The following is a 144,179-nucleotide window of genomic DNA, read 5'->3' on the forward strand; positions in this document are numbered from 1 at the left end:
GGCTACCCTACGAAGGAAACTCATCTCCTTACCCTATCTCTAAGGCTGAGGCCGGCCACCCTACGAAGGAAACTCATCTCCTTACCCTATCTCTAAGGCTGAGGCCGGCCACCCTACGAAGGAAACTCATCTCCTTACCCTATCTCTAAGGCTGAGGCCGGCCACCCTACGAAGGAAACTCATCTCCTTACCCTATCTCTAAGGCTGAGTTCGGCTACCCTACGAAGGAAACTCATCTCCTTACCCTATCTCTAAGGCTGAGTCCGGCTACCCTACGAAGGAAACTCGTCTCCTTACCCTATCTCTAAGGCTGAGGCCGGCCACCCTACAGAGGAAACTCATCTCCTTACCCTATCTCTAAGGCTGAGTCCGGCTACCCTACGAAGGAAACTCATCTCCTTACCCTATCTCTAAGGCTGAGGCCGGCCACCCTACAGAGGAAACTCATCTCCTTACCCTATCTCTAAGGCTGAGTCCGGCTACCCTACGAAGGAAACTCATCTCCTTACCCTATCTCTAAGGCGGAGGCCGGCCACCCTACGGAGGAAACTCAGATTTGGTTGGCGTAACCTTTTGGACTAACACAACGCTACATTGCGAAGAAGATGTCCGATACCTTACATTATGACGTCATAGGTCATGTGACGATACGACCATTTTCGGGTACTTTATAGTTATGGAACTTTTTCAAAAACATCCGAGAGGATTCCAAAATATCCATTTCAGATTTGATGACCAGAATCTCAAGAGCTTCCCGAGCACCGCACACACAGAATGTGACATTGAATTTGCAATTTCCAATATTCATTACGACTTCCACTTCCCCGAAATGATGTTGGGTTGCGAGAGCCTCTTCTACCTTGCATTATATCTCATCTTCTCAGCAGCAGCCACATATAAAGTATTTTTGTTTGTCAGATGCAAAGAAAATACGATCATTGGTTGCCGCACACGTTCTTCAACCTTGGATATTGATTTTCTTATTTTAATTTCAATGGCGTCCTCCCACACATTCGTGTCCCGTGTTCTCGGCATTGTGAATCTTTCTGAATCCATACAGACAGTTACATCTTCCAGCCATGCACTCGTGGTGCAACCCGTTCCAATTTTCTGAATTATCATTTCAGCATTCACAGCAAGATTGCTGAAAAAAATAAATAACTTTAGTCATGTGTCAAGGTCAAGGAGATCCTTTTTATTCCCATTTCTTTCCCCCCATATCTGAGGGAACTGTAATGCCTCATATGCGGACACATGCTCACACACTCTCCGACACACACACACACACACACACACAGATCCTGCACGGGCGCCACTTTGATTTTGCAAGAAATGATTTGAGCCGCGTTATTTACACAAGACTTCCTCCGGTTAAAGAGCCAATGTGCTCGTTCAATTTCTTTCTCTTTTTGGGATTGCATTTATTTATTGCCTGTCAACGCCGCTCTCATGTTTATTTCGGCAATCTGCTTCTCTCCCCCCCCCCCCTTCCTTCCCCCTCCCATTTTCTTCTTTGCTTCCGCCACCATCTCCGAGAACACCATTACTCAAGGGACAGGTACAGAGAGGGGGGGGGGGGTGCACAGCAGGTTGCCAGATTGGAGACCGGCTCCACTCTTTTTTCCCTCTCCTTGAAGGACATTATCAGAGCTCTGCTCCCCACGACACGGGCTTGGATCTCTCTCTCTCGGCCCCGGGGCTCCAGCAGAGATGAGTGCATCCTAACCGGGTCAGATGGACGGAGGTCCGATACCCGAGCTGCTGCCACCGGGGTCAGAGACCCAGAGCGACCCCTCATCTCCTCCAGCTGCAGATTGAACAGATTTCAGTTTGTTTACTTTGTGTTTGAGTGAGTTAAACAGCTGTAGAGATGGAGGGAGAGGGAGAGAGAGAGGGGGAGGGGGGGGGCAGAGAGAGAGGGAGAGAGAGATATAGGGAAGGAGAGAGAGAGAGAAAGAGAGGGAAGGTGGGCGAAAGAGGGAGCAAGAGAGGGAGGTAGAGCGGGAAGGATGATTGAAGAGAGGGAGGGTGAGAGAGAGAGGGAGGGTGAGAGAGAGAGAAGGAGAGAGAGGGAGCAAGAGATGGAGGGAGAGGGAGGGAGAGAGGGGGGGGGGCAGAGAGAGAGGGAGAGAGAGATATAGGGAAGGAGAGAGAGAGAGAAAGAGAGGGAAGGTGGGCGAAAGAGGGAGCAAGAGAGGGAGCAAGAGAGGGAAGGATGATTGAAGAGAGGGAGGGTGAGAGAGAGAGAAGGAGAGAGAGGGAGCAAGAGAGGGAGGGAGAGGGAGGGAGGGAGCATGAGAGGGAGGGAGAGAGGGAAGGAATGAGAGAGAGAGGGAGGGAGGGAGCAAGAGAGGGAAGGAAGGAGGGAGAGAAGGAAGGAGGGAGAGAGGGAAGGAGAGAGAGGGAGAGAGAGGCGAGAGAGAGAGACAAGAGAGAGGGAGGGAGCAAGAGAGGGAAGGAAGGAAGGAGGGAGAGAGGGAAGGAGGGAGAGAGAGACGAGAGAGAGACAAGAGAGAGGGAGGGAGGGAAGGAGGGAGAGAGAGACGAGAGAGAGACAAGAGAGAGGGACGGAGAGAGGGAGAGAGGGAGGGAGAGAGGGAAGGAGGGAGAGAGGGAAGGATGGAGAGAGAGGGAGGGAGAGAGGGAAGGAGGGAGGGAGAGAGAGAGGGAAGGAAGGAGGGAGAGAGAGAGAGGAGGAGGAGAGGGAGAGAGAGAGAGAGAGAGGGGGAGAGAGGAGAGAGGAGGGAGAGAGAGAGGAGAGAGAGGAGGAGGGAGGAGAGAGAGAGAGAGGGACGGAGAGAGCAAGAGAGGGAGAGAGGGAGAGAGAGGGAGGGAGAGAGGGAAGGAGGGAGGGAGAGAGAGACGAGAGAGAGAGAGGGACGGAGAGAGCAAGAGAGGGAGAGAGGGAAGGAGGGAGAGAGAGAGAGAGAGAGGGAGGGAGCAAGAGAGGGAAGGAGGGAGAGAGGGAAGAAGAGAGGGAGGGAGCAAGAGAGGGAAGGAGGGAGAGAGGGAGGGAGAGAGGGAAGAAGAGAGAGAGGTGTCTGTCAGTGTAAACAGTAACTACATCAACATGTCCACGGCGTGTAGATTCAGAATCAGATCTAAAGGTCCTCAAGGTCTTCGGGTCGAGCATCAATTCTGCAATTTTTTTTATTTTGCCATGAATCTTTTTTCATGTATGAGTTTTTGTTTGTTTTTTTATCACGCTCACAATTCATAAACGCCAGAGAAAATGAAGGAACATAACCCTGACAGTCGCCAACAGAGGAAGAATACAACGATCACGCTCACTGGAATGGAACTGGCTTTTATTGACAGCAGGGGGGGGGGGAGGGGGGGGATATAAACTGTATGAATTCAGGGCTTATTTGTTCGTATGAATCTCAGCGTCTGAGCATCGGATGAGTCTCATTGTTCTATTGAGTGTTGTTTCTATTGTCCTCCATGCCCCTGTGTGTTGGAGTGTACTTCATGTTTTCCAGCCACTTTATTATCTCATTAACTTCCATAAAACACGGTTTTCACCTCGTTTATGTGCCTTCACTCTTATTCACGCTCTTCTTTTCTTCGCGCACATTGTTTTGTGCTTTTTCCAGCGGGGAATATTCAGATCCATCTGCCTGGAAGCATGAATTAAAAGTGTGATTTTTTTAAATCATCATCTTTTCTATCACTTCCTCAAGGCGCCCTTTTTGCATTCGCTTGGTTTAAAAAACATAAATGTTAAGTTCATTCTTGCCCAGAGGACGCTCCTCCTTTTGAGTGGCTGTCATCTCTCTTGTGTAAGTGGTGCTCGGCGCTCAGTGTACACTGATTTGATTTGTGTATTAGATAACCGTGTTAAGCGTGGTTTCGGGGGGGGGAGTTATATAAAGTTAAGTTACAACCAGATGCTCTCTCGCTAATGTCAGTAATGCTCAGTTTGCAGAGCGGTGACTCAGTTTATGAGTTTATTTATTGCACACAAAGCTGCCTCCGTTATGAGTTGGATGTCCTGAGCGCTGCAGACGGTCCTGGAGGTCAGGAGGTCAGGGAGGCATTTAGAGGAGAAGCAACTCGACTGCTCACAAAGGACTCGAGTCAAGATTTCTTCTATTTTTTTCTTTTCTTTTTAATTTAAACCTTTTTGTCTGCTCGCAAAAGACTTTAAGTCTTTTTTTATTTGATTTCTTCCTCTATTTTTTATTAGTTGAATTTTGTTATTTAATTTTTTACATTTTGTAAATTTATTTGTACATTATTTTTATTTTTTTATTTTGTAAATTGTTTTTACATTTTTTATATTTTTTACATTTTTATGTAATTAAATGTATTTCTTTTAAAGTATGGACGTCTGCTCGAAGATGAATGGATTGAATAGTGAATAAAAAATCAACATTTGAATGCACATACCGAGAGTATATAATAGTAACTTTTTTGAATTATGTGTGAAATATGTTTTAGATACAATTCAGTTTCTAAACTTACAACTATATTTTATTCAATATTTAAGAAATAATAAACATTTTCAAAGGCTTTTTAAAAAATATAAATAAAACGAATCTTCATAGAAAAGAGACCTCCCCCCCCCCTTCAGTGTTTACATCAATTTTATAAATTATGTAACCCCTGAGAAATAATAATTTCAGCATGTTGGGTTGAAAAAAAGATGTAATACACAGCATTTTGTATATAATATATACAATTCAGTTCATGAATTTACACTTATATTGTATTGAAGGCTTTTTTAATGGATGCTCATTTTAAATATATTTCAAACAAATCTCTCGTACCCCCCTAGAGGGCCTTCACGCACCCCCAGGGGTCCACGCACCACCATTTGAGCACCACAAACCGTAAACGCTGATCCTCCCTGACTTCACAGGACGGTAACACTGCAGGCCTTTTTAGAATGAAGCCTGAGCAGCGTTGTGTAGACGACTCGTCCGTCTGCTGTCGATGACGTCACGTCGTCAGGCCACGCGGCCATGAGCCCAACGTGTTGTTTTCAATTCATAAAGCGTCTTTTCATAGAAAAGAGAGCGATTTTGGGATTGGAAGACACCCCCAAAGGCCTCGTTACCCCCCCCGTGTTTAGAGTATGCCTCCACTTACATGGCTGTTTATTTGGACAGTCGGTAGTTTGGAGTGTGTGTGTGTGGGGGGGGGGGCTCCATTGTTTACCGCCTGGGGATGCAGCTCTCGGTTCAAGATGCTTTCGAGGAGCTTCTCCTCAACTCAAGAGTTTCAGCCTCATTACTCTGGATTCTACCAGCAGCGTGAGGCCAAAATAATGAGTCGGCCCACTCTTCTGGAATACAGTATTACCAGATCAGGAATAGCACGGGGCATTGGGAGTGTGTGTGTGTGTGTGTGTTTGTTTGTGTGTGTGTGTGTGTGTGTGTGTTGTGTGTAAACAGACTTTATGAAACAACACTTTGTTTTGAACGTGTCAAGGATGATGAGAATAATTGTGAGAATATACCACGAGTGTGTAGAGCTATAGAGATGTAGTGATGTAGAGATGTAGAGCTATAGAGATGTAGTGATGTAGAGCTATAGAGATGTAGTGATGTAGAGCTGTAGAGATGTAGAGCTATAGAGATGTAGTGATGTAGAGATGTAGTGATGTAGAGCTATAGAGATGTAGTGATGTAGAGCTATAGCGATGTAGTGATGTAGTGATGTCGAGATGTAGTGATGTAGAGCTATAGTGATGTAGAGCTAAAGATATGTAGAGATATAGAGATGTAGAGCTAAAGATATGTAGAGCTATAGAGATGTAGAGCTAAAGAGATGTAGAGCTAAAGAGATGTAGAACTATAGAGATGTAGAGCTAAAGAGATGTAGAACTATATGTGGAGAGTGTAGATATGGAGATGTGAGATGTAGAGCTATAGATGTAGAACTATAGAGATGTAGCTATAGATTGGCTAGAGATGTAGAGGAACTATAGATGTAGAACTATAGAGATGTAGAGCTATATAGATGTAGAACTATAGAGATGTAGAACTATAGAGATGTAGAGCTATATAGATGTAGAACTATAGAGATGTAGAACTATAGAGATGTAGAGCTATATAGATGTAGAACTATAGAGATGTAGAGCTATATAGATGTAGAACTATATAGATGTAGAACTATATGTGAACTGAACTATGTGTAGAACTATAGAGATGTAGAGCTATATAGATGTAGAACTATAGAGATGTAGAGCTATATAGATGTAGAACTATAGAGATGTAGAACTATAGAGATGTAGAGCTATAGAGATGTAGAGCTAAAGAGATGTAGAACTATATAGATGTAGAGATGTAGAGCTATGGAGATGTAGAACTATAGAGATGTAGAACTATTGAGATGTAGAGCTGTAGACCACCTACACCACCTCTACCACCAACACTACCACCTCAACCACCATCTCCATCACCTCTACCTCCATCACCTCTACCTCCATCACCTCTACCTCCACCCGTCTCCAACTAAACTAAAACAAGCTAAACGAAACGAGCACAAATCCTACCAGCTGTTGCCGGGTAGAAACAGCTTCTATATTTCGGCTCTTCTATATTTCGGCTCATTCTTTCGTGGAGACGTTGCTAACAGAGATAAAAGTCCAACCTCAAAGGCCTGTGAAGATATTTTGCGGCAGCCACACACACACACACACACACACACATGCAAGCATGCAGCCTGAAACACACACACACACACACACACACACAGACACACACACGTCGACTCCTCCGCTGTGACACCTGAAAGCTTCAGCCTGGGTGTAAATGGGCTGCGTGACGTTACGCTTCATAATGGCAGCTCTCTCTCTCTCTCTCTCTCTCTCTCTCCCCCCCCCCCCCCCCCCCCCATGTGATGAATGTGTCTGTCGCTACGCTCCGCCGCCAGTCGCCACACCCGATTGGACGTGGCATTTCTTTTTTACGACAGGATAAAAAGAAATCAGCCAATCCCGACGCTCCGATGAGCACGCCTCCCTGATCTTGTCCCCGTGCTGTAATTATTCCAGGTTTGGTGGAATGAACTCTGGGTAATCCCTCACGGGGGGGGGGGCGTCGTTTCCACTTGTTATCCCTCTCTCCCTCTCTCCGTCTGCCTGTCTCTCTCTCTCTCTGCCTCACGCTCTTCCTCCCTGCCTCGCTGCTCCTCGTACTTTCTCATTGATGTCTCTCTTCCCTTCGCCCGCCTCACCACACCTCCTCAGTTAGTGACTGACATTCCCCACATTGCATCTTTTGCTCCTCCACTTTATAAACTGTTAAATAACTCTCTTTGCATTTGATTATTGTTTATTTGAGTGTAGGAATATTGTACATTAGAGAATGTCTCTAATATTACAACATGAATCCATTTAATAATAAACCTTCAAAATAAAAGCACGGGATATTTTTCTTCAATTTCATTACGAAAAGGTGACACCGTGTCTTTAAAGCCGCCTGGGGCCGGATTCGGCCCTTGGGCCTTGTGTTTGACACCTGTGCTTTAGAGTCTCTACGATTCTTGGGTGGTGCTGCGGTTTATAATAAAGAGTTTTTATACAACGGTCCCTTCAGTTCACTTTCCTGCACAATTCACAGAATATTCTTTTTTAAATGTGCTCTGATGCATATTTGACTTATAAAATTACTGATGTTCTTTTTCCCGGGCGTCAAAATTAATGCGGAGCGTGTGCTCGGGTTAATATCTCATCAATTTAATAAACTGTGTATTAATTTATCTCCGACTTTTAGACACTCTGTTGTCGTCTTTTTACGTTAATAATCAATAATACGAGGAGTTATTTTAAAGTCGAGAATAATTACAGCTTTAAAGGTTTCCGGTCTTTATGATGAATGTGCGTTTGCTCCCCGAGCTTTTTAGGCTGCCAGCCAGCTCAAAGAGAATTAAAGGTGGGGGGGGGGGGGGGGGCATCGAAAGGCCTCTTCCTTCCCCGCCAGCATCTGCTTCTTCTCCCTTCCTGCTCACACTTCCACTCATCTCTCTCTCTCTCTCTCTCTCCTTATCCTCTCTGCGCTTCCTGTTCTTGGGCCAGAGCCACAATGCCCACCCCATCATCCCATAATCCCATAATCCCATCACCCTCTCCGTCATCCCCGTGCTCAGCCCCTCTCTGCTGAGGAGCCTCCGACTGAGCCGCAGACCCCCCACCTTTTTTGTATGTGCCAGAGTTAACCAAGGGGCTATTTTTTCATCTGAAGTCCCGAGAGTCATAAAACAGGGATAAAATTACACATATATGAGGTTTATATACAATATTGATGCTTTTCAATGGGTCAACAAACAATTAATAGTTAGTCTCCTCATTCAGGAGACTCTTAACCCTCCTGTTACCTTTCGGGTCAATTTGACCCCATTCAATGTTTAACGTCGGTGTTCTTTGGGGTCAATTTGACCCCAGGCTGTTTTTCATTGTGTCAAACATATAAGAAATATCAACTTTTTTTATATATTTAAAGGGCTATTTAGGTAGTCAACAAACAAACATAAAGTACCTCACACTTAAACTTGGGAAACAATATTAGTTCTAATAATTTTCTGGAGGTTTTAATTGCTGGGGTCAAATTGACCCCGAGGGTAAAATATGTTAGTAAATGTAAAGGTAACAGGAGGGTTAAGACATCGTCAAGTACTAACTCGACATTCAATTCACTTTATTTTGTATTTCCCAATATCCCAAATTACAAACTCCCCTCAGAGGGCTTTTTACGCTCTGTACACATGCGACATCCCTGACCTTTGACCTCACATCGGATCAGGAAAAAAGACCTTTCACGGGGGAAAGAAAGTGACGAACCCTTCAGGAGAGCAACAGAGGAGGACCCCTCTCCAGGATGGACAGAATAGACGTCATGTGACCAGAATGAAGCGTTAAGAGTTACAGCAACACATTCAAAGCGTCAGGAAGCAAAGTTCACGTCGACCTCCGGGCGGTTTGACGATTGACAAACTTCGGATGAATGAAAACGGGGAGGTGGCCGAGAGACAGATTGAAAAGGGGATGGGGGGGAGGAGGAGGAGGGGGGGGGAGGTGGAGGTGTGAATCCCCGCCTGAGCTCTAATGAAAATGAGAATGTGGCTCTGCGCCACAGGAGTCTCCGGTAATTGGTCAAATGAATGCGTTCTGCTGCCTCTGATTGAACACGCGCCCCGAGTTCTGCTCCTCAAGGAGCCTCCGGTCTCCTCCCGGAAGCCTTGCTTCCTCTCCTTATCACCTCGTCTTAGGACATAGGGGGGATCTGTCCACTGCTCTCTCTCTCCTGTCTCCCACCGTCCGTTGTGAAGGTCGCACTGGTTGCCCTCTAGAGCAGTGGTTCTCAAACGGGGGGTATGCGTGTACTCCTAAACTAAATTGTATATATTCTTATTGTTATATAATTAGAATAGTGAGATTTAAAAAAATATACAAAATAATTTAAAATTAGCATCCAGTATAAAAATCCTTTATTTAATACATTTTCAAGAACATTAGTGTAAATTAATGAACTGAATATATTATATCTTGTATGACAAGTAAAATAAAAATAGTGAAATAAAAAAAAAAATCTATTTAAAATGAGCATCTATTATAAAAATCCTTCATTTATTAAATGTTTAAAAAAATGTGAGTGTAAATTCATGAACTGAATTGTATGTATTATATATTATATATTAAGAATTATAAGAATAGTGAGATTAAAAAATATATATATATTTAAAATGAGCATCCATTAAAAAAAACTTTTAAAAATAGTTATTTAATAGATGTTCAATAAAATATAAGTGTAAGTAAAAAAATATATATATATTTTATTTATTTAAATGTATTTAACCAGAAAAAGCCTCATATGAAATTTAAAAAATCTCCTTTACAAGAGAGTCCTGGCCAGAAGGTCACATTAAACACAGGGACAGACAATACAAAATAAAAATAAAAATACATATTCTTTTTAGATCACAGCATGAGTAAAACCCCAAACTAAGACTTCATGAACTGAATTATATATATGTTATATTATTATATTATTAAACCATCAGTGCTTTGCACTCAACAAATATTTCCCAGGGGGTCTGTCACTGAACAAAAGGTTGAGAACCACAGTTCTAGAGAATAAGGTAGCAATTAAGTACAGATGATCTCTTTTGGCCTTTTTCCAGCTGATGGACTTTGTGTGTATGTGTGTGTGTGTGTGTGTGTGTGTGTGTGTGTGTGTGTGTGTGTGTGTTCTCTTGCAGATTGGCCTGTGGCACTCTGAAGACGGACTGTCCATGGAGAGAAATCTTCCATCCATCAACGTGACGGACACCCTCTTCAACACGACGCTCACCGTCACCACGATACTCGTGAGTGCCGCCGCGTGATTGCGCAACATCAGCAGAAGCTGAGCTCAACGCCGCCGCCATATAAAAATAAAAAAACACCTCGTTGTTTCCAGATCGAAAGTCGGTCCTCATGAGACGCGAGGAAGACGAGGCGCCGTCACAATACACAATACATCAGCGGAAGATCATAATGATTCATTGTTAGCCTCAGGTGTAAATATAGATCGTATAGTGGGAACTCGTTTCCCGAGGAACGCAGTATTTTTAAGAAATTTTACGAATAATACGGAATCTACGAATCCTTAAAAGCATTAAGGAATCAAAAATGCTTCCTTTTCCCTCAATGAAGGCTAGAAATAACACAATAAACACGAGTGAATTACACAAAAAGGAAACAGTACTGTCACTCAAGAGTTAGAGTAAACTAAACAACCAGGGCACCTAAAACATCCCATAATAGTATCAATGAAGATCAATCAAAACGTTTTAACCTCGTCCGAAAGCCAAACTCTGAATATTTATTTCTGAGCACATCAACGTCTTTCACTGTGTTTCGCTATGTTTGATAATGTCACAAAAAGGGGCGCGGTGACCTTTGACCTCGCCGGGTGAGACGAAGATATTCCTGACCGATCTAATTATTGACACTGATTTATTGATCGCCAATTAATTAACTATACCTGTTTTAAATTAGTGAAACAGGTGTGGCAGGAACTTCCAGAACTAGTTAGAAGAAGATTAAATACTTTTCCTCAACATGTCTGTTTCTAGCTTTGATATCAATCAGAGGTGCACGTGTTTCATGCCTCTCACACACACACACACACACACACACACACTCTCACACACACACTCACACACACACAAACACACACTCATACACACACACTCATACACACACACAAACACACACACTCACACACACACACTCACTCACACACACACACACACACACCTGTCACTCTAACCCTAACTCTTTATGGTTCTTTAAGGAACCCTGGTTTGAAAGGTTCTTTGAGGCCCCATAAATGGTGCCTTAAAGAACACATTTTGAAGGTTCTTTGAGACACCTTTATAGGTTCTTTGAAGAACTCTTAAGGGAAATGTTTTTTTTCCGAGGAGCAATTTTTCGCGCCTATCCCAGCTAGTTCGTCACGGCGTGATTGCCATGTCGCCGTTATCTCGCTGGCGGCGACGGCAGACGAGTCACAGCGGGGGGGGGGGGGGGGAGCCTCCATAAGAATCCATTACCTGTAGCACTGGAGTGTGTGTGTGTGTGTATGTGTGTGTACGTGTGTGTGTCTATTTGTGTGTTTACGTGCACGCTTGACATGTTCACCTGGCCTTCACCGGGCCGTTTCATTACACCTACACCCCCCCCCCCCCCTCTTCAATTCCACTAACAGCTCGGGGGGGGGTTGGGCCTGTCACAGAACTGATTATCATTTCACTGCAAGGCCGAAGAACGCGGCTGTGACTCTGTTCCCTCGGTCAGGAACACGTTCTGCTCTTCTTATCTTCACTTTCTCTCGCTCTTTTTTTCTCATCAGGCTCAGGGAACGCTCCTCACTTTTAGAAAGACCGGCGTAAACATGGTGGACGCCATCTGGGCTTCAATGAGCACGTGCTCAATGATGATTGGACGCCCCGATAACTCCATATAAGACGATGCGTCCGGCCCTGTGTGTCCTCGATATCGCCACCTTCCTAAAATAAGGACATACGTCTTTTTTTTTTTTACGTTAAATCGCCTTCATCCTCAGTTGAACACATCGTGTGATTCTACCGCTGTCGTTTAGCTCCGCCCCCAGACGGTTGTGATTGGTTTAAAGAAATACAAACAAGCCAGACCTTCCCCTCTCGCTCCGGTTCGGCGCCGTGGATGTGTCGCCGGGTGAGACTAAGATATTCCTGACCGATCTAATTATTGACACTGATTTATTGATCGGCAAATAATTCGCACGCATCACAAGATCATGTGATCAATATGTGATCAATATGTGGTCACGTTTTGGTGTTTTCTGAAAACCTGTAAACATTACTTTATTTTAGGACGGTGACGATGTGGAAGTTCTGCTTTCAGAGATCCATGAAGGTCGTTGTTGGAGCTATTTATATTGATTTATATGTAATATTGATTAATCATTGCCTTTTTAGGTTATATTTTTAAATATTAGAAGAGCTTTTTCTCATGATAGTTTTAGTTTAGTGGTCAATTCTTATCCAATTGGCATGCAACTAATGCCAACATGTTCATAACTCAATGCCCAATCTTGTGATATGCGAAGGTGTGCGCTCTACCGAGTGCCCATTCTAGTTGTTGATTTTTATTATCAATAGCCAATTTAAATGAATGATGATATCGTTATGCTGGATGAATACTTTCAGCATTACAGGAACCGATAAATCAACCGGGATCATGTCAACATAAGTAGAGAGTGTAATTTATAGAATTAAAATAGCTTTAAAGTAATGAATGAAATACAATACGTGAGTGTAAAGCTTCGGTTGGATAACAGCAGACGACTCCACGAGTTCAGACCCTCGTAGAACTGTTAATTATTATTAAGAAAGCAGAAAGTTCTCCTCAAGAACCGATGTGTCCGGTTCTGTTGAGGGAGGCCCGGTGTCTCTGAGGCCGCTCCGATGTGCTGACGTGTTTTTTAGTCTGAAATCCTCATATTTGATCAAAACAATGTAAAAAGAGTGATGCGTCTTCATCGCTGGAGTTTTAGTACGTTCTGATTTCAGGTGATTTTTGCGTTATGACGAAATGCTGGAAGAACTACAAATGAGGATGAGGATTATGATGGTGGTGGTGGTGATGATGATGATGGTGGTGATGATGGTGATGATAATGGTGATGATGATGGTGGTGGTGATGATGATGATGGTGGTGATGATGGTGATGATAATGATGATGATGATAGTGAGACCTCTCGTATTTGGTCTTGTTTTTTTCCGGTTTCACTGAACAAAAAAGAACTCGACAAAACATTGACAATGACAAGAAGACAAAAAGAAGAGAAAGCTATATATATATTTATATATATATATATATTTATATTCAATTCATGACACCAAGGTTAACTGTATAATAAAAACACACACAGACACACACACACATACACTCTACAATACTCATCTCAGCTGAGGAGGAAGCCGCTAAGTCCACACACACCTACACACAAACACACCTACACACAAACACACACACACACACACAGTGGACTTGTGTGAGCCAGTCATTTCCACTCGCACACACTGTGGCTTCAACAGTGCACGTAAAGCCCATTTGCAGGCACACATGTGCACGTGCACCTGAACGTGCACCCACACACACACACACACACACACTCCTGAAGTCGGTGTGCACTTGTTCTCTTTCTCCGTTTTCACCTCATTTGTATTGAAATTGCTTTCTTACAAAAATAAATAATTCAAATCAGCCGGCCCTTCTTTTTTTTGTAATGACCTCGTACTTTCCCCCCCCCCCCGAACATTGTCGTGAGTTTTCCGAGACTCTTCTTCAAACGGACGTACCGAACCCCGCCAGAGAATCGTATCTCCGCTGCCAGTTTGTTGGGCTCCAGAGAGAACGTTCCTTTTTTTTCGGGATAAGAAAACAGTCGAGGAAAGCGAGGAGCGTTGTGTGAAGACGTCTCCAACACCTCCAGCTTTTTAAAAGAAGGGGGGAAACTCTGAAGCTGAATGGGAACAACACCCACCGGTGCACCTGGCGCTCTGCGTCTCTGTGTGTGTGTGTGCGTGCGTACATATATGCAAGCGAGTGTGTTTCTCCCTCCGTAGTTATCAGTCCACCACCAGACTCCCCGTGTCCCGGGGAATCCGAGCTGCTTTTGGAAAGTCTTTAAAGCTTCAAACTCATATCGGGCCGTAGTTTGCCCATGTCTGGTCTAAACCCTAAACTCTAAACCCTAAACTCTCAACTCTAAAGTCTAAAGTCTAAACCCTAAACTCTAAACCCTAAACTCTCAACCCTAAACTCTAAAGTCTAAACTCCGACTGAAATTGTTCATCTTCAAAAAAAAAGTTTAAGAAAACACACAAGAAAGAAAAGAAAAAATCCGATAAAACATGTCAGAGGCCCAGAACGTGAAGGCTTGAAACAAAGATTCAACCAAGATGTGTGAGCTACATGGTCTGTGTCTTGCAAAAGCACAACAAAGTGTTGTTAAAACACTCAATAAAGCTTCTGTCAGCCAGCAACGCCGAGGAAAACTCAACTTCAGCTTCTTTTTGTTGTTTTTTATTTTAAAACTGTCCGACTTGTTCATCGCGGTTATCTGATGTCACGTCGCCGATGTCATTTTGTTGTGGGTTCAAGAGCCGAGTGCAGAGATAGTCCACCTCTGAAGTGGTACATCACGTCTCTTTTCCATGATGGATGGTGGAGTCCGGCCACGGCGGTGTGACAGGTTCATCATTTGAAAAACAGCGCAATAAAAAATACAAAAAACACATCACAGCTGGGCTCTTTAAATCTCCCGACAACATCAACAAAATGACAAAAGAATACATAAATAAACAGTCGAACGGAGAGTTGGCTCTCCAAAAAGACAGGTTGTAAATAAGTGTGTGTGTGTGTGTGTGTGTTGAGAGCTTTTGTTTCTTATCCACTTTTTCGCCGAATGTGACATATTCTCGGTCCGACTGTCCCGGATGTTCGTGTCTGGCTCTGCTTCAAATCCACAAATCAGTTTTCCTCCCGGGCGGTAAACCCGGCATGAACAACGACCTCCAGAGGATGCGTGGGACGTCGGCGCCGTTCTTCCCCGACAGTAAAAATATATAGTCGGGTTCTTTAAAGCAACCGTTAAACATTAAAGAGGCACTGAAGCTATTTAGTGGGACCCTTTGTGGAGGGAATGTTTAGAAGGAAGTCGATGAAACCGGCCTCGTGGGTCTATCCCAGTGGTTCTCAAACTGTGGCCCTCTAGTGGGGCGCGGTGGTATTACAGTTATTACTTGCAATCACAAACAAACAAATTTGCTCGCAAAAAAAAAAACTTGTGCTCTCGAGTTGAGTTTGTACGTAGTGGGCGGGGCTTACGTTGCTGAAGCTATTGGTGGGTTTGACTGGAGGAGGACGTGGAGGTAAGTTTGGCGTCTTGTTGCATATGATCCATTAAAATGACTGATAACAGGGGTTTTTTAGAGCAAATGTGTTTATTTTGAAATCAAATATTTTTGATTTGCAGCAAAAAAAAATTGTTTAATAAGCAAAACTACCTTTTAGTTTACTCACAAATGAAAAAAAATTGCTCTCAAAACCTTTTTTTATCGCGTAATAAAGACACAACTCTACCTTCACGCTGGTTTAACCTATTCAAGTAAACTGAATAGTGCAATCCAGTGTGACTTGTGTTGCTATGGCGTCATACCTATCGCCTGTCTGTCTGTGTGTGTGTGTGTTCAGGAGAATCCGTACGTGATGCTGCGGCCGAACCACCACGAGCTGGAGGGCAACGAGCGCTACGAGGGCTTCTGCGTGGACATGCTGAAGGAGCTGGCCGAGATCCTCAAGTTCAAGTATCGCATCCGGCTGGTGGGGGACGGACTGTACGGGGTTCCTGGAGCCAACGGGACGTGGGCCGGCATGGTGGGAGAGCTCATATCGAGGGTAAAGACAACACACGCGCGGAAACAAAGCTCGTTTGCATCTCGCAAAAGTAGCGTTCAGCTCTGATAGCTCCGAGCTCGCAGCTTTCCTTCATCTCATCCACACATAACAGGCAGATCAGGTCACATGATGCCCAGCTCACGCTACAGATGCATCTACACCCTGACAATTTAGAGCTAAATATCGTAGAGGCAGGAGTTAACACGGACGGGGGGGAAAAAGGCCCATCGGCCCATCGGGGGTAATGGCCGGTACGCCAGATGGAAGCCAGTAAATCGTTGTTGATTGTTGAGCCCGATGTGTCTCAACTGTTTAAAGACGACGAGCCGAAAGCATCCAGAGCCGTCCATCGTCAACGGCTCCATTGGACCCCCGGGCTTCAATCTGGAAGAGGTCGCCCGACTATCACAGGGCCGAGAGAGAGAGAGAGAGAGAGAGAGAGAGAGAGAGGGGGGAGAGAGAGAGAGAGGGAGAGAGAGAGGGGAGAGAGAGAGAGAGAGAGAGAGAGGGGGGGAGAGAGAGATGAGAGAGGGAGGGAGATGAGAGGGGGAGAGAGGAGAGAGGGAGGGAGATGAGAGCGAGAGGGGGAGAGAGAGACGGGGAGAGAGAGGGGGGGGGAGAGAGAGACAGATACACATACATACATGCATACATATTATTATTATTATCCATATGAGTTGTATGTTTTTTGTGTTGCTGTGTCTTCATTCTTTGGCAATATTGTTGTTGCGACATTAATGCCAATAAAGCTTTTTTGAATTGAGGTTTTTATCCGGTTTTGAGAGGTTGACAGTCGCTCTGGGTTGTGTCTGGGTTCTTAACTCGTGGTTCGTATCGTACTGGCTGCTGAGTTAAGCTTTTTATGATTGGTGTGTAAAAGCAAATGTAATTTATTGATATGGCCTCAAAGCATATGCCAGAGTGCTACTTGACTGTAGTCCATAATAACGACCCAGCAGCACGCGGGTCAGGAGAGACAGCTGGAGGACCGACAGGTCGAGATTGTTTTCTGCTCACGCTGCAAGCTGTCTGAGATTTGTTCAGATTTTTTATTTTATTTTATTCGCATGTGGTGCCCGAAGAAGCCGTACGACAGGAGTGAGAATACGAGGCCGCGGGGATCTCTGCAGAATATCAGATCCTTTTTTTGTGTAATGTAAAAACACTGAGAAAAAAGTTGTTCATCATGTGACTGGCAATGAGGTGTTGTGATTGGCTGTCGTTCTAAATGCCACATGGAACAGGAAAACGATGACAGTGGAGTTTCTAAGGAGGCTTCAGCTGTTTACTACAGGACATTAATGGGCTCCTAAAGGTCCTTAAAGGCAGAGAGAAACTATTTAAGATGCAGGTGAGTCATCTTGACAACAAGATGACACCTTTTAAAATATTTTTTGATGCTGGGAAAAAACATTCCAATCAGTTCACCAGAGAGTAAGAGAGAGAAAGAGAGATAGAGAGAGAGAGACCACCATGGCACATGGAGAACGATGTAAACTCAAACCCACACACACACACACACACACCTCTTGCTGTGAGGCGACGGTGCTAGCAGCCACCGCACCATCGGGCAGCTCCATCTTATATATACGTAGCTAAATATCTGGACCGGTCGAGGGGTGATTATAACTTTACTGTGTGTGTGTGTGTCTGTGTGTGTAGGAACAGAAAAAAGTTGCTGTACTTTGAGAAAAACTCAAAGTAAAGGTGAGCGGACATTTCTTTTTAACCCTCCTGTTACCTTTCGGGTCAATTTGACCCCATTCAATGTTTAATGTCGGTGTTCTTTCGGGTCAATTTGACCCCAGGCTGTTTTTCACTGTGTCAAACATATAAGAAATATCAACTTTTTAATATATTTAAAGGGCTATTTAGGTAGTCAACAAACAAACATAAAGTACCTCACACTTAAACTTGAAAAACAATATTAATTCTAATAATTTTCTGGAGGTTTTAATTGCTGGGGTCAAATTGACCCCGAGGGTAAAATATGTCAGTAAATATAAAGGTAACAGGAGGGTTAAACATTGAATGGGGTCAAATTGACCCTAAGGCAACAGGAGGGTTAAACACGCACGGCAACAACGAGTTCAACGAGCATAAAAGTTCAGACTCCATATCTTGAATCAAAAAGTCCTATTATTACATAACGTCCCGTGGCACTTCCGTCGCATCTGGGAGTCGTCTCCCTGAAAGATATCGTAGTGTGTGTGTGTGTGTGTGTGTGTGTGTGTGTGTGTGTGTGTGTGTGTGTGTGTGTGTGTGTCCCCTTCGCCGCCCGGTTGGTCACGTAGTGTGAAGAACCAGGCAGACTTTTTAAGACTCGCGATGACAAGACGAGAGTCGTGTTAACAGAACGGCGATCCGACAGCTTTCAAAAGTCGTGTCGACTCGGCTTAAGGGAGCTGAGGGGAGGCAGCGAGACGGGCTTTACAAAAACATAGTGGGGGAGGAGGAAGAGGAAGAGGAAGAGTAGAAAGGGATCGGGACGCTCATAAGAAGGCCATCCGTCTTCATCTGAGGGCTCGTGGACGGCCGTTACGTAAGCAGAGGAGGAGGAGGAGCCACCCCTATAGGACGACCTTCATGAGAGCCAAGGTTAAAGTCGAGACGCACTTAGGAGACACTTCGTCACGGGGGGCAGAAAGGATGGAGCTTGTTTGGATAAAGAATTAGAAGAAGAAGAAGAAGAAGAAGAAGAAGAAGAAGAAGAAGAAGAAGAAGAAGAAGAAGAAGAAGAAGATGAGAAGAAGAAGAAGAGTGAGAAGAAGAAGATGATGAGTGAGAAGAAGAAGAGTGAGAAAAGAAAGAAGAAGGGGAAGAAGAAGAAAAGTGAGAAGAAGGAAGAGAAGAAGGAAAAGAATGGTTCAAGAGTAATGGATGGAGGTGAAATGAAATGTATAAAGTGCGTATAAGGAGGAGGAGGAGGAGGAGGAGCCTTCAGGTTGTTCATGACAGCAGACCCCTATGTCCCTTTCAGACCGAACCATCTTTCACTGACGGGGGTGTCCCGGTTCCTTTAATCCACTGTTCTGCAGTTAGAGAACAGAAAAGACTAAAAACTCTTGAAAGTCCGCCGCTGCATCCGGAGGTGAAATGTTTAATTCATCCGCTTCTCACATTTGAAAGTTTGATGTAGTCTTTTTTTCTTTTTTACCCCGGGATACCTCCAAGTGATTGAATAAGAAAGTGAAAACGGGCACGATGAAATATGAAATATTAAACAGGCAACATTACGGGGGTGTTCTTCTTCTTTTTTTGTTTTACTTTGGAAGGCAAAACCAGCGGGAGGGGGGGGGGGGTCCAGTAATCAATATTTATATTCTAGCGTCGCGTACATATTTGTGAGGCTGTTTACGAAAACCGGGTGTTCGTTTTATTTTCTGTAAAGGACGAGGCCGGGAGACGGCTGATGATGGAAGGTCAACGCCTGCGGGGAGACAGTATAGGGCTTCAGTGTGTGTGCAGGACGGCGGCGGGGGGGGTTAAGGAGGGGGGACGTTTTTAAAGTGTAACACGCTGATTGGAGGACAGGCAGAGCGAGATGGCGGGGGGGGGGCAAAACATAATTTAGTTTGCCTCTCTCTCATCCTCCCATCTCTCTCCCTCTCTCTCTCTCATCCTCCCATATCTCTCTCTATCCCCCCCTCTCCTCTCTCTCATGCTCATCTCTCTCTCTCCCCCCCCCCTCCTCTCAGTTCTCCTGCAGCACTTTGTCTGCGTTGCCGTGGAGCGTTGCTGCTTTCCCTCGTTGCTCCGCAGGGAGATGAAGAATCCCTCGCAGTCGCACTATATTCAGTGTACATCCAACACTTCTATGTGCGTGTGTGTGTGTGTGTGTGTGTGTGTTTTGTGGGGTTTGTGTGACTTTTACCAGCCGCTGCTTTGTCAAGTGATTTGTCTTGACACTGTTCCCAGCCCAGATGGTTACCCTCAGCTCTGCTGTCTGTGTGTGCCCTACACACACACACACACACACACACACACAACGTGCCAACGCTGACGTATCCTCACCACAGAGCTGTTGGTGGATAAATAGGCTCTGGGATACAACGGGGCATCAGCATGTAGCCCACTTCTTATACGCCTTTCACGTTCTTCATGGGTCGTAAACTACGTCCTCACAGCTATAAAGTGATGGATTTGACTCTATCCCCCCCTCCCACTCCTCCCTCTCCCCCCCCCCACTTCTCCCCTCTCCCCCTGTGTTTCAGAAAGCCGACCTGGCGGTGGCCGGCTTCACCATCACCTCGGAGAGAGAGAAGGTGATCGACTTCTCCAAACCCTTCATGACTTTGGGGATCAGCATCCTGTACCGGGTCCACCTGGTGAGAAACCAAGCCCCCCCACACACACACACACACACACACACACACTCACACTCACTCACACTCACTCACACACACACACTCACTCACACACTCACACTCACTCACACACACACACACACTCACTCACACACACACACACACACTCACTCACGCACACTCACACACACGCACACGCACACACTCACGCACACACACGCACACTCACTCACACACGCACACACACACACGCACACGCACACACTCACGCACACACACGCACACTCACACACGCACACTCACTCACACACACACACATTCACTCACACATACGCACATTCACTCACACACGCACACTCACACACACACACACTCACACACACACACTCACACACTCACTCACACACTCACACACACACATTCACACACGCACACTCACTCACACGCACACTCACTCACACGCACACACACACACTCACACACGCTCACTCACACACACACACACGCACATTCACACTCACACACACACACACACTCAAACCGATCAAACCGGCTCTCTCTCGTGGACGTACCACAGCAGGGATGTCAGCTTCGTCTGACGGCTGGAAAATAACCTCTCTCTCTCTCTCTCTCTTCTCTCTCTCTCTCTCTCTCTCTCTCTCTCTCTCTCTCTCTCTCTCTCTCTCTCTCTCTCTCTCTCTCTCTCTCTCTCTCTCTCTCTCTCCTCTCTCTCTCTCTCTCTCTCTCTCTCTCTCTCTCCTCTCTCTCTCTCTCTCTCTCCTCTCTCTCTCTCTCTCTCTCTCTCTCTCTCTCTCTCTCTCTCTCTCTCTCTCTCTCTCTCTCTCTCTCTCTCTCTCTCTCTCTCTCTCTCTCTGTTGAGTCCATCTCACTCAGTCGGTCCAAATCTGTCCACACACTCACATCTCTTTGCGCCCCTCATCACCTTCTCAGCTCTTCCATTTCCCCTCTGCATCGAGGCCTCTTCCTCTTCCTCTCCTCCGACCCGTCGTCCCTCTTCCTTTCTTCTTCTCTCTCTTCCCGGCATCCTTTCCAGCTCTTTTCACTTCTCCTCCTTCTGTTGCTGCACCAGTTTTCCCAATTGTTTTTTCCCTTCGCGTGGCTTCAGCCCTCCTATTCACACCGAGCCAAGAACCTCCGCTGCTCTGGAGCCAGAGCGACCACACGAGAGCACTTTGAAACAGCAGCTTTGCAAAGAGTCGCTGGTTCCATTATTCATCACACACACACACACACACACCTATAGGTGACACGGCGGTCGCCCTGGTCGATGACCACGGTGTGTACTCGGGTGATCTGGCGCGTACATAGTTCCCCCCAAAGGGATGTTGACTCCTTCCTTCTGGTTCCCGTCTCCGCTTATTGAAATCCTCCCTCCTTTCACCTCCTTCACCTCCTCCCTGTGGTCTCCGCCAATCGGCGTCGCGGCGAGAGACTCGATCGGAAGACGGCGACAGTCGGGGAGGAACCGCAAATAGTCAAGCGAGTAAAAAAGCGTTGCAAATATTCGCAACACTTCTGCTGTGAACGCAGCTTTAGCACAGACTTGACCCAGTAAATACCAAAATCCCCAAAGAGGCTCAGAGATTAACAAGAAGGGAATGAATAGAGGCGGGATTATAGAGGTGAAGCTCTGCCGGGTTAAGATGGACGTCCCCCGCCTCACTTTCTTGTGTCCTTTGGTGTTTTCTCAGACCTCACTCTCAGACCTCACTCTCAGACCTCACTCTCAGATCTCACTCTCAGATCTCACTCAGATCTCACTCTCAGATATCACTCTCAGATCTCACTCAGATCTCACTCTCAGACCTCACTCTCAGATCTGACTCTCAGATCTCAGATCTGACTCTCAGATCTCAGATCTGACTCTCAGATCTCACTCTCAGATCTCACTCTCAGATCTCACTCTCAGATCTCACTCTCAGACCTCACTCTCAGACCTCACACTCAGATCTCACTCTCAGACCTCACACTCAGATCTCACTCTCAGATCTCACTCAGATCTCACTCTCAGATCTGACTCTCAGATCTCAGATCTCACTCTCAGATCTCACTCTCAGATCTCACTCAGATCTCACTCTCAGATCTCACTCTCAGATCTCGCTCTCAGACCTCACTCTCAGACCTCACACTCAGATCTCACTCTCAGATCTCACTCTCAGATCTCACTCTCAGACCTCACTCTCAGACCTCACACTCAGATCTCACTCTCAGATCTCACTCTCAGATCTCAGATCTCACTCTCAGATCTCACTCTCAGATCTCGCTCTCAGACCTCACTCTCAGACCTCACTCTCAGATCTCACTCTCAGACCTCACTCAGATCTCACTCTCAGATCTCACTCTCAGACCTCACTCTCAGACCTCACTCTCAGATCTCACTCTCAGTCCATCAGCATGGCACTAAAATTCGATATTTTTGAATTTCTTTGACTGCACTTGTTAAGTTAAGATTCAATGAGTATTGATTTGAGGCGCGGTGGGTTTCTACGAGGGGCTTTGCTGCTTATTTCAAACTTTAAATGAAAACTTCAGTCTGATCGATACAGAACGGTCAGTGCAATAAAATAATGGAGCTGGTTGAGGATTAATTACCATCAGGCAATCTGCCGTTCCATCTCTCTCTCTCTCTCTCTCTGGTGTTATGTCTCAGCCAGAAGGCCAGAGGCATGATGTTTCTTCGTGTTGTCTGCTGTCTGGCATTCATTCTCTATTTAGTGAACACAACATCTCAGGAACGCCTGGAGGAAATTTCTTTAAAAAATTGTCCCAATCGTCGTCGTCCACTTCGACTCGTTGGTGAACCGGTTGGAATTAGATTTGGTCGACAACAAGTCGAGGTCACCGTGACCTCACCATCCAGGTTTTTTTGGGCCACAACTCAAGAATTGATATGCCAACATTTCTTCAAAAGTTCTTTCACTGTGTATCTTTCTTTTTGTAAAGTCGATAATCTCTATGTATGGAGATTATTACACATATTCTCATTGTGCGCCAGTAGATAGGGACCATGTTTTTTCTCGGTATCGAAAATATTTTAAAAGGTGTCATCTTGTTTTTTGTCAAATGACACACACACACACACACACAGTAAAGTTCTAATCACCCCTCGACCGGTCCAGATATTTAGCTACGTATATATAAGATGGAGCTGCCCGATGGTGCGGTGGCTGCTAGCACCGTCGCCTCACAGCAAGAGGTGTGTGTGTGTGCGTGTGCGTGCATGTGTGTGTGTGTGGGTTGGATTCTGGGCTTGGTCGGGGAGTTTACATCGTTCTCAATGTGCCACGGTGGTCTCTCTCTCTCTCTCTCTCTCTCTCTCTATTTTAAAAGGCTCTCTTGTTGTCAAGATGACTTTCCCAGCATCTTAAATAGTTTCTCTCTGCCTTTAAGGACCTTTAGGAGCCCATTAATGTCCTGAAGTAAACAGCTGAAGCCTCCTTAGAAACTCCACTGTCATCGTTTTCCTGTTCCATGTGGCATTTAGAACGACAGCCAATCACAACACCTCATTGCCAGTCACATGATAAACAACTTTTTTCTCAGTGTTTTTACATTACACAAAAAAAGGATCTGATATTCTGCAGAGATCCCCGCGGCCTCGTATTCTCACTCCTATCGTACGGCTTCTTCGGGCACCACATGCGAATAAAATAAAATAACAAATCTGAACAAATCTCAGACAGCTTGCAGCGTGTGAGCAGAAAACAATCTCTACCTGTCGGTCCTCCAGCTGTCTCTCCTGACCCGCGTGCTGCTGGGTCGTTATTATGTACTACAGTCAAGTAGCACTCTGGCATATGCTTTGAGGCCATATAAATAAATTAGATTTGCTTTTACACACCAATCATAAAAAGCTTCACTCAGCAGCCAGTACAATACGAACCACGAGTTAAGAACCCAGACACAACCCAGAGCGACTGTCAACCTCTCAAAACCTTATAAAAACATTCGTCTTCTGGAAAACAAAGAACCTCCTGCTTTACCCAAACCGACAGGTACGTTATATATATATTTATATATATATATAAATATATATATATACATATATATATAAATATATATATATATATATATATATATATATATATACCTGTGTCATGTTCCGTCGTGTAAACACTTCCTGACTTTGGGTGAGGCTGTGAGAGAATCGGAGAGCGCCACTCGGTTAGACACGGCGAGCTAATTAGGGGCGAGAGGAAGCAGATGCCCCGAGGGGAAGAGCGTACGGCATACGGAGCGTCGTTGACCCTCTGGCCTCCGACAGGATTACACCGTCACAAACACGTGTAGTCTTGTGCACACACACACACACACACACACACACAGAGAGAGAGATTTCCCACTGTACAGAGCACACAGACAAAGCCAGACACGGATCCCTGCAGACAGCAGGATAGCGTCATGAATGTGTGACCTTGTGACCTCTGCCCCAAAATCAGCTGCACTCCGGAGACCTCACCTCGGGGCTATTTTCAACTGATGGCGTCGAGTCGGACACAAATAGAGAAAGGCACACACACACACACACACACACCATCAAAGAGAGAGAGAGTCAGAAGGTTGGGGGGAGGCCACAGGGAAGGAAAGGAAGGAAAAGACAGAAGGGAATTAGAAAGAAATGAGCAGGAAAGAGAGGGAAGTGGAGAGAGGAGAGAGGGAGAGAGAGAGAGCAAGAGTTGAAATGACAATGAGAAGTCTCCTTCAGCGAGTCAATATTCATGGCAGCCGGAGGGGGCGACAGCGTGGCGTGAATACCAAAGAGGGCCGGATGATGAGCTGAATCCATCCTTGACTGGATAACCCTCGCGCCAGCTCCTTCAGCCTGGCTCTGGCAGGAGGGGGGGGGGGGTGCATAGACGAGTCGAGACAGAACAAGGGCAGTGCGAGGTTACAGTGAGTGAGCTCTCCTTCGTCCACTTGTCGAAGAGGAAAATAAAGAGGGATGCACACCAACACTGTACTCGAGGCGGTTCTTTCGCCATTCTATCCGTTGAGATGCACTCTTAAAAATAATAAAAAACAGGTCGTAAAAAAAAAAAACCTGCGTTACCCTCTGCGCCGCCGCCGCACACGCCCGCACACTCCTGTCCTTTTCCCGCTTCCGCCTCTTTATAGCTTAATGACCATAACCTCAAATCTCTTCTAATGATTCCCTAAAAAAAATAACTCTCCAACGGTAATGATCGAGAGGCGAGAGCGACCGATAATTCATGTTCACACACACACACACGCTCGCGTGGTGCTCGTTCTACTGTCTTTGTGAGTTATTGTTTACTTTTCGTATCTTAATTATTAACGCCATAGATGCGAGGGTATCTTCCAGATGAGGCGTGGTTGTCGGCTACCTGCTGCCTCTGTGTGGAGCGCCGGGGCTCTCTCTCTCTCTCTCTCTCTCTCTCTCTCTGCACTCGGTCGCCCGAGCGCGTCCTCGATCCGCCCGGCTGCGGATGAGTGACGGCGGAGACAGCTGCTGACAAGCTTTGAAATACAAGCGCACTCAAAGTCGTCATCTGGTGACAGTCTGTCTGTCGCACACAGACTCGCCTCCGGAATGAAGAGAGAGCGAGTCGCCGCCCGGCTCGCCGCTTACAACCAAACCCACTAAATATGTGTTTATTTCAGTTACTTACAGCTGCGCTAACATCAGTGACACTGAGCCCTCAGCTGTAGAGATGCACCTGTGATGCCCCGGCCAACCTCGGCTCACCTCGACCCTTGACCTCTAAATGATGGCCCCGGTGCCAATCCCAATGGGCCTCCTTCGACTCCTCCATTTTGTTCCTCGATCAACTTGATCACCAAAATCAATGGAGACCCGCCACCGTGAAGGATGTCCCAGTTCCTGAATTGTGCTCGGAGAAGAAAGTTAGTCACGTGAGTCGTTAGTCATGTGAGTCGTTAGTCATGTGAGTCGTTAGTCATGTGAGTTGTTAGTTACGTGAGTCGTTAGTCATGTTGTGGTTAGTCACGTGAGTTTTAAGTCACCTGAGTTCTTAGTCACGTAACTCGTTAGTCATCTGAGTCGTTAGTTACCTGAGTCGTTAGTTAAGGGAGTCGTTAGTTACTTGGGTCGTCAGTCATCTGAGTCATTAGTCACGTGAGTCGTTAGTATTGTGAGTCGTTAGTCACGTGAGTTTTGAGTCACCTGAGTTGTTAGTCACGTAACTTGTTGGTCATCTGAATCGTTAGTTACCTAAGTCGTTAGTAACCTGACTCGTTAGTCACGTGAGTCGTTAGTTACGTGAGTAGTTAGTTCAAGAATAGTTAGTCACAACCTTGTTAGTCATCTGAGTCGTATGTTACGTGAGTAGTTAGTCCTAGAATAGTTAGTCACGAGACTCGTTAGTCACGTGGGTCGTTAGTTACGTGAGTCGTTAGTCATAGAATAGTTAGTCACGTGAGTAGTTAGTCCTAGAATAGTTATTCACAAGACTTGTTAGTTACGTGAGTAGTTAGTCCTAGAATAGTTAGTCACAAGACTCGTTAGTTACGTGAGTAGTTAGTCCTAGAATAGTTAGTCATAAGACTCGTTAGTTACGTGAGTAGTTAGTGCTAGAATAGTTATTCACAAGACTCGTTAGTCACGTGAGTAGTTAGTCCTAGAATAGTTAGTCACGAGACTCGTTAGTCACAAGACTCGTTCGTCACAAGACTCGTTAGTCACAAGACTCGTTAGTCACGTGAGTCGTTAGTTACGTGAGTAGTTAGTCCTAGAATAGTTAGTCACGAGACTCGTTAGTCACAAGACTCGTTAGTCACAAGACTCGTTAGTCACAAGACTCGTTAGTCACGTGAGTCGTTAGTTACGTGAGTAGTTAGTCCTAGAATATTTAGGTATGAGAGTCGTTAGTCTGTGTGGGAGGGAGGCGGAGGAAACACAGGGTGCCATCACTGTCTTCCAAGCCCCTGTAGCTGTTATCTTCCACTTTAAGGACCTACGATCTTTATTAAATGGAAGAAGAAGGAAAACATTTCAAGGGAAACTATCCTGACACATGGTGGATACATACACACATATTGTTTACACATTTTCTGCAGCCACCCAATGTATCTGACCGTCTGAGTGCTCATTAGTGTGTCTCTTATAGCCTCACCATGGATAATTGCCCTTCCAACTCCTGAAAACATTGTCTTTAACATTTTAAGAACACATATTATATAAACCACAAGAGTTAAAATGTATTCGCAGCACATTACTTCAGCACGACTCCTCCATCTTTGTTCCTCGATCAACTTGTTAACCAAAATCAATGGAGACCCGCCACCGTGAAGGATGTCCCAATTCCTGAAATGTGCTTGGAGAAGAAAGTTAGTCACGTGAGTTGTTAGTTACGTGAGTCATTAGTCATCTGAGTTCTTAGTCAAGTGAGTCGTTAGTTACATGAGTCGTTAGTTACATGAGTCGTTAGTTACATGAGTCGTTAGTTATCTGAGTCATTAGGTACCTGAGACAGTAGTTACCCGAGTCGTTAGTTACGTTTGTCGTTCGTCACGTGAGTAGTTAGTCCGAGAATAGTTAGTCACGTGAGCCGTTAGTCACGTGAGTCCTTAGTTACATGAGTCCTTAGTTACGTGAGTCCTTAGTTATCTGAGTTCTTAGTCACGTGAGTCCTTAGTTATCTGAGTCAGTAGTTACCTGAGTCAGTAGTTACGTGAGTTGTTAGTTACGTGAGTAGTTAGTCCAAGAATAGTTAGTCACGTGAGTCGTTAGTCACGTGAGTCGTTAGTCACGTGAGTCGTTAGTCACGTGAGTCGTTAGTTACGTGAGTCCTTAGTTATCTGAGTTCTTATTCACGTAAGTCCTTAGTTACGTAAGTCATTAGTTACGTAAGTCGTTAGTGCTGAATAGTTAGTCCAAGACTAGTTAGTCACGTGAGTCAAGTTAGTCACGTGAGTCGTTAGTCACGTGAGTCGTTAGTTACGTGAGTAGTTAGTCCAAGAATAGTTAGTCACGTGAGTCATTAGTCACAAGACTCGTTAGTCACGTGAGTCGTTAGTTACGTGAGTAGTTAGTCCTAGAATATTTAGGTATGAGAGTCGTTAGTCTGTGTGGGAGGGAGGCGGAGGAAACACAGGGTGCCATCACTGTCTTCCAAGCCCCTGTAGCTGTTATCTTCCACTTTAAGGACCTACGATCTTTATTAAATGGAAGAAGAAGGAAAACATTTCAAGGGAAACTATCTTGACACATGGTGGATACATACACACATATTGTTTATACATTTTCTGCAGCCACCCAATGTATCTGACCGTCTGAATGCTCATTAGTGTGTCTCTTATAGCCTCACCATGGATAATTGCCCTTCCAACTCCTGAAAACATTGTCTTTAACATTTTAAGCACACATATTATATAAACCACAAGAGTTAAAATGTATTCGCAGCACACTACTTCAGCACGACTCCTCCATCTTTGTTCCTCGATCAACTTGTTAACCAAAATCAATGGAGACCCGCCTCCTCGAAGGATGTCCCAATTCCTGAAATGTGCTTGGAGAAGAAAGTTAGTCACGTGAGTCGTTAGTTACATGAGTCGTTAGTCATCTGAGTTCTTAGTCAAGTGAGTCGTTAGTTACATGAGTCGTTAGTGACATGAGTCGTTAGTTACGTGAGTCGTTAGTTATCTGAGTCATTAGGTACCTGAGACAGTAGTTACCCGAGTCGTTAGTTACGTTTGTCGTTCGTCACGTGAGTAGTTAGTCCGAGAATAGTTAGTCACGTGAGCCGTTAGTCACGTGAGTCCTTAGTTACGTGAGTCCTTAGTTACGTGAGTCCTTAGTTACGTGAGTCCTTAGTTATCTGAGTTCTTAGTCACGTGAGTCCTTAGTTATCTGAGTCAGTAGTTACCTGAGTCAGTAGTTACGTGAGTTGTTAGTTACGTGAGTAGTTAGTCCAAGAATAGTTAGTCACGTGAGTCGTTAGTCACGTGAGTCGTTAGTTCCGTGAGTCCTTAGTTATCTGAGTTCTTATTCACGTAAGTCCTTAGTTACGTAAGTCATTAGTTACGTAAGTCGTTAGTTACGTGAGTAGTTAGTCCAAGAATAGTTAGTCACGTGAGTCATTAGTCACGTGAGTCGTTAGTCACGTGAGTCGTTAGTTACGTGAGTAGTTAGTCCAAGAATAGTTAGTCACGTGAGTCGTTAGTCACGTGAGTCGTTAGTGTGTCTCTTATAGCCTCACTATGGATCATTTCCATTCCAACTCCTAAAACATTCTCTCTAAATGTTTAAGCACACATATTATATAAACCACCAGAGTTAAACCGTATTCGCAGCACACTACTTTGTGTTTGTTCTTCCTCTCCTCCTCCTCCTCCTCTCCCTCTGTTTGCTCTCCTGCACCTTCACTAACCGTCGTCTATGCGGTTTCGTTCATTTTAATAATAGCCCCTTGGTGGGAGCTTAAAGACGTGTGGACGCGCAGGGCGAGCGTTTAACAAAGAAAGCGCTGACTCGGCAATGCACCAAACTGGACCGGCCACCGGGAGGACTCGCGTCAGCACACAGCGCCGCCGCCCCATCGCCGCTGGCAACAGGAGGCAGCCGGGCAATTACACTCATTCTACAACAGTTGTCTACCTCGGAGACGGCCGTCGTCATTCTACTTTGAGACGCCTATCATCATCTTCATCGTCATCATCATCACATTGCACTCTACACACAGACAAACTGTCATGCTGATTTGAATCATGCAAAAAGATGAACACCGTCTCTCCCCTCTCCTGCTTCCTGCACCACTCCTCTTCTACTCCGTCAGGGTAAAAAAAATTTAGGGTACGATTTATCTGGGAGGCCCTCGGAAATGTTTAACTGCAGTATTTTTGGCATCTTTATTGTGAACTTGAAGCTTCATTTCAGATTTTTCCTGGACATCAGAGTTCAGGATGAACATGTGCATATTTTATAGCGGCCATTTGTCCAATAAAGTATCGTCCAATCAGGATTCCGTTTTTTCTGAACATTTATTTAACTAAAAAAACAAAAGAACAAAGGAACTCCTAACGCTGCCTCTCAAAAAACATGAGCCTACCCAAGTGCATGCTGGTCCTGTACCTGCCTTCTCCTACATATAACTACAGTGTTACCCAATTAGTGAACAAATGAACAATCAAAAGACTAGATATATATAAACAACAACAAGGAATGAAACAAAAGAAAAAACTTATCACAAGAAAAAGCTAATTAAATAAATATATCATAGCATTTAAACCTAAATAAACAAACAACCTGAATTATTAACCTTTTAAGCACCGAGCTATTTTTAGGCCGTGAAAAAGGCTGTATATCTGCAACCACTCGGGCTATTTTAATCATTTTTACATTTTTACCGTTAAAAAAATATATATTTTGTTCATATGTGTAGGTATCAGTCTATATATTACTGGGTAAGAGTAAAGGAAGATGGCACGCAGAAAAAATATACAAATTTCAAGTCAAAATTTTAAAAAAGCACTTCCTTCCAGGATGATTATATTTTTTTGAATGTGGATGTTTTAAAACTCACAAATCATATTAAAATATGATAAAATTCTCTCTAAAACAATCCTACTTGTCATTAAAATAACTAAATAATAACATCAAATAAATATCTCCAACGCATATGATAATGAACTTCTCCTCTACGTTGATGACCTCACTTATGTGTCCGTGGCCTTACAGCCACCTCTCCTTCATTAACATGAGTGTGTATGTGGGGATGTTGGGTCCGTTAGACTTCAGGCTGAGCATCATAAATATGAGCGTGCAGTAAAATCACCAGTAATTGGTTTCATTTAGAGGACGATGGCTGTTGGTGGTGGACATTAAACTCGAGGAATCAGCCCGTTTATTCCCATCGGCCTGGCAACCCAATACATCCCATAATAGCTGCTTCAGCACAGCTGTTCAAGTCAACGCAATTAATGTCCTCGTTGTTATCCAAGATGGGACGCCATACGCTCCCGGTCACACCGTCAAGAGGTCACACGGAGGAATTTTAGTTTTTTAATGTTCGCTGTCGTGGTTTACATCATAATTTGACCTTTGACCTCGAATGATTCCTCGATGATTTGAGCTCACGCTGTATCTGGATGTCATTTTACATTAAAACATACTTTTTATTCCAATTAAATGGAAACTGTTATTAAAATTCGGATAATTTTGTTTGTTTTCGGGGCCAGAATCTATCGAATTAAACCTCTTATCTGTGTTTACTGTAAATAAACACAGCCCCGTGTTGATCTGAATGTCTTCATGCAAATTCATATAATTATATCGTTATCAGTTGAGGACGCGGGCAATCTAGGATTATCATACCCCAAAAAAAGCCTTTATTTACTATCCCAGTGACCTTTTTTACCACTTTTTCCTATTTGCACAAACGGCAGTAAATATTATTCAAAACAAAACAAACTGGGACCCGGCGGCTAAATAATAAACACTGAAGTTCTTTATTTTTGCGAGATGACATGTGATTAGTTTCCTGCGTGCTCATTGGTTAATCTCCACCTCCTGTCATCAAGTGTTTGACCTCTGCAGGTTGTCGATGATGTAATAATGCGTCTGTGTCTCAGGGCCGGAGGCCGGGATACTTCTCCTTCCTGGACCCCTTCTCCCCCGGAGTCTGGCTCTTCATGCTCCTGGCCTACCTGGCTGTCAGCTGCATCCTCTTTCTGGTGGCCAGGTAAAGAGGGGGGGGGGAGAGAGAGGGGGAGACAGGGAGAGAGAATGCCAGGATGAGAGAGAGGAGAGGGGGAGACAGAGAGAAGAATGGGAGGATTAGAGAGAGGAGAGGGGGAGACAGAGAGAGGAATGGGAGGATTAGAGAGAGGAGAGGGGGAGACAGAGAGAAGAATGAGAGGGGGAGACAGGGAAATAATGGGAGGATGAGAGAGAGAGAGGGAGAGAGAATGGGAGGATGAGAGAGAGACGGGGGAGACAGGGAGAGAGAATGGGAGGATGAGAGAGAGACAGGGAGAGAGAATGGGAGGATGAGAGAGAGACAGGGGGGAGACAGGGAGAGAGAATGGGAGGATGAGAGAGAGAGAGGGGGAGACAGAAGGAGGAGTTGGAGGATGAGAGGGGGAGAAAGGGAGACAGAGAGAAGAATGAGAGGGGGAGACAGGGAAATAATGGGAGGATGAGAGAGAGAGAGGGGGGAGACAGGGAGAGAGAATGGGAGGATGAGAGAGAGGAGAGGGGGAGACAGAAGGAGGAGTTGGAGGATGAGAGGGGGAGAAAGGGAGACAGAGAGAAGAATGAGAGGGGGAGACAGGGAGAGAGAATGGGAGGATGAGAGAGAGGGGGAGACAGAAGGAGGAGTGGGAGGATGAGAGAGAGAGAGAATGGAGGATGAGAGAGAAGAGAGAAGGGAGACAGAAAGAAGAATGAGAGGGGGAGACAGGGAGAGAGAATGGGAGGATGAGAGAGAGGAGGAGACAGAAGGAGGAGTGGGAGGATGAGAGAGGGAGAGAGAATGGGAGGATGACAGAAAGGAGAGGGGGAGACAGAAGGAGGAGTTGGAGGATGAGAGAGGGGGAGAGGAATGGGAGGATGAGAGAGAGGAGAGGGGGGAGACAAGAAAAGAGAGTGAGGGGGAGACAGAGAGAGAATGGGCGGATGAGAGAGAGGAGAGGGGGAGACAGATAGAGGAATGGGAGGATGAGAGAGAGAATACAATAAGAAAGGGGGTTGAACCACATAAAGTTAGTTTGGGGGTCGTTCAGAGGAGGAAACAGGTGTTTTTCTCTCTTGTCTTTCTTCAGTCTCTCTATCTTATCTTCCACGTCCTGGTAAAAAGACAAAAGAAAAAGAGACGTTCTCCCCCAGTGGTGCGTGTCCCCCAGCGTCACACTGCCCCCTGCTGGTCAGGGAGGGAACTCTTTATTTAATGACACCGTCATGAAGAAATGTTTTAATTGTTTTTAAAACGTTCACCTTACAAAACACCTGACTGGAATCAAATGATCGGGTCGATGTGTTACCTGGGAAGAGGCTTCAGTGGGGGGTTTACTGTAATTAAATAGAGTGACGATATATTTAATATATACCTTTATATTACATTTAGCAAAAGCAACTTACATGTTACAATCATTCACCGTAGTCTCAGCTACAGGGAGCAGTTCAGGGTCGATTGTCTTGCTTTGAACCCCCACCTTTATCTTTTACCCGTTATATTATGTAGGCTCTCTTGTTCTCTCTCTGTCGTCTAACCCCCGTTGTCTCCCCCCCCCCAGATTGACCCCTTACGAGTGGTACAACCCCCACCCGTGTCTCAAGGGCCGCTGCAACCTGCTCATCAACCAGTACTCGCTCGGCAACAGCTTCTGGTTCCCCGTCGGAGGCTTCATGCAGCAGGGCTCCACCATCACCCCGAGAGCTCTGTCCACGCGCTGCGTCAGCGGAGTGTGGTCAGTGAACGCACCGCGCGCGGGCGCGTTCTCAGCTTTCAAATCCACTGAGGCGTGAACGCCGTGCATACTGAACCGGCGTGGAACGCACCGCACCTTTATCGGGAACTTAGGCTTCATTTTAAAAATGTTCCTATGCACATGTGGGACTATTTGTCTTTCTCTGTCTATGACATCACTTCCTGTTTTATTCAAAACGAGCATCCTCACCTTCTTCCATACGTACCAACTCATGTGTTCAGTTAAATTCAGTTTATTTTATATCGCCCAATATCACAAATTACAAATTCCCCTCAGAGGGCTTTACAGCCTGTACACATACGACATCCCTGACCTTTGACCTCACATCAGATCAGGAAAAACTCCCAAGAAATAGAAGAAAAAAACCTTTCAAGGAGGAAAAAAGTGATGAAACCTTTAGGAGGGAAACAGAGGAGGATCCCTCTCCAGGATGGACAAGCAATAGATGTCATGTGACCAGAAGGAGATGTGTGCATATGCATATGTGGGACTATTTGTATGTCTCTATTTATGACATCACTTCCTGTTTTATTCAAAACGAGCATCCTCTCCTTCTTCCATACGTACCAACTCATGTATTCAGTTAAATTCAGTTTATTTTATATCGCCCAATATCACAAATTACGAATGTCCCTCAGAGGGCTTTTACAATCTGTACACACACGACATCCCTGACCTTTGACCTCCCAAAAACTCCCAAAAAATATCAGAAAAAAACCTTTCAAGGGGGAAAAAAAAGTGATGAACCCTTCAGGAGAGAAACAGGAGGATCCCTCTCCAGGATGGACAGAACCGATGTCATGTGACCAGAAGCGTTACAGAGTCACATAAAGTTCCATATTCATGCATCAGCCCCGTCTTCATCATCCCTCAGGCGTATTATTCTCCTCCCACGTTTCCTCCCCAGACGATCCATCTTCGTACGCGGCCGACTCCCCCCCCATTTGCATACCTTTATAGGTCAACACGGTTCTTGTCTGCTGCCTCTCCTCCACAGGTGGGCCTTCACATTAATCATCATCTCCTCCTACACCGCCAACCTGGCCGCCTTCCTCACGGTGCAGAGGATGGAGGTGCCCATCGAGTCGGTGGACGACCTGGCGGACCAGACGGCGATCGAGTACGGCACCATGCACGGGGGGTCCACGATGACCTTCTTCCAGGTCAGAGGTCACCCGTGTCGTTGCACGGACTTGCTCAGGCCGCACCGGAGCCATCGGTGATGTCATCCTCATCTCCACCCGCCTGTACTTCCTGTCTTTTTCCACCATCATCCTCCGAGGGGGGGGGGGGGGGGCTGGTTCCTCAGAGAGACACACCGTATCCTCCTCCATCTTCTTAAAGATTTGCGACCTCGGCATCGATCGCACGCCACCCGTCCTCGCTCGTCCCTGACTATGTAGGCACGGGTGTCAAACACGAGGCCCGGATCCGGCCCACGGGCCTCGTGTTTGACACCCGTGGCCTAGATAGTCAGGGACGAGCGAGGATACACACGCGTCGTTTCACGGGGCCCCTGGCGGCGTGAAAGACACACGATCACGCTGTAACTCAAGAAATTTCAGAAAAATATCCTGCGCTTTTATTTTGAAGGTTTCAAACCAAATGGATTCACGTTAGAATATTAGATGCGTACAATATTTCTACACTCAAATAAACAATAACTCAAAGAGAGTTATTACCTTCGCATTGAAAATGCGGAAGGTAATGTTTTGATCGCCGTGTATTTATTTATTTATTTATTTGTATGCGTGTTATTCGCAGAACTCAAAAAGTATTGAACCGAATCGCATGAAATTTGGTGGGATGATTGGTTATTATCCGGGGACCATTTGATTAGATTTTGGGATCAATCGGGTCAAAGGTCAAGAGGTCATGAAAAGGTCAAAATCTTTTTCTTACCATAGCACGATACATTTTTGTATGCCAACATGTTCATAATTCAATGCCAAATCTTGTGATATGCGAAGGTATGCGCTCTACCGAGTGCCCATTCTAGTTTAACAATATTTTGGGGAGTAGTTTATACGTCTATATGTTTCAGTCTCAACCCTTTGAGGGCGGCCATGATGCCGACGTGGCCCACGGGGAGAGAAAAAAAAGAGTTTGACACCCCTGATCTAGGCCAGAAGCAACCGTTCCTAAGTCTCAGGGAATCCAGGAAGATCAGAGAGTAGAAACATGATAAATACTTTCAGAAAAGCGGCGTCGCAAAGTCGTACACGCCCCCGAGACACGGCTGTCCACGCGGAGACGGAGGAGCCACCGGTGGGGGGGGAAGTCGCCACCTATACTGGTCCAGGGGAAATATTCCTCGCTCTGCACCCGGCAGGATGAAACCTCTCAGATATATTCATAGAGAGAGTTATGGAGCCATAGGAACGTCCCTCGTCTTTCAGGCTTTAGAGAGAGGGAGAGAGAAAGAATGAGAGACAGGGTAAGAGTGTATAACCTGGAGAAGGAGAAGGATGAGGTGGAGGGAGGGGATGCATTAGCGGTGGACCTCGAATAGCCAAAAGAAGACGAGCCGAGAGGAAGTACAAGTTAAACTAGAATGGGCACTCGGTAGAGCGCATACCTTCGCATATCACAAGATTGGGCATTGAATTATGAACATTTTGGCATTAGTTGCATGTCAATTGGATAGAAATTGACCGCGCTATGGTAAAAAGAAGATTTTGACCTTTTCATGACCTTGACCGTGACCTTTGATCCGATCGATCCCAAAATCTAATCAAATGGTCCCCGAATAATAACCAATCATCCCACCAAATGTCATGCGATTCAGTTTAATACTTTTTGAGTTATGCGAGGAACACGCATACAAATAAATAAATAAATACAAGGCGATCAAAACATAACCTTCCGCATTTTCGATGCGAAGGTAAAGATCCGCTAAAGAATAAAAACACCTTTACGTTTTACCGGCAGCTAACCTTTCGGGGGAATTTGAATAAATCCATCAGTCAAGAAGATGAAAAACGGAGGTGTGAAAAAAAAAAACTAATCTGAGAGCGTCTGTTTTCCTCCCGCCGCAGAACTCTCGCTACCAGACGTACCAGCGCATGTGGAACTTCATGCACTCGAAGATGCCCGGCGTGTTCGTGAAGAGCACGGAGGAGGGCATCGCCCGCGTCCTCAACTCCAACTACGCCTACCTGCTGGAGAGCACCATGAACGAGTACTACCGCCAGAGGGACTGCAACCTCACGCAGATCGGAGGGCTGCTGGACACCAAGGGCTACGGCATCGGCATGCCGCTCGGTGAGTGTGTGTGTGTGTGGGGGGGGGGGGCATCGAGAGCCGATGTGTTGCTACACACTGATAAGGATTTAATTGAATTCAGTTTATTTTGTATCGCCCAATATCGCAAATTACACATTTTCCTCCGAGGGCTTTACATCCCTGACCTTTGACCTCACATCGGATCAGGAAAAACTCCCCCTAAAAGAGTCTGTCTCTGTCTATGACATCACTTCCTGTTTTATTCAAAATAAGCATCCTCACCTTCTTCCATACGTACCTCATGTATTCAGTTATTTCAGTTTATTTTATATACAGCCCAATATCACAAATTCTGAATTCTCCTCAGAGGGCTTTACAACCTGCACACATACGACATCCCTGACCTTTGACCTCACATCGGATCAGGAACAACTCCCCAAAAATAGAAAAAAAACCTTTCAAAGGGAATAAAGGGAAGAACCCTTCCGGGGGGATGAAGAGCTTTAGGGTTATTATTTGAAGTGTACGTCATAAACAGGGGCGTCGTTAGGCCTGTTTTAGGGGGGCTTCAGCATTATTGGCTTTAAAAGTTTTTTTTTTTTTTTGTGATGTCATTCAATTAAATTATTACTTCTCACATGGACGTGTTATTTATAACTCGTGTGTTCTGGTTTTATTGTTTTCTCCCGCTTAAAATTATAATCCAGTAGCCTGTCACTGTGTGTGTGTGGGGGGGGGGGGCAGACTCACCTTAAAGTAAACAAGATTAATACAGTTTTCTAATCGAAATCATATTTTTTTTGTGGAAACAAGGCGTCAAAAGTGACGTTATTTCCCATTCACCAGAAGACGAAATAAGTTTTTAATTATTTATTTGTGTGTGGAGACATTTCTGTTGTCCGAAGGTTCGGTTTTTCGGGTGGAATTCCTCGTCGGGAGTTGTGTGCTTGACCTTTGCCCCCTTTCCTTCCCCTCAGGGTCGGTGTACCGTGATGAGTTTGACCTGGCCATCCTCAAAATGCAGGAGGACAATCATATGGAGATCCTCAAGAGGAAGTGGTGGGACGGCGGGAAGTGTCCGAAGGAGGAGGACCACCGCGCCAAAGGTCGGTCCTCCTCCTCCTCCTCCTCCTCCTCCGCTCCACTTCACCTCCACTTCACTTTGTCACGCTGTAGGATGTTTGGAAGAACATTTCCAGTTTCTTCTCCTCCTCCAGGTCTGGGCATGGAGAACATCGGCGGTATCTTCGTGGTGCTGGTGTGCGGCCTGCTGGTGGCCATCGTCATGGCGGTGCTGGAGTTCGTCTGGATGTTGAGACAAACGCCGGGAAGCGAGGTGAGAGAAGGCGCCCGCTTCGCCTCCCTTTCCCACAATGCACTGCTTTGACAGGAATTGTAGTGAAGCGTCTTCGTCTCATCTTGGCACCCAAACCTTCCTCCTGTCCAGCCCGTCGGCACAAAAACAAAGATGCACCTCAAAATGAAGATGGAACCGAATATGGTTCTTCAGAGTGATGCCAGAAGAACCGTTTCTGGTTCCTCAAAGAACCTTTCAACCCAGGGTTCTCTAAAGGACCGTTTCCTTAAGGAGTTCCTCAAAGAACCTTTCAAGGTGTCTCAAAGAACCTTCCCAACGCAGCTCTTTAAAGAACTCCTTGGAGAGGCGTTGTCATGGGGTCAAAGGTCAAGTCATTGCTCTGCCGCGATGAAGATGAGCAGATGAAGATGAGCAGATGTTCTGGTTATTTTGAGATGTGATAATTATAATAATTGTTTTTCAGACGTTTTCCTCCGCGCTGCGATTCAAATTCAACAAACATTCAGAATGTGAAAGTAAAAAAAAAAAAAATGTAAAAGCATATTTTTATTTTTGCTCTAACTTGGAAACCCTGTGTGTGTATGTGTGTGTGTAAATGTGTGTGTGTATGTGTGTATGTGTGTGTGTATGTATGTGTAAATGTGTGCGTGTATGTATGTGTGTAAATGTGTGCGTGTGTGTGTGTATGTATGTGTGTAAATGTGTGTGTGTGTGTATGTGTGTAAATGTGTGCGTGTGTGTATAATATGTGTGTGTGTGTATGTATATGTGTAATATATGTGTGTGTGTATGTGTATGTGTGTAAATGTATGCGTGTGTGTGTATATATGTGTAAATGTGTATGTGTGTATATGTATGTATATATATATATATATGTATGTATATGTAAATATATGTGTGTGTGTATGTGTATAATATATATGTGTGTGTGTATGTATATATGTGTGTATGTGTATCTATATATATGTGTATATAAATGTGTGTGTATATATGTGTATAAATATATGCGTGTGTATATGTATATGTATATATAATATATGTGTGTAAATATATACGTGTATGTGTATATATATGTAAATATGTGTGTGTATGTATGTGTAAATGTGTGCGTGTGTGTATGTGTGTAAATGTGTGCGTGTGTGTATATGTGTGTGTGTGTGTGTGTGTGTGTGTGCATGTGTGTGTGTGTGTGCGCGCAGCAGTCGGTGTGTGAGGAGATGCTGCGTGAGCTCCACGGTATCGTCCTCTGCCACGACAGCCTTCAGGTGCGGCGCCGGCGGACGGCCTCGGTCCTGCGGCCGCGGCCTCTCCCGCTGGAGGAGCGGCGGGCGCGAGCCGCCTCCGCCGCCGCCGCCGGCCTCGGCAACGGGAAGCTGTGTGGTGGCGCCGGACCGCCCGAGCCCCCCCTCTCCCACAGACTGGCGCAGGAGGCCGCCCTGGTCGCCAGGGGCTGCAGCCACATCCGCATCTGCCCCGAGTGCCGGCGCTTCCAGGGCCTGAGGCTCCGCCCCGGGGGCGTCGCCGGGGCGCCCTTCCCCTCCCCCGCACACAGCGAGGACAGCATAGACTGGGACAAGGCCACGAACAGCAGCGAGCCGGAATAACACACGCAGGACCGACGCGTCCCCGACGCCCCCGGCGCTCTACTTTCCAGGGGTCAAAGGTCACGTCGTATTTTTATTTGTTTTGATTCGGCCATTCGCAGCTTGATCGTTCGGTGCTGTGAACTTTTTGTTTTTTTGCCCTCGAGGTTTTTTTTTCCGGTCTCCGTGGGCGGATTCGTTTCCATGGTTACAGGTAGGAACTGATGAGTCTCGAGGCGGTCTGACGCTTCCGGGCCTCCGTACTACCCGTGACACGGGATGAACACCAACAGCTGCGGGGCATTTGTACTATGCAGTGTGTTCAGTCATTTATCACGTTCTGTCCCCCCCCCCCTTTTTTTCATTTTATTCTTCCTGTTCCTCTGTTGGTACCACTACTGAATATTGTTATTCTATTGTTCTTAGAAAGAAAAAGAACTTTAATTAAGTTCCTCTTTTTTTATTTTACCTGACGATTTACTGTATGAACGTGTATATATATTACCTCTGAAGAGCTGCGATGGGAGGTCATCTTCAAATGCTTTTATTTTGAAAGTGCCACAAAAAAAATAGAATATCGTGTGGGCTGAAGGAAGCGCCTCGAGAAGACGACGAACTCAACTGAGCCTCGAAAAAAACAAATAAACGGAGACGTGCAGAAACCAGGACTTCTTTTATAGTCGTGATATTATATTAAAAACATGTTTTAAAATGTCCAGAGGTCGTTGGAAGTGGGATTCATTGATAAATAATTGCTGAGCAGTGCTTAAAAAACATGATGACTACACACACACATACACACATATATATATATACACATATATATACACATATATATATATATACATACATATATATATATATATATATATACATATATACATATATACATATATATATATACATATATATACATATATATACACATATATACATATATATACATATATACACATATATATATATATACACATATATATATATACATATATATACATACATATATATATATACATATATATATATACATATATATATATATATGTATATACATATATATGTATATATATACATACACATATATATATATATATATATATACATACACATATATATATACATATATATATATACATACACACATGTATATATATATACACATATATATATACACATATATACATATACATATATATATACATACACATATATATACATACACACCTATACACATATACACATATACACATACTATACACATGTACACACATACACACATATACACACATACATATACATATACACACACTACATACACACATATATACACACATATACACATGCGCACACACATATACATACACACATATACATACACACACAGATACACACACACATACACACATATACATACACACATATACACACACATACACATACACACACATACACACACATACACACACTAATACGCACACATACACACACATACACATACACACACACACATGTACACACACATATACACACACACACATCCATTATTTTCTCCTCTGTCTTGACTTTCTCCTCCATCTTTACGTGTGTTTTGTCTTATCGTTCTTTAAGGGTCTCTCACTTAACACACACAGTCTGTAGAAGATTTAAATTATATTCTAGAAGCTTTCAGGTTTTATAAGGACGAGCGTGTGATATGATATATATATATATCTATATATATATAGATATATATATATAGATATACATATATATACATCTCACATCTCATATGAAGACGCTGGGAAAGTTTTTTTTAAAATATCTGCTGCAGTTGATTTCAGATTATTTTCAAATGTCAAGGCAGTTAAACTTTTACTGAACGTGATGTACAACACACGCCGCTCCTCCTCCTCCTCCTCCTCTTCCTCCTCCGAGTATTTCATTCCAGATCTACCGAGATGCTCTCTGACATTTTCATATTTCCATACGACCGAATCTCTGCGTACGTTAATAATCAGGTCTTTAAGAGTCAGGCGCAAACTGAGAAGAACAGAACGGAAATAATTCATTCATTCATTCAAAATATGTTTGTATTGATGAAAGGAAGAGTTGTTAACCACCATTCCTTTTCCGAAGTGACACAACAACAACAACAACAACATACACCAGCAACATGAGACTTAGGTTACTTTTTCTTTTCTTTTTCACAGTCTGTTGTTGTGTTTTCCCACTGGACCGAGATGAAGTTGGATGATCACCTTTTTTTTCCTAACTCTCCATCAAAGAAAAGAGTAATAAGAAAAAAGACATTATCACTATGACAACATCTGAAATCTTGACATAAAACTCCCAAATCCTCATAAGATATGAAAGAAAAATGGAAGATAATGTGGTAATTAATGTAGAAATTACTTAAATATTGGGGCAGAATTTCCTTTCTTAGATAAGATTTTAAAAATCGACTTCTTTGCAAAGTAGTTTATCATAATTTTTACAATGCATTTGAGATGTTTAATGTGTTGTGTGTATGCAGAATAATGACAACATTATTTTAAAAAGACATTATGACGAAATCTGATTCAGCATAAACTTCACATTTGGATAAAACTCCAAAGTCCTAATTAGATATGAAATAAAAATGGCCAATTTCTCTAATGGTAGATAATTTGATAATTAATCAAGAAAATACTTCAATATTTAGGTAGAATTTCCTTTCTTGGATTAGATTCTTTGCAAAGTAATTCATCATCATGTTTACAATACATTTAAGATGTTTAATGAGTTTATGTGTATGCAGAATCATTATAATAATCATGACTTTCTTGGGCACATATTTGGTAGTTTAATCAGAGTTACTTGTTTAAACCATTTCATAAGCACAGAGATGAGTTCACACCAAACTGCCTCAAATATGCGGTTTCATGAATGATATTATTAATAATCGTGATTGTTCTGCTTTTTCAGGAGCGAGTGAATTATTTGGCGTTGCGTCATCGTCAATATCGCAAATCATAATCCTCAAGTAATGAACTATTAATGTCCCACAGATGGAGTGTGAATTATGACTCACAGGGTTCACGAGTAATAATCCAAATTGTTGATTATGACACACATATAAACACATTTAGACATAGATTGTGAGCGAAAAACAATCTCCACATACAGTCCAGTGATAACTTCCTATATTTCTTCGTATAATAACTAGTCGAAAGCAAATTGCCGGGAAAATAAAAAAAGAGAATAATTTCATTTCCAGGTTTCTTTCCATTTGCTGAATGTCACTAGAAACCCACGAGAGCGAGAAAAGCCTCTCGCTGGTAACTTCCTAAAACACCCAAAAAAGATTTACACGGGGCGCTAAATCAAGCGTAGTTGGAACGAGATTGCCAATTACCCAGAAGGCCTAGAGAGAGAGAGAGAGAATTAAAAACAAATCCCCTTGAAACATTGAGTGACCTTTTGCTGCTGGGAGACCCCCGAGGGAGACGGGGAAAGGTTTCGGCTGCTATATTTTATGTATACTTATATTTTCTTATGTTTGAAAACATTTTATTACATTATGAATACATTTCCCAAAAAAAAGAAAACAACTTTATCCTGCAGGATTCTGTTTTTTTCCGTCTCTTTACTCTGATGACGTGTTGTATTATTCAAACATGAGAAATATTCAAGCCTTTTGTTATCGTTTTATTATTCAAACAGGAGAAAAATTCAAGATTTCTTTTTTTCTTTTTCTTGTTTTATTATTCAAACAGTAAAAATATTCAAGATTTTTTTTCTAGTTTTATTATTCAAACAGAAATATAAAAAATGTATAATTTTTTTCTAGTTTTATCATTCAATGAGTAGAAATATTCAAGAATTTTTCTTTTTTATCTAGTTTTATTATTCAAACAGGAGAAAAATTCAAGAATTTTTTCTAGTTTTATTATTTAAACAGTAGAAATATTCAAGAATTTGAATTCCAGTTTTATAATTCAAACCGGAGAAATATTCAAGAATTTGAATTCCAGTTTTATTATTTAAACAGTAGAAATATTCAAGAATTTGAATTCCAGTTTTATTATTCAAACAGTAGAAATATTCAAGAATTTTTCTTTTTTTAATAGTTTTATTGTTCAAACAGTAAAAATATTCAAGACTTTTTTTCTAGTTTTATTATTCAAACAGTAGAAATATTCTAGAATTTTAAATCCAGTTTTATTATTTAAACAGTAGAAATATTCAAGAATTTTAATTCCAGTTTTATTATTCAAACAGTAAAAATATTCAAGACTTTTTTTCTAGTTTTATTATTCAAACAGTAGAAATATTCAAGAATTTGAATTCCAGTTTTATTATTTAAACAGTAGAAATATTCAAGAATTTAAATTCCAGTTTTATTATTCAAACCGGAGAAATATTCAAGAATTTTAAATCCAGTTTTATTATTTAAACAGTAGAAATATTCAAGAATTTGAATTCCAGTTTTATTATTCAAACAGTAGAAATATTCAAGAATTTTTCTTTTTTTAATAGTTTTATTATTCAAACAGTAAAAATATTCAAGACTTTTTTTCTAGTTTTATTATTCAAACAGTAGAAATATTCTAGAATTTTAAATCCAGTTTTATTATTTAAACAGTAGAAATATTCAAGAATTTTAATTCCAGTTTTATTATTCAAACAGTAGAAATATTCAAGAATTTTAATTCCAGTTTTATTATTGAAACCGGAGAAATATTCAAGACGGTGCACTTATTGCATGATGAGCCCGCGGGGAACCGTTAAGAGGTCGCACACGACGTCTAGCTGAGTATAAACATGAATATTGTTGAGTGAACCGTGAGGAGCTCGTGCGTCCGCCTCTCGTTTATTTCCCATCAACGTCGGCACGCTCGTAAATTCATTTGAGCGGCTGAGAATGTGTGTGTGTGTGTGTGTGTGTGTGTGTGAAGGCTAACCCAGGCTAACAAATATAACAACTCAATCATTTAAGGACATCTCTCTCTCTCTCTCTCTCTCTCTCACTCTCACAATCTTTCTCCTGCAGCTCGAGAGATGACGTGGTTTTTTATTGTTAGTGCGTCACCACCCTACATGCATATCCAAAGCACACACACACCTCTTACATGAGTGACACACACACACACACACATAAACTCACCGCCACCATGTGTGTCACGTTTACTTCTCACGCTTCTCCTTCTGACTCGAGGTGCGTTCAAGGTCCATGAATTCGGTGAATCTCTCCCCACTGCACCTGCCTGCTGTTTGATTGATGGAGCTCGTGATGAGCATTGAGTGCCTGCAGAGGGTGTGTGTCTGTGTGTGTCTGTGTGTGTGTGTGTGTGTGTGTGTGTGTGAACATCCTCTTCACTCCTCCAGCGCACAGCAATATGACATTCCATCAGGGTTCATTTAGCCCGCGCTCTTTTATCCGAAGCGACTTACAATCGCGCGCCGTAGCCACGGAGACCGGGAGCAATTTCGGGGTTTAAGTGTCTTTGCTCAAGGGCACATCGACAAGGGCGGGGGTCGAACCACCGGTCCCCCGACCACTGACCCACGGTCGCCCAATTACAACTTGGAGTTGATTGCAATCCTGCAAGTATTTAAGGAGTTATAATGTTCCGAGTCACGCTAACGGCTCAGATCCCATCAGCAAGTTGCATTTAAATAAATGTTTTTTTATCCATTTTGCTCATAAAATTCATGCTTTTTCTTTTTTTTTACTCACTTTTTGTTCAGGTACACACAAACAACAACAAACATCACATGGTGCTCACTCCAAGAAGAAGAAAAAATAATTCATACATTTTAAGAATATTTTAGTCTCTCAAAATCCTCCTCAAACTGAATATCCATAAACCTTGCTCCGCTGTCACTATCTTGCCCCCATTCTGCTCATAAAATGCATTCATTTTAATAATCGTTGTGTTCTCCGGCTCTATTGAGAGACACAAAGCGTCTTTCTTACTGCGGTTGTTTAAATCTATTCATCGCGTTTCTACGGCATCCTTTCCTCAAACTGTTTCTTTCTCCTGCCAGATTTCCCAAGGTTAGTGACAAATATGTAAACATCAGATAAATAAAGCCACTATGAGCGCTGGATACCAAAATCGAAGACGCGGCGGATCGCCGGTCGCCGGTGAGAGAAGTTGTTGACGTGAAAGCTTTCTCATTGATCTTCTGGGGATTAATTAGAAAAGGTCTCGTTGCTGTTTGTTCGCTCAAAAGAACAAAATAGAAGGTTTTCGGTGCGAGAGGATGATCTCCAAGGTGAGACGCTGTCTGTTTTACAGCCTTTTGTTCACTGACATTTTTTGTTTTTTAACATATTGACCAAAAACCTCTTGGCATTGTTTGTCTTTCAGAGAAATAAAAAAAATGGAGCTTCATTTATTTTCTGTTTCGTTCCCTCACGATTCATTCATTCCTTGATCGATGGCCCCACAGATGGGGAAGCATTCATTACCTGTGTGTGTGTGTGTGTGTGTGTGTGTGTGTGTGTGTGTGTGTGATGCCGCCGCTCATGCACTTCAGATCACAGTGTGGGCATCTTGTTTCATCAGCTGGAGGTCGTCTTCTTGTATTTACCCAGAAGCTTTATAGACGGCTCTCATTGTCAGGTTATTCATCATGAAAAGGAAAAGCGGCCAGCTTTTATTGTGAAAAATCAATCACTTGGGTCGCGTGGGGTTCAACGCGTCCGCCGTCTCCTGGATCCCTGACTACCTCGCAGGCTTGTCCACCGTGTTGGAGTCCCACAGGGAACTGTTCTGGATCCCTTCCTGTTCACCCTGCACGCCACTGACCTCCAGTACAACTCGGGGTCAGGCCATCTGCAGACGTTCTCTGATGACTCTGCAGTGGTCGGGTGTATTAAGATGGACAGGAAGTGGAGTACAGGGCAGTAGTGGAGGTACAAATCACCTGCTTCTGAACGTGGTCGAGACCAGAGAGATGGAAGTGGACTTCAGGAGGAAGAAGACGGCTCCACGACCTGGGAGAGGATGTGGACATGATGGAGGAGGACAGGTTCCTGAGTGTCTCCATCAACAGCGGACTGAACTGGAACTATATATATATATATGTATATTTATATACATATATATATTTATATACATATATATATTTATATACATATATGTATTTATATATATATTTATATACATATATATATATACATATTTGTATATATATTTATATACATTTATATATATATACATATATATATTTATATACATATCTGTATTTATATATATTTATATACATATATATATGTATTTAAAAAAATATATTATATACTGTATATATATACAGGACTGTCTCAGAAAATTAGAATATTGTGATGAAGTTCTTTATTTTCTGCAATGCAATTAAAAAAACAAAAATGTCATGCATTCTGGATTCATTACAAATCAACTGAAATATTGCAAGCCTTTTATTCTTTTAATATTGCTGATTATGGCTTACAGCTTAAGAAAACTCAAATATCCTATCTCTAAATATTAGAATATCATGAAAAAGTATACTAGTAGGGTATTAAACAAATCACTTGAATTGTCTAATTAACTCGAAACACCTGCAAGGGTTTCCTGAGCCTTGACAAACACTCAGCTGTTATAAATCTTTTTTTTTACTTGGTCTGAGGAAATATTAAAATTTTATGAGATAGGATTTTAGAGTTTTCTTAAGCTGTAAGCCATAATCAGCAATATTAAAAGAATAAAAGGCTTGCAATATTTCAGTTGATTTGTAATGAATCCAGAATGCATGACATTTTTGTTTTTTTAATTGCATTACAGAAAATAAAGAACTTTATCACAATATTCTAATTTTCTGAGACAGTCCTGTATATATATACTGTATATATATATACAGTGTATATATATATATATATATATAGTCTCTTGCATCTCTGTGGTTTATGTGGCCAGCTTCCCCTTCTCTTTCATGTTATCAGATTTGACCTTTGGTCGACTGAGTCAGCATAAAACACAGCATTGTCTTTGTTAACACACCTCCCTGTTGTAGCATATTCGTCAATTCAATTCAGTTATTTTGTATAGCCCAATATCACAAATTACAAATTTGCCTCAGCAGGTTTTACAATCTGTACACATACGACATCCCTGACCTTTGACCTCACATCGGATCAGGAAAAACTCCCCCAAAAAAAGAAAATAAACCTTTCACGGGGTAAAAAAGTAGAAACCCTTCAGGAGAGCAACAGAGGAGGATCCCTCTCCAGGATGGACGGAACAATTGATGTCATGTGACCAGAATGAAGCGTTACAGAGTCACATAAACATCCAATGAATATGACAGAGTGTGTGAATAGTTCGTTGTAGACCTGGATCACGATCCAGACCTCCACCTTCCATGAGACAGACGGAGGTCGTCTCATAAGCAGCATTGCAGATGTATTTAATCATTTTAAATACCCATCTGTGTTTATCTACATATCTGACCACCATCCTCCCCAACTGTAAATAGTCATTTGCTACATCTAGTGGGAATTACACAACATTACAGACGCACCACATGAGCTGGTGAACACGACGCCGATAACTCAGTTTATGTGATACTCTCATGGTCGAATATAATTTGTTTTAAACACCCACCCGTGTGCTACAGGCATACTAAAACTGCGAGTTACAACTTGACGACATCACTTTGAATTAAACCAAACGGATGCAACATCAGATCAGAGGGAACTGAGATATGGATCCAACATTAAAACAAAAGCTGCTTTCCTTAATCTTCAGATGTTTCGAGCATTCAGGCCGAATTCAGAGAGCAGCGCCTCGTACTTTTGGTGAGCGGCTGAGCTCTCGTCCTCCCATCCCCGTTGAGCCGCAGACAGCTGGGAACTCAGACTGTCCAGGTTCTCCTGCAGAAAAAAACGAGTAAAATTATTGTTGTCCGACCTGCTATTCCTCCTCTGACACTGATGAGCTGTAGGAGTGGAGCCGATGCAGACGAGGAGCATGATTAGATTATGTGTCATAGAGGGGAGGAGAGGAATAATGATAATTGCATATTAGAATCATAGTTCTGTGCACTATGACAGGGCTCCAGGCTCCACTTTATTATACCTTTCAAGGTCTCCATGTTGAAAATGTGCATCCGCCACCTGTAAGCTGTTCCTACAGAAACGTAAATTATGGCTCAATTAAGTGATACAAAAATTATTATTTTGAGTTAATTGAGAAATTCCTGGAATTCCTCAATTAAGAGGCCTTTAACGAGACATAACTGAGGCCTTAACGAGACATAACTGAGGCCTTAACGTGACATAACAGAGGCCTTAACGTGACATAACAGAGGCCTTAACGAGACATAACAGAGGCCTTAACGAGACATCGCTGAGGCCTTAACGAGACATAACAGAGGCCTTAACGAGACTTAACAGAGGCCTTAACGAGACATAACAGAGGCCTTAACGAGACATCGCTGAGGCCTTAACGAGACATAACAGAGGCCTTAACGAGACTTAACAGAGGCCTTAACGTGACATCAAAGAGGCCTTAACGTGACATAACTGAGGCCTTAACGTGACAACAAAGAGGCCTTAACGAGACATAACAGAGGCCTTAACGTGACATCAAAGAGGCCTTAACGTGACATAACTGAGGCCTTAACGTGACATAACAGAGGCCTTAACGTGACATCAAAGAGGCCTTAACGAGACATAACAGAGGCCTTAACGTGACATCAAAGAGGCCTTAACGAGACATAACAGAGGCCTTAACGTGACATCAAAGAGGCCTTAACGTGACATCAAAGAGGCCTTAACGAGACATAACAGAGGCCTTAACGTGACAACAAAGAGGCCTTAACGAGACATAACAGAGGCCATAACGTGACATCAAAGAGGCCTTAACGTGACATCAAAGAGGCCTTAACGAGACATAACAGAGGCCTTAACGTGACAACAAAGAGGCCTTAACGAGACATAACAGAGGCCTTAACGTGACATCAAAGAGGCCTTAACGTGACATAACTGAGGCCTTAACAAGACATAACAGAGGCCATAACGTGACATCAAAGAGGCCTTAACGAGACATAACAGAGGCCTTAACGTGACATCAAAGAGGCCTTAACGAGACAACAAAGAGGCCTTAACGAGACATAACAGAGGCCTTAACGTGACATCAAAGAGGCCTTAACGTGACATCAAAGAGGCCTTAACGTGACATCAAAGAGGCCTTAACGTGACAACAAAGAGGCCTTAACGTGACATCAAAGAGGCCTTAACGTGACATAACATAACTTAAGTGAACAGTTTATATTGTTCTCTATTATTCTTTGAAGTGTGTCTGAACTCACGTGGAGGATCTTCTCGTAGTCCGTCTCCATGTGTTCCAGCTGGTGTTGGAGGTCGGCGATGACGGAGTCTTTCTCCCTCTCCACCTGCTCACGCTCTCTCGTCTCTTTACTCAGTTCCTGCTGACACATCACTATGCAGACACACACACACACACACACACGCACGCCATTTACCATCACTAAGCGGAACACTTATGTTTTTAGTCATTTATATCAGGGGTGTCAAACTCATTTTCACCGTGGGCCACATCGGCATCACGGCCGCCCTCAAAGGGTCGTAACTAGAACAAATAAACTCTATAAACTACTCCCCAACATGTTGTTAAATAACTCTCTTTTCATTATTGTTTAATTGAGTGTAGAACATTGTACATAAGAACATGTCTCTAATAGTATAACATAAATCCATTTAATTTGAAACCTTCAAAATAAAAGCACAGGATATTTTTCTTCAATTTATTGAATAAAAAGGTGATCATGTGTCTTTCAAGCCGTCAGGGGCCTCATAAAAAGCCGCGACGGGCCGGATTCGGCCCGCAGGCCTCGTGTTTGACACCTGTGATTTTTTTTCATACCGAGTTGTTCCGACAGCTGGCTGACCTCTTTCTCCATCCTCTGAACTTTACTGGTCATCTCCGTCTGCATGGCGTTGTACCGGCGACTGACGTCTAGAATGACATTTGAAAAGGTGTCAGATTCAGCCGCTGCACGCCGATTGGCTGCTGCACGCCGATTGGCTGTTTCAGGCTCCAATCAGCTCACAGGCACCCTGCTAATTAGACTTTTGTTCCTCAAGAATTACTTTGACCTTGGCAGACACGCCCCCTCGTCCTCTCTCCCACAGGGAACGCTTTATCTCAGGTTATTAAAAGAAAAGGCTGATTGTTGATTGGTCGTCGCACCCCCCCCCCCCCCACTCACCAGAGTGGACGTCCCTGTGGTCCTGTGTGTCGTGCTGCAGCTTCTGCTCCGTGTGTCTCAGGCATCTCCTCAGCTCGATTCTATCAGACTGGACCTTTTTTACAGACTCACGCTGGAAGGCTGTGGCAATCAATCAAATAAACACACACACACACACACACACATACACACATGCATGAATGTACACAACAACCAAGTGGATATTTGTGCCTACACAATCTACCAGGTGAGTGCGCTCAGATAAATGTAAACAGGACATTATGGCACAATAAAGTACACCTCGTGACTCACTCTCAACCAATCAGAAGGCTTGATTTCATCTTCCCGTATTATAACTCCTAATAAGACTCCAAATACAGTTCTGTTGCCGGTATTTCTTCCGATGGGTGAACATGAGCCTTATGAGTGAAACATGCTCCAGTATCCATGTTCCGCTTCACGTATAGCGTTGGGTGGTGCAGGTGGTGTTAGATCACTTCACTTCCCTCGATTTAAAGTCCAGCATTCAAAATATTATTACATTTAAAGAATATTAGTATTTTCAGCGTTGATGAAGAAACACGGCCGCTTTGACTGGACTTCATTTTTTGATTTATATCACAAAATTACTGATGTAATTGAGCTATTTTCTTTAACTATTTGATGATAGTGTGAAATATTACAATGCATTTATTGTCTGATCATACAGGATGTTTTATATTTAAAAAAGTACAATATTTAGTTTTGAAGTCGAGAGTAGAAAGGTAAAAAATTTAAATAATATATAATATAATAAAATAATAAAGTAGAGTACCTCACAATCATATTGAAGCAAAGTGCATTTAGTTACTGCACTTACCACCAATTTTATTTGAGAGGTAATAATTTCACCATCAGATGAATTTAGTTCAAAATGTTTTTTCCTCCTTTGAAATGTAGAAAGATATAAAGTAAAGTAAAGTTTCACAGCCCACTGACAGAAAGTGCATAACTAGAATATAGTTAATCAACAGAGAATTAATATATTATTAAAACTATTATTATGTATCTAATGTATGACACAAAACAGAAGAAGCTGGTTTGCAAATACGAGAATTTGATCTGTCGTATATCATTTTATATATTACATTTTTGTTATGGGTTCTCAGGAATTATAAAGATCATTTTATTATTATTTTCTGACATCAAAAAGTCTAAATGATGATTTCATGAATTGAAAAAAAAGACATTTAAAGTATGGAATTAGGATGTAATTGCTATCGCACGATAAGTCACCATCAGTTTTCATCTGAATGTAATATATAATACATATAAAAAACAAAGATATCTATAAGTGGTTTTTTTAATACACTATGTTTTGTTGATAACATAAATCAGCTCACCAATGTGATCCTGGAGGATGGCTACGTCCAGAACACTGCGCCTATACTTTGCTTCCAAGTCATTTTCACCTGCAACAACATTGTGCATGTTGTTAAAAAAAATAAAAGCAACATGTTTGCTCACAGAGAGTCGTGGTAACCATTTCACACGCAAAGTTATACTTCTTTCTGGGTTCTTCTTTGTCGTCTTCTTAGTTTTTTTCTTCGGAGGCATGTTTGCTTGAGGCTGCCCAGCATACACACAGGGATGAGTCTTTGTTGCTGGGCACTGGTTGCCATGGCACTAACTGTCCCAACTCGATTGATAGATGATTGACTTTAATTCCAGCCAATCACAACTTGACTTGGGCTGTGTAATTGGATCTTTACATCCTCGTAAAAAAAACAAAAAACGTGTCGACGCGTCCTTTCGTTGTCAGGGGCGACCGGGATACAGGGCTGCATTCAGCATCCCGTTTTATGAATGCTGTGTGCGAGCAGAAGCGCGCGCACCCGGCTACATTCATGGCTCGTGGACGCGCACGGGGAAGGCGTGGATTCTGAGTTGTGTGAGTGAGTCACACACACAGAGAGAGAGAGAGAGAGAGAGAGAGAGAGAGAGAGAGAGAGAGAGAGAGAGAGAGAGAGAGAGAGAGAGCACAACGAGCGGAAGGGGACGTACAGGAAAGGAAAGGGCCGCGCATACACGTCACTGGAGGAAACAGAAAGAAGAAGAAACACTGGGACATTTTTGTAATTAAATTCTCACAATTATTTATTCAACCCGGTTGTGGCGCGTGTGCGTTTAAAGCGCAACTTCCTCCCCTCGGTCGCGGGTGAGAGCTCTCCGTCGTCAGCCCGCACAGGAGGGCTGCCGCTGTCACCCCGCCGCTGAACTTCCTGTCAAGACACAGACGGCACGGGCGAAGAGAGAGAGAGAGCCGCTGCAGACACAACACGAAGACAGAGGGGGAGAAGGGGAACGACATCGGAGGTTGTCCACACACACAAAAAACAAAAAGGAGCGGGGACACACTCCAGTCCACGAGGCTCTCCGGGCAAAAGAAACGGTGCCATTGTCCTCCTGCTCGAGGGCGAGCGGAGCAGAGACAGCCCTGGTGCTCGGCTAATTAGCCTGCGTGGGTCCCTGCAGAGAGAGAGAGCGAGAGAGAGAGGCTAGCTGCGGAGCGGCTCGGCAGGGTGTGAGTGACCGAACGCGTGAGCCCCAAATCGGGACGTTTACCAACTGATGGGACCGTTTATCAGATAGTCACCCCTCCCTCCCTCTTACCCCCCGCCGTCGGACCCCGGCTCGGATTCACCACACAGGAGCTGTACGTCCTCGTCGGGGTTGGTGGTAGGGGGGAGGAGGAGGAGGAGGTGGAGGAGGGGTGCTGGATCTTAATCGCCCCCGGTCCAGCTAACTAGGCGCCCCGGTTCGGTCCCCCCTGACCCTGGCCGCGCCTGTCGGTCGCTCTGGCAGACCCTAGCCGACACCGAACATGGCAGGGAACCTGAAGAAAGGTGGGGGGCTTATCGGAATGATGAAGGATGCCTTTCAACCGCACCATCACCACCTCCACTCCCACCACCAGCCCGGGGCCGTGGACAAAAAGACGGTGGAGAAATGCTGGAAACTAATGGACAAGGTGCGTGAGTTGATGCGACTTCGCGTTAATTAACGTGTGTGGCGCCTCCGGTGCTGCTAGCCGACCGCGGCTAACATACGCTAGCTAACGTTCGCCTGCCGCGCGCGTCTGCCGCTGCTAACGTTGAGCTAACTAGTCAGTCGTGGTAAGAAGACGTGCGTCGCTAACGTGGGCGAACTGTCCCGGCTTATATCGGCTTGTTGGTGGACCGTGCGCGTGCCATGGAAGACGTTAAAGCAACCGACCGTTAGCGCGAGCCCGACGGTTACTTTCGCACATCTGTTCGCTCGCGCTGTGGCTCGCGCTGGTGACGTTAACTAGCTAGTTGTCATACCCATGGTGCTACTAGCTAGTTAGCCGTTTTTAAACAGAGGTTAAGTGCTCTAGTGTATCGTAAATACTATATATATAAATACTAATAATACATATAATACTATAGGGCTTTAATTGACTTCATATCGTAACATTGGGGGGCTGCGAGCGACGCAACAGTTCTCTTGTACACTGTTGCTGAAATGTCTGCAGTCAACTGTCCGTCAGCCCTTTGGAAACTAACAAAGCATTTAAAAAGAAAAGAAAAGACAACGTGCTCACTTAACGAGGCCACTTATTCTTTCACAGGGGGGGCTCATTTCACAGCTTCACTTCTAAGAAGAAGAAGAAAAGCAGTTTGACCCCCAGTTTCCTGTGAGATTAACACAGCAATTTTGAGAGTGAATAGGAAGACAATACAGTCTTCTGTGTCTCCTCTTCCTCTTTCGAGGCCTTAGGTTAGAGGCTCTGATGTTAAGAGACTGAGTCCTTTTTTTTTTTTTACAAAGCTATTATTAAGAAACCACATTCCGGTTTATTTTCCTCCCCCTGTGGTAGATTGGCCTGCCGAACTGTAGAGAATGTACCGTGCCTAACGCACATGAGACGACTGAAGTAATGCTGCTACTCCAGTCTGTCGTGGTTTTGTTCTCTGTGAACGATCAACACGTTTCTAGAGTTTTTTTAGTTTTTGTGTCTTTTTAATCCAGACGAGCTGACTGGCTAGCCGACCACGCACTGAAACCTCCCCCCATCTTCAAGTTAGCTTTTACAGTCTGGCAATAATTTACCGTCCATATAACATCTCATCCATTAAAAGATTTGAGAGGAACACCAGCGAGCTGAAAAAAAGAGTAGCGTAACTTTTTACTTCTGCTCTAAAAGGCTTTAGAGCAGACGTATTTTATGACACGAGATTGTTTAAAATGGCAACAGAAATATTGTCCGGCTTGGTCTAAAGGAAAAACCACAGGGCAGATTATATATAATGTAGCACAACATAACAGAATAACTATGCACTTGCTCTTTAAAAACCCTCCCGCCCAGGACTCAGTTTAAATTTGAAAGAGTGAGGTTTTAATTTTCCCTATAGAGTCGCCCACACACGTCAACCCTGTTCTTAAAGTGTTCGGCATAACACTCCTCAACTAGAACGGGCACTCGGTAGAGCGCATACCTTCGCATATCACAAGATTGGGCATTGAATTATGAACATGTTGGCATTAGTTGCATGCCAATTAGATAGAAATTGACCGCGCTATGTTAAAAAGAAAATTATGACCTTTTCATGACCTTAACCTTGACCTTTGACCCGATCGATCCCAAAATCTAATCAAATGGTCCCCGGATAATAACCAATCATCCCACCAAATCTCATGCGATTCGGTTTAATACTTTTTTAGTTATGCGAGTAACATGCATACAAATAAATAAATACACAGCTTTCAAAACATAACCTTCCGCATTTTCAATGCGAAGGTAATTATTGCATCCTTGTGTTTTTAATTCTTAATACAATAATAATAATAATTATTATTTGTAGTCCCCTGATCAAAGGTGTGTTATTAGTGCAGCGACCTGCGTCAAGTTTAGTCTTAAATTAAAAAATCTTTAAATACAGTTTAAGGGGTGAATTTGGTTATTTTCAACCCTGTTTTTGTGTCTAAGTGACAACCATTTGTTTGGGGGGTCAATATTGAGGGAATAATATTTACATTGGCAACATTTACTTAAAAAGCTGAAGAAAGAAAACACTAAATTGTCTGTTTATGAGCTAAAGCTGAGGAAAAAAGAAGAAGAAAATCCTCCGCGGCCCGCATTCCTTCAAACCGGTTCATCTTTACACGACTTGAACGACAAAATATTTACCTGCAGATCCAGCCAAGATAGACTTGAGACAGAAATCTGACACGATATCCCTCGGCGAAGAGAGAAACTGGTGAGTGGAATGCAGTTGAGCTCGAAGGCGGTCAACGTTTTATTTTCAGACGGTAGCCTTGACTGACGTTGACGCGCGCCGAGCGCTCGGTCGTGGCCTTGTACGCCCGTTTGTCTGAGTTATGGGTACAAGTCTGTGTGTGGTAGATGATGATGGGGGGGTGTAGCCGTGGCAACGGTCTTATCTGATCCCAGACGTAACCGGGAAAGACCTCCATCGCTTGAAGGCCCAGAGGAGGGTTAACGGAAATTACCCAGATACCCAAAATACAGTGGACAAAAGAATGTGTACGCATCATCCTTATAGGTACACTCTGTTTTGGCTTTTCTTTCACCTACAATTACATCTCAATTTGCCAATTAAAACATTTTAAATGGATGAAATCACCTAGTTTTGTACCGTCAGTCGACTGTAAAATGTAATATATGAATAATCCACACGGCTGATATTAAAGGTATTGTGGTGGTTGCATTTCCTAGTCCTTAAAACATCCATTAGCTCTTGTTGCGTCTTGTAGTACCTCATTTAAAAACCTCATAATACACCGCAGTTGCTCCAGACTATTTTGTATTAATATAGGGGATGGATTTTGAAATTGTGTGATGCGGCGAGGCGGGTAACCGGGGTAATTGAAACGCTGAACAGCGGGGAGAGAATTAAGTGAAGATAAACGCATGGGATGCATATTTTATTATTTATCAGACATTTACACATTCCCACCCAATCCAACTTTGACTTATTCACCCCGGTGATGCTTGATAGTGAATTATTTTTATTTTCAACGGTAAATCTGGAAGAGTTTTTACACTCATTATCAATAGAATTGTGACTTTTGATGTTCAGACGCCAGGAAAACCCACACATTTTATAACGTTTAGCCTTCTGTGTAATCGGTCCTGCTTAAAAAAAGATCCTCCTGGTCAAGTGTGATTTGAGTCATTTGATACGGTGATGATGTCATGACGCGTCCACAACTGGAATCAAATATTCCTGATTATGTTTCCCTCAGGTTTGAGTATTTGAAACGTGGGTCATTTTGACTGAGGATTCAAGAGATGGCCTTTTTTTAAACGTCGGGGACCTAATGGTGTTGAAGGGATGATAATAATTACTAATAATTAGATCTTAATCCGTGCTTGGTTCAGACAAAATTGAGACGATTGATAAAAAAAATTTTATGTTAAAAAAATGTAAATGCAGAAAGTCTACAACTATTCAACCCCAAAGGAATACATGCGTTTTGGCAAAAAAATTTACATTGTAAATATGTTATGCATGAAGTAGTAAGTTAGCTTACTGTTATTAACGATAACTGGACACATGTGTGGTTCCAGGCCTGCGTTGATTTTCTGATTGATAATAACATGTCCAAAGTCTTCTTTTTCCCCCCATAATGATGGCTTCCAAGAAGAAGAGGCGAGGAAACTGAAGCCGACGTGATGCTGCCATTTATCAGTAGACAATAATTTGGCCTGGTATAAAGAATGATCCACGTCCTGTTGTTGTTGTTGTCGGGACATAAGAACCCTGAATAGTTCAATGGAAGTGCCGTGATGATGCAAATAAGTTAGACTTCAGCACACCGGCCCATCTGATCTCACCGATGCAGAGCTGAATGTCCGCCAGCGTCTCTTGTAATGGTCAACCCAGTGACCCAGTGACTCAGTGACGTGAGATGAGTGATGGAAGTTTGAATATTACTGAGTCTGTAACATTCGTCATGCAGTCTGCTGAGCGAGCGTGTGGACTGACCACCACATTCTGAATTTCCATGTTCCCATAACACGGTTAATCTCTCTGCTCAGCCAGTGCAGAATAGCATCTGATCTGTTGGGTCAATGATTGATGTTTGACTTTGTGTCCCAAAAAACTGGCTTTATATGCAGGGTTCGTACGCTCATGGAAAACCTGGAAAAGTCATGGAATTTTAAAATGGTCATTTCCAGGCCTGGAAAAGTCCTGGAAAAAACTTAAATCATAAAAGTTTTGGAAAGGTCGTGGAAATGTGTTATAATCACATTTTAATTCACACAGTTTGAAATCATTACTATTTTTTTTTAAGAAAGACGCTCAAAATATAAGCCGGCGTATACGCCAAATTTTCTAAATTTTTCATGTTTTTAATTTATATTTTATTAGTGTTCAGAATCTCACATACACATATTTAAATGTTTCAGATTCTATGTATAAAGACAATTAAAAACACACAAAAATAAACAGATGCAAATAAAGAAGCAAAAACAATACCATAGTAACAAAACCATAAATAAATAAAGCAGGGAGAAATCATTTTCTATAGAGTAAAGAGATAGTCAGGCCATTTATCTGTGACATAGTTGCACCACTTTTGCCAGTGCTTAACATTTTTCATGTTTATACCGAGATTTCAGTTTGGTCATGGAAATTTGGTTAAAAGTCATGGAAAAGTCCATTGGTCAAAATGTGTAAGAACCCTGAATATGGGGTGTGGGGGTGATTGAAAAGTGTTTTCACTATAAATGATGCTCACCCATGTGGTCTGTATCAGTCGGGGCTTCAGCTGCTCACATGCAAGGACATCGTGCTGACATGTCGGCTGAAGGTGATTTGTTCTTCTGAGGCAGAGGTGGGTGTGTCGGGGGTTGTGTGCAGATTTGAAATGAGGAAGTGTTAAATGTCAAAAACTTCTCTGAATTCTCTGAAGAAATGGAGAATCGGACTGTCGTGACGTGATAATTACAGGGTTCGTACGGTCATTGGAAAACCTGGAAAAGTCATGGAATTTTAAAATGGTCATTTCCAGGCCTGGAAAAGTCATGGAAAAAACATAAATCATAAAAGTTTTGGAAAAGTCATGGAAATGTGTTATAATCACATTTTCATTAACGCGGAGTTTAAAAATAATGAATATGTTTTTTAAAGAAAGACGCTCAAAATATAAGCCGGCGTCCGCTCTCAAGACGCAAAATGCTCTAAATTGTTCATATTTATACCGAGATTTCAGTTTGGTCATGGAAATTTGGTTAAAGGTCATGGAAATCCATTGGTCAACATGTGTAAGAACCCTGTAATTAACACGAGACATCGCGGCGCGTGCTTACAAAAGGAAATAGTCGGTTAATGAAAAAGAAATGCAGATAAATCACTTAAAAATGAAACATTGTCCATATGTATGAATGCAGATATGCTTTCTTCTCCTTTTCCAGTCATCTTTTTTTTGTTTGTCTCGATGCAAGAGGAAGTAGTGTGTGACAGCGGTGAAATAACTCAGGATGCCATAAGGGATTAAATCCATGATTTATTCCATCATATAATGTGCAATGCTCCCAGCTTGACTGACGGGGCTTTTAAAAGGCCTTTCTCACTCTGCATTTATTCTATTTGGGCTCACGGGTAATATTGTGCACTAAAGATAAGTGCGCTAATACACAAAAGACTGTCGATATAACGAGGTACGATATAAATTATGTCTTATCGAGGAAGAGAAAACTCACGGGTGCCTTTAGACGATTCATATTTTCTTTCCTTGTCACTTTCACTCGGGGTAGGAAATGTAAATTTTATTTAGGGGGCAGTTTTTGCCCCACTGACTGAAATCAAGGGGCAGTTAAAAAGAAATGGGGGGGCACTTTTTGAAACTTGTGAAATAATATTTAACCGTTGTTCAAAAATAATAAATAGATTTATTTAGGCTTACAGGATATGAGCAATTGTCATAAAAATGGCAATAATAAGACTATTAGGCAATAATAAGAGGCTGTAGTCTACAGATTCAAAGTGTTTTCTGAGATTTATTTGGAACAAAAAACAAACGGAAAACATAAATAAAACAATAATATAACATTTTATTCTTATTTCTTTTTGGTTATTTATTATTATAATATTTTTTTTAACAACTAACTTTTTTTATAATTCAAAATAATAATTATTGAATATTTGTGTGTGTGTGTACCTATACCTAGTAGTGGCAATACAGATGGGACGGACACAACAAAGAACACAAACAAAACGCTGTTCAATAATCTAGATTATGGGGCATTTTTGGCCCCTCTTGGTGTTATCCGGGGCAACATTATATTTCTTGGGCCCTGGTGTGTTTCCGACACTGCTTTCACCTCTCTTGCCACCTTCTTTCTAACACATCTCCCGTCTCGTTTTTCTCTCATCTGCCTCACATCCTGCACCATCTTCATGTCTCCTAACTTTATCTCGTCTTAACCCTCTCGCCTCCTCCCCCTGTTTTTCCTGTGCAGGTGGTGCGGCTGTGCCAAAACCCCAAGTTGGCCCTGAAGAACAGCCCTCCGTACATCCTGGACCTGCTGCCAGACACCTACCAGCACCTGCGCACCATCCTGTCTCGCTACGAGGGCAAAATGGAGATGCTGGGCGACAACGAGTACTTCCGGGTGTTCATGGAGAACCTCACCAAGAAGACTAAGCAGACCATCGGCTTGTTTAAGGAGGGCAAGGAGCGCATGTACGAGGAGAACTCGCAACCCAGGTGAATACGGTCGCTCTAAACGCGGCAGCTGCGTTAGTCATGGTTCATACGCTCAGGGAAAACCTGGAAACATGATGGAGTTTTAAAATGGTTATTTCCAGGCCTGGAAAAGACCAAATGTTCTCACTTTTTCATGTATACACTGAGATTTCACAAAATGTTTGGTCATGGAAATTTGGCTTAAAGTCTTGGACATCCATTGGTCAACGTGTGTGTGAACCCTATTTTAATACAGTGGTATGGAGGACTTAAAATGACTTAAGTATAAATAAATAAATACATTTATTTCATGATGTCCTGTTGAGTTATAACTTATATTTATTCATTCCTGTATTTATTTATTTATTTATACATTTATTCTTGTATTTATTTATATATACATTTATTTAAGCATTTATTTAATGATGTCCTGTTGAGTTATAACTTATATTTATTCATTCCTGTATTTATTTATTTATTTATACATTTATTCTTGTATTTATTTATACATTTATTTAAGCATTTATTTATTTATTCCTGTGTTTATTTATTTATTGATACATTTATTCTTGTATTTATTTATTTATACATTTATTTATTCCTTTATTTATTTATTTAAGCATTCATTTATTCCTATATTTATTCACGAATTTATTTATTCACACTTAAGTCATTTTAAGTTCTCCATACAGTGGATACGATTCTGGAGGTGAATATTGTGAACGTGGCTTGACTTTGCAATTGTTGCCGTTTCACGATGACGTCACACCTCAAACTCATTCATTCAGTTTGAATATTGGATTTTAAACCCTCTCCAACTTGCAGGATGGTTGTCGTTTTTTAGGATGAATCGAAAACCAGAGCAGCGAGATGTTGTGGGTTTGATCACGCGAGCGTCTCCGTGGTCACACTGGAGCTCAATCTGCTTTTTTTTTAGTTTGTGTGCCTCGCTATCTCGACCATCTCTCCTCCATCGTCTTCTCTTCATGTCGCACGTCTTGCTGCGATGCTTCTTTTTTATGAAATCCCCACAGCGTCAACATCTTTATCTCTTTCCGCCCCGCTCTACATGGAGTTATCTGTGTTTGCCCATCTGAAGGCACACACACACACACACACACATTAAATAAGCAGTCCTGTTCTGTATGTGTTGGAGGACTTGTGGATATGTAATTAATGAGATATGACTTGTCTACCTTGTTGTAACCCTCCTGTTACCTTATTCAATGTTTAACGTCTCTAAAAAAATGATTGACCTAATTTTTTTTGCTTCATATTCCATGACTTTTCCTAATTTATTAGGGACAACTGAAAAAACCTAAAATTCACATGTTGATATGTTTTAAATGTCCTGAACACAACTTGTACTCATCTGAGTTCTTCAGGGTCAATTTGACCCCAGGCTGTTTTTCACTGTGTAAAACATATAAGAAATAGCAACTTCATTATTTATTTAAAGGGCTATTTAGCTACTCAACAAACATAAAGTACCTCACACTTAAACTTAGGAAACAATATTAATTCTAATAATTTTCTGGAGGTTTTAATTGCTGGGGTCAAAGTGACCCCGAGGGTAAAAGACGTTGGTACATTTGAAGGTCACAGGAGGGTTAAATGACTAAATGATGAGAAAAGCCGTTCTTTTGAAGATGAAATGAAGCTTCTCATAAGCACACGCATAACTTTTGCTCTTACCTGCTCGCATCACTGCAGAGGCCCTTTGGTTCCCTGCTTTGGGGCGAATGACGTCCGACGTGACATAACGGGCATTACGATGCACGACGTGTCATGAATTGGCGAGATGTCCCTCGTGAGCTTTTCTGTGAATGTTGGTCAATATCAAATCTGGTCCCAGGAAGGGTTTGCGTCTCCAGAACTGCCTCTGGGCGGGGAGCAGTCGAGGGAGAGGGAAGCTGTGCGCATACCTTCGCATATCACAAGATTGGGCATTGAGTTATGAACATTTTGGCATTAGTTGCATGCCAATTGGATAAAAATTGACCGCACTGGTAAAAAGAAGATTTTGACCTTTTCATGACTTTGACCTTTGACCCGATCGATCCCAAAATCTAATCAAATGGTCCCCGGATAATAACCAATCACCCCACCAAATTTCATGCGATTCGGTTTAATACTTTTTTAGTTATGCGAATAACACGCCAACACGCACGCATACAAATAAATACGCGGCGATCAAAACGTAACCTTCCGCATTTTCAATGCGACGGTAATAAACCGCAGTTACACCAGACTATTTTGTATTAATATCGGCGATATCGATGTATTATCATCGGGGTAATCGAAGCGCAGAACAGCAGGAAGAGAAATGAGTGGAGACGAAAGTGTGGGATGCATATTTTAATCATTTATCAGAGACATTTACATCCTTTTGTGTTATTCGTACAAGTCTTTTTGCTCGATCTTTCCCCGGCAACGTAAGAAAAATAAACCAGACGCCGAAACTATTGCTGAAGATCGCGAGCCGGACGTCGGCGGCACGTCGAGCGTAAACCCGGCATAACGAGATTATTAGTCTCTAAAGTTGGTAAAGAAGTCACCTGAGTGCGTTAATGGTTTATTTTTATTTTTTTAAAGGGCCTCTAAAACTGCAAGTAAGTTGCTTCCTCTTTAGTTTCTTTACATTTATCCCTCAATGGTTTTCTCTTCTCGGAACTGGTTTCGAGAACATGAGGTAATAGTTCTCTGTCGCGTTCCAAGTGTTGCATCCTCTTCTCGTTGCTCGGTTCCTCAGTGAGATGGTTGTTTCTCACACACACACACACACCGGAGAGAAGAGGAAGCCATATTAACCATGAGCTGGTGGTTGGAGCCATTTTTAACACATTGCACGTTGAAAGAAATTCCTGGTTAAAGCAAAGGACACAGACACACACACACACAGAGACAGAGTAGCCATGTATTACTCACAAAGACTGCTATTGTCTCTGTGGGGAAGGCGGTGACTCTAACCAATGGGTATCGGCCCACTTCAGAATGCTATAGAATAAACCAAAGACGTGGAGCCTCTCGAGAGACGAGGAGGTGGTTTGGCTGCAGCGGTTCAGGAAAGGGTTTGTTTATTTGTTGAGCAACAATCTTGGTATTGACTTGTGTGGAAGTTAAGTTGTGTGTGTGTAAGATGCAACGTAGATTTACGTTGTGCTTTTTGTGTACTTTTGGTGGAGAGAAGGAAAAGGCGTTTGTTGTTCCCAGTGAGGATGAGAGAGTCTCTGTGTTTACGCCACCGGCCCGTCTGCAGTCAGACTAAACACAACGATCATCACTTCCTCCTCGCGGGCTTCACTTCCTCTTCTGGCTCAAGAGTACAAGTGTTTCTTTCTTCTTGCCCCTCTGGGTATTTGTAGTTGATACTTTTTGAAAAAACTATTTATTTTTTATTTTTGTAATTTTTTTTTTTATTTTGCATTTTCCACAAACGGATTATTCCTTGACATCGAAGAGGAAAAAAAATAGATATCTACAACAAAATAAAATCAGCACACATCCAAATCCATCCACATACACACCCGCCAAACATTCCCACCCATCCCCTCCCACATGTTTATACTCTCCAAGAGTGGGACCCAATGAGGAGGGAGGGAAGGACCAAACAATCAAACTACATACCACCAAATGATAAGCATGGAGTACAAAGTAAAATAAATAAATAAAGAAAGGTAAAAGGCATTAATGTGAAAAGTAAAATAACAAATAAATAACAAATCAACAGACATTCATTTCAAACCCAGATTTTTCATCGACCTCTTTGTTTTGCAGTTGCACTGTATGTGTACAACCTCAACCCCTCAGTTATAACATCTACATCCAATATCGACTCTAGATACAACCAAATGTTTTAAAGGGACGGTGTAACTTTTAGGTGTTGTTGGCAGATATTGAATATAATGGTTCATAATTATGTTTTAATCCGTATATAATCACCAACAACTTTATTGTCACGGTTTTGCTCTGCTATGTTTGTTGGGCTGAGCATAACACACACACGTCAATATTGTACCTTTTTACTCCACTACACCTCAGAGGTAAATATTCTACATTTCTCTGGCAGCTTTTGTTTATTTTTTTTGGCTCTAGAGGATGAAATGCAAAGGATGTTGTTAGCATTTTAAAATACAATTAGCGGATGTGTGTAAGTAACTGAAAACTGGCTGATCGATCACCGCATTCCCAAATGTATAACCTTGGAAAATTGTTATTGTTTTCTTGGGCCAGAACTAGAGTTAAAACAGTTAGTTGATTAGTCCATCGAAATAAAGTGAATCTATTGTCATACGCTAAACATCTTCCATTTAATATATATGTAAATGGTGGATTTTTAAACTATGACCTCACCTTTTTGACTGTAGGAAATTATGATTGTTATGTTTCTCACGATATTCTGACATTTTTGCAGACGTGAAGATCAAGAAAAATAATTGTCAGATTATTCATTAGTTGCAGCCAAAGTTAGAAGAGTGCAGGTCCAGATTATAACAATATATTTGCTCGCTGTCGTCAAACAAAGCAAAGTATCTATACATATCCCCCCCGAGTAACTTTTTTTAGAATTATCAAGAAAAAAAGAAGAAGAAAAATGATATATATATATAATTTTTATATATATCTTTTTTTATTCATTTTTTTCTTAATATTATATATATATATTATATATATATAATTATGTAGATATATATATATAATTATATCTCTCTTGATAAATTGGGGTCACGTTAAAACTGTTTGAAACCATTCTCTTCAAACCTCGTTTTAGCTTGCACCATTTTGCTTCCCCAAAAGAGTCCAGACGAAGCGAACGGAGAGCGTCTTTTCCAGGATTCTTTGGACACTAACTCACTGCTTTCCTACTTTTCCGTGTCATGTTTTCGTTGTAAAAAAAAAGAAAGAGAAGAGAGAAATGACCGTTTCCCCCTGTTCTTGGTGTTAACACAGCGGTTCTGTCCGTAGCCAATAGATTGGTTGACTGAGGAACCCTAAATGTTAGACTTTGCTCATTCTGCACATTGAGCGTAATAATCCAGTAAAGGGTGGATCAGTGTGTCCCCTTTGTCCTCGTGGGCCTAACGGATACTGCTTTGACCTTTTCTGTGAGTCCGTTTGATCGTCTTCCTGGCCATCGATAGGCCGATGGGTCCGGTCACAGGAAGTGGTTCACGGGCTGCAGAAAGGCACCGCTAGGCTCATAATGTGTTTTATATATTATTTGTATGGTTCTATACCTCTTCTGGTCTAATTGGTCATTAATTTAATCTTTTTTTATGTTATTTATCTGACCGTTAAATGCATGATGGCCATTAGCTTGGTTTGAGTGTTGTGAACATTTTCACATTCAGATTGTTTTTCCTTTGTTTTTGCTTTGGCAAAAGATGTGACGTGAAAAACGTAATGGAAACAATTAAAGTCGTACAGGAATATTTTATAGAGCAACTGTGGCAAAGAAATCGATCGAAACATAAAGTCTCAATATAAAAAAAGTCAATAATTCGGACGGTTTAAGCTTCAAAAATATGCATACATCCAAAAGTTAAATGATTTTGCATAAAAAATGTTAATTGCTAAGATAGCTGCTGTGTCTTAAGCCCTAATTCAGAAGAGCACACTTCGCATGAGGTTCTTTCAGTTCACGTGTTGCATCACCTTGTCGTCTGTACATGTTGGGTTTTGTATATAATTACCAAAAGTTTATTTTTGAAATGTGTTCCCCGGCTGTTTACAGTAAAGAGCTCTCCGGTGTCATCGGGGGTTTATGTCATCAAGCTTCATGGACCGAGAGGAGAAACATGGCATTGTGTGGTACAGTACCTGCTGGTATTTGCAAATGTCATTTGCACCCGTCCCTATTTTTATTTTGCGTCGTCCTAAAATGTGACATCCTGTTTTCTGTAAAGGAACATGGCGTCCGTTTGTAACAAAAGGTCCGTCTCTCGACTTTGACTATATTAAATGTGTAGTTTGATGTAAAAAAATCCTTAAAGTTTTGGAAAAGTCATTTGTTATATTCATGTGCATTCACGCCGAGTTTTAAATAATAATTAGGCTTTTAAAAGAAGGACGCTCAAAATATAAGCCGGCATACGCTCGTTCATAATCGCACATTTCTCGCCATAAATCTTTATTCTTTTAATCAAACTATTGTCTCATTCATTTGAGTCATTTAAGGTTATTTACTATATGCTTTGGAATTCTCATTGTTAGTTTAAATACTAAATGTTCTCACTTGTTCATGTGTACAACGAGATTTCACAAAAAGTTTGGTCATGGAAATTTGGTTTAAAGTCCTGGACACCCATTGGTCGACATGTGTATGAACCTGTTCATTGGTCATGTGGATGAACCTGTTCATTGGTCATGTGGATGAACCCTGTTCATCATGTGGATGAACCTGTTCATTGGTCATGTGGATGAACCCTGTTCATTGGTCATGTGGATGAACCCTGTTCATTGGTCATGTGGATGAACCTGTTCATTGGTCATGTGGATGAACCCTGTTCATTGGTCATGTGGATGAACCCTGTTCATTGGTCATGTGGATGAACCCTGTTCATTGGTCGACATGTGTATGAACCTGTTCATTGGTCATGTGGATGAACCTGTTCATTGGTCATGTGGATGAACCCTGTTCATTGGTCATGTGGATGAACCCTGTTCATTGGTCATGTGGATGAACCTGTTCATTGGTCATGTGGATGAACCCTGTTCATTGGTCATGTGGATGAACCCTGTTCATTGGTCATGTGGATGAACCCTGTTCATTGGTCATGTGGATGAACCTGTTCATTGGTCATGTGGATGAACCTGTTCATTGGACATGTGGATGAACCTGTTCATTGGACATGTGGATGAACCTGTTCATTGGTCATGTGGATGAACCCTGTTCATTGGTCATGTGGATGAACCTGTTCATTGGTCATGTGGATGAACCTGTTCATTGGACATGTGGATGAACCCTGTTCATTGGTCATGTGGATGAACCCTGTTCATTGGACATGTGGATGAACCCTGTTCATTGGTCATGTGGATGAACCCTGTTCATTGGACATGTGGATGAACCCTGTTCATTGGTCATGTGGATGAACCTGTTCATTGGTCATGTGGATGAACCCTGTTCATTGGACATGTGGATGAACCTGTTCATTGGTCATGTGGATGAACCCTGTTCATTGGACATGTGGATGAACCCTGTTCATTGGTCATGTGGATGAACCCTGTTCATTGGTCATGTGGATGAACCCTGTTCATTGGTCATGTGGATGAACCCTGTTCATTGGACATGTGGATGAACCCTGTTCATTGGACATGTGGATGAACCCTGTTCATTGGTCATGTGGATGAACCTGTTCATTGGACATGTGGATGAACCTGTTCATTGGTCAACATGTGGATGAACCCTTCCTCTTACTCTTCAGAGGTTGCGGATGTTTCAGCTTCAATGACGTCGGCTCGGGGATCTTGTGTGCCGATGCACACGTGCGCTCATACATATAAATAGCGGAACATGATGGTAATTTAGGTAACCGTGGTAACGGTGAGCTGCCGACTCGCGCCGTCCTCCCACTATTAGATTATGGTGATTAGCGAGATGCGATCCACTAGCGCCTCCGGCCCTGAGGGCGCGACAGACAACTCGCTGTTCAAGAGCACAGATATGCACCAAGATATTAACATTCAACTGAGTGGAGAGGATTACGGGTAAAAAAGAAAAGATAAAAGAGCTGGTTTCTGCTTTAAATAGTTACAATAATTTGAGTTTTTTTTTAATTGACTGGAGGCCAGAGCTTTGAAAAGAAAGATCAGATTAAAGGGAGAGTTTGTGACTATCTTAAAAAATATCTTTTCACGTTTCTGTTGAAATTCTCTTTTCATCCCGATGAACAAATCAAATGCTCTTGAGAAGATTATCTGGTCGCTGTCGCACAACCATCCAATCGTTTTATTCGGCCCTGTTGTCACGATCCGACGGGCTTCCTGTGTTTACTGCCGACGAACGATAGCCGCGGTCATAGTTTACGTTTGTTATGATAACGTTGGGGGAGTGGCTTAGGCGAGGGGCCTGGAGGACTTTCGGTAAAACAAACGTTGCGACTTTCTCTCTAGATTTAGCATCTTTTGGGTCCTGCTCGCTGCCTGATTGGAAAAGATTATGTTTATGTTTTAGGTTTTTTAATCAAGATTTTTAGCGTGCCTGTGTCGATCTTTCCGGATGGAGATCTGAAACCAGAACTTCAAATGCATAATTCACTATTTCCTAATCCAGCAATTAAATATATATTTATTGTATATGTATTTATCACATTATTAAAGTCAGTTTCCAGAATAGTACGATCTATCTTGGGCGTCAGAAGGATGGGTTTGACCATCGTCAAGTACTGTTATTAAGGCCTTTTTTTTAAACGTTGCTTTTAGTTTTAGTTTTTACATTAAACTGAGCGAGAAGTTTGTGAATGAATCGACTTTGTGGTTAAATACTGGTATATTTCCATTTAGTTTAACCTGTTGCGCAATTTACAGTATAATTGCTTGTAAAGGGCTTCAGTTATTTGCATGTTGTATAAGGGTAGATGTCTTGGTTAATCCTGATTTTGGCTTAGTTCATCTCATAAATGCTTTAAAATAAACTCTCGGTAGCTTTGATCTACGTATCCTGTTTTAGCCGTGAGCAGAAACGATAACACAGCTGCGTGATGATGATACGACAGATAATTGCGACTCTGCCGATTCAGACAGGCTCTCATTCTGCGAGGCTGACCCTTCGCTCGCAGGGCCGCTGTGTGTTAGCGCGGCGCGCTACTTCATCAGAGGCCGGCAGGAAACAGGAAGGGAGCAGCCAGCTGCAAGGTCAAAGGTCACTCTATAGCATGAGGGGGATGGTAGACACAAAAATAAGTGTTTAGAAAAAGTGTGTGTGTGTGTGTGTGTGAGACTATGTAGGTACACACACAAAATCCATAAATATGTTTTAATTATCTAAAAAAAGAAAATAACTCATTGTCAATAGTTGTTTAAAACATTTAATAATAAATAACCACAAACAAATAAGAATATGATTGTTTGATTTATGTTTTCTGTGAAAAAAAATCTCAAACACTTTGAATCTGTAGACTACTGCCTAATAGTCTTATTATTGCCTAATAGTCTTATTATTGCCATTTTTATGACAATTGCTCATATGCTGTAAACCTAAATAAATATATTAATTATTTTTGAACAAAGGTTAAATATTATTTCACAACATTCAGAAATGGCCCCAAATTTCTTTTTAAATGACTGGATTTCAGTCAGTGGGGCAATAATTTCCCACCCTGGTCCCTATTCGTGCCACAGAGGCATAAAGGGCAACAGTTGTAGTAGTGTTGGCTACTGCCTAGCACACACACACACACACACACACACACACACACACACACACAGTACAGAGCTGGTATTGTAGGATCTCGGCTTGTCCTGCTACAGAGAAGATTAGATTCCAACCTGTTATCTTACTTAGAATTTCATATTAATATTCAGACTGTCTTCTTTCTGGAAAGCTCTTTCTAATCATGCAGACCAACAAAAACAAAACACACACGCACGCACAACACAGTCTCTCATTCACTGTGCAACTCGTGTGCCAGAGACAGCTGTGCCACCCTGGGAGCTTAATGCCAGTCAGACCAGTATTTACTTTCTCAGTCAGTGTAACAGCACCCATACATAGCGTACGGGAGACTAAGTGTGTGTGCACTCACCAAGTGTGTGTGTGTGTGTGTGTAGGACAAGCCTAGACTGGTGGGTATCCGATTGTTTGGAAGCGTTTCCTAAAACATATTGACTCTAGTCTTGTGAACCTTGTGGCTCACTGTTTTCATTGAGTTTTGTATTATTTCGCTTTAAAAAAAACGGAATTTCTCGATGTACTTATTTATTGTGAGTGATGGGGTCCTACGTGGACATATCATTTCCTCTCGTTTCAGACATATATATATATATATATATTTTTTCATTCTTTATAAAAAATTGAAAGTAGGCATTCAGACATTAACTGATATATTTTAGACAATTGACATTGCATGTGCAGACTTTCAGATACTCATTTTAGTTAAACATATTTAGAGCAAGAAGTGTAAAACAAAGGATAAACAACAAAAAAGAGACAGGATAAAACAAACTAAAAGAAAACCATGTATAACTAGGGAGTGATCTATTCTCTATTGTACATTCATTGATTTATGAACATAAAATCAGGTCTATTCTACGTTGCTTATGTAACACATTTTCCCCAATATGTCAAAAACTGTTCCAGTTTGTAGTAGACAGATGCCGTCATCTTTTCCATGTTGTAAATGTTTCAGACGGTTTCACTAATAATTCTCTTGGTTCCTGCTGCTGATGATTTGCCGTTTGCTTTCGCCTTCATGTTAAACCACATTTTTTAGACGAATGGTCGGCAAGACATTTAAAGATGTCGTATTGGGTTCTGAGGCACGCGGGTTACTTCAAATAATTCATGTTCTTTCAATAATTAATTGGTAAAATAATCTGCAGATTAATAAATCACTCAAATATTATAATAATTGCAGCTCCATAATTGTTTATTTGTTTAGTAAAACCTCACGGTATTGATAAAATACCCCAAAAAGGACTCAAAAGGTTAATGAAATGTGAAAACGTTTTTGCTTTTTTAGATCACAACATTTTCGTTCATCTCGTGCCCGAAGAAACGGTGACCTTACCCCCTCTCTGCCCCAAGTGAGATCCTTCAAACATATCATTGGCACACGTGTCGTAATGTGTAGAAATAGAAATATAATTGGATGTTGGGTTTGAACTCTCGAGTGGCCTCCGAGAAGGTTTCCACAGAGGCGTGGAGGGTTTACTCATACCAAATGTGGAAATGAAAAGCTTTGAATGAGATGTCGATTACACGAGTACGATCTAAAGAGAGGACACCCGAGCAACTCTAACCCGGGAGATAAAAGTAGAGCCGCGGGGGGTTCATTGTCATCTGGAGAACGGCTGACGGGAGAATAGATGCTACTGCAGCTTTAAGGCTCACGAGGAAGCAGAAGACATAAAGGAGGACCTCCTGCTGAGATAACAACCGCCGAAGGAAAACACACGCAGACGAGCAGCGAGCCGAGGAGGGAGAAGACGTTCGCAACTCGAGTGGCTGAGCGTCTCTGCCTCTCGGTGTGTAGATTTCAACTGGGTAGAGCAGTTAAAAAGATCATCAGCTCCCAGAAGGAGTATAAATGCAACGCTTGTGTTGCTAGTTTGCAACCCTCTGCATTTTTTTCATATTCTGCTCTCTCCTGACGAGGATTATTACCCTAACAAGCACCGGTTCTCCCAACGTACACTAATCTTATTCATCCGTCTTTAGTCCCAGTCGTCTCTTCCCCTCTCTCTCTCTCTGTCTGTGTGTGTGTGTGTGTGTGTGTGTGTGTGTGTGTGTGTGTGTGTGTGTGTGTGTGTGTGTGTGTGTGTGTGTGTGTGTGTGTGTGTGTGTGTGTGTGTGTGTGTGTGTGTGTGTGTGTGTGTGTGTGTGTGTGTGTGTGTGTGTGTGTGTGTGTGTGTGTGTGTGTGTGTGTGTGTGTGTGTGTGTGTGTCGCAGCTGCAGCGTCGCCACGCTCTCGTCGCGGTTTCTCTCGCGCATGTCAATTCGCCAGCCGAGCCGAGCACAGTCTCCCTCTGTGCTGCCTCCATAAATCATGTCCTCCTCTAATGCCCTGACATTGTGCAGCTTCATTGTTTCCTGTGTTCTTCTTTAAATAACTCCTCCATGTTTCTTTCTTCTTTTTTTTTTTGGCCTCCTCTGTGCTCGCCGAGCAGCCTCTTGCAACTGAAGTCCTCGCCGTAGTCTAGGACAGTGGTTCTCAGATGGGGTACGTGAAGGCACTGCAGGGGGTACATGAGATTTAAAATATATACAGGGTTTGTATGGTCATGGAAAACCTGGAAAAATCATGGAATTTAAAAAAATGGTTATTTTCAGGCCTGGAAAAGTCCTTGAAAAGAAATGTAATCCCAAAAGTTTTGGAACATTTTTAATTTACGCAGTTTGATTAAAAGAATAAACATTTCTATACATATTTATTCGTTGAATCAAACTATTTAAGTTGTATACTCATGTACACACTGAGATTTCACAATGTTTTGTCATGGAAATTTGGTTTAAAGTCCTGGAAACCCATTGGTCCACATGTGTATGAACCCTGTATAGATATTTAAAATGAGCATCTCTTAAAAAAATCCTTTTGAAAATAGTTATTCAACACTTATTACTTATTATCTTCCACAATGCTTTGCACTGATCAGGAGGAACTTGGTGTAAAAATCAAATTGGAAGAGTCGCTGAGTTAGTTTGCCTTGTGCAAAAAACTAATAAAAACTAATTGAGCTTGTGATGCGTTTCCCTTTCCTTGAAACTAGTATAACGAGTATGAAACCAAACCACTTGCCCACACAACGGCTCTGCTAACAACATCCAAAATATCTACAACCACCACACCCATCAATTTACCAAACGCTATCAGCAGATCTACATCTCATTTTCTCAAAGTTTTTGTTTTATACTTTGAATATAATTATATATGATTCATTAGAAAGCCTCCAATTTTATTTTATTTTATTTATTTTATTTTTATTTTTATATTATTTTTATTTATTTTATAAGCAACACAGTTCTACATATCAACTTTGTTTATTATTATTCCCAAAATCTACCAATGGAGCATTATTAAAGTGATGCATCTCTCATCTAACTGATGATGTCACTGGTTTCAAAACTAATTCTCTCCGAAAGAAAATAAAGAAACGTGGTGATAAAAAGAATGAGGGGAGAGGGATATTATTTAAAATCTGAATGCATAAACGGACTCAACGGATCACTATTTACTGAGGAAAATACATGTAGAAAGCACATGTGAATCATGGAAGGTTTATTGTTTGGGGTTGATTGCCTGCTTTGTATTTGCCTTATTGGCTTTAGCATAAACCTGATAATATTGTTGTGTAACTTTTATTTTGAAAAGGTAAAAAGAATCTCCGTTTAGTTTTACGTGTGAACTTGACGGTACGGCCACGGATCTTGTTACGCAGGGATGCGAATTTATACATTTAATAAAGTTTAATAGTTTAATGGACCCGTATGAGGCTAAAGCTCTTCACGGTGGGGATAGTTTACCACTTTAATGAATGTATTGTGACGCAAAGGAAGAAAATAAAGGAGTAATTCCACCAGCAGTAAGTTTCCTGCCACTTCATATACGAGGATCTGTTACAGTCGGTATTTAATTTGCATCGTGCAACTTACCAATGTAGCTCAGTGTGTTCCTTTGATCTTGATATTCCTTATCGATGCTCAGTAAGTTGTCATTTCCCCTGTATGTGCTCTATTAATGTCCTCCGCTTGTAATGCCAACAATAACAATGATCAAATCATTATCTACTCGTGTATTTTCCTAACTTGTTGTGTATGTTTAATGTTGTATGCTCTGCATGTTTTCTTGCATTGTGAAAATGTTTTAAAAAATGTTTAAAAGAGCAATTAATTCATCATCAGTTTGGTGCAAAGTACACTTTTACCTACCAATCCCCCCCCCCCTCCTGATTTAATGATACACACATAATACTAATAACGTCATAATGTTGACGCTCTTAACGCTGTTGTATTCGCTGATGACGGTAACCACGATGCAATGATCAACATTTTTAAAAGGTGAAATCTCTCACCCTCTCTCCTTTTTGTTTTATTCCTCCAGGCGGAACCTCACCAAGCTGTCGCTGATCTTCAGCCACATGCTGGCCGAGCTGAAGGCCATCTTCCCCAACGGCCTGTTTCAGGGCGACAACTTCCGCATCACCAAGGCGGACGCCGCCGAGTTCTGGCGGCACGCCTTCGGGGACAAGTGAGCCCGAATTCCCAAAATATATATATATTTCTTCTTTTTTTACACACTTTGAATAGCATTTTACCACATTGTTTCCAAACTGGCGTTCTGGAAGCCCGAGAAGAGAGAATACGAATAAGTGACCGCTGAGAGCAATAGTTTCAATCTCTTTCATCCTTTTTTTATTTTATTGTTTTTTTACTTTGGTTTATTTGATAAGGGACCGTGCACATTAATAAACACATTTCTGTAAATGTGCCAAGAGTTAGCCAAAAGGCTATTTTTCAATAGTAGTCTCTTCTTTTACAGCAGTCACAGACAATAATTATCTTCTCTGCAACACATGTTTGGTTATTAAATTCAGATCTCTGTGTGAGGGGTGTTTTTTTTTGGGGGGGGGGGGGGTCCCTTGAAATTTTAAATGAGGGAACCTGTATACTCTTAATTTAATTCTATATGACGTATCAGGAGGCTTTTATTTATTTTATTTTATTTTTATTTATTTATTTATTTTATTTTATAAATGTGTGTTTATATAATCACACATTCATTCACAAGTGTACACGGCTTTATCAGATACTTCCAGTGCTTTTTATACAAAAAATAATAACCACCTGGAACTACAAACACATTTTTTATCGCTGGGTTTCCCCAATACTACTTAATATTAATAGCATTTCCTGTTTTCACTTGAATCTAATCACAACGTAGCATGCAGGTCGTCTGTGTTCAACACTCGCTGTTTAAGATGTTTTGATGTATTGGATCTTCGTGTTTCCACGAGGATGTGCTCACGCCTTTTTTGTTTGTTTTTTTTGCGTGTGTTCCAGGACGATTGTGCCGTGGAAGGTGTTCCGCCAGTCTCTCCACGAGTTTCATCCCATCAGCTCGGGGCTGGAGGCCATGGCCCTCAAGTCCACCATCGACCTCACCTGCAACGATTACATCTCCGTCTTTGAGTTTGACATCTTCACCCGGCTATTCCAGGTAATAACAAAAAAGACACGCGAGTAAAACCCTTCAGGTGTTCCATCTTCAGGCTGAATGACGCTCACACTTGGACACCGATAGACTGTATTGTGCAACGTGTCGTGGAATTGTCCAAAAACAAAGTACGATGACTGACAATATGAACTGAAGTCCGTAAACTGCACACCGCACACATTTAATTACGACCCTCGCCACTTCGATCATATTAATCTAAAGATTTGATGCAATACGTCTGACATGAGTCCAACTTTTCACTTCCTGTGTGCAAAGACTATAAATATACAAAATCACATTTTTATTTAAAGCGAAAATAATAATGCCTAATAAAACTATTCTTACACAAGTGATTAAATTGTGCCCGTTCTTCTGCAGCTCTCTTTTTTGGTGCTTTATGTGTTTAATTCTACTTCCTTTCAAACTCGAGACGGACTTGTGAGCATATTGCGCAATCACCTACTTCCTATCGTACTCGCTCAGCACTACTTGCACCATCACCACGTTCTTTCTGCACTAAGTTCATTGTCACTGTCGTTGTTGTGTTTTTTTTTATTGTACATACATGTTGCCACTCTGTTGTCTTCAATGTCTTTTTTAAAATATTTATCCTGCTATTTGTAAATTACATGTATGTACGATGAGAGCGTCACCGGAATCAAATTACATGGATGTATAATTCCATATAAGATTATTCTGATTCTGAAGTATCATCAATTATTTAATTATCTGCTGAAGACTTCCCCCCCCGAGTCGTTAGGGGGGTCGACTTGTTTTGGGTCGAGTAGTTTTTAAAGAAATAAACGTTATATCGGTTGAAATCGTTGTACCACTGTAGTTCAGTACATTGTAGTTGTCAGCGGTGTCCCCGATGCAATACATTTCTCCATGACTCTGCTCTGTGTGTGTGTGTGTCCAACCTCTTGCACATCTGATGAGTCACTCTTCTGGTTCTCTTTTGTGTGTGTGTGTGTGTGTGTAGCCTTGGTCGTCCCTGCTGCGGAACTGGAACAGCTTGGCCGTTACTCACTCCGGCTACATGGCCTTCCTCACGTACGACGAGGTCAAAGCCCGCCTACAGAAGTTCATTCACAAGCCCGGAAGGTGAGTCCCCCGCCCCTCCCCTCCCAGAGGAAGAAACAAACAGGGTTTTACACACACACACACACACACGCCTTGTGATGCAGTCTGAAGAAAAGATGTGGCGTCATCATTTGGTGCAACGCGGCACTGGTACGTAGCGTCAATGGTCATTATTTAGATTTTGAAACCGTAAACGACGGCCAACTGTCGGTCATGATCAGCTGGTAGAATGGGGGAAATAACTCGTTTTGGTTTGAAGATAAACGTCAACTTGACCGCAACTTTTTTTCTTCTTTTTCCCCACTTGTGCCGTGTCTCCAAACGGGACGTTTAAAAACATGAATCTTTGATGTCTATGATTAAAAAATAATAATGTGAAGCTCCTTTTTCTGGTCTTCCTCAGTCACACAGCGGTCCCCAACGTGTAGGAAAGACGGGCTTCTTTGCACGGGTCGTTCAATACCCCTCCATTTTTAATCACGTAATATCCTTATTACACGCTTGTTAACGTGTGCGTTGGAACGAGGAGGCAGCACATGTTTGTTGCCGGGCAGAGTCTTCAAGAAAGACAAACGACAAAAATACAACGAGTAGCACCACAAGTAATACCACGAGTAATACTACAAGTAGCATGACGAGTAATACTATAAGTAATACCAAGAGTAGTACCACGAGTAATACCACGAGTAATACTATAAGTATTCTCTCTCCATTTGCGAGTCGCCCTCTTCTCTGTGATCATCTCTGGTCCAGAAAGTCTTATTTCTCACGTCATATTTCTCACGTCTTATTTCTCACGTCTTATTTCTCTCGTCTTATTTCTCTTGTCTTATTTCTCACGTCTCCTCCTCAGTTACATCTTCCGACTGAGCTGCACCCGCCTGGGCCAGTGGGCCATCGGCTACGTGACGGCGGATGGAAACATCCTCCAGACGATCCCCCACAACAAGCCTCTCTTCCAGGCGCTCATCGATGGCTTCAGGGAAGGATTGTAAGTGCACTGGCATTTAGTTTGGCCCACTTTTATCTAATTTGTTGGATCCGTTCATCGACTCCGCGTCCGGCTATCGGTCTTCGTTTGACGGTTTGATTTAATGATCCGCGAGCCGAGCTTCCTGTCCTACGCAGGGCGTTTCCCCGTTTCCTTCCCCCCTCTGCTCCCTGCGGAGCATCTCCGTATCTGTGTATAATCATCATAACTCGTTGTGATGAGGACTTCTCCCTCTTTTCATCTCCAGCTATTTATTCCCCGATGGACGGACCCAGAATCCAGATCTGACGGGTCTGTGTGAGCCGTCGCCTCAGGACCACATCAAAGTCACGCAGGTCCGAGCACACTGAAGCCTCACGCTCTGATATCTGGTGCATTCTTTAGCTTTTTATTGTAACTCTCAAATGGCCTTTATTTTCCTAGTGCACACATCTCAATAAAGTTTTCGGTTGAAGAATAATTACAGTCCACGAGTGAGTTAGCAAAAGGAAGTGGTAGATGAAAAAACACCAGACGGGAAGTGAGTTTGTCAAAGGTTCAAGTCTTATTCACCAAAACATTTAAACAAATTATGTGTTTTTCCCTTTGACATTCATATTTAATAAGTAAATATATTTAAAACAGTTGAGAACCACTGGTCTACACAACCCCCAGTCTGGGAACTTTCTTAATTCCTCTATTAATATTTGTAAAAATCCATTATGTTCCATTATTTTGGCTCTTAGATGTACGAGTTACATCCTCTCAAAGTCATCTAAGAACTATAAACTTTAAATTAAGAACAAAGAAACTGGATACAAATGTGTTTTTCCCTGCCTCAGCTAATGTACATGCAGAAGCATATGATTATGCTAAAACTATATTTAAATACCAACATTTAAAACTTGATATTTTTACTTTAACGAGTCGTCTTCTTTTAAAGTTCACTTCACTTGGACGGTGTGTGTTGATCAGTGTGAGCTTCCTCTATTGTCGAGCGGGGCAGGAAGCACCACGACTGTCTTGCAATATTTCATACTCAAACTGAAGGACACGTCATGCAAGGTTCAAGCGGTCATGAAAAAACTGGAAAAGTCATGTAATATTAAAATGGTTATTTCCAGGCCTGGAAAAGTGCTTTGGGAAAAGTCACGGAAATGTGTTCTATTCATATGTTAATTTACGCAGTTGTTTTTTTAGAAAACTATTGTCATTTAACACCGAGATTTTACAAAATATTTGGTTATTTAAATTTGGTTTAAAGTCATGAAAATCCATTGTCAAGTTAAAAGTGCCATAAACATAACTGATAATTATAGAATTGTGTCCAGATCAGTCTATACCTTTTTTTGTTGTTTTTGTCTAGCAGTTATATTTATTTATTTTTTAAACAAGTGTTTATGAACAGACACATTTTTTTTTAGCGCATGACTAAAACAAAAGCTCCGCCCCCACAGTTCTACTTCTTTCATCACGCTCTCAGACGGCGTCATTACCGTACGATGTTCCTGCGTTTTGGGCACTAATCCCTCCTCGTTGTCTCTTCTTCTTTTTTTTTCCCGCCTCAGGAGCAATACGAGCTGTACTGTGAGATGGGCTCCACGTTCCAGCTGTGCAAGATCTGTGCTGAGAACGACAAGGACGTGAAGATTGAGCCCTGTGGTCACCTCATGTGCACCTCCTGTCTCACCGCCTGGCAGGTAAGAGCGTGGGCGGATGAACGAGGTCTGTGTGGGTTGATCTGCTCCAGGTTCAATCTTCTTTCCTCTCCTAAGGAGTACACTACCGTTCAAAAGCTTGGGGTCACTTGGAAATGTCCTTATTTTTCAAAGTAATGGACTGTCTTTTTAAATGAAGATAACATTAAATGAATCATAAATACACTCTATACATTGTTAATGTGGTAAATGACTATTCTCTGGTGTTTAATGAAGTCTCTACAGAGGTGTGTAGAGGCCCATCTCCAGTGTTATGCTGGTACATTGTGTTATCACCTTAGAAGACTAACGGAGGGGTAGAAAACCCTTGAAACCCCTTTTTATGTGAGCGCAGCTGAAAACAGTTATGCTGCTGAGAGAAGCTATAAAACTGGCCTTCCTTTGAGCGACAAGTTTGAAGAACAACATTAATATTTACAATAACAATCATTATTTCTAACCTTGTCAATGTCTTGACTGTATTTTCTATACATTTTTCAATTAATTTGATAAATAAAAGTGTGAGTTTTCACGGAAAACACCAAATTGTCTGGGTGACCCCCAACCTATGAACGGTGGTGTCTGAAAGCTCATCCTCTCTTCTCTGGCTCCAGGAGTCTGAGGGTCAGGGCACAGGGTGCCCCTTCTGCCGCTGTGAGATCAAGGGCACGGAGCCCATCGTCGTCGACCCCTTTGACCCCAAAGACAACAGCGGGGGCTCGTGCCGGGGCCTGTTTGGGGCCGAGGGCTCCCCGTCGCCCAGCTACGACGACGACGACGACGACGACCCCCACCTCATGATGAGCAAACTGGCGTGCACAAAGGTACCGCGGAGAGAGAAGTTCTCACAGTTTTCCAAAGTTTCCACCGGTGACACTCCCACTCTGGTAACACATCGAGGCCCGTGGCTGCGACTCATCCCCCCCCCCCCTCCTCTTCGCTCCTCTTCTCTCACCTCACCCATCTCTGTACGGATGAAACATTTCTCGCCCTTTTTTCCCCACTTTTCTCCTGATCTTCAAGCTCACGGCTCGTATCTCAAAGTCTTTCATCTCCATCTTTCATGGTGTCGAGGTAGCGGCTTTTTTCTTCTTCTTCTTTCTGTGCCTCGGTATTTGACAGATGGGGCGTCCTCCTCTTCCTCCTCTGAGTGCATTAGTCTGCTTTATAGAGCAGGTGAGGATCCGAGATCACAGACACTTTGATGTGGTCCCTGAAAGTCTTTTTGGCTTTCAGCGCCGAACCCGGCTTCGTTCTCGTCTTTGACTTTTTTTCCGATGTACACGATGAAGTGCTCGGTGGTACTTCATGAATAATTTGTGTTGAAACATTTTAAAAGATGTGTATTATATTGCACGGACCATCAGAATCGGCTGTATTGGCCGTGTGCGTGTGCACACACCTGGAATTTGGTTAAATGTAGCCTCTCCTTGTACATGTAAAAACAATATAACAGGATAAATATAAAAGATGGCAGAATAGCAACATGTATGTACAAAATAAACTGTTCAATGCAAACAGTGTTGCACAGTTTTAATATAAAATGAGTCGGTCCTTCTCAACACATTTAAATTAGGGCTTTTAAAATACACACATTTGCAAAATAATTGAAAAACAAAAAAGCGCGTAGCATAAGAATGACTTTAAATTAATAACAGTTTCAGCCTTTTCATGCAGATGATGATTTTAGACTTTATTCGTGACCGCTCGAGGAACACCTGGATGGGAACTGTTGCTCTTTCATCTTTTCTGCTGCGCCTGCTCACGATAAAAAATCCCGTTGGCTTGACGGTGTTTGAGGATCTCTTCCTGATTCTGGTGTTTTGTCCCCCGTCCGTCCAGGTGGAGCGGCCCCCGTCGCCCATGTCCATGGCCCCACAGTGCTCCCTCCCGCCGGTTCCGCCCAGACTGGACCTGCTGCCACACCGACCTCCCAACCCCCCCGGGGCCGGCAGCCCCGGGGTCACCAGTAAGGTACCTGAACATGCACAACACATTGTGGGGGGGGATTATTTTCCAGCGTGGAGCAGCACAGTTTTTTATTTCTTACTCTTTCTCTCTCCGTCTCCGTCTCTCCCCTCCAGGCAGCGTCTCACCACAAAGACAAGCCCCTCCCCCTCCCCCCGGCACTGCGGGATCTCCCCCCTCCCCCGCCGGACCGCCCCCACGCTGCCGGCTCCGCCCCCGACGGGCGGCAGCAGAGGCGGCCTTTGCCCTGCACGCCCGGGGAGCTCCCCCCTGCGCCCCCGAACCGGCCCCCGGCTGACTGGAACTCCCGTCCCGTTCCCAAGGCGCCCATCACCTCCTCCTCGTCGTGTTCTTCGTCTTCGTCGTCGTCGTCCTCCTCCTCGGCATCCTCGTCCACCCAAGTCTCCGGTCTCGGGGTAGACATCCGAGCCGGCGTCAGGGAGCTCTCCAACCGCCACTCCCTCCCCCTGGCGCTGCCGTCGGCTCTGGACACGCGGGCCGACTCGTACAAGAACAACAGCTCCCTGAGCCTGGACCAGCAGCTGGTCAGTGACACACACGCACGCACACACACACACACACACACACACACACACACACACAACATGTTGGTGGTCGAGTGTGAGAACTGTAACTGTGGCTCCACCCTCTAACAATCCGGCGCACTGTTCCGTGTATGTGGGCGGGGCTTAGCTCTCTACCCCATTGGTTCTTAACCTTCTTTTTCGAATTATGTAACCCCTGTGAAATATTTATTTCAGCCGAGTGCCCCCTGACCAGTGCAAAGCATTTTGGGTAAAATGATGTAATACGTAGCATTTAGCATATAATATATAAAATTCAGTTTATGAACTTACAATATTTATTAAATAACTAATTTCAAATTTTTCTTTATTTTTAATGGCTGCGCATTTTAATATATTTAAAACAAGTCTCACGTATCCCCATAGAGGGCCTTCACGTACCACCAGGGGTCCACGTACCACCAGTTGAGAACCACTAGTCTACACAACCCCCAGTCTTAATTCCTCTTTTAATATTTGTAAAAATCCATAATGTTCCCATGGGGGAGTTCTCTTTCAACGTCTTCTTTATTGTCACTTCTTCAGAAGATCTGAAAGTACGTTTCCCTCTCGTCCAACACAAAGGGATTGTAGTAATAATAATAATTGTAGTAAAAGTAATAAAGTCCAAAACGGCAACAACGAAGAACATTTAGACGACATATAAATAAAGAACTTTAAAACAACGTCACGTCTGTGTTCTGGTTGGATTGTTGATGTCGCATCACGATTTGGTTTCTATATTCATCACTTTAAAAGTTTATTTTTAATATTTCTGCTCCCTGAACAGAATTTTGCGGCAGGGGCCGGTCCGGACTACGACCCGCCCAAAGTGAAGCCCTCCACCTCGGCCAACGCCATCTACGCACTGGCTACCAGGTACGCCGCGCCGAGGGCCGACGACAACCCGCTTAAAGGCCCCGAGATGCACTTCCTGCTTCCCGTTTCTACTCCAAACATTTATCTTGTTGTGTTTACGTTTCTTGAATCCGCGGATCGTTTAATTTCTCGTTCTAGTGTCAATATTGTTTCTTCTTTGTTGCTCCCAGACTCTCTCCGGCCCAGAGGCCGGCGGCGGGAGAGGAGGCGGGCGACGGCGAGGAGTCCGAGTACATGATCCCGTCCTCTCGCCCCGTCGAGACCCCGCCGGTCCAGAGACCCCCGCAGCCTCCGCCCGCCTCCAACCTCCAGACGCCGAGGCCGGCGGCCAACCCGCGGTATTCAGACGACTCCACCGCACGCCTCGGTGACTTGGGTCTCCGTTGTGTTCTTATTGTTGTTGTTGTTTGTTGTCGTAGGCCGACGCCGGCTGAGCTCGAGGACGGACCCCGGATGTATGAAGCCATGTACGACGTCCAGGCCGCGTCGCAGCAAGCCGGGGAATCCTCCGGTACGGAGATCCTCCAATCAGCGCGAGTCTCTATTCTACACCTCCGTGTCATGCAGGCCTCTCTCTCTCTCTCCCTCTCTTCTTTTCACTTTATTTATTTTACATTTGTTTTGGTTTATTTGATAAGGGACAGTGCACGTTAATGAAAACATTTATAGTGAGTATCCTCTGTCGAGTCCCAACGAGACGTTCAACTTCAAAATAAAATAAGGGACAAAACTTTATGTTAAAATGGACAGAATGAAAAAACATCACGTCAGAGACGGAACATGAAGGTAGATGATGAAGGACGAGCAAAGTCAAGACAGACAGACAGCTGACAACAGACAACAAACAGACAGTCAACAAACAGACAGTCAACAAAAAGACAGTCAACAGACAGTCAACAAACAGACAGTCAACAAAAAGACAGTCAACAAACAGACAGTCAACAAAAAGACAGTCAACAGACAGTCAGTCAACGAACAGACAGCCAACAAACAGTCAACAAACAGACAGTCAACGAACAGACAGCCGACAAACAGACAGCCGACGACAGACAGCCAACAAACAGTCAACAGACAGTTAACGAACAGACAGTCAACAAACAGACAGTCAACAGACAGTCAACAAACAGACAGTCAATGAACAGACAGCCGACAAACAGACAGCCAACAAACAGTCAACAGACAGTTAACGAACAGACAGTCAACAAACAGACAGTCAACAGACAGTCAACGAACAGACAGCCGACAAACAGACAGCCGACAAACAGACAGTCAACAGACAGTCAACAGACAGCCAACAAACAGACAGCCAACAAACAGCCAACAAACAGACAGTTAACGAACAGACAGTCAACAAACAGACAGTTAACGAACAGACAGTCGACAAACAGACAGCCGACAAACAGACAGTCAACAAACAGCCAACAAACAGACAGTTAACGAACAGACAGCCAACAAACAGACAGTCAATGAACAGACAGCCGACAAACAGACAGCCAACAAACAGACAGCCGACAAACAGACAGCCAACAAACAGACAGCCAACAAATAGACAGTCAACAAACAGACAGTTAACGAACAGACAGTCAACAAACAGACAGCCAACAAACAGACAGTCAACAAACAGACAGTCGACGAACAGACAGTCGACGAACAGACAGTCAACGAACAGACATTTAATGAACAGACAGTCGACAAACAGACAGTCGACAAACAGACAGTCGACAAACAGACAGCCAACAAACAGACAGTCAACAAACAGACAGTTAACGAACAAACAGACAGTCAACAAACAGACAGTTAACGAACAAACAGTCAACAAACAGACAGCCAACAAACAGACAGCCAACAAACAGACAGTCGACAAACAGACAGTCGACAAACAGACAGCCAACAAACAGACAGTCAACAAACAGACAGTTAACGAACAGACAGCCAACAAACAGACAGCCAACAAACAGCCAACAAACAGACAGTTAACGAACAGACAGTCAACAAACAGACAGTTAACGAACAGACAGTCGACAAACAGACAGCCGACAAACAGACAGCCGACAAACAGACAGTCAACAAACAGACAGTCAACAGACAGCCAACAAACAGACAGCCAACAAACAGACAGCCAACGAACAGACAGCCGACAAACAGACAGCCGACAAACAGACAGCCGACAAACAGACAGCCAACAAACAGACAGCCAACAAATAGACAGTCAACAAACAGACAGTCGACGAACAGACAGTCGACGAACAGACAGTCAACAAACAGACAGTCAACGAACAGACATTTAATGAACAGACAGTCAACGAACAGACATTTAATGAACAGACAGTCGACAAACAGACAGTCGACAAACAGACAGCCAACAAACAGACAGTCAACAAACAGACAGTTAACGAACAAACAGTCAACAAACAGACAGCCAACAAACAGACAGCCAACAAATAGACAGTCAACAAACAGACAGCCAACAAATAGACAGCCAACAAACAGACAGTTAACGAACAGACAGTCGACAAACAGACAGTCAACGAACAGACAGCCGACAAACAGACAGCCGACAGACAGACAGCCGACAGACAGACAACAAACAGACAGCCAACAAACAGACAGTTAACGAACAGACAGTCAACAAACAGACAGCCAACAAACAGACAGTCAACAAACAGACAGTCAACGAACAGACAGTCAACGAATAGACAGTCAACAAACAGACAGCCGACAAACAGACAGTCGACAAACAGACAGTCGACGAACAGACAGTCGACAGACAGCCGACAAACAGACAGCCGACAAACAGACAGCCGACAAACAGACAGCCGACAAACAGGCAGCCGACAAACAGACAGTCAACAAACAGACAGTTAACGAACAGACAGTCAACAAACAGACAGTCAACAAACAGACAGTCAACAAACAGACAGTCAACAAACAGACAGTTAACGAACAGACAGTCAACAAACAGACAGCCAACAAACAGACAGCCAACGAACAGACAGCCAACGAACAGACAGCCAATGAACAGACAGCCAACGAACAGACAGCCAACAAACAGACAGCCAACAAACAGACAGCCAACAAACAGACAGTCAACAAACAGACAGCCAACAAACAGACAGCCAACAAACAGACAGTTAACGAACAGACAGTCAACAAACAGACAGTCAACGAACAGACAGTCGACAAACAGACAGACAGACAGACAGATACCAACATAGAACCGACCACATACAGACAGTCAACAAACAGACAGTTCACCACAGACGGATGGAGGTCGGTTGACGTCGTCCTCGTCTCTCTCGTCTGACTCGTCTCCTTCCCTCTCAGATTACTCGGAGCTTCCCCCTCTGGCGACGGCCAACGGCCCGAGAGACCACGTGAAGGAGGAGGAAGAGGAGGAGGAAGAGGAGAACACCTACAACTTCCCCAAACCCCGGCTGCCGACGGCCACGGCCCGCCGGACCCTTTCAGAACTGGCGGGGTGCTCGTCTTCCTCCTCTTCATCATCCTCGTCGAGCTCGTCCTCCACCGTCGCGTCCAGCCGCCTTTCTCTGGACTCGGACGCCGGAGCTGCAGCGCGTGAGTTTATGAAGAATTAGTTCTTATACACAAAGTTATTCATTCAACTACAGCGTTAGAAAATAAGGATATTTGCCCAATTCATCCAAAACTACAGGAGACTCATGTTTATTAATTATTTCACCAACTTGAGCAGGTGGGATATAAAAGAATAACAATTGAATAAATACTCTTGTGAATTTACCCTTTTTAAAATATGAACTTTAAATGTACGGCCTTTGTTTTGCTCCTTAATGTCCAAAAAACATTTTAAAAATGCCGATTAATCAATATCTCAAATGAAAAATGAATTCAAAAGAGTCGTCTGAGAAGTCGACCGACCTGAACGAGGCCGGACATCAAACTCATTTTTCCCAGAAGCTCTTTGAAGTCGATGTTACATTTTTGTTTGAGTGCATCATTTGCTCCAGTACGTAAAATACCCAGCATGCAACAGCTAGAGACCAATCGTGTTCTCGGAGAGCCGCTCGGTTACATCGGCGACGTCCAGGATGTTCGCCGTGTGGCCCAGTGGGGAAGTGCAGGCTCGTCTTCAATCGGAGGGCCGGCGGCTCCATCCCTGGTTCGTACGCTTGACCCCAGCGTGGCACGATGGGTAATGACGACGTGTCGCGTCAAAGCTCTCCGATTGGTCCGGAAGCAGAAAAGATCAGCCCGTCATCAGAACCTGAGGTCGACCCTGCCTGGGAGGTCGTGTGGAGGTCGTGACTGCAGCTCGTGCAGCATTTAGTGATTTTACAGAAGAAGGGAGACAAACTTTAACTTCCCTCCGGTGAGATGACATTTAGTGCCGCTTGTCTCCGAGCGTTCCTCTAAACACTTAAATCTTTTTACCCGAGGACCAATCAGACGGCTCTCAGACGAGCTCCCGGATCGTTATGGGACTGTTTTACGAGTTCTCTTCTTAAAGGTCGCTGCAGTGGAAAGGTCAATAAAAACTCTTCATCAGGGCGCTGTTCTTCAGCAATCAGGATGTTGATGTTGTTGTTGTTGTTTTTTACGTCCCCTCTCTCCTTTTTTCTCCTTCAGCCTTCTCGGAGCCGGCGGAGGCCCCGGAGAGACCTCCGAAGCCCCTCCCCCGGCGGATCAACTCGGAGCACCGGCCCGGCCCCGACGCGGCCGACCCCCACATCAGTTGCGAGATCGAGCAGCTGCGTAGCGAGGGCTACTCCTCTCAGGACATCCAGAAGGCGCTGCTCATCGCGCAGAACAATGTCGAGATGGCCAAGAACATCCTGCGCGAGTTCGTCTCCATCCCCGCCGCGCCGCACGCCACATAGCGCCTCGTATCGTCTGCCCTCTAGCTTGGCCCGGTCGGGTTTAGGTTGGCACCGCCCGGCCCGCAGCACTACCTCCAGCGGGCCCGCGGTGACCCCACGGTGACCCCACGGTGACCCCACGGTGACCCCTGCACTCCACGCGCTTTCAATAGTGTCCGGCCTCTCTTGAAACCGCCTCCGCAGCGGGCTTCTTTGGTTCTCGTGGACGTACTGAGCGCGTGCGGGGGGGGAAAAAAAACTATTGACCGGGGATGCCAAATGGCACCGGAACCCTTCTTCTTCTTCTTCTTCTTCTTCTTCTTCTTCTTCGTAGGAATCCCGGGAAGGACGGCTTGTTTATTTCCCCTCGTTGAAAACCTCCGTCTGAAAACATGTAAACCGACGCCTCGGAAATAAAACGAAACAAAAAAAAATGTATGTCTAATATGAAAATGTAATATATGAGTAAATATATATTAAATGTGTGTAATATATACAGTACGTGTATACAGTGTAAAAAAAAAAAATCAACTTTTGAGGGTCGCTGTCGGTACAAGAGACATCTTCTCGGGAGACGGGGACCATTTTTTCTAGATGGCGTTGACGTGGAGGAATGAGCGTGAGGAAGAGTCGGGACGTCTTCCTCACCGGGATGAAGATGTGCAGCAGAGCTTTTTTTTTGCATTTATGGCCTTTGGATTAACGATCTTGTGTGTGTGTGTGTGTGTGTGTGTGTGTGTGTGTGTGTGTGTGTGTGTGTGTGTGTGTGTGTGTGTGTGTGTGTGTGTGTGTGTGTGTGTGTGTGTGTGTGTGTGTGTGTGTGTGTGTGTGTGTGTGTGTGTGTGTGTGTGTGTGTGTGTGTGACCTTCTCTTAAATGAACCATGACCCCCCCCCCCTCCTTGTTCCTGTACAACATGAATGTGGGACACTGGCTCCGCCTCCTGTGAGGGGACGAGCTAACGCTAACGGCCCTGCAGCACCACGCCGGTGCATCACATGACACGTCTTCGTCTCACGTCATTGGCCGGCAGTCCCAGTGTTATGAAACAACAACAAAAGATGACTTTGATTTACTTTGGTAATATTTTCTCGTAATATTCTCATATTGTTGTTATAATTAATTCAGAAGTGCTTCACTGCTGCTACGATTGTTAGAGCGAAACAATTTAAGCCTTAAATGTATATTTGTGTTTACCAGTCACCCCCGTTTCCTTAAAGTGACAGTACCACCTGCTAATGAAACATCCATGAAGCCTGAAGCCCTCAAGTGTTCCACTTTAAATATACACATATGTATGTATATATATATTTATGTATATGTGTATATATATATACACACACACATATATATATATCTACAGGTAGACGATGGAAACCAGACATTTTCTAATGGATTCGGGCTCACCTTTCATTCATGTCTTTTCTCTCTCTCTCTCTTTTCTCCCACTAACCGGAAGTGCCCCCCCTCCCCTCCCCCAGTCTCTATAAAAATCAGTATTTGGGCCAAATGTAAAGCGCTAACTCAGGAATAATGTTCATCTAAACAAGTAGCTGAACGTATCCGCTTAATGAAGTCTCACAAGTAGCCTATTTATTTTTGTTTTGTTGTCGCATTACAACTTGCACATTTTTTTATTTTTTATTTTTTTATTTCCAATGTTAACAGGACTTAAAACAGCAGCTTAAATTTCCAGGTACTACATTAATACAGATAAAGGAACTTTTGACTTGAACCTCTCCCAGTTAATGAAGAAGAATATTTTTGAGGGGGAGGGGCTAAATTGGCCGCAGCCAATCAGATTATTCTGGGTAAACGCTGCCTTGTTGACCGGAAGCGATCCTGTTCCGAGTTGCCTTGAGAAACGTATTGAATGCTGGGTAAATGGGCGGGGCCGACCCCCCCCCCCCCCCTACCAGTGGGTGGAGGAGCGGTTGGTGTAGTTCTCTCTCTATCCCGATCTGTTGATACTGTCACTCTAAAGAAAAGAAAAAAAGCCTATTGTGCAAAGTTAGTAAATGTGAAAAAATAAAAGTCCGTTTCATTTCATTTTGCATTACTGTAAAAGTATTTTTGTTCCAAAGTATTTTTGTTTACTTCTGTGGAAAAAAAATTAAGCAGTGCCACATTGTTTAAGAGTAAGACTTTGTTTGTGTTTTTTTTGGAGAGTGTGTTGGTCTTGTTGTGTACCTGGAGATCTCAGAAGGCTCGATGTGCAGTAATGGCGTTGTATTAATATGAATCCGTCCTCCTCGTCATCTTTTGAGACGGAGCGCTGATCTGGGAACGGTCTCCTTCCCCTCGGCTCTTTTACCTGGAAGGTGAAGCAGGTCCCAGATCAGCGCTCGGGCCTCAGGGATGCTGCTCGGTGCTCCCCGCCTCGGCCCCCTGTGTTGGGCGCACTTCGGCGCTCTGCCACAAGAGGGCGCTGTGGCTCCACGTCGTGTCTCTTCGTCAGTACGAGGTATTAACCTTTTGATGGTTTTTAGAGCTCATATCATGTTGGAAGTCTGCACAGTGCTGTTAATAAAATGATAAGTAAAAGCTACCACGTGTCTTCCTCTACGTGCATATTTAAATATATTTATTTTATTCCAGACTCACGAGTATAATTGTGTTTTGCTTTTAAATGTATTTTATGGCATATAATACTTTATTAAACTTTTTTTATTACTTGCTGTGAACTTTTTGTTTTGATTTATACAACAGTTTTTATTTCTTGACGTGCTATATTATGAATTTGTTATCACTTTAGACGAAATAACTCAATGGCTTTTTTATACTTTACTATTTTATATAAATATATATATAAAGTTTTATGGTTATATATATATTAGTTATGTAGTTTTATATATATAACTATATATATACACATATGTGTATGTATATATAACTATATATTTAGATAATTAACTATATAAATATATATATAACTATATACAGGACTGTCTCAGAAAATTAGAATATTGTGATGAAGTTCTTTATTTTCTGTAATGCAATTAAAAAAACAAAAATGTCATGCATTCTGGATTCATTACAAATCAACTGAAATATTGCAAGCCTTTTATTCTGATTTATTGCTGATTATGGCTTACAGCTTAAGAAAACTCAAATATCCTATCTCTAAATATTAGAATATCATGAAAAAGTATACTAGTAGGGTATTAAACAAATCACTTGAATTGTCTAATTAACTCGAAACACCTGCAAGGGTTTCCTGAGCCTTGACAAACACTCAGCTGTTATAAATCTTTTTTTTTACTTGGTCTGAGGAAATATTAAAATTTTATGAGATAGGATTTTAGAGTTTTCTTAAGCTGTAAACCATAATCAGCAATATTAAAAGAATAAAAGGCTTGCAATATTTCAGTTGATTTGTAATGAATCCAGAATGCATGACATTTTTGTTTTTTTAATTGCATTACAGAAAATAAAGAACTTTATCACAATATTCTAATTTTCTGAGACAGTCCTGTATATATCAGGCATGAGAATCCCTCACCTTTCGGCGAAATTCGCCGTTTTGAAACCAAAATAGGTGACTTACGTGAATCGTGTAGATCCGAAGAGTTTTTGTTTTGGGGTGGGGGGGGGTCAATTGGCCGGCCGGCGTTTATGAGATTGGAGTGGGACGCGGAGAAACTGTGAAGTGTTGCTCTTCGCAATAGAACATCTTTGATGGGCACGTGTCGCGTCTCGGCCAATCAGCGTCAAGATGTCTTCAGCGATTGGTGGTTTAGGTTAGCTTGAATGTTAGACGCTACTTCTGCTGCTGTCTCGCTGCACGGTGGAGCGATGCTAACAAAGTACCCGTACGTTAAGCGATGTGATTTAGCATATTTTTAGTCTCAATACTTCATTAAAAGAGCGATCAGAGCGCACGCGCTGCTCCGTGTCAAGCTGTTTGCACGCGCAGCGCAGCGCTCACAGCGAGGGGCGTTAAGTGGTGGAATTTTCGGCTTTAAAAATAAAAATAAAAAAAGATGCCAGAAGTGAAATGTTTAAGTTCAGTCTGTAAAGTTGTGTAACTCTACAGCTGCTCTTCCTGATGAACTCTGTATCCTCTGGTCAGAGACTAACGGCCTCATAGTGTATAATCATTGATCAATGCTATGATGGCTCCATGTAGTTTCATTCATATCTGGCTGTATTAATACTAATATTACTGCTATTTGTTAAGTGTTGAAAAAGTTGGGGAAAAGTGAACCATACAGATATTTTATTTATTACTATTATAGATAAATATACCAGTATCGTATTTATGGTATCCTGTTTTTATGGTATTGTATCATGATATTTATGGCAGGTATGGTATAGAAGATCGTGACAACCAGGTAGAGGCAGAACAGACTCGAGGAACAGACTCATGGAACAGACTCGTGGCTCAGCAGAGCACAAGACTTGAAGACTTGTTCACGCCAACAACAACAAAAAGGAAGTTGGTTCATGAATTACCATATTATACACAATATTACTATTATTATAGTATTATAGGGCCCGATCACTGACTTGGTGTCAGAATGGAGGACCTATAGATTATCATACAACGTCCAACATCGATGTTCGTGGAAGTCACCCCCCTCCCCCCCACGCGCCTATCCTCCTCACCTTTTTCACCCCTGACCCGTTTTCATGCCTGATATATATGTGTATATATAATTAACTATATAAATTCATATATATAACTAGATATATGTGTGTGTGTATATATATAACTATATGTATACTATGATTTTTTGGGACAATTTGAAACAATTTTAATTTATTTTAAAGTTGTAACATCTGTCCTATGACTTGGGACTTTTTGTACATAATTATTCTGCCTTAAAACACATTTTCCTTTCCCCCCATTAAGCTGAATGATTAGTACTTTACACACTCAGACATTTTAAAGACATCTTTCATTATAAACATACTTTTTCTTTTCCCAAAATCTGATATGAAAAACTCTTTTGTGAATCAACAGCCTTCACTTTAACTTAAAGATGTTTAACAGCTCATCGTCCAACATTCAATTATTTCAAGCTCTTCTTTTCATTTAACAGTCAAATCTTTATTTGGTATAATTTTCAAAATAAAACTACAAATGAAACCAATTTGTTGGCGAATCGGTTTGAACGTCATAAACGACATTAAAGGTACATTTCACAACTTCCCAAAGGCATTTTTTTTTTTACAGATTGCAAACATCCAAACTCGACCGACAGTGGCAGGAAGGGTGATTACGGACGATACCTGCACATCGCTGAGCAGCGAGCGCGTTGCATAATTCATTGTTGTACAAACATAATCTGCATCCTTGTCAGTCATTCTCTCTCCTCGGTCGTCATTGTCGTCGGTCATCATGTCTGAGGGGGATTATCACACGTCTCTGGGAACCAACAGATTTACTTCAAGATTCAGTCAAAACATGAAAAAATAAAATTCATTCTACAGAATCATGTCTTTTTTTCCTTTTGAGGGGAGTAACTTCATGCCATGAACCATATTTTACCCCAAATCTGTTCTTCCCTCATTCGAACTAACGCGGCGACAAAAATACTTTATTTTAAATTTTTTATTCACATACAGTCACATTCAACCAAAAAAACACCTGTTTCACATTAGTGAAAACAGAAATGCATAATAAAGAATAACCACAAATAAATCAGTGCACTGAACATTAAATAGAAATATAACCAAGAGAATTTTTAAAAATCTTTCAGGTTTTTATTTTATTTCTAATTACTAAAAGGCGTCTGTAACTTTTTTAACGTCCACTCGAAACACACAACACATCAAAAACTACAAATTAAAGAACGCTACAAATAACCACCTTCTGTCTCAAATGCTGAAAATATTATTCGACCCGTCTTGCAAAAAATAAATATTTCGCAATATAAACAAATGTAAGTGTGAAGACGAGAGCGTTATCTTTTATTTTTAGAGAAGACACAAATGTGAAAAGTTGTGATTTAAATGACCTAAATAGTTTGTTTTCGGGGCTTAAAGGCGTTGCTGTAACTGTTCAGTGTACAGATTTAAGCATAAACAGACCAACAAATATTACAAATAAAAACAAATAAAAACATCTACTTGTTGCATCCGAACTAAATAAAAACACTATCTGGTCTTTTTTTTAATTTTTTAATTTTTTAATTTTTTCTATTGTGTTATTTTTAAATAAAGAAATATATACATAGAATATAATATGTACACTTGATGAAGAGCTTGTTTCAGGATCGCTCTTCGGTGATTACTTTTTGCCTGAGGTGATGTGTAGTCGGGTATAATAAAAAAAACAGTCCGTGCTCAAATTATTGTTCTACAGACAATCAGCAGTTTACGAGGCCTTTGGGCCTTTCGGTCAGAACCAGACGGTCCGACTTTCAGATTTATTCTCAGAGTTACGGCACGGAGGGCTTAAAAATGACCCAAAGCTCGCTCCAACGGGAGGATTCGCTGGACGCGACGGACAGTTAAGCGAAAGCTGCAGCCACAGAATAACTCGAGACCGTTGATATTGACTGACACATTATAACTCTGGGATAAACGTGGCTGTGGTGGAGCCTGAAGGCATCGGCCGGTCTGAGCCTGAGAGGAGGGAACAGGAGCGTCTTCTCACGTCTGGACGTCCAGGTACGCAGCTGCCTTCACTGCAGATGGGAAACAGCAACGGTGGAATTAGAGCGCCGTCTTTATCGGTGTTCTCCTGAAACAGCCGAAGGGTTCTTCACTCTCTTCCCCGTTAAAAGGGTTTCTTCCTATTTTTTGGGGGGAGTTTTTCCTGATCTGATGTGAGGTCAAAGGTCACGGATGTGAGGTCAAAGGTCAGGGATGTCGTATGTTAACAACGTGTAAAGCCAAGAGGCAAATTCCTAATGTGTGAGATTGTGCAAAATAAAATAAACTGAATTTAATTGAATTGTTGGTGTAAACAGCTGATCTCTGAGATTGTAAACAAATGATATCTGACGTGTAAACAGCTGATATCTGATGGAGTAAACAGCTGATCTCTGATGGAGTAAACAGCTGATCTCTGTTGGTGTAAACAGCTGATGTCTACCTGGTTGCCGAGAGGTTGCTTCTCCCCGTTGACCCCGAGCAGAACGGCCTCCTCGGTGTTGTCGCTCTTCATCTCCACCACGATGTTGTCTCTGCCCGACTTCTCCTTCGTGCTGCGACAACAAATCATCAACAACACACATAATGCAACAGAATGTGTTTCATAGCTAAGATCTAAATGTACTTATTGGACACTTGAAGGCTGTAAACATAACACTCACATACTGTCCATGACCTTTTGAGTTGACCTTTGTTAATATGTAAATAATATTTACACTAATTCATTTTAAAAAAAAGGTTTTCCTTTAGCAGCTTTGTTCATGTATTTTAATTGTATATGTATATATATATGTGTATATATATATACACATATATATGTATATATATATGTATATATATATAAATAAATAAAATGTATATATATAAATAAATAAAATGTATATATAGATAAATTAAAAAAGTATATATATATACATAAATACAATTTATATAAATATATATAAATACAATTAAAATTATATATATATATATAAATAAATAAAATTAAAAGAATATATATTTATATATAAATAAATAAAATTAAAAGAATATATATTTATATATATATAAATACAATTTATATATATATATATATATATATATAACATATCTCCACCCTCTATAATCTGCTGGTTCCGCTGGTACACAGAAACAAATGGTTCTTAAATGGTTCTTTAAAAGCCTTTGTGGTTCTATGAAGAACCATCCCCTACTGAAGAACCATTTTTTGATTTGAGACACCATTATAGGTTCTTTAAAGAACTCTTTAAGGAAATGGTTCTTTAAAGAACCAGAAATGGTTCCTTAAAGAACCCTGGTTTGAAAGGTTCTTTGAGGAACCAGAAATGGTTCTTCTCTGGCGTCACTCCGTCAGAACCATTCCCGGGTCCAGACGTTCTGCCGGTACTCACAGGTCTTGCTTGCCGGACCGCCCACAGATCTTTCCCTTTTTGTACAGGAAGTAGAGCACGCTGCCCAAGATGGCGAGCAGCAGGATGCAGACGATGATGACGGCGATGATGACGCCTTTGCTCTCTGGTGGTGGAGAAGAAGCACAACAACAACGACAACGACAACGACAACGGGGTCAGTGGCTGTGAAACGGATCATCGGGAAAGAGGCGGCGGCGTGAGAGCGGGACAGTCGGGTTCGTCCAGGGGACCTGAAGGAAGGAAGTCATTCGGGAGCGAAGGAGGAAGAGGAGGAAGAGGAGGAGGAGGGGCGCTCGTGTACGACGACATGCACGGGGAGGAGAACAGCTCGGTGGCGGCTGGATGGTGTGTTCCATAGAGGAGGTCTGGTGAATGCTGGGAGATGAGAGAGAGAGAGGGAGGAGGAGGAGAAGTGGAGATGGGGGTGAGGGGGGTGCTGTGGAGAAGTGATGGAGGTGAAGGAGGTGATGGAGGTGAAGGAGAGTCTTCATCAGCGTAACACAAACCTTTCTTGACTGCCTCTGCTGAGATTTCACTTTGTGATTTGACTGAGAAAAACCACACAGGACAAATATCAGAGGGCGGCACACACACACACACTCACACACACACACTCACACACACACACACACACACACACTCACACGTACACATACACACACTCACACACACGTACACACACACTCACACGTACACATACACACACACACAAGTACACACACTCACACGTACACATACACACACACACACACACGTACACATACACACACACTCACACTCACACACACACAGTTCAGGCCAGTGGTTCTCAGGTGGACGTGGACCTCTGTAAACCTGAGATTTGTTTTCTATCTATTTAAAATGAGCCTCCACTAAAAAAAAGCCTTTGAAAATAGTTATTTCATAAATATTCAATCTACTGAATTGTATATATTATATTATATAAGCTGCGTGTTACACCTTCTTCTTTTATTACTCACAATGCTTTGCACTGGTCAAATATACAGTGTATTCCACATGGGAAACATCATTTAAATAAGGTTGAGAACCAGCGGGTTAGACCTCCAGCAGAAGACCTGGACACAATGAATGTTTCTTTTTTTTAAAGCGAAACATGGAGCCCGATCGGCCCGTTAGGTGTCATTGAGAGAGAGAGAGAGAGAGAGAGAGACAGAGAGAGAGAGAGAGAGAGAGAGAGCGAGAGAGAGAGAGAGAGACACACACAAGGCAGCACACATAGTGGGCGTCAGAAGACTCGCTGCATTTAAGCATCAGCTGCTTGCTAGAGTCACACTGACACATGTGTGTGTGTGTGTGTGTGTATGTGTGTAGTTGTGTGTGTGTGTGTGTGGTTGTGTGCATGTGTGTGTGGTTGTGTGTGTGTCTGCATGTGTGTGGGTGGTTGTGTACCGTGTGTTTTGTATGTACCCTGTGTATATATATTGTGTGTGTGTGGGAGTTCACCCCCCATCTCGCTAAATTATGTGTTAAATAAATTACTTTTTTTAAATCACATTTTCCCATGTCCAAAAGTGTGTGTGTGTGTTGTTTTGTATGTACCCTGTGTATGTATATTGTGTGTGTGTGTGTACGTGTGAGTGTGTGTGTGTTGTATGTACCCTGTGTATATCGTGTGTGTGTGTGTATGTGTACGTGTGAGTGTGTGTGTGTTGTATATACCCTGTATATACAGGACTGTCTCAGAAAATTAGAATATTGTGATAAAGTTCTTTATTTTCTGTAATGCAATTAAAAAAACAAAAATGTCATGCATTCTGGATTCATTACAAATCAACTGAAATATTGCAAGCCTTTTATTCTTTTAATATAGCTGATTATGGCTTACAGCTTAAGAAAACTCTAAAATCCTATCTCATAAAATTTTAATATTTCCTCAGACCAAGTAAAAAAAAGATTTATAACAGCTGAGTGTTTGTCAAGGCTCAGGAAACCCTTGCAGGTGTTTTGAGTTAATTAGACAATTCAAGTGATTTGTTTAATACCCTACTAGTATACTTTTTCATGATATTCTAATATTTAGAGATAGGATATTTGAGTTTTCTTAAGCTGTAAGCCATAATCAGCAATATTAAAAGAATAAAAGGCTTGCAATATTTCAGTTGATTTGTAATGAATCCAGAATGCATGACATTTTTGTTTTTTTAATTGCATTACAGAAAATAAAGAACTTCATCACAATATTCTAATTTTCTGAGACAGTCCTGTATATATATCATGTCAGTCTCTTAAAAAACAAAATAAAATTAATAATTTGTATTTTTTTTAAAAGACGACGTATAGAACAAATGAACCCACAGCATCGTCACGGCAACAGCTCACAGCAGACACTACGATGGATGTTGTAGAAACCAAAGTCATGAAGGCTGAGCAACACCCTGAGGACCGTCCGGTCACGCCTCCGTGGTGCGTTCAAGTGCTCCTCCTTTCTCTCTCTCATCCCTTCTGACTCCCAGAGAGAGAGGAGGTGTGTGTTGATGATGCTCACCTCCGATGACATCATCACTCAGGTCCTTTTCTAACGGGGTTTACAGGTCAGACATTTTCTAAACCCGAGGGCCTGTGGGTCTTACCTGTGCTGGAGGTAATGGGAGTACTGGTAGTAGTGGTGGCTGGTGTGGTGGTGTGTATTGCTGAAAACAGGTACAAGGCACAGAAGGGAGAGGGACACTCTTTGTTAGACACACTGGGGGGGGGGGGGGGGGAGGAGGAGGGGGACACATTTAAAAGCCGCACAGCCACACAACGTCACGGCGTCCAACAACACCGAATCCCCCAGGATGCACTTGGCCGAGCTCGACGCCCCCCCCCCCCCCCTCCCCCACCCCACCTCGGACACGGTAAACACAAACAGAGAAGTGACACCGACGAAGACGAGGAGGAGGACAAGAGGTGGAGACCGAACACGAAGGGGGGGAGGGGGGGGGGGCGAAGGAACTCACTGGCTTTGATGTTGAAGGTCGCCGAGTCGGCGCCGAACTTGTTGGAGGCGTTGCAGGACGCCGCCATGTCGCCGGTGACCGTGACGCTGACGCTGCTCTGGACTTCGCCCTCGTTCTCCGTTTCTGATGTCGAATTGAGGATCTGAGACGGAAAGAAGAAAGAACGGTTTATACGGAGGAAGAGAAAAGAAGTCCACCGGGTTCAGGTTTAAAGTCAGATTTAAATTAAAGTCAGGTTTAAAATCAGATTTAAAGTCAGATTTAATTTAAAGTCAGATTTAAAGTCAGATTTAATTTAAAGTCAGATTTAAATTAAAGTCAGATTTAAATTAAAGTCCAATATAAAGTAAGATTTAATTTAAAGTCAGATTTAAATCAGATTTAAATTAAAGTCAGATTTAATTTAAAGTCAGATTTAAATTAAAGTCAGATTTAAAGTCAGATTTAAATTAAAATCAGATTTAATTTAAAGTCAGATTTAAATTAAAGTCAGATTTAAAGTCAGATTTAAAGTCAAATTTTAATTAAAGTCAAATTTAAATTAAAGTCAGATTTAAAGTCAGATTTAAATTAAAGTCAGATTTAAATTAAAGTCAGATTTAAAGTCAGATTTAAATTAAAGTCAGATTTAAATTAAAGTCAGATTTAAAGTCAGATTTAAATTAAAGTCAGATTTAAAGTCAGATTTAAATTAAAGTCAGATTTAAAGTCAGATTTAAATTAAAATCAGGGCTATGTAGGAAGTCAACAAACACACATAAAGTACCCGACACATAAACTTGGGAAATAATTTGAATTCTAATAATTTTCTGGAGGTTTAAATTGCTTAAAATCCCAATAACAGAGTCTACGGCCCTCGGGAAGTTGCCGATGTCAATGATTCAAACTCTTTAATTAAATCAGCAGTAAATCGGTCTGTCAGCCGAGGTCCATCCATCCCGTAAGATGTGGAGACGTCTCGCTGGAGGAGAGAGTTCTGCGAGTGGATTTAAAAGTACGAGGACAGAAATATCTCCGCTCTATTCATATATCGTATATATAAATATATAGCGATCCATCTAATAGACGTTTAGATATTTAAAGTCTCGACCGAAATGGAGAACCACGCACTATTACCATCCATTCATTGCTAATTACCTTGAATAAATATCCTTAAAATGTCTATAAATACCAGAACACGGTGCAGAAATTCACCCCATCAACAATTCACACACAAGCTGCTCCTAATGTCCTCTCAAGTAAAACACATTTACATAAAAGAGGATTTAAAACACAATTTGCTGTTTTGCTGTCTGTTTTTTTAGCTAAATAAGACTTTTTTTATCCTGTAATTGTAACAGTGTGGATTGTTTTCTGTAAATCAGTCATGATTAACACATTTGGGAGAAACTACCTTTCCATCGGAGGTGGTCCAGGTAACGGTGGGAGTCGGGAATCCCCTGACGCTGCAGCTCAGGTGGACCGTGCTCTTGTAACTCTCCTCTATCTCGGTGTCGAGTGGCGTCGTAATCTTCGGCGCGCCTGCAGAGAGAAGAGCGAACGATTATAACTTTAAAAATTATTATTGACCAAAACTACTATAACTGGCAGACTGTCGATAAAAAACGACCACGCTGACCATTGAAATTGAAACTACAATAATAATGCGTTTATTTTATAAGGCGCCTTTCAAGGCACTCAAGGTCGCCGTACAACATATTAAAACAGTTCAATACAAAACATTATACATTATATTGTGACGTTTCTTGAAGAATGACATTGATTATAGACTAAAAAGCAATTTAAATATTAAATATTAAATATACACTACCGTTCAAAAGTTTGGGCTCACTAAAAAATTTCCTTATTTTTCAAAGAAAAGCATTAAATTAATCATAAATACCCTCTCTCCAGAGTTAATGTGGTAAATGACTATTCTCTGGTGTTTAATGAAGTCTCTACAGAGGTGTGTAGAGGCCCATCTCCAGTGTTCTAGTGGTACATTGTGTTATCGCCTTAGAAGACTAACGGAGGGGTAGAAAACCCTTTTTATGTGAGCGCAGCTGAAAACAGTTACGCTGGTGAGAGAAGCTATAAAACTGTTCTTCCTTTGAGCCACAAGAAGAACAACATTAATATTTACAATAACAATCATTATTTCTAACCTTGTCAATGTCTTGACTGTATTTTCTATTATTTTTACAATTAATTTGATAAATAAAAGTGTACATTTTCATGGAAAACTCAAATTTGTCTGGGTGACCCCAAACTTTTGAACGGTCGTGTGACTTTTCACCTCATGGTTCAATGCATTTCTTGAAGAATGACATTAATCAAACACTAAAAAGCAGTTTAAATATGAAATATCTGTGATGATATTGACATATTTACCCTCGACTTTGACATTCAGTGTCCCGCTGGTTTCCATCCCTTCGATGTCCAGCACATTGACCACGCACACGTACATCCCGGCCGAGTCGAACGTAGCGTCCTTCAGGACCAGAGTGTGGGCCTTTGAAACTTCTTTTCCATTCTACACACACAACGGGACACAAAAATCACACTTAACACACACACACACACACATAGATATGATGCAGAGGTTACAAGTCTACTGTTTTTTTAGTAGATCGAAAAACCATTTCTGGAACTATTTTAGCTGGAAAACTGATTATTTCACGAACGTTCTCTACAACCGATCAGGATTAAAATGAGGAAATAAGATTATATTTTTTGGTGTCCAAAAACACCCCCAAAAGTCGAATAAAGTCCAAAACTATTCCTTACAGACTTCCGCGTGATGACGTTCCACAATACCGCTTGAGTCTCCGCCTCCTGAAAAATGAGCCTACGATCCCCTAACCCAGCGGTTCTCACACTGTGGGGCGCATCCCTCTAGTGGGGTGCAGTGGTACTGCAGGAGGAAATGCAGAATGAGCTTTATTGAGAACCAGTAACCTAATCTGACACGGAAAAAAATATATATAGCGCAGACTGATCCCAAACTAAATCCCGTTGAATGGTCTTCTAAATATAAAATAAAAGATAAAAGAGACTAAATGTTGCCGCTGTCTTAGTGTCTTAGTGCTGTGCTGCGTCAGTGACCTTCATCCAGGATGTGCGTGTCTTCAGAGAAGAGAGGGCGTTGCAGGTGGCCGTGATCTCCTCTCCTTGGGCCACCACGGCGTCTTCGGGCATCACGACGGCAGGATCCAGATCTACACACACACACACACACACACACACGTCGAAACAGCTGGCCGGTCGTATTCGTGCTGGTCATATATGTCGTATCCGTGCAGATTCCTTACAGTGGACCGACACGCTGGTGTTTCCCGAGAGCTCCTCGAAGGTGTCCGTGTCCGTCGAGGTGCATTCGTAAACTCCGCCGTGGAGACGGGTCACGTTGTCCAGCAGCAGCACGTTGTTGGATAGAGGCAAGTTAACCTGCAAGAGGCCAAAGTGATGAGCGCACGGACGACCAGGAAGTAGTAACGACGCCCCTGGTGTGCACAAAGGGTTATATTTACTTACGCTTTTGTGCGTGATGGATAAGATTGAAGAAGGCATATTCCCGTTGCCGCGACATTGCAGCTCGATTGAGTCGCCTTCCTTGATGTTTCCCTTCGGCGACTCCACCCATACACTCACCGCCGTGGAGGGGTCTGAAACCGAGAGCGGCAACTTCAGGTGTCACGGTTGTGGTCCGACATTGGATTTTTAAGGTATGTATATACAGGGGCGTTTGTAGGATTCAAAGAAGGGGGGCAATGACTGTTTTTGTTTCGCAATTATTTTGGGGGGGGGCCTCGGATATCCATTGTTAGAGACATCATTTCAGGGTCATAGTGATATTTTATGCTCATTTCGACATAATCCCTGAGATAAAGATGAACTAGTTCAGTTCAAATATACCATTCAATGGAAAAGAATATTCTAATAATATCTATTAATGCTAAGAATAGAGAGATGTCAATAGTTATTTCCCCTAATATAGGCCAAACGACGCTCCTGTATATATATATATATATATATATATATATATATATATATATATATGAATATATATATAGAGATTTAAAATATATGTAAAAAATTAAAATATATATTTAAAAAATGATATATATATATAAATGAATAAATAAATATGCATAAATATGTATATATTTCTATAAATAAATAAAAAATATATACATATACATAAACAAATATATATATATATAAATGTATATATATATATATACATGTATATATATAAATGTATATATATAAATATATATATATATAAATGTATATATATAAATGTATATATAAATATATATATATATAAATATACATTTATATATATATAAATGTATATATATATTTATATTAGGGCTGTCAATCGATTAAAAAAATTAACTAATTAATCGCACATTTTGAAATTCATTAATCGCGATTAAAAGTTTTTTTTTCTTCTAAAGACTAAATCTTCTAAATGAACGAGTAATCCCTTCAGACAGCGTGTATTTTAAACACTTGTTTACTTCACACAGAGCTGTGTTTTCAAAGAGGCTCCTACATATAAAGTGCCAGCGAGGTATTTAATATCGTGGATGATAAATTGTTTCTTCAGTGAAACATCCAGATTAGTAAGAAAAGGTGTATTAGAGACCCCATTGGTCCTGTCATCTTTAACATTGAACAACAGCAGAACAAGTGGCCTTGGTAAACTGACAATATGTCACGTGACCCTCTGGAGGCTGGGGGCATTTTCTCGATTTTACAAAACATGTAAATTCACCTTTTAAAGTCTTTTACATGTGACACATCCCAGTGTTTCCCCCACCATTCTATCAGGGTGAGGCCCTCTGTTTCTCTGTGAATATCGAGCAGCAGACGGGAGGAAGGAGGCGGACTGCCGCGGCTTGACACTCACAGGAGTGCAACAACTTCAACGACACCGGAAGTAAACAAAGTTGCGTTAAAATATTTTAGTGCGTTAATCGCGGCCAAATTAATCGCATAGATTAACGCGTTAACGCTGACAGCCCTAATATATATATATATAGAGAGAGTATATTATACAATGTGGGGTACTCACAGTACACAGTGATGTTAATAGTGTTGGTCTCGGTCATTATTTCGGCTCCGGGAACAAAGTACTTGACCTCGCAGTAGAACAGATCGTCTTTGTCCTCCTTCACCACCTTCATGCGCAGCTCGCTCTTGACGGAGAACAGACCGCTGGATTCGGTGGTGATGCTGGGCAACACCTTCACCACTGGAGAGAAGAAGAAAAATTGAGGGATTGAGGGATTGAAAGAGGGAAAAAGGCCTCGAGGAACGTAGCGGAGGTGTCGATGTCGATCCGTCTCACCATCGTGATTGCCGCGCAGCGGGGTGTTGTTTCTGTACCAGGTGATGTTCGGCCTGGGGTAGCCATTTTTGACCTCGCAGGTCCCAATCTGCAGGAGAGAAAAATCAAAATTCAAATAAATGAATTGTAGCCCGATAGCCAGTACATTTATTGTTCTACTTTTCTGCCTTTTTATGAGTCAAAGCAATTGTTTACCTTGGATGGGCCGTCTTGGTTGACTGAGATCCCCGTTTGGACTCCCTCAATGTTGGGAAGTTCCGGTGACACTGCAGAGAAATTAAGCACTGAATTAAGATCTCGAAAAAGCTAAATTTTTTAAGAGAAAATGTCTGTCTGTGTGGAAACAGTGGGAGTAAAACTAGTTTTAAGTGGGTTCTTAAGATTGAGCTAAAACTGAAGTTTCAACATCTGAAATGGCGTTATTTAACTATAATATGATTTTACTGGAATTCTAGAAGAAATAAACTGTACTTATACAATAAAGTGCAAAGGGCGGGAAAAAAAATGTCTTCAAAATAAAAGTTGTGAATGAATATAAATGGAAAAAGCTAAGCTAAAGTAGCTAAAGCGAGCTATCTGACTTATTTTATGACACCCATTCCCCCAGAAGCCACCTGTTCTCTGGTGTTGTGGACTTTGTATGTTTTCCCTTGTTCCTAAAAAAAAACATCTCAGCTTGAATCTGACCAAACACTTTTTTTTTTTAAATTAGGCATTAAATTAAGATTTAGAAAAAAATACATTTTTAAAGGGAAACTGTCTGTCTGTGTGGAAACAGTGGGAGTAAAAATAGTTTGAAGAGCTAAAAAGGAAGTTTCAATGTCTGAAATGGCATTATTTAACTATAATATTATTTAACTGGGATTCTAGGGGAAAAAAATGAACTTATACAATAAAGTGCAAAGGGCGGACAATTTTCTTTTCAAAATAAAAGTTGTGAATGACTATAAATGGACCGGAGGCGTCGGAAAGCTAAGCTAAAGTAGCTAAAGCGAACGCTCTGACTTATTATATGACGCCCATTCTCCCAGAAGCCACCTGTTCTGTGTGTGTTGTGGACTTTGTACGTTTTCCCTTGTTAATCAAACTCTAAAAAGAAACATATAATCATTGACTTCTTTAAAATAACTTCTTAAAACAATTTTTTTAAAGAACCGCTTTTAAGTGATGTCGTCCTTTTATGCAATTCTGTGGTTCCCCTAATCTAGTTTGTCTGTTGTTCTTTTATTTTGTATTTTAAGATTCCATTTGTTTTCAAAGGTGCTATATAAATAAAGTTATTATTATGATCTCAGCTTGAATCTTACCGAACACTCTGAGCTTGGTGCGTCCCTCCCCGGTCCCCTCCGTGAGCCCTTTGATGAGACAGATGAACTCCACCTCGTCTCTCAGCTCCACGTCGCTGATGGTCAACACGACCTCTCCGGTGCCGCCGGTGCCGCTCACGCTGATCCGGTCGGTGAACTGCGTGCCTTTGTCCACCACCTTCATGGTGGCGTCCTGGTAGTAGATCTTCTGCTTCTCGCCCGACAACGTCACCTAAAAGAAAAGGTGAGAGTAAACCGGCATCAGAAATACACCAGGATATATATATATATAAGAAATATAATTGTGCCCCTGATATCACGAGGAGAGGCACAGAAATGCCCCCATAATGTCCTCCAATAATTCTGGTAATTTAATAACGTTTGTTTTTTGTCTTTGTTGTGTGTGTCCTATCTGTATTGTCTGTACTAGGTCGGTACACAAAAAGAATATCTTAATATAATTTTGAATTATGAAAAAAATGGTTGTTAAAAGAATTTAATTACAATAAATAAGCACAGAGAATTAAGAATAAAATGTAATATAATTGTCTGATTTATGTTTTCTTTTTGTTTTCTGTTAAAAAAGATTTTTAAAAACAGTTTGAATCTGTAGACTACTGCCTAATAGTCTTATTTTTGCCATCTTTAGGAGAATTGCTCATAGCCTAAATAAGTATAATTATAATTTTTTCAAAAAGTGCCCCTGGATTTCAGTCAGCCCCCTAAAAAATATGTAAATTCCTACCCTGGAGTAAACACGCACATGAAAACACACTTTGTGTGTGTGTGTGTGTGTGTGTGTGTGTCGATGAAACTCACATAGAACCACTGGATCATTATGCCACCGACGCCTTCGGACGACGTGAACATGCAGCTGATGGAAACCGCTTCTCCCCTGAACGCCTCCACCCGGTCCATCATGTTCACCTCCACGTCGGCCGTCGCTGGAAACGAGATAGACAATATATTTATAAATATATATTATTATATTGCATTTATTTCGGTGGCTAAATTATATATATATATATATATATATATATATATATATATATATACATATTTGTTATTGTATTGGTATTGGCATTTATTTCGGTGGCTAAATTATATATATCTCTATATATAGATATATATAATTATATATATATATATAAATATATATTATGATATTGCATTATTTCGGTGGCTAAATTATATATATATATATATTATATTGGTATTGACATTTATTTTGGTGGCTAAATTATATATATATATATATATATAAAAATATATATATTATTGTATTGGTATTGGCATTTATTTTGATGGTTAAATTATATATATATATATATATATAATTATATACCGGCGTGAAGCCAATATAGACCGATCCGGTCAGCCAATCAAAACTTCAACCTTCATTGAACTGAATCTGAAACGGACGAATTGTAACAGCGGCTGAACCTCGAGGGCGACGGCCGACTGACGATCGCCGCCCTCACGAGAGAGAAACCGTGGCACGCACACACAGTGAAAAAAAAGAAAAGAAGAGAGGAGAACGTCACGCCGGGTCAAAGGGAAGAGCGAGCGATGCTATGACAGGAATGAGAAGCCCACCCATGTCCACATTAATGTGCCGCATTCCACCATGTCACCCTCTGCCGCAGGAAGAAAGGCTCAATTTACAGGCGGCATAGTAGCCCCACTGTTCCTCCACGCTCCGGCTCCCATGGACGAGGTCGGTTTGTTCCCCTTCGAGGGTCTACGGCAATCCTACTGGTCTAGAGGAAGACCCCCTCTCTCTCTCTCTCTCTCCCACCGAATACACGTTTAACCCCAGTAGATGTTCGAGATGCCAACGAGCGCTGTCGTGCACGAGGTTGCCAGGTTTAATTTCGGCTTTCCTGACTTCGTAGTTTACGTCAAGAGCTGCTCAGAATAATGTACATGTGGTTGGTCTGAGTCCTGCTGTGACCTTCTTTACCTTCTTTACTCATTCATTCATTCATTTGAATCCCAAGAGGCACGTCAGACAATACACAAGAAAACACAAGAACACACAAGAAAACACAAGAACACACAAGAAAACACAAGAACACACAAGAACACACAAGAAAACACAAGAAAACACAAGAACACACAAGAAAACACAAGAACACACAAGAAAACACAAGAACACACAAGAACACACAAGAACACACAAGAACACACAAGAACACACAAGAACACACAAGAAAACACAAGAACACACAAGAAAACACAAGAAAACACAAGAACACACAAGAACACACAAGAAAACACAAGAACACACAAGAACACACAAGAACACACAAGAACACACAAGAACACACAAGAACACACAAGAAAACACAAGAACACACAAGAAAACACAAGAACACACAAGAAAACACAAGAAAACACAAGAACACACAAGAAACACAAGAACACACAAGGAAACACAAGAACACACAAGAACCAACAAGAACCCACAAGAACACACAAGAACACACAAGAAACACAAGAACACACAAGAAACACAAGAACACACAAGAACACACAAGAAAACACAAGAACACACAAGAACACACAAGAAACACAAGAACACAGAACACAAGACACACACAATAACACAAGAACACAAAATAACACACAAGAACACACAAGAACACACACACACACAAGAACACACAAGAACACACACACACACACACAAGAACACACAAGAACACACAAGAACACACAAGAACACACAAGAACACACACAGACACACACAAGAACACACACACACACGAACACACAAGAACAGACAAGAACACACACAGACACACACACACACACAAGAACACACAAGAACACACACACAATAACACAAGAACACACAAGAAGACACATGAACACACAAGAACACACAAGAAGACACACACAATAACACAAGAACACACACATGAACACACAAGAACACACACAGACACACACACACACAAGAACACACAAGAACACACACACACAAGAACACACACACACACAAGAACACACAAGAACACACACACAAGAACACACAACACACACAAGAACACACAAGAAAACAGGAGACACAGAACACACAAGAACACACAAGAAATATAACACACAAGAACACACAAGAAACAAGAACACAAGAAAACACAAGAACACACAAGAACACAAGAACACAAGAACACACAAGAAAACACAAGAAACACAAGAAACACACAAGAACACACAAGAACACACAAGAAACACACAGAACACAAGAAAACACAAGAACACACAAGAACACACAAGAAACACAAGAAAACACAAGAACACACAAGAACACACAAGAACACACACAGACACACATGAACACACAAGAACACACAAGAACACACAATAACACAAGAACACACAAGAACACACAAGAAAACACAAGAAAACACAAGAACACACAAGAACACACAAGAACACACAAGAACACACAAGAAAACACAAGAACACACAAGAACACAAGAACACACAAGAAAACACAAGAACACACAAGAAAACACAAGAACACACAAGAACACACAAGAACACACAAGAAAACACAAGAACACACAAGAACACACAAGAACACACAAGAAAACACAAGAACACACAAGAACACACAAGAAAACACAAGAACACACAAGAAAACACAAGAACACACAAGAACACACAAGAAAACACAAGAACACACAAGAACACACAAGAACACACAAGAAAACACAAGAAAACACAAGAACACACAAGAACACACAAGAACACACAAGAAAACACAAGAAAACACAAGAAAACACAAGAACACACAAGAACACACACAGACCTCTGGTTCAGTCTCATGTCAACCAGACCAGGATTTATCTTACATTGTTTATTACTTTATAATAATAATAAAATGAATCCAGGACTATTCTTCTCAGGGTGTCTTGTGAGTTTTCATGGAGAGACACACACACACACACACACACACACACACACACACACACACACACACAGAGTTCCGCATGTGAGCCCAGATTGGAGCTCGGTTCGTTGTCGTCACCTCGAGGAAACACTGAGCTCCTCCTCTCGCCTTCTGTGGGAATCCCATTAATGCACTTCACTAACTTTGCTTCTTCCCCTTTATTTCCCTTCTTTCCCCCTTCTCCCACTTCTTCCCCTTCCTTCCCAAACTTCCCCTTCTTCTTCTTTCCCGTCATTCCCTTCCTTCCATTTCTTCCCCTTCTTCCCTTTTCTCCGCCTTCTTCTCCTACTTTACCTTCTTTCCATTCTTCCCCCTTATTTTCCTTCTTCCCCTTCCTTCCTTCCCTTCTTTCCCTTCTTCCCCTTCTTCCCTTTCTTTCCCCCTTCTCCCACTTCTGCCCCTTCGTTCCCAATTTCCCCTTCTTCTTCTGTCCCTTCCTTCACTTTCTTCCACTTCTTTCCCCTCCTTCCCTTTCTTTCCCTTCTTCTTCCTTCCCTTTCTTCCCAATCTTTCCCTTCTTCCCCCTTCCTTCTTCCCTTTTCTCCCCCTTCTTCTCCTACCTTCTTCCCCTTCTCCCCCCTTATTTCCCTTCTTCCATTTCTCCCCCTTCCTTCCCAGTCTTTCCCTTCTTCTTCTGTCCCCTCCTTCCATTTCTTCCCCTTCTTCCCCCTTATTTTCCTTCATCCCCTTCTTCCTTCCCTTCTTTCCCTTCTTCCCCTCCTCTTTCTCACCCATCTTTCCCCATCTCTCCCCCCCTCTGTTTACATCTCAACCCCTTCTCTCTCTCTCTCTCACCTGCCTCTCCCTCGGCCCTGTGTGTGTGTGTGTGTGTGTGTGTGTGTGTGTGTGTGTGTGTGTGTGTGTGTGTGTGTGTGTGTGTGTGTGTGTGTGTGTGTGTGTGTGTTGCTGTTTACCACCGGCAGCTAATGGAGCTGGACGGATGCTTTCCTGTTAAAGAAATCCAATTAGCCTCTCCGACGCACACCGTTTCCTGGCCATTAGCGCTGACTCACTCCCACCCCCCCCATCCCCCCCCCATCCCCATCCCCCCATCACCGGACTTACCGACAGCGAGAATTGGGAAAATAAAACTCTGATCCTCGAGTTCTCACCGGACCGAATGTTTCACAAACGTCTTCCTTCGCCTCGCCCGTCAGCCGGAGTCTGTTCGCTCTGATCAAATCTCATTAGTAACTCGAGCCGCGTTCGTCTCGTCCACGAACCAATCAGAGCGGCCGGTCCGCTCCGAGGCCTCGGGTCGATGTGGGATGAGTCCGTGCACATTTTGATAACGGCTCTAAATCAGTGGGACCGAATCCAGCCGAGCATCCCCCTCACGCCGAGGAAGCCTCTTCGCTTTTCATGAGCTCCCCAATATTCTCTCCCCCGAGTGTGTGTGTGTGTGTGTGTGTGTGTGTGACCATGAGATGACGACAACGATTTCACGTGCGGACCGTGTGATGTCCACGAGAGAGGAGAATGTGCTCTGCACACCATCGTAAAATATCTAATGACCCCGAGGAGAGGAGGAACACAGAGATGCTCAGATTGCTCCAGGGGAGGACATTTAGATATTTATTTTTTTAGGGGGCAGTTTTTGCCCCACTGACTGAAAACCAGAGGCATTTAAAAAGAAATTGGGGGCACTTTTTGAAACTTGAGAAATAACATTTAACTTTTGTTCAAAAATAATAAATATACTTATTTTTGGCTTTCAGGATATGAGCAATTATCATGAAAATGGCAATAATAAGACTATTAGGCAATAATAAGACTATTAGGCAGTAATAAGACTATTAGGTAATAATAACACTATTAGGCAATAATAAGACGATTAGGTAATAATAAGACTATTCGGCAATAATACGACTATTAGGCAATAATAAGACTATTAGGCAATAATAAGACTATTAGGCAGTAGTCTACAGATTGAAAGTGTTTTCTTAGATTTTTGGAACAAAAAACAAACAGAAAACATAAATCAGACAATCATGTTCAATTTTATTCTTATTTATTTATGGTTATTTATTATTAGAAAAAATGTTTAACAACTATTAACAATTATAACTTATTTATTAGTTTTTTTATAATTCAAAATTATATATATATTTATTTTTTTACATTTATTTTTTGTGTACCAACCTAGTAGAGGCAATACAGATAGTAAACAGAAAACAAAGAACAAAAATAAAAAACAAAACGTTAAATTATCCAAATTATTAGAGGGAATTATGAGGGCATTTTGATCTCAGGGGCAACATTATATTTCTTAGGGGCAGCTTTGCCTTTTGCCTTCATGTATTTCCGACGCTGGATTGCTCTCACATCCATCCAAGAAAAGCAAAACATTGAGAAGGTCGGCATCACTCGGCTGTTTACTAAATGTGGAGCCAGCAGGTGATTTGTTTAAAGACTGGAGGCAGGGGGATTAAAAACGCTTACAATAACAACATTGATTTATGTTTCCCCACAAATACGCAGAAAACATAAAACATACCTTAACGGGCGAGGAACCATATATGGTCATTTCCGCACAGTGTACAAATGGCGTCAGTGAGTTCAAGCATCATATGGACTTTAACCAGCCAATCAGCACAGATCCCTACGTCACTGCACCCGCCTTTGTGGCATTCGACCAATCAGCAGAGACCAGGTGCGAGTTCGATTTTCTCCTTTTTCCGAATCCCGGAAAAAAGACGATTTTTGGACGATCTCTCTCCAAAATGTCGGTCTAAACAACTGAACTAGCCACGGTAAGTTGATGAAACTCACACGTTATGCTTGAACAGTTGTGCTAAGTGATTACATGCGTCTTGTTTGTGGACGACTTAGTAAAATGAGTGAAATTACGGCATGAAAAATATGGGCAGTATATTTGATCATACGCCCGGTTCCTGTAGAAACTAGAATTGATATGAAATGACCGTTTTTGGACATATGCCCTCTGCAGTAACAAGCCATACTTAGTGTATTTTCTTTAAAAATAAGGCAATACAGTTTAGGACTTTATGTTTAATGTTGTTAAAGTGTTGTATAACACTATACAGTGATTCAGAGAGAACCTGAACCCTTTTCTAGAAATATTCAAGCTATAAATAATGAATATGAGTGATTTTTGCCAGATTATGACCTTATAACAGTTGTTTTATTGCAGTTGACCTTATAGCCGTTGTTTCACCGCAGCCATACCCCAAACGGTTCGATCTGACCCTCTTCATGCCAAACACCAGACCTGCAAGTACTGCAGCAGGAAAGCCAACATAATAAGATCAAATGTGGTTTGCAGGGTCTGCAAAGTCCACCTGTGCATAAACACTGCAGTGAATACGTGGCCTAATGTTGTGGCCTCATGTTGTTGATGAGTATCTTGACTGTTGCAGAACCAGCACGTGTTATAATATTTGGATCTTCAAAAAGTGATGTTATAATATTATGAAATACATGTTACTTTCACCTTGTATGTTTATTTCTTGTATTTCTTAATATATACACTTTACCATTTCTTTACCACAAACGGGCAAAGAACCAAATATGGTAACTTCTTCTCTTTTTTATACCACAAACGGGCAAATAACTAAATATGCTAACTTCAACTTTACCACAAACGGGCTAGGAATTAAATATGGTAACTTCTTCTTTTTGTTGTACCACAAACAGGCAAATAACCAAATATGGTAACTTCTTTTACTTTCCACAAACAGGCTAGTACGGTAACTTCATTGATGTTTATTTTAAAACAGTATTATTATGTCCTCCAATAGCACTCTAGTGTTGACATTATTAATTTCAAAGTATTTCAATGATTGCCGTATAAAGGGTTAAAAGGGATATTTAGCTTAGAATCTGGGGTAACAACAAGCATACGCGCAAATGCAGATATTCTTCTATTTTAATTAGTATCAGCAGTTTTTCCTCAACAGAATTCAACACCTTGGTCGGTCCGACCCCCCCCCCCCCCCCTTCCACACACACACACACACACACACACAAAACACAAAAAGGGCGGATTGTATTCGAAGGCACTTAAAGATAAATCAGAATAAGCCCGTTGTAAAGAGAGAGCAGAGCCAGAGAGGATTAAATCATCTCAAGAGAGGGTGGGGGGGGGGGGTGAGTCATTTCAAAGACATTGTTGTGTCTCCAATGAAGTCGAAGCCTTTTGTAAGGACACACACAATCAGTTTCTGTCTTTTGGAGAGCGACGATAACCAAAAGGTTCCTGCCAGACTCTAGAGCTGTACAATCTCTTAATTCCTCCAGAACAAGAAAACCTCCGATAAACAGAGACCAACTATTGCCAGGTGGACCAGCAGACATCAGGGCCCTTTATCGTGAAGCATCCCGTGTATTCCTGACGCTTCAGCCCTCCCTCTGTCTCGTACAGTAGACGAGATGAAGCATGTGCGGTTCTTCAAAGGCTGGAATCTGTTTGGACTCTCTCTCCCCGTGAAGGCTTTAGCCCGCCTGCACCTGGCAGCCGGCCCGGACCCCAGATGGGAGAGGACGTCCACCTTCTGCACATTAAGCGGCATTCACACCAGATTATCATCCTGGAGACTCTCTTTGTTTAAATTGTACATTAATCTAACAGAACGGCGGCGCAGGTGGAGAACACGGTGCCCCGCGATTATTTATGGGAATGTGGAAACGTTTCTTTTTCCACCTTTTGTCTTTGTGTGTGACACAAACAGGTGTCTACAAAAATACCATAAATAATACTATAAGTAATAATATAAGTAATACTATAAGTAATACTATAAGTAATACTATAAGTAATACCACATTTGTTGCTTCATTGGTGCTAAAGAAAAGGTCAGAAGGTCGCCAGAATGACCCTTAATATCCAAAGCAACACACACACACACACACACACACAGTGTGAGCTGTACTCACTGACCTGACCTTGACTCCTTCCCTTCATGTATTATTACATGGTATTCAAATGTTTCAGAGCACATGACATACATCCTACTCAGCTATGTTTCCTTCACTAACCACTTAGTTCAAGCAGCCTTTCTGCTCTCTCTAAAAGGAAACACCTAGTCCAGAACCCATAGGTCTAAAACACAGAGCAGGCAGTTCTGAGTCCTGATAGAACTGGTTTATTCTATTCTTCTAGAAACAAAATTGTAAGCTTATTGTATTAATATTTACATGCCGGAGATTCCCCTGCTTAGACTCTTAATTCATGTTTAATTTACGTCTGGCATGTCTCCCTTTAGAAAAGGCTGCACTGAAATCACGGAAGGACGAGCGCGCGTGTGGGTGTGTGTGTGTGTGTCAGGTGATCACACAGCTGAGAAACAGTATGAGCACATATAGAAGGAGAAAGACAACATGTGGGAGCACAAGTAAAACCACACTGAGAACAACAAGAGCCGTATTACATTCAATTATGAATTTCATATTTTCTCCCTGAAACAAAAGCATGCATACCCCAGTGTGTGTGTGTGTGTGTGTGTGTGTGTATAACATTGACCCAAACATTTCCCCTCAGACGTGCCGAAATGAAGCGACATGTTTCCAGTGCTGTCACATCTAAGAATAACAATGGCCTATCGGGCTTGTTTGCTTACATGATGCAGCAGAAGTACAGAGCGCTGACCCGACCGGCACCGCAAATAGAAACTGTGCTTCAGGCTGAGCCGGAGAAGAGGGGAGCATGGGAAAACCAGAGTCCTCCGACGGATGTAAACGTGTCTAATGAGACATCAGCTCTCTGATGGAACCAGCTGCCACCTTCAGTCCACAGTCGCCTCATGAAGAGGAGGCTTATGACGTTCCTCTTTATTAATGCTTTTAGTTACACGGCTGAATCAGGTTAGCTCCTAGATAGTTCTTACACATGTTGACCAATGGATTTCCATGACTTTTCCATGACTTTAAACCAAATGTTCATGACCAAACTGAAATCTCGGTTTATACATGAAAAAGTGAGAACATTTAGTATTTAAACAATGTGAATTCCAAAGCATAATGTATACATTAAATGAAACAAATGGCCAGCGAACTTTCCAGTTAAGGTGCTTGCGACGCGAAGGAAAAAAAATTGCGCCGCCAGCGTCTTTCTTTCAAAAACGTATTAATTATTTCAAACTCGGCATAAATGAACATGTGATTATAATAAATTTCCATGACTTTTCCAAAACTTTTGTAATTTTTTTACATGACTTCCAGGCCTGGAAATGACCATTTTTAAATTCCATAACTTTTCCAGGTTTTCCATGACCGTACGAACCCTGTAGAGATGCTGCTATAGGCTGCTGGGGGTGTTTTAGGATCCACTGAGCACCTCTCTCCTCATGGATGAATTTACATCTCTCCATCGCACATTATTAACTCTGCTTCCTGCCCGGAGTCGTTGTGACTTCACGTCTCAGAGGGTCCATTCGTAATTTGTGCTATACAAAATAAACTAAATTGAATTCAACATGGGGGGGAAAAAAAGCAAGAGTGTCACACCGACGTCACAGGTAGCGAGGTGCAGGAGCTCATGTGCAGAGGAATCAAGGAGTCAGTGTAGATAAAAAAAAAGGCGCTCTTTAATGAGGCAAACGTTTCCACTCAAAGAACAACAAAGTCCAAAAAGGGGGAGGCAGAGAATCGGGGTTCAGGGCAGGCAGGCAGGATCAGGTAAACGCACGACACGCAGGACGACGGAAAAAAGACAACAATCCAGCAACAGACAAGGGAAACAGTGGCACAATATATAGGGGGGTAAACAGGTGTACGACATGGAAACAGGTGTATGACATGAGACACTAACGAGACGAGAGTGGCTGAGGGCAGGTGCAGGGAATGACACAATCAAGGAGACAGAGGAGACACAGAGAAGACACAGAGGAGACACCGAGTACACACAGAACAGAACCTTACAGAGAGGGAATAGAGAGAAAAAAGAAAGAGGTTGTTTGGTCCTCTGGTATTTATCACACTGATCCCTCGAGGCACACTTACAGTATCTTGCAGAGATAAGAAAATGTTCTCCGGCTGGAGTGAGAAGAGGAAGAGAGGGAAACTAGTGCTGCCTGTACCTTCCACCTTCATCCCTCCTGACAGGCTGCAGGATGTCAATGTTGTTACTTGAAAAGGCGATTCATGCCAAAGATATTTGTACCTGTTATTAAAATCAGGTGAAAAAGAAGATGCATTATAATTCTGACAGTGTGGCAGTTACGGCCTTGAAAATTGTCGAACCTTTAAATATTCATATTAATGTAGCTCTGTGTGCAAGATGTGAAAATACATAATGCATGAAACATTTAACAAATATTATGCCATGTTCACTTATTGTATAAGTGCACGCTTGAATATTTAAAGAAATATATACAGTAAATGCTTCAGCTCATGGTAGTTATTGAGATGACTTGTTATTGGCATAACTGACATAACTCAGCCTGTGAGAACAGTTGTGAAATGTAACCATTACTTGTTATGCTTGTAATTATTAGATCTAGCTTTTGCAAGTTCCTAAACGTCATGATGACGAGCCCCTTTATCTGAATCTGGAGGCAGATATTCTGAATATGATGTATGTGATATTGCCAATCAGGATAATAAATGTTCAAAAATTCAAATTTAAGAGGAAAATATGCACTAAAGAATAAAACATCTGGTCTCGACCATCAAATACAGCCGATCACGTCTCCTGGAAGATTCTTCACCGACATATTTGAGGGATGGGAAGACGCAGCCAAATTCTGATCCACCCTCCACGGACGGGTTGCCAGAACAGAAGCCCCACTCAGTGCGGGTCGCCTCGGCTCGGCCGCATGGCGGGAAAGAATGTTGTGAGAAACTTTTTTTTTTAAAAGGCCTCGTCGCATGTTCATCAATCAAATGAGTCGTGTGACGCACCCCAAGGCATTTTAACACACACACACACACACACACACCCAGGGCTCTTGGCTTTAATCAGGACTCTCTGTGACTCATGAGTCCCCCAAACAGATCCTGACAAAGCAGACAAAATAATCCAAAACACTGCAGCAGGCTTTAGAAAAGTCATAAATATGCATGATTTCATGCAGCCATTATTTCACACAATTTTTTTTTTAAAAGGCTAAAAATCTTGTCCGGAGTAATTCTGCAGATGCACAGCGCATCGTGGTATTGTTAAGGATCTTTTCCAACCCCTCCCACACCGGGCTCGTTCACCATCCATCAATCAATCAAACTTTTATTTCAGACTCAAGGTCCAGATAGTACAACACATTAAAATATGATAAAATACAGAGAAAATCACAAGTAAAATACATAGAAAACGAGAACGGGCACTCGGTAGAGCGCATACCTTCGCATATCACAAGATTGGGCATTGAATTATTTCTATCCAATTGGCATTAGTTGCATGCCAATTGGATAGAAATTGACCGCGCTATGGTAAAAAGAAGATTTTGACCTTTTCATGACCATGACCATGACCTTTGACCCGATCTATCCCAAAATCGAATAAAATGATCCCCGGATAATAACCAATCATCCCACCAAATTTCATGCGATTCGGTTTAATACTTTTTGAGTTATGTGAGTAACACGCATACAAATAAATAAATAAATACACGGCGATCAAAACATAATCTTCCGCATTTTCAATGCGAAGGTAACAAATGCTTTATACATAGACATCTGTACCGATGTCTCCACATCTGGGTTCTGGTAGTACTAAACTTTATGTTTGATAAAACCATGATGATTTCATTTTCGGAGTCATCATGTATACATAAGATTTCTTAGGAAATGAAATATACCCGCTTGTATTTAATCCTGTTTGCTTGCATTAGCGGTCACCGGTTATCCAGGCTTTCTTGTATTAACGAGGCGTCTGACCGTCCTAACGTTGTGTCAAGAGGAGACGTTTTTCTAATCCGAGTCCTGTTGCTATGACCTTGAGCCGCCGGGTGAATGGTTATATTCCCGCCGCGTTGGCTGCACACAGAAACTCTCAAGTGGAGAGCTCCAAATAGAAATAGCTGCTAGAAACCCGACTCTGACGAATCACAGGAGCTTCAGGTGTGAATGGATCGAGATGGGTAAACCAGATGTAGAGGGTGATCAGTATCACGTTTAATATTTAATATCCGTGGGAAACTAATCCGAGCGTCCGCAACTTTCATGGATATTGTCAGTGGAATCTAAAAAGTGAAATTGATGGATTAGTTTTTGAACGCTTGATGGAATTGCAAGTCTGTAAAACACATAGTTACCATTTCTCAAAATTAGGGTATCAAAGACAAATCATTGGAGACATTGTGTGAGGCCCTGTGTGGCGTTCAGGTGATGCTTTCACTGCGGGGACAATGAGATGGACGGTGGCAGCTGCAGCACCCAAACTGCACATTCCCACGATGCCTGCGAGAAAGCACGGTCAACTTGTCACAGTGACCTGCCAGACACTTTCCCTAACACACACACACACACACAGTCACTAATCCCCAGGGCGCTGGAGCCGAATGGCTGGCAGTATCCACTCAACATGCCATCATAATTAACGATTTCCAAAAGGCGGAGCAGACGGAGGCTACGAAGAATGTAAATACAGAGGAGAGGAGAGTGGACCACACAACTGGGGAAGAGATAGGGAGAAAGGAGCGACATCTCACTCTCTGATTTCTCCTGGTGATCCAACGCGATGTATTCCATTTCAACAAGAAGACCACCTGTCGTACACATCAGACCTGGCTCGGTTCTCAGCCTGCCAGACTCTCCAGTGCATCTCTCAGGAGGGGGGGGGGGAGGGGACTCTGCTGAATCTCAACTGTAACGACAGCGTGGTCGATGAGTTGTGGATGAGTCTCTTTCGAGGTAGTTGTGTTTTTTCTCTCACGGCATTTCCAGAAACAGTGTCCCTGTTACTCTGGAACACGGATGATCTTCCAATGAAATCCAATCAATTTTGGAGGATTCATTTTTAAAAGGGTCAAATCTCTTATGAATAAATGAAGCCAAAACTGCCCGGCCGGGTCGGGGGGTAAGTCAGAGAAGTATCTATTCTGCCATGTTCGGCCACTTAATGCCATTTTCCCACTTTATCTGTTCAATGAAGAACCTCCGATAATGAAGACTCGTGGACTTCTGGATGAAATGCAGGACGAGCATCAAGATGCTGCGCGAGGGCTCGGGCGGGCTCGGTCTCTTTTGGTCTTCCCTCAGCAGAGAGTTCACCCCCCACCCCCTTAAAGTATGTGTTGAATAAATGACTTCTGACTTCTTGTGGGATGCGGTCATCTTCCCATGTCCGAAAGCCACGACTCCCATAATATTTAAAAAAAAAAAACTGAGTTAAATTACTCCCTATGCCTACATGCATTTGTATTCCTGTGTGTGTGTGTGTGTGTGTGTGTGTCTCAGTGGACCATTTCCTCCTGCTGGCTCCCATACTGGTTTGAACGCCCCCTCCTTCCTCTTTCCCACGTCCCCGATGACAAAATGGTCTCCACATCAGAAGCTCAGTGAGGGGGGAGAGAGGGAGAGGGAGATGGAGATGGAGAGGGAATAGAAAGAGAAAGAGAGAAAGGGAAAGAGAAATAGAGAGACATAGTGATAGAGAGAGAGAGAGGGATAAAGAAAGTGTTAGTGATAGAAAGAGGGAAGAGAGAGACAGAAAGGGAGAGGGAAAGAGAAATAGAGAGAGATAGTGATAGAGAGAGAGAGAGAGGGAAAGAGAAATAGAGAGAGATAGTGATAGAGAGAGAGAGAGGGGGGGGGGGGGAGATGGAGAGGGAAGAGAAAGAGAGAAACGGAGAAGGAAATAGAAAAAGAGAGAGAGAGAGAGGGAAAGAGAAATAGAGAGATAGTGATAGGGGGAGAGAGAGAGAGGGGGGGAAAGAAATAGTTAGTGAGAGAGAGAGGGAGAGAGAGAGAGAGAGAGGTCCCATGAAATGGGTTCACAAGTTTGAGATGTACGTTGCTTGCTGCTGGCATATTATGGCTAAAGATAGATCGCAGATAAACACACACACACACACACACACACACACACACACTGAAAGCTTTTTACCGATTGACTCGTGGGATAAAGTGCTCAGCAGCAGCTCTTTCCTTTTTTGGTGGGCACTGCCAGTGGTAATAATGTTACTGCTCCTTCATGACATATGTTTGCTACCTTATGCGTACAGGTGAGAGTTGCTGTGTGTGTGTGTGTGTGTGTGTGTGTGTGTGTGTGTTTGATACAGAAGTCCCTGCAGTACCACAATCATGTGTAACATATGCAAACTCGCATTATCAAATAAAAAGTCAAGACAGAAATCTGTGCATTCCCATGTATGTCATATACAATTAAGTTACAGATCCATAAAAATGTGCCCTTTAACGTCATGGAAACGATATCCTTCCTGGGAAAGGAAGCGGTGACCTCATAAGTAGGATGGAGGGTGGCGTTGGACTCCCATGTTTACGAGAATTATCTTTGCGTGACAACTCAAGACGTCGTGTCATTACAACATTGACAATAAAACCCATTACACTAATCAAGTATTGATATCATTTCATAGCTTTCATAACTTGTAAAGACCTCATTACAAAGTCCTCTAAAATCGTCACGCATATTTGGATGTGTGCATCGGCTACACATAACTCCATTGATTTGTACATGAGTAAATAAATTAATAATGATCTCTCTGTGTTTAACATCCTGTTTAATTGGTAATACAATATCTAATTTTTGGCTGCTTTGGATTATGTCTGCACAAATTAAAATCCCCAGTAAAATGGAAAAAAGGATCAACAGAAATGTGATTTTGATTGCAAAATCAAAATGTTTTTATTTTTTTTAAGTAAATAACATCAATGGTTGCATCATTAACTTATATTAGGAACAAAACAAAGGAAAAAACGTTTTCTGTTTTACATGTTTTAACATTTGCTTGGTAAAAGAAGACACACATAGACACACTGGTTCGGCCTGTAGCTGATTACAGGTCAGTAGTAAAGCTCTTTGTCAACGTAACCTGAGAGATTTATATTTGTTCAAGAACATATGTGAACTCATCTCTTGCTCGCATGCTTTACTTTCCAAAAGTGTTGCCTCTTTACTACAACACAGATACTAAGATGGCTTTCCAAATATCTCACATGTTGTGATATGAGGTCCTCGGTGTGTGCAGCGACGAAAACAATGGCCCCTTGTGTCTGCATCAGATGTTTCTACTTTGAAAAGGTTGATTAAAGTTAAAATAACTGAAACCAAATCAAATCATAACCCAATATTAACTTTTTTTTACTGAATATATGGTGTGAGCTCGATAGAAAATGACCTTTTTAGTAATCACCGTTTCATCTGAAAAGAAAGAACCACATACACAAAAATAATTATTTATATAAAATATAAAACTGATGTATTAGTAAACCTTTGAGATATAAGTTAAGATAAGAGATAAGATTGGAGATAAGATAAGAGATACGATAAGAGATAAGATAAAAGATACGAAAAGAGATAAGATAAGATAAGAGGTTTTTATTCTCATTGATGCGATACAACGAAATTTCGTTTAACTTCTAAGAAACAGAAAACCATTTAAATTCAGACTTTAATAATCCGATATACATACACATGGGCCAGAAAAAAAAGCAAAAATGAAGCGTTAACTACAACCAGCGACCCGGTGTAACTAAGAATGTGCAGCCGCAGCAAACACATCCGTCGGCTCTGTGGAGTCAGCGGCTCGGTGTCATGGCGGAGGCCCGGCAGGTTGCATTCGGTCTAAAAGGATCCTAATGTGCATTAGATCAGCGTGGAGCATTATATCAGGAAAAACAACATCCATTATTAAGCAGCGTGTTGAACGATCAGAGAATACACAGAGATCCTGACGGGCCTCTTGTCTCTCCACTTGTGCCCGTGAAGCTCCCGGAGGACAACTTCAGATCCGAGGATCGGCTCGAAGCCTTCGCAGTGGTTCTCATTCTAGCTACAGCTAAACACAATGCAACTGAAGACAGAAAGGAAAGAGAATATAGGTTTTATTTGTAATATATCGTTCACTTGACAGAAGCCCAGCATCTAGAGCGCTTTCCAGTAATTATCAGGGAGGGGGGAATAAAAATCGATTATTAGATGCATTGCGGTTCTCTCTTGAATGATTAGGACTCGATGCATTCTCAACGTTATGAATGGCCCGAAACAATTCCGTGACACCCGGCTTTCCCTTCTTAACCACTGCTCCTGAACGCAACACATGTAATACACGTGCTTCTTGTTTACGTTGTTGAGGTCGGCAAAATACTTGCGTATACTAGCATATAAACTAGGGTTTTGGTGATGGCCTCCTACCCTCATCATGCTGCGTTCACACAACAATATTCGCAACACTTTACTTGCGAGAGTTTACTCGCTTGACTATTTGTGGCTTTTTGCGTCATTCACGCCTTAGAGGGGGCGGGGCTTATCTCTGAGGCTTTACTCTGTGGAAACAGTTAAAATTTCCGCCATCCACCACGGAAGAACTAACCACTAGATCTGCTTTATACTTTTTGAGGACATCCCACACACGTTGCAACATCCAACGCCCTCCTGTTCTGGGTTCATAACATTAATATCATATATATTTAAACATAACATCACCCATAGACTGACATAGCTCGATGACTTTCACCGACTACGTCTGAATAACTGTCTCTTCCATCTCCATTAGAGCAGCAGCAGTTAGATGCACCAACGGCGGAGCAGCTCAACGCTGATTGGCTTTGGCAACTCATCGTCGGACGAATTTTTCTACAAAATTAAAAATATTTCAACTTGAGGCGAAAGTCTTCCGCGCCGCCCAGCGAAAATTCACGTCAATCGCAACCATTCACGTCTGTACGTTGACTTTGCATGGGATCTACTCGCGTGAAAAATTTGCACCACTTTTGGTGTGAACACCAGAGACAAGGAAAGTGGGGAGGACAGAAGTGAAACGTTACACGTGACATGCATTGCTCCAGAATCGTGTGTCACCGTACCCGCTGATCCTTTCATAATCGCATCGTTAGCCCTCTTGAATGTTATCGTGAGTTCCTGGTAAACGAGCAGCGCCGAAGTCTCTTCTCCATCTACACGAAGGAGCTAAGAGAAACCCCCGAGGGCAGCGACGGGGCTCATTGGCAATACTGAGCAGAGGGACAGGGAATAGTCTGTGTGTGTGTGTTTGACCTCAGGAGGAGACACGGAAGGGGGGAACGCACATAAATCAACCGAGTCAGAATGGGAATAAAAAGAGACCAGAAATCAACATGCAACGAGCAGCCAGCGATAGAAGAAATGTTTATGGATTCTGCATTCCTCGACCACCACCGTTGCTAATCATAGGTCTTTATTCACACCAACAAACTTGAGTTCTACGTCATTGAATAAGTCTTAGAATATTATCCAACACTAGTTTTAAATCTCTACCTATACTTTAGGCCTGCAAGCTGAGAAAGTGTGAAGTTAACCTTGAGTTTCACACCACATTTCTTAAAGCACATGCCTTGGTTTTTACTCCTCAATGCTATGAACTGTTCTCGTGAACACCGTAGATCATGTTGGAGAAAATCAATCACACAGCGAGGTTCTCACTATAAAGTCCATGTGTTCAGCATGCCAATATCTGGGAACCACATATCTCACCCAATGCAAGGCCATGTTTAGAGCCATATATAGTTAGCATCTTATCAGTAACAGATACCAGCTACCGCAGGCTTTGTAAAACATATTTTTATTTTGTATTATGCTGCATTGATGTCTTGCTGCTTTCCAGGATCACAGATTTGCTTGCTGATCCTGCAGTTTTTTGGCAAATCCCTCCTGACAATATTAAAGATTAAAATATCACAAAGAGAGACTTTTTAGTTTCTTTTAAAGTACCTTAGTGGCCTGAGATCTTGTCCTAATTATCTTTTTCGAAAAACTAACAGGTGAAGCATGTTCTTATTTGCTATGGGAAAAAGAAAAAAAACATCACCAGCCTCAGTCTCTCTTTTAAGAATCTAAAGTATGTCGACATATTAACACATTTTGTCAGACTACCATTCAACATGTCAGGAGTTTATAGTTAAATCTCCCGATGCCATGTGTAGGTATGTTTTGTGTTTGCGTGTCTGTCTGTGCAGTATATTATCTCATCCAAATAGAATTTGGCTCATCTAATCTCACCATATTTTATTCCTAAAATAGTGTGCAGAAAACCATGCCAGCTCATACTCATCTACGGAAACAGATCTGGAGAGGAGGCCGACAGTCGAGACACTGTGTATACAACCAATTGCATTAAAAGGCATCATTAGGCCAGCTGTTTTCATGCATGGACAACTTTAAACAAATTCCTTTTTCGGGGTTTCAGGTCATCCACAGTAGAATATTAATTGAAAGACACACGGTTGTTAGAAGCTAAATGAGCTAGCTAACGATACTAACTATTTGATGTGATTTTTTTGGGGTGTTTTAAGCGATTTCCTTGTGATATTGGAGTTTACAACATCAGGGAAGTTAATGACTTTCATAATACACATGTGGCCCATACATCACACGGCCCTGATCCCACCGGACGCTGTGAATGGTGTCGATTTCTACATGTTGGTAAAACTCCACACCCTTGCAACACCTAAGAATGATCACTATATCTTAAAGCCAAAACTACCATGTAGAAACCAGCGTTTTGACATCGGAGTCACTGTGACTGACAAAAAGGGAACAGCTGGCTCTCCTGGGGGCCACAAAGAAAACTGTTGAACCAAAGTGAGCAGGAAAAAAAGGATTTTGGAGACAAAAACGCCAGATCTCAACCTACAAGTTCTGTCAAACGCAGTAAATAGGGTGCTCCTAATGTAAAAAAGGCAAAATAAAAGTTTAGCCTAAAGTTAGATGAAAGTTCACGACTGCATTCAACCATTGAGCTCCAGCAAATAGGGTTGAATGAGGATTAATGTAGGAAAAAACATAACTATGCATAAAAGTAGTGATTTAAAAAGGGAAATCAAGTGAATTCACACGCAGCACCAGGTGGAAATTAGGGCAGAAATGTTTCTTTATTACAAAAAGCTGCTCAGTGTTTGTTTGTAAAGTTGCCTCCCTCCATCCCATTAACACCAGTAACATGGCAGCTGTCTGGACCCTGAATTACCAACACATCATGAGCTCAATGACTGATGGAACAGAACAAGCACAGCCCTTCCTCTGGGATCAAAACTTCTTTTTCTACCAACAAGTCGTGGGACAAACAGCTAATCTGATATTAAAACCCAAACCACAATTAATACCTGTGTTATAATCAAAGGGAACAAGATACTTGTGGGGGGGGGGAAAACACAGAGTTTTGATCATATTTTCCAAAAGCTTTACTTTTATAAGTATTTGAATAAGTAATTAAAAAGGTGTAAATTAAGGCATTTCTTGTTTAAATATAATGTCAGGCCTTGACCCAACACTAGCTACCCATGTTCCTTGCACCTCTCCACCACATGTTACATCATTTCAGAAGTCTTCTCGGTGACCTGCTAAGTAATGTTGATGTTTTTGGCTCATGAGAGTTTTCTCAAGTTGTCGACAGAAGAAGAACCCGTTGGAGGTTCGGAGTTTATTTTAGTGGTGACACAACATTGTAGAGTTCGGTTTGTTGTTGTAACCGTGACCCGAGTTTAACTAGCGAGCTATCCCACAGAGTCGAGCCATTTGTCGTTACTGCCTCAACCTCATGCGCTGAGCTCAAGTGCACAGAAGTCTAGCAGATAATCTGGAAGAATAAAACTAATCATATTAAATTCACAAGATGATAAGTGATAAGCACTTCTTGTCCAATACAATAATCATAGCTCCATCCACATTATTTGCTTCTCATTTCATATTCATGTGTAGCGTAAAAGAGGTTTGGGCCACGAGAGCAGTTTGGGGTTTAGTGCCTTGCTCAAACAGGAACCTGGCAGTCTGATAATGTCCTCTTTCTCGCCTGCTTAAAAAAAAGATAACACTCTAAATGACCTTTAAATGGCCTCCAAATGGGGGGGATCACATAAACAGTCCTGTCATCAAGAGATAGAAGGCCTGTTTCCTGCTTTTCTTTTCAGAGTTTATACGGTTCCCACCTGCAGAACACTGAGCTGAGCCACCGTAGACGCAACAACAAAAAAAGCTTCATCCTGTTTGTATGTTCGTTCATTCTCGAGTCAAGTGGCTTTGAAAAGCGTCACGTTGACCTCTCGACTTCTCACGAGGCTGTGAAAGAAAAATGGAAACGTTGGGTTTTCTTGACCAGAAAAGGCTTTTTATATGATCCATGTCTCCGTTAGCCGGAGGTTTAATGGTGAGCTTGTTGTCCCCATTTGGCTCAATGTCTGGTTGTTTAAGAGATCAGGTAGCAGCTCCTGTCACAGCCAATACCTCTCTCAGCGCTGAGGCTTTTATTCTCAGAGCTCATTACGCCTCGTCTTACCGGTTTTTCTCTGGCACTCAAAAAATCACAACGAAAAAAAAGAATCACAACATTTGGAAAAACGTTTTTTTTTTTAAATGGTACGAATGTCAATGAATCTGAACATGTATACTGTATAAAAGGACATAAATAGACATAGCGGGACCTTTGATAACATCTAATTTAATCTACATTAATGAAAAGAGTTACTTTATTAACACTTATATATCGTGACTACAGAGAATTCTCTCTAAATGGGCGTAGAGAACACAACGCAGAAGCTATTTAACCACCGATCAGCGCCTTACAGTTTGTCACCAGCAGTGAAACAGTCACACAGAAACAACACATGACATAAGGTCATTCTTTAGGTTATGTGTGCGAGTGTGTGCGTTTTGTGCACCGCAGCTGTCGGTTCTGATCGAGGGACTTCAAAAAGGCCGTGAGAGGAGCGGTAAGTGGTACCGGTCACAGGAGGAGATGCTGCGCTCGCCAAAAAAGGTGATCTTTAAACTGTCTGATATGAACCGATTTAGCCTGCAGTCGATGCAAGAGCAATACATCAGAGTGTGAACATTGAGGCCCCTTCCAATACGACGTGCAGATGAAATGCCTCATTGCACATCTGCAGACGAGGCGGATATCGAGGCTATTAAGGCTTCCAGTTGGCCATCGCTGGTGAGGTGTTTTCCGAAACAACCAAACCTACATAAATCCTATATAAAACAAAAACTGTGCTGCGAGATGCTTTCAACTGGAGAAATCTGATAAGAAATCTGTATTTCATGACAGGAGTTTGCCTATTTCAAGTCAACATGTGTAAAACAAACATTTTTTGTGTGTGACAAAAGCAGATTTTTCCTCCCGTTCTGATAACAGACGACTGAACGAGGCAGATAATGAACTTCCTTTCCCTTTTTGCACGTGTAAACAAGTGTTGGACGACACGCTTTGGACACACAGAAAAGTGTGTTGAGATTACGAGATCATTCAACGAGGCGTGACGACGTTGTACAAACAATCATTCGGCGCTACACAAAACGGTCCTGATGACAACAGCGCCGTGTCCTGGGAGGCTTTCTCCACAGGAACCCACCCCCCCCCCCCCCCTCCCTCTCGCCCTCACGTGTTTGCTATATTGACCCAGGTAATGGTGTTAATGGATGTTATTCTCATCAAAAAAGGGGCAGATCAAACAGTAAAAGGAAACCCGGTGCTTTTACGATTGATGCTCCCGAGTGCAACGCCTCAACCTCGTTACACGGTTCAGCAGGCAGACGCCACAATTTCATTAAAAAGCTTTTTTTTTAAACACACACCTGACAACAAATGCAGCTTTTTTTCAGCTTTTCATAATAATATAATAATATAATATTTGCCTCAGAGGGCTTTACAATCTATACACATACAACATCACTGACCTTTGACCTCACATCGGATCAGGAAAAACTCCCACTTGGCTGAAAAAAATCTTTCAGATAAAGAAACTGAAAACATCAGCGCCATGTTCCAGAGCAATTGTCAGAATATATGCATTGGATGTTGTTCGGATCTATTTTATATTATAACACTGACATTCTCTTTGCCGTTGTACTGTTTCACTGGGGATCTGGATTATGTTTCACTAATCCTAACAACTGCAAATTCGCCAAAACAATTTGAGACATCTCCGTTGATTGATGTCGCGCCGTCACGGCCTCCAGATCAGAAACAGCGACGGGCTGCGCTGCGCCTCCTTTTTTTTTTCATCTGTGCGGTGTGTGTGTGTGTGTGTGTGTGTGCTGGAGGAGTCTGTTGCATGGGAACACATAAACAGAGCCGCTGTGCCTGAACAGCCCCCGGCTGTGCTTCAGGACAAAGATAAGACACCACGTGCAAGTGACCAACTTTCTCCACGCAAGGACCTGGCATCGTGATTAGGTTACGACCATTTGGTTACCGAGCGTGCGTTGGAAATGATGTCATACTCATGTTCGCAAATTCACGAATAGCAAACAGTCTGCGTGCGATGAATAAGTGTATTTTGTAATTACTTTTCAATTAAAGACATTTTAGGAACAACATCTGTGTCTGTTCATAATTCAAAAGAACCTCCAGACTCTATTTCCTCGTCATGTATAGATGAAAATGAACATTCCTCGCGGTGGATAGAGCCGGAAGAGGGGTCCGAAAATGAGGCAAACCCGATCCTCTGCCAGATTAATGGGCCTCGATTTTTTTTTCTTTCTACGCCGCGGTCGAAAAAAACCAACAAGGGCATTTATTGTCCGTGACCGAGATCACTTCTTCTTTTGAGCAACGATGAAAAAAACGAAAAGCACAGAGCCGGCAGCCGGAGCACAAAACGGATGACCTTTCAAATGAGCCGAGGTCTAATGTGGCCCCTCTTTGGCCCCCCCGCTTCATTAGCTGATGTCACAGGAAGTGAACAGTATCCTTATCGAGAGGGGTCAGCAGCTTGTCTTTCCTCTGATGTCATCGTGGGGGCTGAAGACGGAGGGTCATAATCTCACGAATTTTCATCTATGCATGTATAAACGGTGTCTTTGCAGATCCGGCAGAGGCTGAGTGGTCGTCGGCCAACATCGGCGACATCGTTGAGTCGATAACCAAATAAAGATTTTAAAGTGAGAGAGAAAAAAGTGACGAGAACAGCGGTAGCTTGAGCTGAGACGTCAATGAATAGATGAGTCAAAGCGATTCTGCGCCGTTGTCGTCGTGCATCTCTATCGCCTCTCGAGGGCTCTCGATATGGCCGCGGCGGAAGTGTGCTGTAACACAATGAACGTCAGGGTGGATATGGATTGGAGGTGAAAGGCAGCGGCGAAAGGCCTGAAGAAAACCAGAGGCGGGAGAGAACAGGAAGTGGATTTTTGATGAGAGCAGATATGGAGTTGTAAGAGATCCTGGACACAATGCTCAGGCTGAACTTAAAAGAGGGGATGAGGGAGGGGGGGAAAGAACAAAACGGGGATACGGAAAAAGGTGAAGACGTGGGAGGTCAAGAGAGGAGGGGACGTGCCTGAGGAAGAGGAAGGGTTGGAGAGAGGAAAAGCTCCCATTGACCTGTGTGTTGAAACAAACACACCAACAGCAACTGAAGGAAACAGTAATGTGGATAGCTGAAGTGGCGTGGCCTTCTCACCCACATGCCACCGCCCACAAATCCACCACTCACACGCTCCCTTCTAAAAATACACGTTTATCTGCACATCAGAAGTTGCCACCCAGCTTATTATATATATCCTCGCACAGAAAATCGGATTAACAGGAACAAAAGATGCTAAAATGCACAGGTTAACTTTCTTTTTTTCGTCTTCACGCTCTTAAAACCAGTGCACCGGGAGCTGGTATCTCACTCTGGTGAATATGTGTGTGTGTGTGTGTGTGATAGAGAACATAGTTTGCAGCGCTGAGCCACTTGATCACTGCTGAGAACAGACGAGAGCTGACAGAAAGCAGACGGGGAGAGAGAGAGAGCTCCACCGGCCACAACCGGACCTCTGTGGATGTCGCCGGCTAAAAATACATGCGAGCGAACTCAGCTTCACACGCCATGGGAACTAGCAAAGTGTCACATCTCATTATGGTCGTTTAAATTGGAATATTTTACATCAGGATCGTAAAAATAGGTGTCCGACGGTGTCGACGTGTTTGTTCACAGCTCGTCTTTCGATCGTTTGCAGTTGTGAGTTTGCATTCCTCCAGCTGTATCCATCACACCCCAACACGACGAGAGGAAATGCAATCGAATTAAGAAAGAAAAGTGGGCAACACTGCCTAATATTGTATAATAATGCATTTTCAGTGTCACTAAGCCAGAGATTTCTAGCATATTTGAGATGAATAAAAGTATCTTCCCTCTGAAATCTACACTTACTTGTGAGAGAAAATATTGTAGCACCTCGGTTACAGCAACATGGAGGGTTTACTGCCTTTTTTGGGGGGGTCCATTTTAATGTAAGCAAAAAAAGGGGGGGGGCTGCACAGTATCACCATCAGTGCACACAGCAGGGCCTGCTTCACCTACTTGGGACACGGTGAGCCAGAGAAAGTTTCTCTGGAGGCAACAGTTGACCTTGGACCTCTTCAAGCTAAAAACAACAATTAGTTGCAAGACATCAGCAGATGAGGCTCGTGCAAGATATTTAAAAAAATAAAAAGTCAAAAAACACTCTTCGCAGTTGTATAATTCCAACAAACAAGCAAACAAACAAACATGTCTCGGTTTGGTTTACAGCAGCAACAGCGCAAAACGTCTCGCGAGCCACTCACCTCCCCAGGTGTGAAAGAGGGCCAGAAGTCCGACGAGTAGACAGCAGGCATTGTTCCGTGCCATGGTTGTTGGTCGGCAGTGCAGCTGTCCGTGTGTGTGTGTGTGTGTGTGTGAGGACTGACAGGGACCGGGTCCTCCTGGAGAACTGTATGGAAAGGAGCGGCGCGTGCGGGCGGGCGCGCGGGGAGGCGGATGCTCCAGGAGGGGCGCAGACGGGACGGTCCTGCCGCTGTAAAAAATATCCGTCGGTCTCTCCCGACTCACTCGCGCGCGCGGTAGGTGTGAAATTTTGTTTTTTTCTCTCGACGCGTGTATCTGCTTTTCAACGACTTCGGTATCTTGTTGTTTTAGTGACGCGTTAATTCCGAGGAGAAGACGAAGTAAGAGTTCAGAGCCCGGACTTCAGATGAATGACCGGGGTGGATATGTTGTGCAGTGTGCAAAAAAAAAAAGAAGAAGAAGAAGAAGGAGGAACTCGAGCGAGAGCAGCGGGAGGGCGGAGGTCCGGAGGAAAATGTGATTTACAGCTTCTCCAACATGATACATCCCCAGCAGGAGTGATACTACGTGTGTTTTGTCAACACTAAAACCATGAGTGTGAAAAAAAATAGCTGTTGAAAAGTTGTCACTTATCTTTTACATAAAGGGGCTCCAACTTTCAGCATATGGTGGCCTGTATACTTAAAGATTTTTAAGTTAACTTCACTCGTATCTTTTAAGTTGTCTGAACTGACATTTTATGAGTTGACTTACTTAATGTTTACTCCAATTACATCAGTTGCCTAAACTAATTTTGTTTTGTTTTAAGAACTTAAAATTATTTAGCTACTTTACTTTGAAATTTTTAGGCAATGGTTTCCTCACCTTTTTCAAGTAAAGTCAACTTATTACATTTTACAGTGTAGGCGTCGTTAGGCCTGTTTTAGGGGGGCTTTAACGAGTGTTACCTGCTCACATTTAGCTTTACTTGGGGCAAATGAAATGGAGTAAGTTATAAACTGTCTCCAGTGAACGAGGGCGTTAAAAGTACAATAAATAACTATTAACATCTCTATTCTTTGGGTTACCTCATTAACAATGGACACAATATCAGTACCTGGACATTGACCCCCCCACTATTTTCATGTATTTCTGCTTTTTATTGATTGTTAATTGTTTCATTTATTCACCTGCCACGTGTGTAACTGCAATGGAGGCTTGAATTGTGTGAGAGGTTCATGCTGGTTACGATGAGTAAAGCTCATGCGGGCACTTAGGTCAGCTCAGGGGTCCTTCGGGAAGAAAGCGAGGGAAAACGCTACGCTAGTTTTATTAGCTAGTAATAAACCAGGGTTTTTCCTGGGTCAAAATGGGTCTTCGGTGCTCCCAGACAAGAAGACACGCTTATCAACTCGATTAGTATTGATCAAAACAGAACGAGGGTTCGGCTGTAGCCGACTTGAAACATACTATTGAGAACATATTCGCTGACATGCACGTGATGAACACAGGTTTTTTTGTTGTTTTGTTTTTGCATCGCAGACTTTTTTGCCTTAGGCGCTCGGGATTTGTCATAGGCGTTCGGGAAAACGGCTTAGGCGTGCGCCCAAATTTTCTCTATGCAGGAAAAACCCTGTAGACTAAAACAGCCTGCAGCATGCAGTTGCGTTACTGATTGTGAAACAGTTCTTAAACCCACGCACGCCTGGATGTCCAGGTGTGCAACATTTGCATTACAGTTTTTCTCAATTGATTACACACCAAAACTGGAATTTATAACACAATGACCACAACCTGTAACTCATGTGCCAACTCCCTAAACCAATTCTGCTAAACTATAAGCACAATTATCTGCTTTAGACACAGATTTCAATTGTTAGACACACTTTCTTCAAAACACTAAACACCATCCTCTCTACTTTGCACACTTCATCAATGCCACACCTCCTTGTGTTCAGATAGATAGATAGATAGATAGATAGATAGATAGATAGATAGATAGATACTTTATTAATCCCCAAGGGGAAATTTGTCGAGACAGTAACAGCAACACACAAGAATAAAAAACAAAACACAAAATATAAGAAACAGGGATGAAAGATATATAAGTGTACAAGTAAGATAAAGTAAAATACAAAACAAAATATATATGTAAATATACAACACACATGCATACACAACACACAACAACACTGACAAATCAAATACAAAAATATTAAATATAGACAGAACACACTGCTATTCAATTGGCAAAACTTCCATTTCCACGGCTGTTGTGCAATTTGGAATCAAGGCTTTAGCAATATAAGGGCTACAGGTGACCTCCTGATTTGAAGAAGAATGGATGAAAACATGGAAGGTAGAGGAGACCAGAGAGGCAGAGGAGTATTTTGTTGTCCTTTTTTATTTTCACTTTTCTTTCTTTTTTTGTTGACTGTCGCGGTCTATTTTCTATTGTTACCTTCGCATTGAAAATGCGGAAGGTTATGTTTTGATCGCCGTGTATTTATTTATTTATTTGTATGCGTGTTATTCGCAGAACTCAAAAAGTATTGAACCGAATCGCATGGAATTTGGTGGGATGATTGGTTATTATCCGGGGACCAGTTGATTAGATTTTGGGATCAATCGGGTCAAAGGTCAAGGTCAAAGGTCATGAACAGGTCAAATCTTCTTGAATGGCATGACATTTGGTGGGATTATTGGTTATTATCCGGGGACCACTTGATTAGATTTTGGGCTCAATCGGGTCAAAGGTCAAGGTCATGGAAAGGTCAAAATCTTTTTTTTACCATAGCATGATACATTTGTGTCCAATTGGCATGCAACTAATGCCAAAATGTTCATCATTCAATGCCCAATCTTGTGATATGCGAAGGTATGCGCTCTACCGAGAGCCCATTCTAGTTTATTCTGTGAAAGAATTAGAAAAAAGAAAGAAACATTTTTGTTGTATATTTGTGTGTTGTTTTATAATTTGAGTTAAAACACTATACATTTACAATATTGTACAACAGGAGAAAGCGTACAGTACCACTGGACATGAAAAGGCATAATGCTCCTGATAAGGCCTTCATCCTGGTGTTTTCCCATTTCATCGTAGTGTTTTCCATTGAGCACATCAGTGTTCAATCGATGCTCAGAATGTCGACTCATATAATGGGCTGTGTTTGTCATTTGAAAACAAAATACCCTTTTGAGGTGACATAACACTGTTTTGAAAGCAAAGTTGCATTTTGCAGGAGATATGAAGGGTTTTGCATTTTGTGTGAGTGGTTTTGGGATTTGTGTTTAGAGTTTTGAGAAAACGAGGCATGCTTTCAAAAAATGTGTTTAAGCAATTGAGAAAAACTGTAAACTCACTGATGGGAAGTGCCGGGCTGAACTGGATACGGGTGATGTCATACGTATTTCCGTGCACCCATCAGAGTTTAGGTGCATCTCTAAACCTAAAACGTGAAAGTAGAGTTATTTTTGAGTATGTTAATCAATAATACCTTTTTTTTGTACTGTAAATATTGATTATTTAATCATTAATCTAATGGTGAACTTAAGATTTGACACTACATTTTTACTTTAACACAATTAAAGAAGAACAAATCAGCTCAACATTACAACAGTTCTCCATCAAGGTCTGTTTAATTAATTATCTCCATCAAGCCGCTTATAATAAACCTGTGAATACGCCTCCCTCTTTGTGCTCGATGCCAGGCTTAATACGGACGTGGGAGTTGAAATCCGACTTGACTCCCTAAAACAAACCTATAGGAACACGGTGCCGGCCAGAGGACGTAGCATCGACCTCGACCCTGAACCTGCTTCTGACTGTCGGGGGGGAAATGAAAACAAAATTCTCCAGAGGGACGGCGGGAAAGAATGACACCAGACACCGCGCTGTTGACACTCTGGTGTTGGTTTACTAAGCATGACAAATTATTTTAAAAAGTGTCTTTAATTGGTTTTTGGTGATTTTTAAATGGTTAAACACACATTTTGAGGGCTGTTAGTCCTTTAAAAATACTCTTCAGCTTAATCCAGCATGTTTTTTTAACTTTGATTTATTTAATAATATATAAATATAATATAATAAAACTTTTCTGTAAAGCACGAGTTAGCCAAGAGGCTATTTTTTCATCTGTAGTCCCGAGAGGCAGACGTCATAAAACAAACCTAAAAACACGTACGGACAAAGCAAATAAAATAAGGGAGAACTGTGAATATGTATATATGTAGTGGCTGTTTGTCCAATAAATAAAAAACAAACATAAATCAAAGAGTTTGTGGTTTACGCAGCCAAAAGAAAACATTATCCATTCAGAATTATGTTTTTCTGATAATATATTTAACAAAACAAGCAAACAAAGGAACTCCGAACATCGGCTCACCCAGGTGCATGCTGGTCCTGTACCTGCCTACTCCTACATATAACCACAGTGTTACCCAATTAGCGAACAAATTAACAACCAAAAGAATCAATATATATAAAAAACAACAACAACAAATTAAACTAAACTAAAAAACTTTTCTTATATATCAAAATATCTAAACCTAAATAAGCAAACAATACTTGACAATAAAATAACTAAATACTAATATAAAAATAAATAGCTTTGCGTTACGAATAATAAAAAACTTCCTCAAACTTTGCACAGGCGGTGATAATAAAAATAAACTCAAACCGTTAAAAACAATCGTTTAGGCCAAAATATTATTATTCACTACAAGCATTTCACAGTTGTTGATGTTGGGTTTTGGTTGCTTTTATAATTTTCATTTATGTTTGTGTATCAAATTGCCTTTTTGTATATTTGTTTTGGGAAAGGGAGGGGAGGGGGGCTGTAATGTGTACCCTCGCCATTTGGCTGTGTGATATGTTATCCTTTCAATCCTTATGTGTGAGGTCTATTGTTCTATAAGTCTTGTTTTGTAATTTGTACAAATAAATCATATATTAAAAAAATGTAAAAAACAATCGTTTAATGTCGGTATTATTTGATCCTGTGTGAATTATCACAGCCTGTGCAGCTGGAGGCGGATCAAAGAAGTGGAGGGGGATGTGGGGGGGTGTAGGGGGGGGGGGCGTGTCCATGTCACGTACACTGATCTCTGTACCCTTTACAGCTGGAAACACGCCACCGTCGGACCATCTGATCCGACTGCCTTCTGCCAAGCGGATTGCCTCCGGGTGTGGAGGTCAGCGCCGCTTAGGAAGGGGAGCCGGCAACGATACCCAGAGCAACAGCACCATCACCACCACGAGTCCAGCTGGACGGGCCACGCCCTCTTTAGAGGGAGGAACAGGAGGATGGTGCATGTAATTGATATTAATGCATTCCTAGAAAAGAGGAGCACAGAATGACTTATTTACTTCATTTAATTTGATAATTAAATGACGTTTCGAGGATGTTTTCTTTCATGTTCGTCGTGCGATTGGGATGGCTGTGCTGTGAGCCACTTCAGCGCTATTTCAAGGGGTGTTTTTAACCCTCCTATTACCTTTGGGGTCAATTTGACCCCATTCAATGTTAAACGTCTCTAAATAAATGAATGACATCTTTTTTTTTTGCTTCATATTTTATGACTTTTCCTAATTTATTGGGGACAAAAATTCACATGTTGATATGTTTTCAATGTCCTGAACACAACTTGTATGCATCTGTGTTCTTTGGGGTCAATTTGACCCCAGCCTGTTTCTCACTGTGTCAAACATATAAGAAATATCAACTTTTTTATATATTTAAAGGGCTATTTAGGTAGTCATCAAACAAACATAAAGTACCTCACACTGAAACTTGGGAAACAATATTAATTCTAATAATTTTCTGGAGTTTTTAATTGCTGGGGTCAAATTAACCCCAAGGGTAAAATATGTTAGTGAATTTGAAGGTAACAATAGAAAACACGCCCTCAACCGGTCGTAGACATGGTGGACCCCTCCGGGATGGGCTCTGCCCTGCCAGATTAAAAACACTGGTCCCGATGCTGTAACTTTAAAGATGTACTTATGTCAGACTGGTGTTGTTTTCTGTGGTTTTTCTAATTATTTGTAATCTATTTTTTGGTCTGTTTTTTGTTGTTCTTTACCCTTTTATTCCTCCTTTCACTTTGGATTGTATCCTTAACGCCCTATCTTGTAAATTTGTACAAATCTAAATAAATATATACTGTATATAAAATATTTTAAAAACACGCCCCCTTTTCTAAAATAATTACCATCCTTAGCCTGCCAGAGGACATAGAGGACCTGGGTAGAAATCGTATTGCTCAATTTTCTTATAATCATTAAAAAAAAGGTGTAATCTCAACACACAAGCTTGTTTTCTTTACATCACAACATACTAAAAGGCGGGTTATTGGAAATAATTGGTTTGTATGTTGTCTTTTCCCCTAAATGACAAGTCACAAGACTCTTTAACTCTGAGAAGAAACAAATAAGCATATTTTCATAAATGTAGACTCTCATTCTAGGACCAACTGTTTTCTTATATGAGCATGGTCTCTCTTCAGTTCTTTATTGTTAGATAATAATACAGAGAAGCAGAAAGATAGTGTGTCTGCTGTTTTTTACAGGGTGCTTTTAGTCAAAACATCCTCCTCCGTTCACAGATATCACGGTGCTCTGTTTTTCCTTCCATCCTGAAGCTATCAGAGGGTGAGATACGAGCACTGATGCTCTGTTTTCATGGAAACACTAGGCCCATTATCTCTCTTTCTTTGGTGAAATAAGTGTAAATTGGTCAATCTGACACAACATCCTCTCCGTATCGCTGTATTGCCGCCAGAGAGAGGGAATCATTATAATGCTTTACAATGTTAGGGGAGTCAAACTCATCTTCACCGTGGGCATCATGGCCTCAAAGGGTTGAAACTGAAACATATAAACGTATAAACTTCTCCCCAACATGTTAAATAACTCTCTTTGTATTTGATTATTGTTTATTTGAGTGCAGAAATATTGTACATAAGAACATTTCTCTAAATGTTATAACATAAATCCATTTCATTTGAAACCTTCAAAATAAAAGCACGGGATATATATTTCTTTCTTCTTACATTTCTTGAAGAAAAAAGTGATCACCTGTCTTTCAAGTTGCCAGCGGCCACAAAAAATGACGCGGCGGGCCTTGTGTTTGACACCTGGGCTTCACATGTTAACAAGAAAGAAGTTTCATGTCATTCAATGAAGTTCCTGCAAAATATGCACGAATAAGTTGCACAGCAACTAGTTTAAGTCACTTGATATTCCTCCGACCCCAAAAACAAACCTCCTCAAACGGAGTTATTCTTCATGCTATTACTGGTTGGAATTTACTACCTCATCATATATCTCATACAGGTAATAATTTGTCATTTAAAAAACAATTAAATGCACACCTCGGGGCATCAACCACTTGATATTAACTCCTTCACATTTTACATCCCTTTTTGTAGTCCTTTTTTGTATAAATTACTGATGTACTGAACAATATACATCCTGGTCCTCAACTGGACTTTGCTTATTTTGAATTATTCTATTTGTGCTATTTTTTTTATAACTGTTTTTACACATCATGTTTTACATATTTATATATATTACATGTCGTCCTTTCTGTGGACGATTAGCGGCCGCTAAGGCGTCAGCTAACGGTGGATCCATTTAATAAACTAAAGTAAACAGCATGTCTAAAGAAAATAAAAGAGGCCGGTCAAGGCGTGCGTTTAAAAAAAAATTGTGTTTAAAGTGATTATGTGCGAATGGGGAAATAAGGGTGTTAACCATCGTGTTGACGCTTTGGTTTCCTCTGCGGTGAAGCGCGAGCCTTGTGGTGCGTAGCGATAGCCGAGTCCGAGCTGTTCTCAAAACAACTACATTGTTCAGCCGCTCTGCGTCAGTGAGTTACGACCGGCTCTCCAAGGTCGGCGTGTGACCTTCTATGAGTTAGTATCAAATTTGTCCAAGTTATTTTTCCAGAAATGCTCGTAAAAAACAAACAGAAACCAGAGTGGATAATTTGAAAGAATTCCTCCCTTTCACCCCTTTTTATTTAATTTGATACATCCTGGACTGGGCGTTTGGGAATATCAAGGGGGGGGGGGGGGAATAGAAGCAGGAAAAGCAATATTCGCCTCCCCCACAGAGTTCCCAGGCCCTGCAGAGCCTTGACACATGTTATCAGAGCATGTTTAAAAAGATCTAATACAATCTCTCTATGGTCAAATTAGATTATGAGTAATTATTTTCAGAAGTATCTCCTTTATCGGTCCGGGGAGTTGTCACACTCGGTTGCACTTTGCTCATTTAAAGGAATATCGTTCAACTCAAAATAAAAACAGAATAATAGAAATAGAAATAAGCTTATTTGCTTTCTGGGATAAGAGGGTTAGGGTTAGAGAGTTAGGGTTATGGGGTTAGAGGGTTAGGGTTATGGGGTTAGAGGGTTAGGGTTATGGAGTTAGAGGGTTAGGGTTATGGGGTTAGAGAGTTAGGGTCATGGGGTAAGCGGGTTAGGGTTATGGAGTTAGAGGGTTAGGGTTATGGGGTTAGAGGGTTAGGGTTATGGGGTTAGAGGGTTAGGGTTATGGAGTTAGAGGGTTAGGGTTATGGGGTTAGAGAGTGAGGGTGAGGGTTAGAGGGTTAGGGTTGAAGAGTTAGGGTTATGGGGTAAGAGGGTTAGGGTTAGAGGGTTATGGGGTTAGAGGGTTAGGGTATGAGAGTTAGGGTTATGGGGTTAGAGAGTGAGGGTGAGGGTTAGGGTTAAAGGGTTAAAGGGTTAGGGTAAGAGAGTTAGAGGGTTAGAGGGTTAGGGGGTTAGAGGGTTAGGGTTAAGCCCTAACCCTCTAACCCTCTAACCCCTTAACCCTAATCCTTTAACTCTAACCCTAACCGTTAGGGTTAGAGTTAAAGGGTTAGGGGTTAGAGAGTTAAAGAGTTAGGGGGTTAGGGTTAGGCTGAGTGGGTTAGGGAAATAGAGTTAGAGGGTTAGAGAGTCAGAGGGTTAGGGTGAGTGGGTTAGGGTATATTTTGCATGCTTGTGACATATCATATCGTGGACTTGTCATCTGACAGTAGAGTCTCAGCGTCCTCAGAGCGGATTCATTTAACTTTGGTCTTCCCTCTGCTTCCTGTCTTTATGCTAAGCTAACAGCTGTAGCGCTATACTACACACAAGAGAAGGACATCTTCTCACCTGGCCCTCGGCAAGAAGGAGGTGACGTTCTTGTTCTCTGACTGTTTCTTCAAAGAAAATTAACTTGATCTCTTCCGTCAGTTTTCACACTCATGTTTTAACCCCGTGACCTTGACTTCTGTTAGAGTTTCCACTCCTGCTGCCCTGCCTTGAAGCATCCTCACCACGCACATCGTCTGTTTATCTCACGGCGCTGTGCTCATGGGCCCGAGGAAATTCTTTAGGAAAGAAAGAAAGGAAAAGATGTCATTCTTTCCAAGCCGCTGAGACCGGACCCGAGAGCAAGCTGCTTTCGGGGGGCAGTCTGCCCCGGCATGAGAGGCGGCCATTGTCCGAGTTACTCCAAGAGGATGGGGGGGGGGGGTTCGAGCATGCACTGGTATGGTGAGGGGGCTCAAGGGGGGGAGAGTGGGAGAGAAATTTGAATTTCTGCTAAACTCCGTCACAACGGCGAGGATCGTGACAAAGAGACACTTTGATATCTCCATGCGGGCCGAGATGGACGTCGCTCCTCCGTGGTGATTATATGTAATGGGGCGCATTCATCATAATAAATCCACCCACTGACATGTTTCTTCAGTGTTTCAGCCTGGAAAAGAGCTTGGTATTCAGAAGAAGAGAAAGAGAGAAGATGAATAAATAAATAAAAAGGTTAATGACGTCAGTTTAGTGATGAAACTTGTTTTTCTTGTTTGGAGCAATATATAACTTATAGAATGAAAGAGTTATTTACGATGCCGGAAATTCCCTTTGATTGAAGACCCTACTGTCGAGAATTCACATCTATGAATTTTATTTCCTTTAAATAATTATAATAAATCTGTCGTTGTTGGACCAGTATTAATGAGAAATTAGACATTTGAAAGGGAGGATCTCTGGATCATGAAACATAAGTATTAATGGCTTCTCATTTAATCAAAATCTGAAGAATAAAACACTTGATTTGCATTCGAAAGTATTTAACTTTTTTTTAAAGAGGACTAGACTTTGAGGACTCCATCAGTTGTTGAATGAATGAGTTAATTCATTTTTGTTTTGTTTATTAAAAAGGAAAAAGCATCACACGTGTAAAGACTTGTTCAATATTGTTTTATATTAAAGTTGAAGCTATAACTGATTTAATTGATAAGTTGAAGGAGACAGAAAGAATAATAAAATAATTAATTGTTTCCGTACAGTTTTTTCAAAACAAAATGCGAAATGTTCAATCACGTATACACACTCTATCATGTATTGTGTTTCTTCGTCAAATAAGATAGTAATGTGAATATTTGGGGGTTCTAAACTCAGAATTTTGGAGATATTTTCTATAGAAAATGGTGGAAAAAGTGAGAAATTACCAGGTTTATTCATAATAAAAATAACTGTTTGTTGCAGCCATATTGTCAATCGTTAAAGTTTAAGTTTTGGCTTCAAAAAAATCCAATTTAATCCTCACTGTCTAGATTGAATTACATTTTTTTCCCAGAAATAATGAGTCATGCAGCAGGAAGCTGCTCCATCAGCCTGCAAACACAAGAACATCCTGCAGATGCACAGACGAGGTCCTGAGAAGACATCATAAAGAACAGGAATGTCCTGCTGGGTGACCTCCGCAGTCTCAGTCATCCTATTCTTGTCTTTTCTGAGTCACATCAATAAAAATCATCACTCTGAAAATCAGTCTTTTGTCCCACTCCTCATTTCCCCACCGTCTTCTCTCAGACTTCCATCCCTCCCCTTGTTCAACGCGTCATGGAGGCAGCGGGAAGGGGTTTCTGAGGAATGCCGGGGTCTCGCTCTGGGGCTTGAACCCGTCTGCACACCAGTGATTTCTTCTGTTTCTGAGTTTGGAGTTTTTCCCAGAGAAGCTTCTGGTCGGCCGCCTGTACCTAAAATTAAATAACACTCTCACACAAATGTACTCCGAGAGTACATTTATGTGAGTCCAGTGCACTGGCCGGCAGCCAAAGTCATCATTGAATCGGATGAGCCAAACTCTCAATCCCAAGTCTGGGAACGCGACACAAAAATGTTTAAGTCACGGCCACAATGACAGATTATTGAGATTGTGTAGAGGCTGGTTGGGTCATTCTGTACAGGGGAAGACATGTTGTTCCATTTAAACATTTTTAATGTATTTAACTGTAATCTGGAGAAATAATCATCATTTTGTTCCATTAAACATTATTAATTTATATAACTATAATCTGGAAAAATAATCATCATTTTGTTCCATTAAATATTATTAATTTATATAATTTATCTAGAAAAAAATCTGATTTTTTTTCCATTACACATTATTAATTTATCTAACTATAATCTAGAGGGAAAAAAATATTTTGTTCCATTAAACATTAAATATTAATATAACTATAATCTGGGAAAAATCATAATGTTGTTCCATTAAACATTATTTATTAATATAACTGTAAACTTGTATCACTGAAAACATTTTATTAATCTGAATCTAATCGAAATATAGTTGATTTATTTCCAAGAGTTAGATGAGAAGATCGAAAGGGCCGGTTGTAACTGAAACATATAAACGTATAAACTACTCCTGAACATGTTGTTAAATAACTCTCTTTGCATCTGATTATTGTTTATTTGAGTGTAGAAATATTCTACGTAAGAACATTTCTCTAATATTAGAACATAAATCCATTTCATTTGAAACCTTCAGAATAAAAGCACAGGATATTTTTCTTAAATGTCTTTAAGAAAAAAACAAATGACGTGGCGGGCCGATTGTCTCTCTCTCATTGTTTGTGTTTGACGCCTGCGCACGATATCGTTTAATTATGAACCTTTACAGCCAATCGGCAGCCTGCTGCATAAGCACAAAGAAACAGGGAGGAATGGTAGTCACCAGCGCCTCTAAATATCACAAATTAATATATTATCTGAGTTGTTTTTCTTCTTTTCAACATAATCCATGTTTTGCAGAATATCAGCAATCTTATCTGGCAAAAGTTTTTTAAGAGTGTGATAACTTCCATACACACAAACCACTTGTTCTCTCAAAAAAAGAAGCTTGAAACTGTGTTTATGACGTCATAAATGACGTGTAACTTTACATTAGAGATATCCATGAGTGCACTGACACGTTTATTTGAGCGACACACGGGACGCAGTGCAGTGAAGAGTTGTCGCTGAGGGATAAAAGATCAGACGGATGGATGGAAGAGTTTCTTTTAGAGGGTGGAAACAATCCGGCGGGTGAGGAGCCTAATTGCAGTAAATCAGTCACCCGGCGGGCCCTCGGCTCCTCGGAGGAGGAAGCGCGTCAAAGGGCTCGGTTTGTCGGAGCTGTCTCCGCTTCATCCTGCGCGAGCTCCCCTTGTTGTTCTGCCCTTTTTATTCTTAGATTGTTCACTTGTTTACATTCTGTACTGAACATCTCCGAGGAGACGGTCTTCCATGTCTTATTTTTAAAGATTGCTGTCCGAGTTTGTCGTCGTTGATCGACGGCCCATCGCTGGTTTCGGCTGACTGGTGCTCTCGGCTGCTCTCGGCTGTACTTCATGCCGATGGAGTGATACACTTTGTGTTGTGTGCCAACGGAAAAAAGTTAAGAGGCACCGATTGGCCGTACGAAATAGCCTCCATCGCTTTTATTATTATCTTTATTTAAAATGGAAGCTGAACTCTCTCCCCACTAAATTATATGTTATCTAGATGTTCTTTGTTGTTGTTGTTAACTGTTTGCACTTTATCCCTTTTATTACTATTATTATTACTCACTTCAAGTTACAAACATACTTTCGATCTTCTGTATGTTCCACAAATAGAAAATTGACAATAAAGATGACTTTGATGTACAGTTAAAACATAAATGTCACCATTTGTTGCACCGTGTACCAGATTGTAGCTATACAGCTAATTTGCATCTGTAGTCCCTTGACAGACCATAATAAACATAAAACAATAACAGTACAGGATAAGACACACTACAACAGAATATACAGTGTGTGAGGAAAATATTCAGACCCCTTTAAAATGTTCACTCTTTGTTTCATTGCAGCCATTTGCTAAAATCTAAGAAGTTCATTTTATTTCTCATTAATGTTCACTTAGCTTCCCATCTTGACAGAAAAAAACAGAAATGTAGAAATGTTGGCAAATTTATAAAAAAAAGAAAAACTGATACTTATGACCACGTGATATTTCAGTTTATCTTTAAAGAACACAACTCTCACCTTTAAAGAACACATCAAAAACACAAAATCCAAAGTCGGTTCCCGAAACAACA

At 42.0% G+C, this 144,179-nt stretch overlaps 5 protein-coding genes across 8 annotated transcripts; 3 read left to right on the forward strand and 2 right to left on the reverse strand.

Annotated features, from left to right (window-relative positions):
* The first annotated feature begins 10,233 nt into the window (after positions 1-10,233).
* Positions 10,234-16,134, forward strand: LOC130211015 (glutamate receptor ionotropic, kainate 4-like). Its single transcript, XM_056441601.1, has 2 exons — positions 10,234-10,314; positions 15,734-16,134. Exons 1-2 carry the CDS (start codon positions 10,240-10,242, stop codon positions 16,001-16,003), a joined length of 345 nt encoding a protein of 114 aa, XP_056297576.1. The 5' UTR covers positions 10,234-10,239; the 3' UTR covers positions 16,004-16,134.
* Positions 16,135-16,234: 100 nt separating this feature from the next.
* Positions 16,235-40,491, forward strand: LOC130211331 (glutamate receptor ionotropic, kainate 4-like). The gene is made up of 9 exons (XM_056442070.1): positions 16,235-16,330; positions 20,152-20,265; positions 31,816-31,925; positions 33,478-33,651; positions 34,670-34,835; positions 36,711-36,936; positions 37,875-38,003; positions 38,115-38,233; positions 39,415-40,491. Exons 1-9 carry the CDS (start codon positions 16,235-16,237, stop codon positions 39,817-39,819), a joined length of 1,539 nt encoding a protein of 512 aa, XP_056298045.1. The 3' UTR covers positions 39,820-40,491.
* Positions 40,492-47,784: 7,293 nt separating this feature from the next.
* On the reverse strand, positions 47,785-52,908 carry ccdc153 (coiled-coil domain containing 153). 2 transcript variants are annotated; one of them, XM_056441598.1, is made up of 7 exons: positions 52,539-52,908; positions 52,377-52,445; positions 51,016-51,135; positions 50,670-50,762; positions 50,095-50,225; positions 48,861-48,911; positions 48,584-48,655 (listed from the first exon to the last, which is right to left on the reverse strand). In XM_056441598.1, exons 1-6 carry the CDS (start codon positions 52,588-52,590, stop codon positions 48,864-48,866), a joined length of 513 nt encoding a protein of 170 aa, XP_056297573.1. In that variant the 5' UTR covers positions 52,591-52,908; the 3' UTR covers positions 48,584-48,655; positions 48,861-48,863. The 2 variants fall into 2 exon arrangements, with proteins under 2 accessions (XP_056297572.1, XP_056297573.1); XM_056441597.1 differs by lacking the exon at positions 48,861-48,911 and having other exon boundaries at positions 47,785-48,655.
* Positions 52,909-53,061: 153 nt separating this feature from the next.
* On the forward strand, positions 53,062-90,256 carry cbl (Cbl proto-oncogene, E3 ubiquitin protein ligase). Its single transcript, XM_056441570.1, has 16 exons — positions 53,062-54,004; positions 60,488-60,735; positions 74,472-74,618; positions 75,431-75,587; positions 76,567-76,688; positions 77,521-77,658; positions 77,906-77,993; positions 79,206-79,337; positions 79,949-80,158; positions 81,177-81,308; positions 81,419-81,847; positions 82,656-82,744; positions 82,915-83,082; positions 83,164-83,255; positions 86,069-86,320; positions 87,350-90,256. Exons 1-16 carry the CDS (start codon positions 53,858-53,860, stop codon positions 87,598-87,600), a joined length of 2,802 nt encoding a protein of 933 aa, XP_056297545.1. The 5' UTR covers positions 53,062-53,857; the 3' UTR covers positions 87,601-90,256.
* A 2,350-nt stretch (positions 90,257-92,606) lies between these two features.
* On the reverse strand, positions 92,607-131,206 carry mcamb (melanoma cell adhesion molecule b). Of its 3 annotated transcripts, none has more exons than XR_008834900.1 (17): positions 130,799-131,206; positions 106,018-106,142; positions 105,199-105,430; positions 104,087-104,157; positions 103,892-103,979; positions 103,616-103,795; positions 102,067-102,197; positions 101,844-101,979; positions 101,638-101,750; positions 100,924-101,065; positions 99,947-100,074; positions 98,554-98,695; positions 98,185-98,297; positions 96,100-96,141; positions 95,573-95,696; positions 94,624-94,735; positions 92,607-94,213 (listed from the first exon to the last, which is right to left on the reverse strand). XR_008834900.1 is itself a non-coding variant. In XM_056441571.1 (17 exons), the coding sequence occupies exons 1-17, from the start codon at positions 130,860-130,862 to the stop codon at positions 94,211-94,213; spliced, it is 1,893 nt and encodes a 630-aa protein (XP_056297546.1). In that variant the 5' UTR covers positions 130,863-131,040; the 3' UTR covers positions 92,607-94,210. The 3 variants fall into 3 exon arrangements, 2 of the variants coding, with proteins under 2 accessions (XP_056297546.1, XP_056297547.1); XM_056441571.1 differs by having other exon boundaries at positions 98,185-98,244; positions 130,799-131,040; XM_056441572.1 differs by lacking the exons at positions 96,100-96,141; positions 98,185-98,297 and having other exon boundaries at positions 130,799-131,041.
* Between the last annotated feature and the right edge of the window lie 12,973 nt (positions 131,207-144,179).

Source organism: Pseudoliparis swirei, chromosome 20 (genome assembly GCF_029220125.1).
Source record: "Pseudoliparis swirei isolate HS2019 ecotype Mariana Trench chromosome 20, NWPU_hadal_v1, whole genome shotgun sequence".
Classification (NCBI taxonomy): domain Eukaryota; kingdom Metazoa; phylum Chordata; class Actinopteri; order Perciformes; family Liparidae; genus Pseudoliparis; species Pseudoliparis swirei.

Coding starts and splice junctions, on each gene's coding strand:
- LOC130211015 (XM_056441601.1), top strand. CDS start 10,240: ATGGAGAGAAATCTTCCATCCATCAACGTGACGGACACCCTCTTCAAC. Junction 10,315..15,733: donor TCACCGTCACCACGATACTC/GTGAGTGCCGCC, acceptor GTGTGTGTTCAG/GAGAATCCGTACGTGATGCT.
- LOC130211331 (XM_056442070.1), top strand. CDS start 16,235: ATGTGTCTCAACTGTTTAAAGACGACGAGCCGAAAGCATCCAGAGCCG. Junction 20,266..31,815: donor TCCTGTACCGGGTCCACCTG/GTGAGAAACCAA, acceptor TCTGTGTCTCAG/GGCCGGAGGCCGGGATACTT. Junction 38,004..38,114: donor GGAGGACCACCGCGCCAAAG/GTCGGTCCTCCT, acceptor CTCCTCCTCCAG/GTCTGGGCATGGAGAACATC.
- cbl (XM_056441570.1), top strand. CDS start 53,858: ATGGCAGGGAACCTGAAGAAAGGTGGGGGGCTTATCGGAATGATGAAG. Junction 60,736..74,471: donor GAGGAGAACTCGCAACCCAG/GTGAATACGGTC, acceptor TTATTCCTCCAG/GCGGAACCTCACCAAGCTGT. Junction 83,083..83,163: donor AGGCCGGCGGCCAACCCGCG/GTATTCAGACGA, acceptor TTGTTGTCGTAG/GCCGACGCCGGCTGAGCTCG.
- ccdc153 (XM_056441597.1), bottom strand. CDS start 52,590: ATGCCTCCGAAGAAAAAAACTAAGAAGACGACAAAGAAGAACCCAGAA. Junction 51,136..52,376: donor CATCCTCCAGGATCACATTG/GTGAGCTGATTT, acceptor TGATTGCCACAG/CCTTCCAGCGTGAGTCTGTA. Junction 48,656..50,094: donor ACTACGAGAAGATCCTCCAC/GTGAGTTCAGAC, acceptor TTTTTTCTGCAG/GAGAACCTGGACAGTCTGAG.
- mcamb (XM_056441571.1), bottom strand. CDS start 130,862: ATGGCACGGAACAATGCCTGCTGTCTACTCGTCGGACTTCTGGCCCTC. Junction 104,158..105,198: donor CACCAAGCTCAGAGTGTTCG/GTAAGATTCAAG, acceptor ATTTCTCTGCAG/TGTCACCGGAACTTCCCAAC. Junction 101,751..101,843: donor CACCAGCGTGTCGGTCCACT/GTAAGGAATCTG, acceptor GTGTGTGTGTAG/ATCTGGATCCTGCCGTCGTG.